Raw genomic sequence first — 139,856 nt, forward strand, 5'->3', positions numbered from 1 at the left:
GAGCAGTGCTTTCAGCTACCAGGACTGCAGAAGTAATTTGCTTAGAGACAGACACAAACATTTTAATTGGTCATCATAAATGATAATGAGGAGAAAACAGTGAAATTAAGTGCATCCTAATAAAGTAAGGTATGTTAAATTGCACTGAAGGAAAGTTCAGCAGTGCTTCTTGACATGATTAATATACTCATGACAATGTGTCTAATGAAGGCTGTTTGCATTTATGTGCTGCCTGTTGCTTCCCTCAGCAGAGAAATTTTTTGAATGTGCTCATTTGCATTGCAGAACAGCAAGTGTAAGATAGGCTTACAGTAGTCTTTACATTTATTTTTCACCATTTTATCAGCAGTAATACAGCTATGGTGTATTTAACCTGTGTCTTGTATAACACTGAGTAGGGTAGAGCCAGATAACACTATCATGAAATTGTTTGGATTTACTGAGGTTTATATTCTTTTAAGTCCCTTGTAATTTTAACTTTCCATTTTAATACAACTTTATAATTCTTTTTTTCTTCAGAGAAATTAAGATCATGACCTTTCTCTTTCTTCACTTTCTTCCTCTTCATAAAATATTTTTGTGTGAAGAGCCCCTCAAAGTGCTTATATATTTAGAATGGAATTTCTTCTTTCTGCATATTATGTTCTCCTTGGTCTTGTTAAGTCACTATAGCAAGCTTTCAAGAAGTTATTCAAGAAAGGAATTTCTATATGCTGTGTATCTTCAGATAAAATAAATGAGAGAAGCTTATGAAATCCTAACATTTACATCTTCCTAGAACAAGATCTATTACTACATAGGTCTGAAAGGGCATCCTGAATTCCCAGGATGGAAGTTCTAGTGTTACAGCAATTTCATGAGTGCAGGCTGCATGATGATGGTTTCATTATTCTGCAAAGTGCAACTACCCTCAAAAAGAGTTTGTAACTTCCTAGGTGTGGGGTTAGTTATCTAATGGCATGGCTGTCAACAGAATAACAGCACATGTAAACTTGATCTAATTTGTTTCATTATTTTAAACCTTGCTCAAAGTCTCCACCTGTCTTTATTACTGTTTTTAGAGTGATGTTTGCTGTTCTGAGCACTTCTTTTCCTGTTTAGTTTTGGGGAACAGGAGGGAGGTGACCAGAAGGTTCTCAGATTTTTTTATTTTTTTTTTTTTAATAATAATAAACTACTTATAATTTCATCTGGAAATAAACACTTAAGTCTGAAAAGTGTTTTGCAATTATTATGCAAATACCTTTATTACTGTAAATCCCTAGTTAAAGAAAGTAGCTTGAGCTTCATAGGTTGATTGAAAGGGTAACAAGCATAAAAGCTTGAAGCAGAGAAGGATTCATGCTTCTAGGAAATTTGTTTTTAATACCAGACACAGAGTAGAGAGTGGGTATTTGTAACCACTTTGGACAGCAAGTGATAGCAGTGATAGTCCATCTTACAATTAATGAGCTTAAAGGACAGTACTCTGTAGCTTAAGGAGATCTGTCAGTGCTAGACTGGGAAGATGAGCTTCAGGAATGAGTGTGCTGTCACATAGATGCCTTCAGAGGAACAGAATTACAGGTAACCAGGTTTCTCTCACCTAACTTGCCTAGGGCTAGCTTAATACATCAATGTACAAACATGAGTTATTACAATTCCATTTAATATCATCTATCCCCAGGTGAACTGAATGCAATGAATGCAAGTCTGGTGGGTGTATTAAGTTACCCCTAAAACAAAAGTTAACATATTTTTTTTCTACTGCCTAAAAAGTCCCTGTCCTTATGTTGCTGCAAGCTAGTATTGGCATGATACATAAATAGTATTCTCCTCCCTCTAGCTGAATCACTTATTCTAGACCATTACAAAAGGCAAAAATACTGTCTTTGATGAATTGCTGGACTGATCCATTTTAAGAAACTGAATTATTCAAAAAGCCTACTAATCTGTTTATGTTTAAAAATAAAATAGGAAATTACATCCATGTCCTACATCTAGGGTCCTAATCAAGGGAAAAGGGAGATAAGTAAAAAAGAGAATGAGCCCTCTGCTTCAGCAGCAAAGAAAATAAATTGCCTTTCTGAATAAATTGAGGAAATGAAATGGAGAGGGGAAAAAACAAGTCCACACCATTTGCCCACTATTCCCTCTGAACCAGAAGGTGCTGTATTTCACAACTCAATTACACCAGCCCTTTGCTTTGACACTCTCTGACACAGAGATGCATTCTGTGATGATCTATTTCTTCAAACTGTTTACAGTGATGTTAGAAATGTTTTGATCTCACTTGAGGTAAGTAGTATAAACATCTTGTTATTCATGACCGTGTGTTGAGCAAGATACTCTTAAAGGTGATATAACGCATAGTACAGTCATTCCAGTCGTCTATAAAATGCCAGCAAGCTTTATAGTCAGCATGGCTATGATTTCAAAAGAAGTAAAAGGCTAATATTTCAGCTTTTCTTGTTTTCAGTCCTCTCTTTTAGCAGAATTGCTTTAAAGGGATAATGATTTTTGCTGAAGAAATAGATAATCCTTGTAAATGCCACACAGATGCTGTATATTTCACTGAATGATAGGAACATTTTGAACACTTGATCACTTTTGTTGAATATTTAATGAATCTCAAGCTATTAAGTTTACAATTTATCACTTTCACATATATGTGAATGTATAAAAGATTTCTTTATGATGCTTCTGTTTACCCAAACTTTCTAGAGCTCTGATTCTAATAGGACTTAACTCTTACTTTTTTTCTACTACAAATTATGCAGCGCTGTCATGACTGCTATGTAAGATGGCTGCTGGCCATAAATCTTTGAGATGTTTTTCCAGTCACCACATAACCAGAATGCTATTTCTGAGTTGTCAGCATAGTTGTCTCTGTCACTTCTGCCTATTATATGGCACAGCGTTGGATTCCTTGGAATGTAAACATCTTACACTGGCATGGTGGCTTCTCTTCTGTGGTCTCTTTAGATGCTGAATACCAGTTTGTTATATAAACTCTGGACTTTCTTTGTTCCAAAGGTCTGGCAAACTCACTTTGTTTCAGGAAAGGAATACATGATCTTTACTTGTTCTTGTAATTCTGTGTCTAGTTTATATTTCATTCGACAAGAGCCCACCCCCACTGAACCCAACTGCCCTTTGTAATATGCCAGGTGCCCAGACACTTTTGTTAGGGTGCATAAAATCCTGTGGGTCTTGTCAACCTAAGAAAACCACTACTTTGGCAGAATTACATTGTTGTAAATGCAAACTTACAGAGATGATAAAGTTTTGGGTTGACGTGTCTGTTAATTTATTGCAGTCCAGCTCACATTGCTGGAGAATGCTATTAAGCAAAGCTAAATTGTTTTAAATGCATGTGTATAGTTACAAAATCAATGCAAGAACACCTAAAGTTTTGCACTATTCCATTTCTTCAAATATTTTGCTTAAACAAAAGCAGCTTTCCTTCAATGACAATTTCAAAGAAAATTGTGCCTGTTTTATGAAGGGGTGAAGATTAATTTTACCTTAGTGAAGTTAGATTCCTTCTATAATGAGGCTTTCCCAAGCAACTTACAAGAGTAGAATCCAATTTAGCCTGCTGTTAATCACTGTAAATGGTTCTGTCGGTAAACATAATTTAGTCAAAGAAAATCTGAGTGATTTGTAGACTTTCTATGCATTGTGAGCCAGCAATTATCTGCCATTTTTCCGTATAACTCAATATTGCATTTCTTCCAACAGCCTGAAGTTACTCCTCAGAAGTCACTGTCAACCTAGAGCCATACCATAGTATAGCCTAAGCAGGGAAGCTTTTTTTCTTTAATATTTTCTCAGTATTGTTCTTCAAGTGCTCAGAAATTAATGATGCTTGTGTTCATGGCTTATTCGAATACTGCTGTAAGCCTCCACCCTCAAAGATTTTGATAATTGATCTGCCAATAGCTGTTCAGCCCATCTGCAGCTAGCAGCAATTACCTCTGCTGTTGCCAGTCAAGTTTAAGATCTGTGAAGAGCAACAGACTTTGGTGTGAAAGCTATACTTCAGATACATTCACTATATACTAAAAAAAAGAAAACCAGTTGAAAGTGAAGTGTTTCTGAAACACAATGGTATGCAGTTTTGTATTACACAAAAAAAAACCCCTTAGTTGCTGTTCAGAGAACATACTTGAAATACATTTTGGCTTCTGACTGCTGAATTTTGCTGTGATGAACTGCTAATCAGACTGATATATCCTCAGCACAGCAGTATTTATGGTGATCTGATGGCAAAAACATCCTCATAACGATGTGTATATTTGCATACATGCAAAACTAAGTACATTTATTGAAGGTGTTTTGACTTTCTGTAATTAAGAGTTAACAGTGCTCTAGTCTCTTTTAAGGAACAGATTAATAGTTCACTTCTCAGTCTCCCATTTTACTGCAGAGTAAGGGACACCCTCTTGCACAGCTTGAGTCCAACACTGAGAGGCTTATGAACATTAAAGAAGCTGCCTCTGTGTCATCCTGGGATGTGCCCAGTATAACTTCACTGGGTACAGCATCTAGGTATGATACATTGTATTCTGCAAAGATTAGCAATGGAAATGTCATCTCATAAACCAATGCAAAGTATAATATTAATAAGGGAATATTATGAAATTAGTATTTAATAACAATCTATTTGTAACAGCTCTGTTTCTGAACAGGATTTTTTTGTGTTGCAATGTGAATTAATAACACAAGAAACACTGTGTACAGTTGCTGGAATAAGGCATTTCTGGCAGATTTCCATGGCATGCGTGAAGTCTGTGAACAGGGCTATGTTTGTCTTCCATTTAAAAATGGGGAAAAGACACTTGGTAAGTGCTGACTCCAGCTCAAACCCCAACCTTATGGAGAAGAGGATTGCAAAGACACAAGCTATAGCTAAATAAAGGGGATTTATAAATTTGGAAGTGCAAGTGTCTCGGTTTAGTGATGTCTTGCTTATACAAGACAATGGACAATCAATTATTCATTGAATGAGTTAAGCAATTCCGTTTCCTACTGTTTCCTAAGGCCTGTAAGGAGTAATTGGAAACCTGGGAGTTTCTAATTTCCCAGGAACAAAATGCCATCTAGTGGCAACTGCTGCTTATTTTGAGCAAATATGGGGGGTTTTATATTGACAAAGATTTCATAACTGTTTTTCCTGATAACACTGCATTTTATAGCACATTAAGCTCTTGAGAGAAGACAAAAGATTGGGCGAAAGTCCAGCTTTCCCAAGCCTGTGCCCACAGAGGCTGAGATGCCACAGAGCTGCTGCCTGGTGGCTTGGGAACAACCTCTCCTCTTCAGCTGCCAGCCTTGATAGTGAAGCTTTTCCAGCTCTACTACCTGGCTGAGATTACTGACCTACTCACACCACACACAGGAATCTTCTCTGCTGTCCTCCAGCAATAATGCCAGGCTCAGACGCTCCCTCCAACCAGATGCTTGAACAGCTACATCTTTGTGGGTGAACTCCGTTTGGGTCCCTACATTCTCCCTGGCAGCATCTTTTACCCATGTGGTCACCATGCTGGGTCTTCTGTGAAGGAACCTGTTACAATTAACTGAGCTCATGAAGTCAATGAAGATGGCATGACGCCAGTTTGCTGGCCTGTGAAGGAGTTTGTGGATAGATAAAGAAATCCTGCATTATGCTTGTTGATTGTATGATATTTGAAGTAAACTGCAGCAGATTAGAGAGTCTGGTAAACAAAGGCACTCACAGCAGAGCTCACCAACAGGGTCATTTTGAGAGTTCACAGTGCTGTGGGCTCACCACCTTTTCTGGCACCTGTCACACCCATCTGGTCCTCTAGGATGCTGCTGGTTTTCTCCCTAGGGCATGGCACTGGAAATTGGGCAACAGTCAGTGCAGCTGCAAAGAAAGAGAACAAAAATGGAACTAGAGTAACACTGGTTTAGGTTGGAGTAAATTGTCATGAAAGCTCATTTTGGCAGGTAGAACAGGAAGAGTTTGGGGAATGTTGGCAAATGCAGTCTGAAAAGCATCAAGAAATGTCATCTTTGTCACAGCTGAAAATACATGAGGAAATCCCTAGACCTGGGACAGCTTCTTAAAGCTAAACCAGCGGCTTTCTCTGAGCAACAACTGTGGTCCTGCATTGTGGCTATATCTGATCTCACTGACAAGTTTTCAGAGCAGCAGGATGCTCCGAAGAGGATATGATTCTTCACAGGTAGAACGAAGGTGTTCTGTTGTGCACACAGGAAAGAAATCTTAAGAACTAATCGTCACACACTCAAACCTTGAACTAAAGGTGAAAAAATAGCGAAGACAATCTGTTTAATAATGATCCATCTGAACTTTGCATCTGTTTGCTGAAGCTATCAAGCTAAATACAAATGTAGGTGAATCAGTATATGGTGCCTACACAATGTTTTTCATTCCTTCCATTTCAAAGAACTGGACAAAGTACAGGCAATATTACTTTTAATGTTTGTGTGTTTCTCATATATGGGTAATGATTAAACTCTATAAAGAGAAGATCAATTTTAATGCATTAATGCTGTTGATTTTGTCACTCCTGGAGAATAAACATTGCATTTTTCTTGTCCAGTGTTAAAACACTTTGGGACACATTCTTCTTAAACATACATCCATCTGGGAGCAGAATGAAGTTTTCCTTCAGTGGACTGAAGAACCTGTTTTGTAACAATATGCGGCCAACTGGTAGTTGAAACTTCGCAGCAACCCACAGTAAACTGGTGAGGGCCTGGGTCCCCCTCCTCATGCAACACTGCACAGTGTTACCCCAAGAGCTTTGCTTGGTGGTATCTTTTCAATACCTATTTCCTTGACTTACTGGGGTTTAATAAATAATGTGTTACCGAAAAAAAACAAAACAGCTTTTTGGAAATGCCCCCCCTTGACAGTGACTTGTTGCTGTAGATGAACACTGAGTTCTGAAGTCATTGTATTTGCACAGGCTGACAGCATTAGTATGACATCTCTACTGTGGGCAGAAACCGACTAGATACTGAGTTTTAGAATGACTAAACTAGGAATTAGTTTTCTGTGTATCTGTGTATTAGGGAATTATGGGAATTTACACCTGAAAACATGAGGTTGTCCAGGTCTGAGGTTGTGCTGTGATGTGCAAGTCAGATTTGCAGGCTAGGTGTTGTGATCTCTGATTTTGTTTAAAACAAAACTACTGCATGCACAGATGAAAAGTCACCAAGTCTTAGTAATTGTCTCTGGCATTGCCAATTTAGGACCTGGAGATCTGCTACTTTAGTATAGCTTTGTGGAAAGGCTCTCCACGTGTCTTGGTTAACAATAAGCAAAATGGGCACAACCAAGGGATGCAACTATTTTGTTATTGAAGAAAGGGAAAATAACTTTTTTTTGCCTTTTTTTTTTTTTCCCCTCTTTTGTCCCCCCTTCTCCTCTTCCAGAAAACAAACAAACAAAAGCCAGTAACATCAGCTAAGGAAAAAAGGAAAAGCCTCACCTCTCTGTGTGGCCCACATAATTTATTATGGGTGGGTTTTTTTTTTTTGGCACAGATATAAGGGTTTAGAAGGAATAGGGTAGTTTTGTCCTTTCATAAAGAATCTTATTGTTGGAAGACTCACTAAACTATTGTGAGACTGGCAGATCAACTAATAAATAGTGAAAATCTCACTCTTAATTAAATCTATTACTTGCAGGATTGGTTTACCTCATCTCCAGGAGCTCTTGATTTGAACAGCTTGTTTAACAGCAAAAGCTACTGATCTTTTCAATAACACTTTAGAATCATTAAAAGAAAAAGCTTTAATCTCCTTCAGTCCTTTGAAGTTGCTTTGGTTAATGTCATCTCAACTGTGATCCTGAAGAGGTAATGCTGGTCTTGAAGTATACTTCCAAAGTTACACTGTGCTGCTTTTTGCACTCTGCTGCTGTTACCTGCCCGTTTGCAGAGTTAGCTTTGGAAAGTGCAGTAAAGCAGAAAGTTACTGCTAGTGCATCTGTCTGCTTGCTTGTTTTGGATGATTCTATATTCTCCTTCAAAAGTCTCCTAGACACTTGCTGAACTGCAAATCATTCATCTAGTGCTATCTCAACATTTTGAGATGTGGACTTGGATGCATCTTCAGGTCATTAAAGTTTATTCTACAAAGGCACTTGATAGCTAGACTGTGTATTTCTGTACAGCAAGAAATTCTCAGGGCATTTCCAAAGTTCATTTCCTATTCATATAGTCCATTTTGTAAACTATCACATAAAATTCAATTTAAAATTTAATGTTGGTTCCCTTCCCAGGGCCATACACACTTGAGCTTTAAAATACTCTCCAATATTTCCTGTGGTAAGAAACTTTGATTCTTTTCAGAAGAACGCTAAGCATGCTAGAAGATGCAACTCTGAGAAGTAAGTTACATGGGAGAACGAATATTCTCATTAAAAAAACATTATGTTTGACTTGCTTCAGTAACACGTGCATTGGCTTCTCTAAGAATGCAAATCACTTTGGAGGTTATGCTATTAGAAAATCAAATAACTGCACTAAGAGCAGGTAGGTTCTATATAGCATTTCAGAACTGCAGGTTTCAGATGCATATGAGAAGGTTTAGTTCCTTTAGCAATTCTTCACAGTCACCCAGAGGATCTAGAAGTCTCAGTGAAGTGCATGAAGAGCTACCACCAATTCTGTGGCAAAGTTTATAGATTCAAGTAGAAGATCATCTGCTCAGAGTTAAAGACATTTTGAATAGAAGTATCTTGTAGATTATTTTGGAGTTGATGTCTAGCTTGTTCTTAATTTTCAGTGCTTATATATGAAATTATACTCGTAACAGTTTATTCCTAGGACTATTTTGCCAATGGGTTGCCTTCTGTTTTTAAACTTGCAATTACCTTTTTTTTTTCCCCCCAAATACATAGAAGCACTACTTCAACTAATGCCTTGATATGTATTTCTAAGCATGGCATAAAAAGGAAATATTATCAAAGTTAAAAAGAAGCTATAAGCTGCCTTTTTACAGCCAGTATAAACACACTTGGGTGTTTTATAGCCATCAGTATTATCTCCTTTGACACTTGAGGCTTGTCCCTAGGAGACAGAAAGCAGAAACTTCCTGGAATTTCTTTAATTAGCCTGTTCGTTTCACTTAATAAAACAAGCAATCAGAAACATATTGTGTTTCATACACAGGACTCCTAAAAATGTAACTTAGAGCATGTAGCACTCACATCTGAGCAAAATGCAAGCAATATTGACATCTCCTAGTATTTTAATAACTGATACTGCATTAGAAGTCTGTGCTGATGTGATATGCTACTAAATGTGCACATGAGTAATAAGAAAACTCATAAAGAGTCTGGTGGTAAAGTATATTTAGACCAGCTGCAAATAAAACCAACCTTTTGCAGTTATAAATACTTTAATCACTCACCTGTTTTGATCTTGCTCACTCTAAACATCACCTGGAACCTGTTCCAAGAGCAAAACCCTGAGTGTCAGTAAAAACCCTCACATGCTGAGCAATCACAATCCACAGTGAGAATGATGGGGTGACCAGCACCATGTTTGTGTGCTTGCACCCTCAGGAAGCTCACACCCTAAAGGAATGCAAGTGTCTGTTTTGGTCAAATCTAGCACTTGATGTGACAATGATTACAAAAGAAATGTGGATAGCTCTGGATTTCCCCCTTCCATACAGCACACTTAATTTTCTAATCCTTTTCCAGCTCTTGTTCTTAGGAAGACCAGTCTTTCTTCAGCACAGCTGCAGTGCTGGAAGTACCTGTAAATTTGTGCTTGAAAGTGTCTAGAGGACTCCACCAACGTTTATTAAGTAATAAGGTAAAGGTGAAAGCCTGGAATAAGGTAGTTCTTGACTACCTCAAGATGGGGCAAGTTACCTGTCAGAGAACCTGAAAGTAGCCACCTAATTCAGAGGAAAAGAAGGTGTATTTCAGATGTACCTAGTCCAGGATGTAGTGTTCTCCAGCCTACTTATGTCAGCAGTGTTAGCGCAGTGATGTTACTGAGGGGGAAAAGGTGTATGATGTTGTTGGAAAGTGCTGCTGGTTTTACCTGTTGCATGAGAAAATATGGCTATAAAGAGTAATTCTGGTGCAATCTTTCTTTTTAATGGAAATTACATCAAAGATTAAGATTGTATGATTTTGCCCAGATACATATATAGCATCTACTATGTCTTATTTATAGTACCTGTTCATGATGTAAGTATCATATTTACACACATCATGGAAATACATTAACTGGGAGTCATAAGTTAAAAGTCTTTAAGAATTATTTTAGAAAGGACTCAGGAAACATAGGCAAAAGGGAGCCTTTTCTTTGATGCAGTTTCATTCAAAATTGGCATAATACCTCACAACATCAATCTAAACACAGCAAAATTTTTAGATGCTAAGCAAACAGCTTTAGTTTTGTTTTAAAATTAAGATTGTGCTCCTGTGCTGCTTTGATTAACTTCTAATGTAACCAGAAAAAAAAAAAATCTCTCTCTAAAGGTTTTCATTGTCACTCATGTCTGTCAAACGTTTTCATGACCCAGACAGTCAAAAGCAGACATGTTAAGCCCATTTTTCATTTCAGTGATGTATATTACCTCCTGAGTACTAAACTTCTCTAAGTTGCTATGGGATATAGTGTGGCTTTTGTTGATCTGGGTAGGATGCCAAATATGAGCTTCTAATGTGGCAGTTGTGATTTAAAACAGAAGTTATGGTGGATATGTTACACATATCTCACTTTTTTGGACAATGATCATCAAATTTGACATGCAGCTTCCTCCCAGTAACTGTTACTGAGCTAGTTTGTAGTTTGTACCTTATAGAGAAAAGAAAAAAACAAACAAAACCAAACAAAAAACTCAACAAACACCTCAAAATCTACAGACTAGCACAGATCCCAGTAAAACACTGTTTATGTCTGGTTTGTAAAGGTTGCTCATAGCTGCTGCACTTGAGGTACAGATTCTTTCTCCCTCCATGCCTATACAGTGTTGGGTAATAATGTATTTAAGTAACTTATTGTGGCATTAATAATGAGCTAGAACAGTGCCCAAATGGTAAGCTCAAATGCCAGTTCTCTCATTTAAGGGAGAAAGATTATCCAAAATGCTTATAATGTGCTATGACAATTCTGGGTTTGGTGACAGGCTTGATGCTATGTTCAAAAAGCTGTGATCTATACAAGTATTAATTTTAACTAGAAAGTTTGGTAATCAGCCCTCAAACTTTTTATTGATGACTTCTAGATTGGATAGAAAAATTGAATTTATCTTACTGAACAAGTGGTAGAAATTTGCCTTGCTCTTTCAAGGAGTAAATGTTCCACTGAAAATAGCATGAGCTCTGAGTCTCCTCAGTAAGGCAGCCCTTGATCACCTCTCTGACTGCCCTACAACATCCCAGCGATTACACATTAGAAGCTAAATTACACTCTGCAAGCAATGAGGTTCTATGGTGCTGGTTTTGGTGCTGGGTTTTTTATGCTGTCAAAGGGATCTGTTGCAGGAAGACACTAACTATGATAAGATGCTACTTCTATTCATCAGGTAACATCTCACTGTACCTTCACATTTACCGCTTTCCATTAATACAGGACAGATTAAATTTACGTGGGTTTTGTTTTTTCCCCTCACACAACATAATATTTACCAGTTGAGAGCCTTCCTTTACAGTTGTGTATAAATCTTTAATTATGCCAGTGTTTACTTTTAAAATCTCATTTATCACTATATGATTAGTGAATTAGTTAAGGTTTGAAGAATAACTATCTGGTAATTAGAAGCAATTTTGTACCAAACCCTCAGACTAGGTGATGGATCAAAGAAAGGCCACTGGGGAAAACTGCTTAACATCAAGAAGGAGGGGCAAAAGAAAGGATGACAAAATGAAAAATATTTAAGCACTGGAAACCAACTCCAAATCTCAGTAATGAAATTTTATGTGAAGAATGAAGCCATAGAAACTGACTGGGGTATTTAAAGAGCCTTGAGGCTTGGGAGACGGGGGTGGGGGGGGTTTGGGAAGAAAACAATAACCAGGCCAGAAAACAGCAGGTTATGTATATATTTTTCTTCCAGAGACTTTGTTCTTGAGGCACACTTTGTAAAAATACCCCCCCAAATATTCCTACCAAGTGACAAGAATGTTATGCTAACAAACCCATTTTGAAAACGAGGGCTTTTCAACAGCTGGAGATCCAGGGGAATAAGAAACCAAGCTCATCCTTGCTGCCATTTCAATCAAGGTCATACAAAATTGGCTTCTCTTTTTCTTCTCTCCCCTGCAAAAGATCAAATGTGTGAGCTGGGCGTCTCCCCGAAGGAACAGCCTCTCTGGACAAGCAGGGTCAGGCCTGGGCTTTGTGCTAGCTGCTCCAGAGCATCCAGGTTTCCTCCCCTCAACCCAGTGCAAGGTAACACTTAGTGCTGAATAAGCTCCAGCTCTCTTCTAACGAAATTCCCAGAGTTGTAGTTAAATAATTGTTATTGTTGGTATACTAAGATCTGCTGCCTTGATAAGTCATTATATAATTTTAAGATAATGTTGTTGTTAAACAGAAATTTCCAGGAGGATTTCAGGTCCATTCAAAAATCAGGGTGTGGAGGAAGGGACTTTCACCTACTGAACTTCAGGCTGATTTTATCTGATTTGTATCTTTGGTTTCTTCCTGCTGTGTCAAGGCTATCAGCCTTTCTAAAAGCCAGAGCTGCCAATGGGTGAGATGGCACAACCACCCTCCTTGTTATCTTCAGCACCTTTCTTATGTTAACATCTGCAAAGGTCAATTGAGAGTTCCAAGTACGAGCCTGCCCATGAAGTCTTTCCTGAAACTGCTGCTGTTTGCTGCAGACTGCTGGAGCCTGCACCAAAACATCCTCCCAAATGAAGCAAATAATCTAATCAGAAATGATTGACCTCAGTTTGTTTTGAAAACTCAGATCAGCTGCAGAACTCTTCGTGGCACTGTAAAATATGACTTTAGTATCTAACTGGCATTAATAGTGAAGGTATTATTAGACAACTGAAATGGCTAATCAAATTACTCAGACTGATCTTAACAACCCTAGTAGTGATAATGATTCTTATGAAAAATAGTGTTAGTCTCTCTGGCAAGGAAAGCATTTCTAATGTAAACATGCAGTTCAGTAAATAGCAATAAAGATTTTGGAGTAGTGGAAGAGTAAAAGCTGGCTCTTTCCAAACCATTTTTCATCTATTTTTTACCTTCTTTTAGCCCTGCAACTAAAAATATTAATTCTCAGTACTCCAGCTACTTGATAAACTTTTGCACTTTATTCATGCAAAATGAAAATGTTTTATGAAATCAGGTACATTGTGATAGAATTCACTTGGGAAGGAAAAAAGTAAGAGGAAATGATCACTCTGGGATAAGATTATTTTTATTAACTTTACACAATAAGCAAAATATATCAGCATGGAACCCTATGTTTTGATGTATTTGACAGGCATAACAAAACCTTGTGTTTTTCTTGTTGCATAAGACAAGATTTAAAGATACTGATGACTTCCCCACACAAACTTTCTTGTTCTCTACAGGAAGACTCAGTAGAATTCAGCGTGAATGTCCAGACTTCATAGAGCACCCCCTTTTCAGACAGACCTTTATGTTCTTAGCTGCTTTGTTGAAAGAAATTATATTTTATGTACTTCACCCTGAGCTGCTCACATGCCTGGCACCATTAATTGCAGCAGCTGTAGATGCAGCCTATGCACTTGCCTTTCTTCCTTCAGCCTGTTCCATGGCAAGACCCTTGTATTGAACACACGCTTCCCACTGCACATCGTTGTGGTAGCCACAACAGTGACCCCAGGGAAGGTGGGACAGGCTGCAAAAAACTGCTTGACTTGGCTGATGTCTCCAAAGCCACTGTTGAATGCTGAAGATTAGTACATCTGTAAAGGATTACATTTGAGTAAACGATTTGCATCTCCGTGCTCGGTCTGGATTTGAATGCTCGGCACACACAGCTCGTATCTGAGAGGCACAGTAGTACCTGAAACTGAGAAACTACTGTATCATTGAACAAGGCAGGTCTGATTATGCTGCATATACTGGGCAAGATCTGCAGAGTACTAACTAACCTCAGCTTTAAACAAATGTTTTCACATTCAAAATGCAAACTGTATAACCGAGTTATGCCGTCTTTGATTAAGCACTTTCAGTGCTGAAATGTAGAGTCCTGGACAGCGAAAAATGACAGCGGCCGGCGTGACTGAAATTTCTTGCACCAAAACACTTTGAGGTAAATTCCAGAGTTTTGCTCTTTTTCATGCTTGCTGTCACTTGAGTGCAAATTTTCACCTCTCTTAAAAAAAAAAAAAACAAAAAACCAAAAAACACAAAAAAAAAGAGCCATGTTTCTCACAAGGCCGTTAGCCCTTCTCCTGCGGGAAGTATGCGCAGCGCTACCGAGGCTGAAGAATTGCAGGGCGACGCTCGCTGAACGCAGCCCGGTGCCCCGAGACTGATTTCCACAGAGAAATCTTCTCAGCGGAAAGCAGTCGTTCGAGACGGCTCCAGAGAGTACCCGAGGGACAAGCCGCGCACTGCCGGTGCGACGTACATGTGAGGAGATGGGACCAAACCCTCCACCCTCTTCGCGGCCAGGATACGCCACCCGACCACCCCATACGAGGGGACGGCTCTTTCCTTTGTGCCCCGGCGGGCGGCGGGCCGGCCGTGTTGCCATGGGAACCGTCCCGCCGGCTGCGGCGGGAGGAAGGCGGGTCGTGTGGCGGCGCAAGATGGCTCCCCGAGGCGGCGGGCCGCAGCGTGAGCGCGGGAGGGGGTGGGGGGCGGGAGCGGGGAGTTCCCCGCCGCTGCCGCGCATCTCCGACGGTCGTGACCCCTCCCTAACTCCCTAGGGCCCTGCTCTTCCCTGCGCCGCGGGCTGTGGCTGCTCCGCTCCGCCCCGCGGCAGCAAGTAGCAGCGGGCGCTGGTGCCGCGGGGCGCCCTGACAGCCCCGCGTCCAACTTGTGTTGCAGGCGCGCCCCGCCGCTGATGCGAGAGCTGCCGCGCCAATGCCAGCCCCGCGCAGCCCAGCCAGACCCCGCCGCCAAGCCAGCCCCCGCCGCCCTCCGGGCCCGCCCCGCCGCGATGGCTCTGACCTTGTTCGGTGAGTACCCGCCGGCGCGGAGTTGCCGTCCCTCATTGTCTGCCGCACGGCAGCGGCTGGGCGTGGGCGCGGGCGCCGGCTCGAAGGGCTGCCGCAGGCCGAGGCCCGCCGCACCGCCCCGCGCCTGGGGGTGGCTGTGAAGAATAGTGTGCCCTGGAGGCAGCCTCTGGTGCCGGCCGCTGCGTGGGCTCGGGCTGCGAGGCGTGATAGACAAATAAAAGTTACGGTGCCTCAGCAAGCCCGACGGTCGCTGAGGAGGTGCGTGGCGAAGCCTCAGGCTGACTACCGTGGGACCCCGCTCTCCTAGGAGGGTCGCGGTACGGGGCTTAGTTGCCTATAATGATCAGATGCATTTCGGTTATTGTGTTTAAGAGCTCTGCTTCAAGAAAGGACGCTTTGAGGAGGTTGTGAGTGTCGCTGTGGTTGGTTTCACAACCTAAGACAGTGTAGTGGGAACCTGCCTGTGAAAACTGTGCTTCTAACTGTTGAACGTGTGGGCTCTCATGAGTGAGGTTATTAAGCGTAGTAACGCTTAATATATTTAGTTTTACAGTGGAGAAAAAAAAGAGCCACAAACAGCTTCTAGAAACACTGGGTAAATGCAACAATGCAAAGGGAAGCAGAAATTAGTATAACGAGCATCTCTACGAGAATTGGCGATAGTCGGGGCACTCTTTCTTGTGAGGAGCTCATGCACCAGGAGCGATTTCTAGTGAATAGTTTAAGTGATGATCTGAAGTCTGAAGTGTTTAGACTGTGGATTTTACTTCCTGTGTAAACAAACGTTCTGATTCTTGGGCTGGTGCAATTTCTTAACCCATTAAAACAATTTTGATGTTTTTTTCTTAAAATTTGACACCTGCTATGTTATTGTGGCACATTAAGCCCTGCCTAAAAATAAGTTTAGCATGTGTTGCAAGATAGCTCTTCATAGATAAAAATCTATGCACTGCTTGGTTTAGTTACAGAGCTGTTATTTCTATTTCCTGCCTGAGTTTTTCAGGATATGAAAGGTGGTAAATCATAGTTTGCAGTGGAGTAAACTGTCATTATAGGCCTGGTCTCATTACTGAGTTCACATGAGCCACCAGTCTTCTGGAGGAGTTGGTGCAGGTATGGGGGAGCCCTGCACATTCTCAGTTGCATCAAGCTCCTTAACTGATAAGCATAAGTAAACATAGACTGCCCTCAAATGACAGATAGCTTACTGTGGGTGTTACATTGTGTCATGGTAACTTCCGATGGTTGAGAAAAGGTCCAGGCTGTTATCTACAGGCACTCCAGGTAAATATTATAGTTATTCTTAACCAAAAAAAAAAAAAAAAAGTGAAAAAGTGGGCTTTTGAAAATTAGCACTTTTTCCCATGGTGAGCAGCTAATGTGGTGTTGCAATCTTTGGCTCAAAAATTTAAGAATAAATTTTATTTTTAAACAAAGTGGCATTCCCAAGTCAAGTAGCTGGTGTATTAAGGTTACATGATTCTTTTCCAATTCATGTGTATTTTATCTACTTAATGACATGTTCCCGTGAATGTACATTTACATTACTAAGTAAATTAGTAAGTAAATAAACAAGTAAGTAAATAGACGATTTTTGTGTGCTATTTCCTCTGTTGTTAAACTACATCAATATCTGTAAAAGGGAATGAGCAAGGAAAAGATAGAGTGGAGTACTCTGCTATGTATAAGTGTTAAACCATATCTTGTCATGGGTAAAACCTCAAGATTTTGCCCTTTAAGAAAACACAAAATGACAATAAAACAATGCAACAAATAATTTGTTGATGCACATTAGACTTAATGTGGTGCCTTTCGTAAATGTAAAAGCTTTAGAGTAAATCTTGAACTATGGATGTAAGAGCAGGAGTGGGAGCTGTATAAATGCAAAAAATGCACATTATGTTTGCAGATGAGGGGTGATTAACTTGTGGTTGAGGTGGCATAGCTTAGTGTGTCACTGTGTGTCCTCCTGTCTGTAACAAAGATGGACCACAATGTATTTGCTTTGAACCTCAAGAGCAGAATTCAGTCTTTATCTTGAATTTTGGCTGCCTGCGAGTAGTTGCATTTTCAGTTACTGCACCAGAGCTGACCCATACTAACTCATTGAAAAGATAACTCAGAAAAGGGTGTCTTTTGACTTGTTTCAGTGCACCCCTCTACCAAAAAAACATCAGCAAGTCTGGGGAAAGGCAGAATAACTGTGCCTAAATGAATGTATCTGTTTTGATGTATTAAGCAGCTATAATTGTACTATTCTTAATTCACACCTATCCTTTACCTGTAAAATTGTCCTGAGAAAATAGGTCCTGAGGGATTTGTTTGCTTTGATTCTGCTCCTTCACATAAATTCTAGGCTAAACATAGTGTGTTTCTTTTTTTCTAACCCGTAATGGTATATCACAATGAACAGAATTTAATGTATTCTGGGGCTGCTTCTAATAGGATATGCTATAAAGCATGTAAAACTTGAGATAAATTGCTGTGTCAGATCGGGGGAGAAAAGTCTGAAGCAATCTGAGATGGAAGATCTTGGAAGCGGTTGGCTAAGAAAGTACCTCTGTTACCTCTCAACCATGTTGGCTGCTTCAGGCAAGAATATCATCTCAACAGGTTTATGGCTGCATAAAGTTGCAATGGCAGAGATGGCTATTATCACCATAGGTGATCACCCATATGCAAAGTAGCTTTTCGTGGTAGCAGTAGAAGTAGGGTTTCACCATTCCCTTGAGTTTGTGTTCTAATGGAGATTTGATCTAACAGAGGAAAGCAGATTCTGTTCTAGGACTGTATCAGTGGAAGACTGGAAGACAGTCAAGATACCTGGAAGAGTGGAAACAACCTGATCCTGTTGTTTGTTGCAAATAATAGATGCAGTGAGTTTGATATCTATATTTGTGAATTGCCTGCCAAGAGTTGGCAGGGGTTTTTAAACTGTCTTTTCCCACAAAACAGTGCAGACGTTCACACCCCATGTCTGTAAATGTCTGGAACTTGAGCAGATGTCTAATTCTAGTGTTGTTTTTCATCCTACAGCAGATTCATATTCCCTTACAAATGACTGTGGTGATTACAGGTGTGGCCTTCTTTTTCTCTCTAGCCATTTCTTCCTGCCTTCTGAGAAGTGGCATGTAAGCTGGTGTTCTTCTCTGCTATTTTGACACAAAGTTCAGTGGCTTTGTGCCCTGCCTTTGTGAAGCTGGGCTGAAACCACTTGCCTAGTTTAGTGAGGAAGCAGATAAAGGATACCCACCAGTTCTGCTCTGCTGAATCCCAGTGAGGGGTAGGAGCTTCATGGAGACAGGAAGCACAGTAAGCGATGTTTCTATGGCTAGACTTCCTAGAGCTCATCTGTTAATATCTTGAGCTGTGAGATCTCACAGTAACACGGCTGAGGTGTGTGCTGTCATTCCACTTGAATGACTCAAGTATGGGAAAGATAACAAAACAGTGTAGAAGAAAAAGGAGGGGAAGTGTTAAGCTATCCCATTGCTACTGTTGTTTGCTTCTCTGAATGTCCTGAGAAGTATTTTAAGAAAGTTAGCATTGTCCTTTGAAAGAGTTTTTTGTTTAATTTTAGTGCTTAGGAGCTGTCCTTATGTTTTATGAATTCCCTTTCTGTTCATTTGTTTGCTCATCAACCTCTTTGTGTGAACAAAGGAAGACGTTTCAAAACAGCCAGGAGAAATCTTCATGGACATATTTGTCATTAGTTATTCATGCCTTCTTGCTCAGAGCCTGCCAGTGGATGAAAACTCACTCTCCTGAATATTGGTGGTTAAGAAATGAGAAGGGAAGCAATTCTCTTTTAATCTTTGAAGTGCTTGTACCCTGAGTGGCTGCAGATGAATGGGATTTGAGACAGAGCTGTAGCCAGCATGACAGATACGGCTATTTAAGGAGATGATGAACAAGGGCAGTTTTTAGAGAAATTTATAGGGAATATATCAGATGAAACGAAACAAGCAATATATTGTGACAGTCAGGAAGGGTAGGGACAAAGAAACCAATTATCCCTCCATTTCAGGTGTCCATGCATTGCTGAAGGAGCATGCAAATATTAATTTGCCAACTTAACAGAATCCCTTTCCACAGCTGTGAGCTCTGGTGTTATAATGCACAGAAGTAATTTTCTATTAATCTGTCTACCACTGTGGGGATGAGGCAAACTTTATGAAATTAGTTCTTCCGTACTTGAAATGCTAATTAACAGATTACTATTTTAAGTCCTATGCATCTGTGATTACTGTTCTCTGTGCAAGCCATACTTACTGTCTTGCAGCTGCTTCAAAAAGTAGGGTGTGCTTATGGCAGTACAAGCACATATTTTCTACTGAGACAGTCCTAAAGATATTGTAGAGAAATTAAATCAATTGATCCCTAAATGTTTTGCTTGCTTAGGGAAGGCTTTTAAATTTTATAGTGCTTGATTAGCTTAGTCACAGGAACATAGGAAATAAATGTTATTCTAAAACAATGCTCACAACAGATCATGCCTGCAGTCTCCCTGCAAGACAGGAAATACCACAAAAATTGACCTGCTTATTTCTTGTCTTATGTGCAGAGCCTTCTGACACCAGAAGGTACACAGATCACCTACAATTCAAGTTGTTCTCTGTATTTTTATGCATAGCCCTGAACTACACTTAAAACTTGTGGCCAGTTGAGATGGTAAAAGTTTACTGGCAGAGCCCCTTAGCTAAAGGGCCAGTCTGTGCCAGAAAAGCATTCTTTGAAACTGTTCCTTAATTGAAGTAGGTAATAGAATTTGGTCATGGAATTGGAACATTTACAGTGGGGTTTATGTCACTAGAGGAAACAGAAATGTAGAGTGCTATAGGCATTGTACCCATCACTCATGATTTGAGGCAAAAAACCAAAGCAAACCAACCAAAACAAAACTCACACCCACCCACACAAAACCAAAACTCAAACAAAAACTCACCCCACCAAAACACCAACAAAGCCCCCACAAACAAACAAAATCCCCCCCAAAACATTAAAAGATCCTCGCTACTTGTCTTATGTCTTGGAGAGGTTTGTAAAGTGAATACATACTCCACATTGCACTTCATAGACCAGATAATTTTTACTAGTAAAGCACTGGATTCAAAGGGGTCTTTTAAAGTCAGTTACCATAGGTGCTCTTGCAGCATTTATCCTTTGCTTAAAATGCTGGGGCTTCATTCAGTGCCAACTGACTCAGGCTAATGTTAACGGAGATTTAAGCAATTCAGCATCTAGTCACAACAGAGACTTCAGATAGTTTAATTAGAAAAAGAAAATTTGGCATATTGGTACAATGTTTGAAAGTCTTGGTTTTGAAGGAGATTTTAAAATGAAGATGTTTTTTAAAAAAATAAACAGAAACCATGTTAGAGATAAATTCAGTCTTTCTCTCCCAGATATGTGAAAAGGAGTTGGAAGTGCCCAAGTGCTGAGAATCATGATTATTTTCTCCTATGTGCTTACTAACCTTACCTAATTTATAGAACCTAATGAATCAAATAAGGAGAGCAACTTTGAATTGGTTTTGCTGGCAATGTAATCTCAAGGAAAAAAAAAAATCAAAAAGGAAACCTGCTTAGGAACTGGGAAAAGAAGATGGATCTATTAACTAGCAAATTGGAATCAAATATCACAGAAGTGACACTAACACTTATAAAAGGATGAAGAATTTTCATTTATGGCTTCTCAGCTTAGCACTTTGAAGTATGTCTCAGGCAGAGGCTGGTAAAAATTGAGTTTTCTGTTAATTGTGAATATTGTATAAGAATCTTGAAAAATCAGGTTTGAGGATTGTTGCTGAAGCTGGAAAGGGCAGACCCAATTGTGTGCACAAGTAATGAATTAATGAAGCTTTTGAATTTTCCCCAAAGAGATTCTTGTGATATCAGCTGAGGTAGACCATTGAACAAACATATCCCTTTCCTTCTTGGCATCAAGTCACCCACTAGGAAGTGGAGACAGTCTGCATAGCGCAGAATCTCATCTGATGATGTTGAAGGGAAATGCTTTCTGGATCTGAGGATCCAGGAGAAGTTACCAAGCTTTGTTGATATACGCAGCACAGCAGCCAAGGACTCAGGTTTCAGGTGTAAGTCGGTGTTTACATCTATTTGATTTGGACTCAGCTGCCTTATTGGGTTTGGGGACTTTATACTCATACTATCTCTCTCAAAGAGCTCTTAGCTGTTTTTTAAGATGTAGTAAAAGATTTCCACGTGACAGAAAGCATATCTCAGTGGCAAGAAAAGACTGTTTACATGTAATTGCAGTGCCATAGTTACAACAAATACTACTGTGCTTGGCAAACTGAATACTAGCTTTCTGGAAGACTGTGTGATTTGTGCCAAATAAAAGCACGTTAATCAGGATCCTCTTGCTGTGCAGGCATGGGTGACCGCTGTAGAAGTGCGTTGTTAGATGATTCTTTCTCCTTATTCTGAATTTGAGGATTTGCTTCTGCATCTCAGGCTATTTAGCTGCTCCATCTTGTGGACAGAGATCGTACAGTTCTGCAGGAACGTGCCTTCAGATGAAACAACAGAACCAAAACCTTGCCCAAGGGCAGTTTTGTAGTTATCAAAAGAATATTAGATGCTTCCTCCTCCCTTGTAAAATTATAAACTAGCTTGGTTGTCATTTCAGAGGGGTGGATTGTACCTGCCTTGTACATCTTCATAAATGACGGCAGAAGATCAATAACCTTTCAAATTTTGCCATTTTGAGTCTACCTTGAAAAAAGGAAACGTGTAATTGAAAGCCAGTGAAGTATTTAATATTCTAAAATATTTAACAGTGCTACTAGAACTTTGTAATTGAGTGGCATTCAGGCCCTGAGCACCCTCACTGGGGAGACCCAAGAAGATGCTGGGAAGCGTTCCTGCCATTTTTCATGCTGTTTCTTGAGGATTAATGTTAGAGTAGTGGATCAATGTCCTGATGACAGTCAGGGGGAGGAGGGAATCTTGGAGTATTCTCTATGTGTGCAAACCAGTTCACTTCTGACATTTCCTGCACTAAAATATTTGTTCTTCCTGTTTGAATGAAAGAGGTGACATTTCTGAGGTGATTTCATAGTTTTTTGAAAACTTGCCCATAAAATCTTATTTATTCTTGTGGAGGCCTGATTTCCATTATACCCTGGTCCCCAGGTGTAGTTTTGTCTTTTTCTAGCAGTTCTGTGGTAACTATTGTGTAGAAACTTGAAGCTGCTGTGGCAGTCAGGGCTGGTTAGAGCTTCTGGTTAAATTATGTTTAATGCTGATAGGATGTCATAATGTGGTCTGACTTTTCACATGACCAAATCTTAGTCCCTGGGAGAATGTGTTAGGAAAACTGCATTCTCTGGTTGTGGACCACTGTCAAAGTTGGAAGATAAATCTTGCTGCTGAGAGTGATTGGGTAACTGTGTTTTGGTTTCAGTCATCTCTGTGAGGAAGCCCACAATCACATTCGTCTATGCTGCAGGTGGTAGAATCTAGTTCTGCTTAATACATCACATGGTTGTAGATGCAAGTTCATGGTGCTGATGGAAGGTGGTCGTTCTGCGCTCCTGCTCCCCACCTCTGTCTCCTTCCTGCCTGTAGGTAACTTTGCCATTTAGGAAGCTCAAATAAAACCATCGTTTCTTACATTGACTAGGAGCTGAATGTCCTGAAGCAGCGTGCTTGTGGGAAATTCCCACTCTAAAACTAAAGGTAAAACACCATTTCCTAAACACTGGAATTGTTTTGTTGTCCACTGCACAGTGGTGTGCTATCATAGCTAGCAGCACAACAACTGCAACCCTTTATACTGTGTAAAAAATACGGTACCTCATGTAGCAGTCTTTTACAGCGATAGAAAAGCAGGTATGGAATTACTTTTTATGCGTAGTAAGTGGGGGACTGCGAAAAATGGAGTAATAGTATAGTTCTGACAAAAAACCCCTGTGTTTTGGTGCACCTAACCATTCCTTTCTCTCATATTGGCAGGGTACAAGGCAGCCCATGCTGAATTAGTACCTGATAAGTATACATTTCAGAGCAGACTATGAAAGTTGCTGGTAATTATTTGGCAGGGTCAGTCTTGCATACTTTTTCATCTGTACCTTATGGTTTCCTTAGGACTCTGAACACAATGTGTCAGTGCAATACTGGGTCATTTTTCATTTAAAAACAAAAAACCCAACCAACCTAAAAAATAAACAAGCAAGCCAACCAACAAACAAAAAACCCAACAGAAGTTACAAACAGGATATATATAGCTCTTCCTCATCTTTGCCTTAGTGGCTGGACATGCACACATGAATATATCCTTCCAACAAAGGAAATGTCATTTTTTGACACAGCACTTTTACTGATTTCCTTTTCAGGCTTTTTGAAGAGTATATGTATAAATAGGACTTGAAAGTGTTGAAAAAAAATCTTTGCTGGTTTCACACAAGAGAAGCATTTCAAAATAAAATAGTGATTCTTCTTCTAGGTGAGAAAATATTCAGAAACTTTCTGTTGCATATTACTTCAATGCCAAAAATTACCGGTAAGGAAATTATGGCAAGTCCTTTTTTATTGAGAAATAACATTTGTAGTATAACAGGCTAAATATTTGCAAGTATGTTAACCAAAAAAAAACCCCAACCAACCAACAAAACCCAAACACCAAACCACCAAAAGAAAAAGGAAAAAAAAAAACACAAAACCCACACAACACCAAGAGGAGAGGAAACTTACCATGACATTTCCAGTGTGAACTCACGTGCCTATAGCTGTGCTGTTGTTCTATTGTGTTCTGTTGTTCTATTGCAGCTCTTGGGGAGCTGCCCTGCTGTCTGCCCACTTCCATGCTGTATCAAAGCGTGGTAACTGCCCCCTCCCAACACCCTGACTGCCCCTTTTCTGTAACTTGGTGGAGCACCTCTTACTCCTTGGCTTTGATTGAGACTGTGCTGTATAAGAAGATAACCCTCACCTTGATCCACCTCCAGATGCATCAGATCAAAGCAAGATAATCAGTTCAGCCTGACTTTCCCTTCTGCAGGCTCAGAATTTGCAGGAGGTGAAACAGTGTTGCTGCTGCCTCAAATCATGGTGACCCCCAGGGCTAGGCAGAGTATGCTACACTCTTGGGATGGTAACTCAGAGTGCTGCCTCCAAGCAGCCTCTGAAATGAGTAATCTGTTTTGAGAGAGAGCTCGCACTGGCTAATTCAGCTGCTAGGTTTGTTGACATTTTACTCACACTCTGTAGAAAGGTGTGTGAGAAGCAGGAAGATTTTTTTGGTTTGTTTGTTTTTCTTTTAAAATGCTTTGTTGATGGGGTACCTCTGCTCTTAGTCACAACTCTTAAATGTAAAGACTGTCTTATTTGGAAGGCATCTTCCTTCTCTCATTGGTGTGGAAGACACAAGCAGGGCTTGCCATGTGTCAGAGTCGTGGTAGCATTTGCCCTTATTTCTGTAAGGAGATCCTGCATATCCTGATCTCTGACAATTGCTTGCAGCATTCTGCCTCCTGGCAGTTCCCATCTAGCTACATAAATAGACCAAGACCATTTTTAAAGTACAAACTGGATTTTTGATATGTCACATCCTATAGCTCTCCATGTATCTGAATGTGTTTTCCTGCTAGTTGCCCATGATAGGATTCTTTTTATAAAGCCAAAGTGGAGATAAAGATGCAAAAGAGCTGTCACCCAAAGGGGTAACACTGGCTGGGGAATTACTGCATTAGTAAGACTTGAGAATGGAGATAGTGCTCTTTGATTTCTAGGATGATCTCATCTGCATGAGTCTCTTCTCTTGCCAGCAACTGTTCCTATATCCAGTTTAGACATCTAATTCTGTAGGACAAAGTCTTATTTTTCACTTGTGGACATTCCCATGGGATCTCAGTTCCCAAAATGATGCATCAATACTCCAGAAATAGAGCCAGTAGTTGTTGAAAGCCTCTGGATTAACATGATGCCATGATAAAGTGAAATGTAATAGACCAAAGTTTCCATTATTTACAGACCACATTGCACAGCTGCTCCACAGACTGGACCTCACACCTGCTCTCTCTGCCTTTCTCTGGTTCCTGCCTAGTGCAGCAGATGAACCTGCCAAGGAGAGAAAGAGTTACAAAAATGATGGATTTAATGCTATAAGCAGGGAGACACTGGTGGGTAAATGTATTTTGCCATAGTTCTTTCACTACATGGAACTGCCTGAAAGGAATGTGAAGTTTTCAACTTATCTACCAGGAGCAACCTGCTCTGTGCAACTGGAGGCCTCTTGAGTATTTTATATGAGACTGGGAGAGGTGAGAAATAACACTTGCAGCTTTTAGATTGGGAAAAGCTCACAGCCAAAGAAAAATGACTTTTAGAGTAGAATCTCAATTCCAGGTCAAGAAAAAGCAGTCCACCACGTTGTGTCTGTTTCCCTTTCTCTTGTCTCTGCCAGTAGTGTTTTGTAGGTATTTTATTCATGACAATATGAAACCCAGTCATGGTTCCAGGCAAGAGTACTTTACTTGGTAGTCTGTCCTCCTCCTTCCAGCCATGCGTGTTGATGTACTGCATCTGTTCTGGAAATGAGGACATAAATACAAGCTGTAGTTTTGCGTGAGCAATGGTGTGTGTTAATGCCAGTCTTTTAGAAAATGAAAAATCTGTTTGCAATAAGAATTGTTATAGGTTTGTTATAACTGGTGGCCTAAGAATTTAAATGGGTCAAGTTTGGGAAAGGAGAGGCAACACCATCTATTAGACCATCTGACAGAGAGAGATGCGCTTTGGAATATGTGAGTCTGTCTTGAGGCCAGAAATCAAATCTGCTCTTGATTTTTCCCATGTGACTCAGATTTTTGCCTGTCCTGCTAATGGGTGTTTTTGTTCTGTTTTATTTTTCCTGTAGAAGGCTAGTGAATGCACAGCAGCTATCTTGGTCTAAAATGCAAGGAAAGAGGAGTTCTCAGCAGATTTTTAACAAGGGATAGGGTGTCAGGGTCAATGTTGTGCTCTTTTGTTGGGGCTCAACTTTTGGCAAAGCCACAATACACTATTTAAAAGTGGATTTTAGAGCAGGAAAGTGAATGTAAGTTCATTGTCTCAGTGCTGTGTTAAAAAAATTCAAAGCAACCAAGCAAATGGTGATAAAACATGCCTCCCCATTCAGCAAATTAGGGCATTATGCAGTAGATGGAAGGCTTGTATTTCAAAGGTGCCTGAAAGCTTGTCCTTTATTTAGGGACATTTCTGCTCAACCTTGACTGGACAGGCTTCTATTCATGGGAGGGGATTAATTTACAGCTAGAAGACAATTTTATACCATATAACATCTTTCTTTTTTATTATCAGGGTGACGGCTCAGAATATTTGTGTCATCAAGCTCCAGTCAATATTCCCTGTTGCATACGTTAGAGAAATCAAGACAAAAACGTACTGTTGTGAATGCCTTGAGGCTGTAGCTATATAACAGTTGGCACTGGGTTAAAGTTACGGTAAAACTGATGTGCCCTTGGTGGTGGTATTAATGTTTGGAAGAAGTAAAACAAGTGCTGGGAAATGAGCTTGGTCTCTGTGCAGGCTTTTTGAAAATGGGAGACAAAGAAGGATTTGTGAAACAAAAAAATAGGAAAGGAAATGTCAAGGGGTAAATGTTTTCTCCTATATTATTCCTTGCCATGGTTGTAATAAGAGCAGTGTAAGAGCAATAACCTTGACAGGTATTTTTCCTGGCTTTCAAGCAAGCTTCACTGACCATGATCAAAACAGTGTCTCCAATGAAAAGCAGTCTGGATTTAAACCAGGAGAGTTTGACTTTAGTGTTCAAGCTTGTGTTGCCTGATGTTACTCTGGATTGCTCCAAGACTTTCTTCTACTGATACAGAAGATATTTGGACAAATTTTCTGTCAAATCTAAAAGATGCTTGTCTTCCAATAAAGGCATGTCTCTGTCAGTTTTGAAATTGCAAAATTAGTTTGCAAATGACTTTTCATATAACCCTTAGGGGAGGATGGGAAACTGCCTAACTCATTGATCCATCACTTTGAGGCTGCAGCCACCCACAGTCAGTTTTGCCACAATGAGATTAAACACAAACAAAAAAACCCAACAGACTGTTTTACTTTGAAACAGATACATTCAAGAGACATGCTTGATTTTCACCAACATTATCCAGTTGGAAATTGTTTACTGGGTAAACCAGACATTTCAGGATACCCATGAACCTGTAGAGCTATTACAGAGCTAGTGATGGAAATCAGACGGTTATAGACAGCTGATAGCCTCACTGCTGTACCTAGAGCTAACCCCCAGAGTCATGTCAGGTAGAAATTTCCATCATATCTGTCTTTTCTCGGGGAGCAAAGATGATGTTCCCAGAAATGCTGAAAATTGTCTGCAGCTTGTTGTCTGGAGGCTGAGATACAATGCTGGAAATGGTAAGCAATGTTGAAGTCTGTCTTTGAAAATGCCCACAAGGTGGCACTTGTCATCTTTTTACCTCTCAGGTCTAAATTTTTATGCTTACAGCAAACGTAGGAAACAATTTTTGAGGTTTTAAAACTTTTCATAAACTGTGCTTTCATGGGAGGGATATTTTCCGTCCCTCCATTAAGGGGGTAGAATCAAGAGAGCAAGAACAGCTGTGTTTTTCTTGTTATCATTGTACATGTGAAAGTTCTAACTTAAACCATCTTTTCTGTTGTTGTTGTAATATAGGATTTTTCAAATGTTTGTCATCACTCCTGTATCAGATGTTGCTATTTATCTGGTGAAGAGGAAGAAAAATGAGTACTGGCATCCCTGACTTTGGTTAAATAAAAATAATTATTCATTAAACTCTTCCTACCATTCATAAAGAAGCAGTAATTTGCTAATAAAAGGCATTGAATTCTATGGTTTTGGTGGGTCTCTCATTCAACCCCGATTACAAGTTTTCCCACAAAACTTGTTGCCAGATCAGATATTCGTAGAAATCAGGATGGCAGTGTGGTCTCCCTCAAGACTGATTATTCAGAGCACGTCCTTCTTTAAGTCCACTTTTACTGAGTGTACTTTCTTGTCTTCTGCTTGATCACATCAGAGAAATGGCAGTGGCCATTGTAGCTTTCTGGGACATTGTTCACACTAACTTCTTTACTCGTTTTTACTCCAGTAATATTTAGAAGCCTAATTGTGCTTGTTGAGAGTGGTATAAGCAAAACATGTCAGAAGGGCAGAGAAAATTAAGTTTTGTCCCATTAAAGTATTCCTAGGGCATGGAGTGTGTGATGATGTGCCACTCTGCAGTGTAAGGGTTGGTTTTGTTATCAGCACCTGTATTCACATTGTATCTTTCCCTTAGACTGTATTCTTGTTCTCCTCCCAGGTGGGAATACCTTGTGAAAAAGTGAGGAAAACACACTCAGCTGTTTTCTTGCTTAAATAACTCAAACGCAGTTTAACTTTAAAAGTCCAAAGCTGACCATGTACATGGGATTTTGTAGGTGTTAAGGAATATAGCCATCTGTGCCAAAGGTTAAAGTGAAGGAGTAAAACTTTGCCTGAGGACAGTAATCACTGGTCACTGTCCCCTCTGCTGACAGGCTTGGGCACATCCCTGTAGATGGATGACTTTACTGGCAGAGTGACTTTCTTATGTCTGGGAAAACAGATGGGGGCAGTTGAGCAGGCTGCCTGTAACCTTTGTCTGCTAGTGCTGTCCCCTGGCAGGAGGTGAACCATGTAAGATGGCTATCGCTCCTTTTTGGGCCTAGAGGCCACACGTCTGATCAGATTAGGCTTTAGTTTAACACTTAACAGCTACCCTGCTCCAGGTCCCCACTAGAGTGGGTTCTGTCAGCGACACAGAGAGCTTGGAGCAAGGGGTCTATTGCCAGGAGGGCTAGCTGTCGGCTCACAGCTGGGATGCGTGCTGAGCTCTTGCATCTGCCTGCACGTTAAAATGCATGCCTATCTGGTGTCTTTTCTCTACCTGGAGAAGGAGGAGAAAACAAATTTTGGGTTATTTGGAAGTTTTTTGCACTGAAACTCCTTAGAGTAATGGTGTCTGCCTACCTGAGGAAGAGCCTTGACATGCCTAAAAGTTTTCAAAGCTTTTTACTTAATTCAGAGGAAACTGTGTGCCAAGGATAACATTAAAGGAGCATCAGACTCGGTAGCAGTTGAGAAGTATCAGTCATCATTGCTGAGCGTTATATAGTATATTCTATATTTGGGAATTGGGAGAAAACATGGTGCTCGCTGCCTGGGGTGTTTTCAGCCCTGTGGGGATATTCCAATAAACAAAGGAAATGCTGTTATGCCGCAGTTGTGAAACCCTGCATGTTTTCCACATGGGCCCAGGCCGTGTGTGCCATCAGATTCTCGTCATTAATGTCTTTGTTTTTAGGGACTAACAGAGCAACATTTATTTTGGATTAACATAATTTTTTCAGTCACTTTTGAGTCCCAACATTTTTCTTTGTATTTTTGTAAAATAACAGTGCAATAGCTTTTATTTAAGAAAAAGGGAATATACCAAAAAGTATCCTGAAAGCTCTTAAAAAGCATGGTGCAAACCCATGCAAGATGTTTTTATCAGAAATACTTTGTTACCCATGTACTACAGAAAGGCAAAACCAGAACAAAAGTGAGGCCAAGACTCCTTTTTCTTTTTCCTATTCATGTGGAGGACCTGAATGCTGAAGAAGTTTGTTCTTACAAAAACATTTCATGAAAGGCAAAAAAGGTTGACCACAGCTTTCTCCTTTTTTCACTGGGCACCAGTTGAAATGAGCCTCTGCCGCTGCTGGCAGTGGTGTTCATGGTACTCTGCTTGCTGAGGTGGATGGGTTGGTTTCTGTGGGTGTGAGAGGCAGGTACCCGTGCATGGTGCTTGCTCCTTTCATCAAGACTTTGCCTTCCACCCCATTACAGACCATCACTTAGCTTAGTGGCTGCTGGTAGCAGAGGTGGAAAGAAGTTTTGTGGAAAAAAACATGTATCACAAGGATCCACACCTTTTTCATTCAGGATTTTCAAAGGCCCTTTCATGTATGCCCTTCCTTCTTCATGATACACACAACAGACAGGGATATTTTGGCTGTTCTCTGCACCCTCCCCCTCTGCCCTCTTTCCAGGAGCTGCCTGCTATTGCCTTCATGTGCAGGGACTCCTGCAAAATGCTTCCAGTGCTGCTGGGTGCTGCCACAGCCAGCACTCAGCTTCTATTTACCCTGAAACTTGTTGTGGTAGCCCATCTGTTTTGCTCACGCTGCCTAGGGCTGTGGCTGTATTCATCCTTTAATTACCTTAATGCTGTTGGAGTTCTGTTTTGGTTGGAGTGCATAAAATCCCTAAACGCTAGAGCCTGCTTGGCTGCTGTTTAAAACGTTTTGTGATGGCTCGAGCTTAGTTTCTGAAATGCTGTTGGCGCCTGTACTCTGAAAAAGAGTTGAAATTGCGTTTTCTGTTCAACTGTGTGGTTTTTGTGGTTTGAGAATCTCACCAGCAAGGGAATAATGGCTTTAATTCTGTAAGTCAAGTGATTTTTATGTGCATATGGATTTTGGACATAGCAAAGGTGCTAATAAGGAAGGTTTTGAAGCTGAGGAGGAATTTTCTAGAAGTTGTTTTGCAGTCTGTTGTGTGGGTCAGCAAAAGGCCACAAATGTTTGCCATGAATCTCTCCAGGAGTTAAATTTTAATGCATGCTGCTGCCAAACAAAGCAAAATTAATGTCTTAAAACGCATGGTAATGCTTAATGGTTAGTTCCTAGTCTGTAGCTTACAGAAGAACATTTCATATTTCCTTACTTCTCTTTATATTTATGACTTGCACTACTCTTTCATCCTACATCAGTTCAGAAAATGTGAAATTATATTTTCTTCTGATCACGTTGGTCCACGTGGCTAAGAAGTGGTCTCTTCAACAGGATTCACTACCTGAGGCATCACCTGTGTTCAGTAGAGATATTGCCAAATAAAAGTAAAGTTTAGGGCAAAAGCTGCTGTGTCAGGCCATAGCTGATTATTGCCTCCTAGACAACATTAAACTAATCTCCAGCATGATGTTACAGATCACTGTGCTGCAGGGAGTGACGTACAGTGGAAGACAAAATAAAACTGAATTCTCTGTGGGAAACCTCGCAGTAAGCCTTAAACTGCTTTATGGGGTTACCATATGTACTTAAAGTACTGCTGTTCTACCCTAGAGCTGGCTGATCTTCAGTGGGGAGAGAGAGCCATTTCAAACAGAGGTAAACATTTTTATTCTTCCTATAAAAGGAATACACAGGGACAAGCAGTCTAAACAGTTTGAGGCAATAGTAACAAGGTTTTTTATCTGCAGTTAAAATATACAGTCTGAAAGTACTACAGTTCTCCAGATTTATATACGAGATAAAATGGAAGTGGGTAAGAAAGAAGGAAAATCATGAAGGAAAAGGCTACATTGAAATGTAACAATGTAGCCATATTTGTGTTTATGGAAAAAAATCTGAGATGCTGTCCTAGCACTCGTGACTGTATATGAATGTCTCCTAAATGGCTGTATGACTGTCTCTTGGCAGAAGCCCTCTTCTATGCAAGTGTGCATTTCTGATGATCACTGTGCTTTTTACTTCTTAGTTGCACATGGTTTATGACCAAGATGTGTAGTTTCCTCTCTCTTTCATTAACTGATCTGCTTAAAGGAGGTCATGCTGGGCCTGGAAAGCAGCACTCCTGTCCGTCTGTGACATTTCTGCCTGTAAAAGGGCTGTTGCTAGAAGCTGTCTGTTGTGTTGTTCTGGGATTTTCTGCCTCTCTTTTCTCTGTGCTTAAGCAAATTTCAAGGAAGCCTGAAATAGACATGAGATGGCTTGAGAATAACATGCTGAGGAGATGGATTGGGCTGGGTAAGTGAGTCCTAGCAGGACAGCATTGAGGTGCAAACCAAAGCATTTCTTAGGAATGAGGGGAGAGGTCTTATGTGCAGATGAAGATTGCTAAGTCTGAGGGGGGAAGGCAAAGTCCTGGAATGGATGAGAGTATACTTGGGAAGAAAGATGACTACAACAAAGTGCTGAGAATTGTTTAAGAGGTTAGGATGACTTCTGTTCTTGTCCATCAGAAAGAGCCAGAGATGGACTGGTAAACCCATCCAGAAGTTGAGACAGGTAGCCTGTCACATGAGGTATTCATGAAATGCAGGTCCATGTCTGAACTGAAAACAGCAGGTATAGCTGGTCTGGGATAAGATGCTTACTTTGAAGATTAGTTTTGATTTTGCTATTGGTTCAAGAGTAAAACCAGATTCTACAAGGTAGAGAACTGAAAATGTATTTTCGCATGTCCTGCAACATTATTTCTGTCATTCCCTTTACCTGGCTTTGGGCTCTCAGAGGGCATTCAAGTGATGTGTCAGTTTAAGATATCCTTACTCTTTTCTTTACATATACATACATACATATTTACACTGTGACACGTCTGTTTCAGTCCTTAAAAGTACAGGTTTGGGGGTGCAGCTGTTTATTCCTAATCTCTTCCAGCCTGGAAAGCTATTAGGTATCAATATGGATTCAGGGTAAAGAATTTGAAGAGGCCTCATTATGTTGTGTAAAAGCAAAATCTTGCACTCTTCTAACCAGAGCAAAGTTCTGAAGAATCAAGAATCTGTCATTGCTTGGGGATAGTGGGATATTATCAAACATTTTCATTTTTAAAGGTTAGGAAGACTGTTCAGCAGCAGCATCTGTCAGGTTGAAACTGGGCCGAGTTTGAATTTGCAATTTATGTACATGGACAGTGTGCCTGATCTAAAATGTACTTGCTGACAAGAGTGCCCTCGTGCTGGCAAAAGCCTTACCAGTGCTAGTAGGGTCAGTTGGTGCATTTATACTTCCTGTAGTGCTCCAGACCTTAGGAGAAGAGCAGCTTTAAGCTGAATTGCTTCTCACTTAAGGCAGAAAATACAGTTAAGATAGAACATAATGCACAGCTTGTAGAAACTGATTTTATTTTATCGTAGAAGCATTTAGCGGAGCTGAGATACTGTGCTGATGGGAGCTGTAGAAAATCTGAGAACTGACAGTGTAGTGTTTATTGCATTAATTAGGAAGTGGTGCAGTGTTAGTGAGAAAATGTATTTTGGGTTCTGTGTTTTCTGTGGTTGTTTTTTTTTATCATGCCTTAAAGTGCTTTTTGGGTACTTTGAGTGCCTAATTGGAAACGCTGTATATGGAAAGCTGTGCTGTCTGAAAACCGAGCCCTTTTCCTAATAATCCATTTTAAAATACTGATGATGTGTTAAACAGGACCACATCGATTAATCTTTAAAACCTTACAGCTAGCAGGCTGCTCTGATGTTTATGCACTTCCTATTTTATCGTTGTGTAGTGGAATGGTTTTAGCAGTAGACTCATTCTTGCGCAGAAGCAAACACTACAGATGCTTTCCTTCACCGTTGTTACTGTGCTGGACTTGCTGCTACAGTATTTCATAGAAGATAATACCTTCTGGTTTTTTCTTTCTTTCTTTCTTTCTTTCTTTCTTCTTCTTTTTTTTTTTTTTTTTTTTTTTTTTTCCCCTTTTCTTTCTATTTTAATCACAGTTGAAATGACCTTTAGTTTTTTACATTACCTCTTGTGGGAAGGCCAGAGGGTGTTCTCTCACTGTAAAGGCAGTAAAGCTCGCTGGCGGATTTTCCAACGAAATCTTTGTGCACAGCTGCATAACATGAATCATTCCTTCCAATTTCCGAATGTTAAATGTTTGTTGTATGAAACTTACTGCTGTTCTTGCCTGACTTTAACAAGGCTTGAGGGTGGTTTTATTTGGCACAAATATTGTTGTTTTTCAGTTTTATAATCATGCTGCCCTCCGTTGTAACAACTATATGGCTTGAGTGTGATCAAGTATAGGTTGGGCTGCCAGGATATTTGTATTTTCATAACAGTCGGCTCATATTTTACAAACACAGTGTGTGTGTTGTCCTTTACTTAAATCATTTATTTGTAAATTCAACTCAAGCATATATTGCCCAAAGCCAGACTGTAGGGAAAGAAAATCCAGCTAGTGAGGTAAGAGTTGTCTTCTGGGACTAAACCCATTATTTTTACTTAGAAGTATTGCCCTTTTTCCATGTGACATTGCAGTGCTAAGGGATCGTGTTACAATGTTTCTGGAATGAATCGACTTGCGCTCCCTTAATTAAAGGTTTCAAAGTAGGAATGAATAACCATGACTACATCTGTTGCTGCTGATTTTTCTTTCACTGCTGTAGTATAGTGTGGGCCACCGAAGGTGTCTCTGCAGATATAAAGTGTTCTGACTGATCCCCAGGACATAGTAGCACATCTGCAAGACCTTCCAAAGATCAAGCTTTGAGAAGGATGGCAGTTTGACCAAGTGCTGCCTTAATAATTGAGTCATCATGAATAGTATTTATGAAATCCACTGACACCATGGTAGTCCAGAAGGACTGCCCCCTCTTCATGTGTAGCAATAAAATACAGGATAGAAAATTGAGCAAAATGGTAGCACAGGCAGGGTAGAGAGCATGCTGGGTGAGTCTAGAACAGGTCTGGAGAAGTCTGTGCCACTGAATCAGGAAAATACCTCATTCCACTAAGCTCGGATTCAGAGATATTTTGACATGGTCGATGTCATCATGGACTAAAGCATGTATCTGAAGATGACAGGCAGCTTATCCTAAGAGGAAGCAAAATAATACCTTTTCCCAGCTTCAGGCTGTTTCGGAGGCCTTAAGGACTCCAACCAAAATTCAAACAACAGGTTCCCAGATTGGTTGATCTTTTCACAGAACCTCATAATAAACACTAGAAATTGGAGGTTTGATGGATGCAGCAGATAGTTGCAGTGAGTTGCAAACATCCCAGAAGTGAATGCTGCAGTGAGAAGAGGCTTCAGACAGCAAGGCTAGCTTCATGGTTGTCTCAGCTTGTGACCCTGTAGTGTAATCAGGTCTGAGTAATTCCCACCAGCCCAGAAGATCATCTTTCAGAAGGCCTTATTACCTTGTAGCATCAGAGCTGAAGCTGGTCAGAGTGGTAGAACTGGATCAGAGAGAGTTTGCAACAGAGCCTGATCTAAAAATGTCAGGTCAGTTGTCAGCAAATAATGCAGGAGACAGAACTTACAACACACTCAGATTTTAGGTTTGGTGGGGTTTTTTTACTTGTTAATTTTTTATTTGAGAATTTGAGTTGGGCCTTTAATTCATACTGACTGCTTCCAAGTAGAGCTTGTACTTGGTTTTATTTCAGGAGTTGTTAATCGCAATACAGAAGAGAAAAAAGCCAAATGCATAAATAAATTGGATGAAAACATGATTTGTTGGAGTATAAATTAAGATTAAAAAGTCTTTCTGGTTTAATTTAAAAGGAAATTTACAGATACGTAGTAAAATAATTGTGTTTCCCTTCTCCTACCCCAGATTTTTGACTTGTGATCTGTGTATTTGCCACTTTGCAAATATGTGTGTGTCTTTTATCTCTCTGTCTAAAAAACTACTTCTTCCATGTTTTCAGTTTACATGAAGAGAGGGAATTTCTAACAGGTTGTTCTATCCTATGGTAGTAAAAAATAATTTTAGAATTTAAGTGCAATGTTTATCTTAAATCTGCAAGTGCTTCTGCAGAGTTATTTCTGTGTTAAAGTATTTCCAATGCAGCATTAAGATTTGTCATTTTTCTTTCAGATACTGATGAATATAGACCACCTGTTTGGAAATCTTACTGTAAGTATCTCAACAGTCTGGGGCAGTGGGGTGTGTGTTTTATTGATTGAGGTTTTTTGCTTTGTTTCTTGGTGTTTTGGCTGTGTGGATTTTTTTTTTCCCCTAAGTCAAACCTGAGAAAACTTTACTTCCTTTAGATGGATGACTCTGAATTTTTGTATTTTTTTTTTTTATAATTGCCAACATGCACAATCATTGCCATGTAATTAAGACAGCTGGGACCTCGGTCTGTTTGTGAATCTGGTGGCAAAATCTGTCTTTTGAATCATCATTTATTACACCAGTAGCTTGTCATATGCCAGGTCAACCCCGTAACATTAAAGAATTTGCATGCAAACTTTTTTCTCGCATCAGAGAGCTAAAAGATAAAACTGAGACTCTTTGCTATTAATTATGATTAGTCACCATTACAATACATATTTTGTACTTCTTGCTGTGATATGTGTTCTTTGCTCCCAGCATTAACAGTGTATCACAGCTCTGTACCTACTGCGAGTTTGGGAAACACTGCCTCTTTGTTCATTTCATTCCATGCCATAATCTATAGCAGGAGGGTCCAACCTGTCTAATACCAAATCTTAACTGGCTTCTTGCCAGGAGCTGAAGTCTTGGGTACATGCAAATAAATATCCATTCAGAATCCTATACTGTCATGGTTCAGAACTAAATGCAGAGTTATGGGATTTGATTATATTTCTGTCTCATAATGGGTCAAGAGGAATATCTTGTTCCCTGGCAATAATTACAGCAGGGAAACTGCTGTTGGAACTGTTGCATTACATACCTCCATTAGAGGAGGAGGTGGCATCTTGGCTTGTAACTCATCTACCTGCTGTGCTTTTAACTGAAAGCAGAGAAAGATCTGCCATTAGAGAAGAATTGCCTTCTAGGAAATCTTTTCAGCCTGGCTGGAAGTAAGATGGGAAGCAGTTCTCTGTTCTTAGCCAGTTTCTGTGGAGCATACTGATCATGAGTCTCCACTGCTCTTCTGTGAATCTCAGAGAAATCCGTGATTTTTTTTTCTCTTTTCTTTTGAACTTGCCTATATAGTTCTCAGAATTAGGTATGGACAAGGCCCAGTGACATCAAGTATTGCTTTAACAATAGAAACTAGGGAACCTGTGTGCTGGCAAAATAAGTGGTCCCACTGTGCTTGAAATGAAAATTACTAGTGTATATATGAGTGCTCTGATCTTCACCTGTTGCAAAAATCATTTTTGTAATAGCAGTACATAATAGTAAAGATTTATATATATAGTAACATCAGGGGAAAAAACATAAGTTTTTTTTTTGTTTGGAACAAAGGGAGTGAACTTTTCCAGTTCATCTTACGTTTGCTGTATCATCAAGCATCTTGCCAGTGTCTCTGTTCCCATGTAACTCAGTACATAAATACATGTATCAGTGGAAAAGAGTCATGATCAGATGAAAAGTGTAATGAGGTCAAATCTTATTGATTAAATAAATACATGAAGAAGATGGCAGCATGTGTTACTAGACCTTGGTGTTAGTATTTACAATTGAAACATAATTTAAAGGATTACAATTAAAAATACATATTTTATCAGTTCTAGAATACTGTTAAAATACTAACATGGGGCTGACAGACTCATTTTGAAGGTGTCTTCTCAAACCAAGTTTCTTTGAGGGGACAGAAGTTGAAAGTCACTCCTTTGGCATTATATTAGGAAGTCTGCACATCAATACCATTAGATTTACAAATAGGTCCTAAAATTTATTCTGGTTTGATGAGGCTTATTTAAAAAAAAAAAAAAAAAAAAAAAAGGAGGAGAGGGAAGATACTAGTAAGTGTATTTCATCATTTGGGCCTTAACTGCTTTACTCTGCTACTCAATTCCTGACATCTTTAGATCTGCAAGTGCAAAGGCCATTTTTGTTTTTCCCAGGAAGATCATTAATAAACAATGGCAAAAGCAGAAGGTTTCATTCTGCAAAGCTCTGAATGATTCTTGTAAAGTCTCATCGTATTTCAGGTGGCTGAGTGTGTGCCAAGTGTAATAGGGCTTACTGAAAAAAGTCTGAGAACAGCCTGATTGGACATATTAATGAAATTCAACTTGTGCTTATCATGATTCCTTTTCTGATCTGATCAGTGGAAACTTGCTAAGTTTTACCTAGTTACTCTGTAGTGCTTTGGGTAATTGATTATGCAGATAATCACTAATCCTGTTTTGTCTAGCAACATTCTCTTTTTTTTGTGAGCACTTGTAAGTAATTTTTGAGACCTGGATACATGTATCCTTGAATTGAATCTTGCCTGTTTAGACAGCCATATTTAATGTTAAAATGCCTAACTTACACAATGATCCTTTATTAATCAGAATTTAACTTCTGCCTTCTCCCAGTGTATCAGTTACAACAGGAAGCTCCCCATCCTAGGAGGATAACCTGCACACGAGAGGTGGGTATTACAAAGGTTCAGTTTTACAGAGTCTGGTAATTCCAAGTCTATACTAAATGGTGTCCAACTCAAACAGCAGTTGCTTGGGACACTTGGTGCTGTGATTTCAGTAAGTACCTTTGGGGCACTAGTACCTGGAAATCCATTTCATCTGAAATTGATTTAAAAAGCATTTTGAGCATGATGTGTATACCTGAGACTTGTTTACTGATTCTTAGTTCTCAGATACATGGAAACATGCCTTTTCTTCTGCTTTTTGAGTCAGAAATTCACAGAAGTAAAACTACAACTGTACAGGGGAACTATGCACACACTGCTGCTAGGTGTGTGCAATAAATCAATACAGGGAACACTGAAACCTCCCCTGCTGCTATTTGAGTTGTTCTTAAAACTGATTAACACTAGTAGCTAAGCTACTGAAGCCACAGATTTTAAGGATCCAAACAGTAACGACAGGATCCTGTTGATATACAATGACGCAGAAGCACCTGCTCATAGGGCAGGCAGACCTCAAATTGCTAGCATGCCCTGAGCTGCTGTCCTGCAGAGCAGCACCCTCCAGAGCTCCAGGAGGATTTGATACCAAACATCCGTACCAGCAAGATTTTACTCATAACTACATCTCTCTTGCAGCTTCAGTTAGGAACCTGGGAAATATTAATTTCAATTTCAAAAATGCCAAAATGTTAGGCTTGACTTGTTAGGCAGTGTTACAAAACACACCTCTTGCTGAATAACCAGTGCAAGTTATTACATTGCTGCAATAAAACTTAAGCATTTTTATCATGTGCCAAGAGAAAGGAAATTAATCTTTGAAATCTGTTAGTCACTTTGACATAGCCTTAAGTACAAAGGGACACAAAACTATTAGGAATGTTAACAGCTTCCAGTCTGATCACAAGGAGGATTCCTTTACAGAATTAAATTTCTTTTGTTGTCTTTTTAAATGCCCATTTGTGATTCCATGAAGTAGTCTGCCTTTTTTTTAAGATAAAAAGCAGAGATTTAACAGAAGTGGAATGCTGCATTTAGTGGAAGCACTCTTGTTTTCCTTTCTAATTTGATAATTGGTATTTTTATAAATGGTATCGGTATAGAGCTGACTGTGCTTAAGCAAGAGGTAGCTATGGAAAAGGACAATACATGAATTTTACAAGAAGCATTGTAGCAAAAAGCTTTGTTTTAACCAGTTTTTCTGCTGTTACTGAAGGTTCAAGTGGGGGCATTCTTGGTAAAAGTTATTGTGCAGATACCTAGCTTACATTAAATAAGGTGGGGTGGAGATTTGAAGGATAAGATCTGAGCTGTGAAAAATGGGGGGGTTTGCCAAATTTTTTATTCCCATTGCAACATTATTAGGAAGGTTATCTTCTATTTTGTGTGTTCTCTATGATAGTTTTTTGTTATGTTAATATACAAAATATCTTAAGTCTTGTAGGAGCTTCATCTTGTAATGCAAATTGTGATTGTACAGAGTGCTCTCTTGGATAGGATGAAGTATTTTATTGCTTGCCTCCAATGGATTGTGTTTATGAAGTGCTGTGGAACAGTTGCTTTTTCCTTCCTTCTTTCACTGCTGGAAGAAGTGCTAGTATGTGTGTAGGTATACCTACACACAAGCTGTGCCAGGGGAGGTTTAGGCTGGATGTTAGCATGAAGTTCTTCACAGAAAGAGTGATTGGCCATTGGAATGGGCTGCCCAGGGAGGTGATAGAGTCACCATCACTGGAGGTGTTTAAGAGGAGACTGGATGGGGTGCTTGGTGCCATGGTTTAGTTGGTTGGATAGTGTTAGGTGATAGGTTGGACTCTGTGATCTCGGAGGTCTTTTGCAACCTGGTTAATTCTGTTCTATATTGTAAAACATAGGAGGGTTTTTTTGTAGTCTTCTGACACTGTTCATTAAAGTGCTGACATGCCTATACAGTTATTTTAGTCTGTTATTTGCAGAGTCTTCTCTCAGAGCCCTCCTATTGTTTATTCATGTAGTGACAGACTTACAGTGTATACTTACAAAGTTACCTTGCTCTTGTGGTGATGAGTGACAGTTCTTCAGTTTCTTCAATTAGATGCTTGTTGTGCAGTTGTGCAGATATAGAACCTTAATTTTTCTATATATGCTTTGGTTTCTTAAAAAAACCCCAATGTAATAACATAATAGAAACAAATCCAAAATACATAATATAAATGTAAGGAGTGAGCAAGTATTAGCACAGTTAAGAAAATGTTACAGCAAATAATGTAACAGTGATAATTGTTTGGCATGTTGCCTGCACATTGCATGTGTACCCTGCAGTTAGGGAGAAGCTGTAAACTGATAAACTGGGTCCATCTTATTCAATAAGATCTGTTGCTATTACATCCCATCTGCTGCGACTGCAGAGAAGAGTTTTGGGGTCTCTTTCCCTGGGTGATAAGAAGTCACAAGCATATTTGATGCTAAGTTCTCCTTCATAGTATTTCTTAGAACCCTGTTAGCTTGTCCAGCGAAATAGGCAGAGATATAAATATCTCTATGGCATCTGAAACTCAAAGATGTCTTCTGCCTCTGGAATGCTGGAAATCCTTCAGCTACTGGTCAGATCTGCATTGCCTTTTTTTTTTTTAAGTCAAGCATCTGCTCTTGCCAGTTAAGTATAAAAGTGTCTGTGTAAAGATTCTTCAAATACAAATCACACTGACCACTAAAATTTTCTCATCCTCATCATCACTGGATTTTAATACTGTTAATTATAAAATTGTACTAGCTATTATCCAGGTGGCAAATTGAGAAAGTGGACTGTTTTAGGGAGGAAATTTTGCTGTGGGGAAGCGGTCCTGCAGGAACTGATAATCCAAACACTTTGAAGGGTATCTGAGCGTACTGCATCGCTACGTGGAGAGGTCATCCTAGTCTGATTCTATAAATAGGTAGTCTGTCAGAGTCAAGGGGGAATTGGTGAAAGTACAAATCAATTAAAATGCTCTGCTAAGTCTTGTCATCACTGAAGAAAGAAATGCCACACATTAGTGTCTATAATGTCATCTTTCTATAAATTTATTCCAAAACAAGATGATAACATCTGACAGACTTTAAGTATGTGTAAAACTTCGCCTGTGCCAGAGCAAACAAAAAAGAGGAGACATTCTGCATTTTAAAGTAGTTTCTTGAGCTCTGCAGAGTAAACCTGTATCTGCACTATGAACGTTGTTGTAGAAACCGAGAAATAAAACCTGAAGTTGTTAGGAACTGACACAAAAATAGAACTATGACACAACAAAATAGAACTATGAAAGAATAAGTCAGTTGCAGGTATTTAGCTGCAGAACAGAGTATATTAAATACAGATTTTTCTCATTAGAGAATCCATTTACAAAAAAAAAAAAAAAGGTTTTTGGAGCTTATTTTTACCTAATAAAGTTAAAATTGAAATAATACATCATCAGTGCATTTTCCTACTTCTGCATTCACTTGTTAGAATGCAGATAACTGGTTTTCATTGTAAGTATTGAACAATTTATGCAGCTGAGCCAGATTTGATGTGGAAATATATTCAGCGAGAAATAAAGTGTTTAACCTTTTTCTCTGGTCTCAGCCTTTCCTGCTAGTGTTGAGCTTTGTGATCTGTTCTTTCTCAGCTGGGTTTTTATTAGCAGCCATGCGTGAGTCGGTGGGGAGCAGAATCTTCTCTAAAGTGGTTGAATTATTCAGCTGTGTAAACAAATTCATAAACTTTAGGAAGAGAGTTTTGGTCCAAAGAACATCAAAGAGGTCAGTGGGAGGGAACAACATGTAATTTGCTAAGGTATTAGCATGTAAATAGTTTCTCTTACCTTACCTTATCTTATTCCACCTGTTGACATAAGCAAGAGTGATGATAAGGAGAAAAAGTACTTGTTAAAGAATAATTGTTGTATGAATGCTGGTACTGAGGGGTGTGTTCAACAAAGTGACCTACTAACATGAAATTCTGGAGTTTGTGCTGTATCACACCAGTTTTATATCACAGCAACACACAGATCAGTGGAGTTACACTGAGGTAAAAAGAGCATTGCATTAATTTGCAATTTTTTTCATTGTGAAGGTGCAGCAGGAACAAGGTTTTTAATGTTGTCTGATGTTCACTTGTAGATTTGATGATTTTGTAACATTCTAAATATGTTTGCCTTCTGCATGGGGCTTATGTCCAAATTATAATGTTATTTGCTGATTAATATTTTATAGCCTCTCTGGAATTTGTACTTGTTGTGCATGTAATCTTTTATATACACCTGTGTGCATGTGGACACGAAGGCCTATTTAGGGCATCCTTGACTGCTGTATGAAGGCACTGCATGATAAATTTTAAATAATTGTATATGGGAAAAGTAATTCTCTTCATCATTTGTCTTATTTGTTAAAATCACTCACCTTGTCCATCCTATTATGAGGCTTCATCCTAATTCAGTGCTAGCCTGTTAAACAGCGTCTCTCTGCCATCTTGTGAAAATGGCTTCTGTGAGTAGTCAAGAAGCGTAACATAGACCAGGCACATAAAATACACTCCCTTGCTGGAGCTGTTCTCAAAGATGGCTTTATTCTTATGATACTCACCCAGAATAACTTCACAATTTTCATGGTAACTAAGCTCTTTTCAAAGGAATTGCTTCTGTAAGGCACTTGCCAAATTTGCTGCATTTATCTGTTCATAAACTTGATTTCATTTGCTTCACACCTCAGTTTGAAAAACATCAGAAATAAAGCAATGGTGGAGATCTCATTGACCTTTGTCTGTCTTCTGGGTATTGTAGTGAGGCTTGAATCTTTACTGTGGCCTCTGCATCAGTGCTATACAAATAAGTACATATCTCATCAATCTCTTTTTCCCAAGTTAGAAGCAAATTTTTTAAACTGTGCCAAGGCCAGGCTAAACAAACAGCAACAGGAATTTTTCCCCATAAATAAAAAGTCTCAAGAAGTCAAAAATGTGTATGTAAGCCCAGCTACTTCTGAGTGGACTATAAGGCTCCTGCTGAGTTCTAATGGAGTTGCCTTGGAGTCTAAATGTATGCATTTAATCGAAATGTCAAACACCCACAACCTCTCCCCCCCATTTTATCATAAATATAAAAGTTGTGGAAAAAAAACAAAATACCCCAAACCAGGCAATAAAACTCCGTGAATTTGGGTTCCAGTTGCACTGAGTCTTATACAAGCAAACAGTGTCACACATCAACATTTATACTGAAGTTTTTGCGAGCTGGTAGAAACTGATCGGTAGAGATTCAAGTTAAGAAGTTATTTTCTTCTTTAACTCATCATTCACCAAGATGAACTGCAAACCTACCTACAATTGCCTGGAGGTCCCGTGGAGCTTTTCCTCTGATGCTTTGCTCCAGACAGCTGCCAGTTCACATTTTCAACTGCTTGCACGTGAAGTATGATATTATAATTTGTCTTAGGACTTGCAAATACTCTGAAGATGCCCTGTCACATTACTAATCCATTTTTTTTTTAAATACAAAACTATTGTCTATACAGATTTCCCAGTTCTGTCATATAATTCATCCATGTAATTCATTCACTGAGAAAAACATAACATCTGAATAGACAACAAAAACTTATTCAGGACAGGATAATTTTTAGTTTTTTTTTCTTTATACAGCTACCTGAGACTAGTGCCTTGTTTTGAGGGTTTTATTTAGGAATTGTTGCAAGTGTCTATAATAGCCATAACATGTTTTCACTTTTTCTCCATTCATGTCACTGTTTACCTATTGAAGAAATAGCTTACATTTAGGAAAAATATGTGAGGCTTTTTCTCTTCTGAAAAGATCCAGTCTCTTCAAACCCTCTGAAAACAGTTATCACACAAAGCAGCTCTTGTTTGCTGGTATGTAAGAAATGAAATCTTTTGGAACATAATAAATCTTTCTACTGATGGAATGAGTTTTCCAAAAGTGATGAACCATCACAATAGCTTTTTATTTGCCGAGAATGTGGAAGAGCTGATATTAGACTGTTCACTAGGATGTATTTTCTGTTGGTTTGGGCATCTGAAATCTTTATACTCTGCTGAGATAACTGGAGAGAAGTGCTGATTTTATTTTACTTTTTTATTGTTTTCCCTGGGAAAAAAAGAAGTTACTTTTGGAAAAAAGTAACTGAAGTGGCAGTTTACTGTGAATATTTTGTGATTTATTATAGCAGGCTTGTTTCATACTCTTAGAGTTCAGGTTGTATCATTGTTGAATTTTCCTCCCCAAAGAGTTTCCTCCTTTAAATTTAGTAAGGAGGAATAATCCAGTGGTTTAGATTATTTAGCTGATTTCTGGGAGGTCTGCAGTTCCTCACCTGTTTTTAAGCTTCCTGGACAATTGCAGATGAGTTACTTCATTTGAAATGCTTAAACAGCTAATTGTGTTCTGACACCTTTGCATGTTGTCTGCATTTATTCCATGTGGTCTCAAGGGAGTGTAAGGGCTGGTGCTACACAATGTAATACGTGTGTAGTTGTTGAGGTTTTTAGGTGATACAACAGATCACAGTTTAGTGAAGTCAAGAAGTGCAAGACTTTGGCACTTCATTGTTTCATTTACTACTTGCCCCTCGTTCTGAGGGGATAAGGTAGTGACTTAATTTCTTGCAGCAGTAGCACCAACAGCTCTATGATGGAAGATAACTTGTAAATTGAAGAGTTTTAAAGATGTTTGACTATAGTAGTGCAGTTAAGAATACTGTACACTTACACTCGTGAAACCAATCTTTTGTTTCCCCTTTCTGGCAGTTTGTACAATACTTAATGCCATTATCAGAGCTCTGAGGATCACATAGTCTAAGCAGATAATTTTTCCTCACTCTGTTTTAAGTCATTCAAGTACAACATTTCCCAAAGGTGTATGTTTGCTTTTGATATATTCCATCCACAGGGAAAATCCTGGGACAGGAGATGATTTTTGTCTGTACTTTCACATTATATCCTTTTCTATTTTCAATACTATGTTATGGACAGTATGCTTACTGTATGGGTTCACATGTTACTAAACCTTACCATTTCTGTTGTTTCTTCTAGGTAGAGAACAGACCCAAATATTATGGAAGAGAGTAAGTAACATCTACAAAAGTGGTTTATGCATACATCTTGATTGATAATAGCTGCTGAAAAGGTTGCTAGGGTTTGCTCTGGGTGTTTTATTTCTTCTGTGTGTTTTACATCAGTGTGTCTTGCACAACCTCAGGCAGTATTATCGCTTTTGTCTGCCTAAAATTACAGCTGCGTTTTCTGATGAATATGGATGTCATTGAGTGCTACCTTAAGTGAGAAAAACATATGTTTGTATACTTTCAAAAGGTTGTCTTTGTCTGCCTCCCCCTCCAGCTGGCTTTTGCAAAAGATCTTAGTGTGCAGGAGAAAACATATTTGTATCACAAATGCAATGTAAATGCACAGTTTGTATCTATATGTGTGTGTCTGTCTTCTATTTCAGTTTGCTAAGACAAAGATGGTTAGATTTAGTGTGAGGAAACAAAGCAGAGCTTACTTATGTTTATTTTGGTAAAAGATGTGTGGTGTTACTGGGTTATTACACCAATAATTACTGAGATTACATGCAATTCCCAAGATTTTAACAAGTTGCCACAAGTAAAGCCAGCAGGAGAAAATGGATTTATTTCTATGTATTAAATTGGCAGATTTAAAAAGCAATGTATGTGTTTCATGGTTACTGTTTCACAGAAGCCTTTCTAAAACCATTTCAAGTGACTTGAAATGCAGGCAGAGGTAGATTAATTTAAGCTGCATATTCCTGCAAATCAATCATTTTTATGTTTGTTTCTTTTGGAATTACTGTGGCTGGTGGTTTTTAAAATAAGAGGAAAAGTCAATTTAAAAATGAAAAGGCATGTGTTTCAAAAAGTCTTTGTTCCTTAGATTCCATGGGATGATCTCAAGGGAGGAAGCTGACCAATTACTAAGTGTTGCAGAGGGAAGCTATCTCATTCGTGAAAGCCAACGGCAACCTGGAACCTACACTTTGGCATTAAGGTGGGTAATTAATATTTCATTTTAAAATTTATAAAATATTCAAGAGTTTGCACTGTGTTGTTGACCTTCATGCTTAAACTTCCTTGTGATTGTTTTAATTTTTTTTTTTTCCAATCATGGTACTTTTTTATCCCAGTTACAGATCCGGTATCTTTAACCTTCCCTAACCCTGCCTGAAGTGCTAGCATTCTGTACTGTTTGCACCATCAAGATAACAGCAATTATGGTTTGCTGGTGGTGCTTCCTTTTGCCCTTCTCCCACTATGGTACAGATGTGACCCAATCTAGTCATTGGGAGAGCAGATAGTCAAGAAATAAAAGGCATCTTAAGAGTTCCCTTGTCTAGTCTGCTATGTGAGTGAGTTACTAGTTAGCTAGTTGTTGCTAAAGAGCAATTAGTTCTTTCCAGTCCCTCTGTGGTATGACCAATACCTCTGAAGGGTTTTTGTCTGAGCACCCGTTAGCTGACAATATTTGTAGATCTATTTCCTGTCTGCAAAATTCTGTCAGGTGGGTCAGATATAAAGAAAAAAATTACATAAAACCCAAAGTTAAAAATTACTTGAGTAATTTTAGATGGTCTAATTACTTTTGAGGTAGTGGAGGTTCTTTTGGCCTAGGTGGTACTCCTAAGTACTCGGACGTGAGATGGTGAAGTAGGACAGAAAAACATTGAAGGAGAAGATGCAGTAACTGTAACTTCTATATGATTAACATGTAGAACTTGATTACAATTAAAATAAAAATGTTGGGAAATAGTGTAAATTAGTGGCCATGTTTTGAGGATGATAAAGAAGGTGTATTTTACTGAGATAGTTGTTTCTGTCCTAGTAATGAGATTCCAAATAAAAGTATTACATTTACACTGGTTTGTATTAACAGTGTAAATAAATTGGTGGACCTTATTAGGGTCTCATAGTCCATTTCTTCTACTTCTGCTTTTGCAATATTTATTAAAAACAAAAGCACCAGTTGTCATAACACCTGCCTTAGAGCTCTTGTATGGTGCAGAGGGCACAGGGTCCATAGACTGTGAAAGATAAAGCTGCTGAACATCTTGCTGGGTGTACTGATATAACTTGTTTACAAATGCTCCTCCAGTCCAGCAAGTCAAAAGGTGGGTCTTTTCTAGGTTTGATGGTATCTCTTTCAAATTTACTAGATACCAGTAAAATCTATTTGGCATACCCAATAGAAATGAGAAAGGACAGCTATTGCTGATGAGTTTGGGAAATAGTTTCAAATTATAGCAAAACTATTACCGATTTCTTTTGAGGAAGTCAAACATTTGGCAAAACAACTCATAATCTGAAATTACAGCATGTAGCAGCCATTTCATCATGTGTAAGTGCTAGCTGAATGACTTGTATATTAAGGGCAGTGGTCCAGGTGGCTGCTTTCCATCCCACAGCAAGTAATGCTCTGTTGTCTTGCTGTTGGCCTTTACAGTGTTCCAGTGAAGATCATCGCTCTTATACTTTAGGTGAAAGTGTGAACTGTAGTGCTGCATCTTCCACATGTGGGAATTTTACCACTAGGACTTCTTTTTCTCTCCATTAGTAAGTGTAACAGAGGTCTGTGTTTACATTGGGTGGAGGCAGAGTTGTATTCAGGTTCCACTTTCCCTCTTTCTGGAATTATGTATGCTGAATATACCTATTAGCTGATATTCTGACTGTTGCAGACATTGTAGTGGTACTTAAAGACTGGGTGATCTTTGTGGTCTGACTGTTGATCCTGACTCTCAGAAGTTTGCTGTGGTTGGTGTGAAGAGTTTACATAATTTCACCTGTAATTTACAGCATTTTTGAGAGCATCATTTGTGTTTGTGTTACTGCACTGCCAGGTGGCAAAGGTAGCTCTATTTGCACGTCAGATAATCACCCTAGGAGTGTCAGAATGTCATCTCCATGTCCAGAAATGGAGCTTCTCGGTAGAGTGGTATGTTTGGGTAAAACCTTTCCAAATTCAATGGAAGGCTTTTACTGACTTCAGGGTCTCTGATTTCACCCTTTCTTTTCTAGCTGTGTGAATCAGTTTGATCTTTTCATATTAGGCTTAAATGCCGCTGTTATGCAAGCAATCTTGTTAATTTTAAGATCACTTCTGTATGATTTTTGCTTTTCCTTCTTTACTTTGTTTTGCCCTTTAGAAGATGTGAGAGGGAAAAAAACTTGGTTAGCTGTTTTATATAAAGAAATAGACCCAGAACAAGTTTTACAGCACTTTACAAAGTTAGTCCACAAAATGTGGAAGAGGTGCTCCAGTAAATAAATGACAAAACATTATAACATGGAATATCTATGTTTTCTGATCTCTTGTTTTTCAGGCACACTGTGGAAAATTAATGGAAAATGTTGAGTGAAATTTAGATGCTTGAGGATACCCATTGACTCTTTACATAAATGCTTGGTTCCCTCATTATTTCTGTGTCTACTCAATCTGTCTTTCACTGTCTGTTTGTTGCCTGACTTGTCTGTCTTTGGCAGTCTGTCAGTTGTGATTAGGACAAATTGGTAACTAGCTATGAAATGTGATTGTATCATAAACCTGCAGTTCTTAGAGACCTAAAAGTCTTAGGGAAACATTGTTTGGATCAGCTGCTGTTGAGACTGAGGCAGGGTTGTTTCCTGGCCTGTAGTTACCAGTTCTGCTGGGGGGGGTTGGGGTGGGGCAGACAACTCAGTAATTTCAGTAATGACTTGGCATGCCCAGCTCTGGTAGACGTCTTCTTACATTTGTGTTAGTGTACCTGGGAATCCTGAAAAACCCATCCAGTCCTGAAGAGAAGTTTAGTGAGACAGAATCATAACCCTTTCTGTGGCAAGGTATGTCATCTCTGTAATGAAATATTTCCTGTCTGTCTTTCTGGAAACACCAAGCTTTTCATGTTTTTGTCCTGAGAAACCAAACTGCCCAACTCTTTAAATCACCTTGGAACAGTCTGAATTCTACATTTGATTCCACTAGCTATTGTAGCTGATGTTCATACCAGCCACTGCTGAAGTTGTTTTGAATTTAGTTACAATAATAGTTCTGGTTTGTCTGACATTTTTTGTTTGATGTTATGAAATTAAGTAAAGGCTTTGCACACTCTGTCATCTTGGAATTCAAAAAGAAATATACTCTAGTGGTTGTTACTGATGTGGTTTATATTACAGTTTATTTAATCAACTTCAGTGTCACGTATCTGCTGTGTTGGTAAATGTTCTGACATGTAAGTTGATAAAAACAGTAAAAAAAATAATCTTTTGGCTGCAAATCAAGCTAGTTGAGACATAAAGGTAGAACTTAGAATCCTTATTATAATAGCCCAAACACCGTGTTATTGAATACATCATCCATTGTTCCACAAACCTGATAGAGAGAGTGATTGCCCATTGGAATGGGCTGCCCGAGGAGGTGGTGGAGTCACCGTCACTGGAGGTGTTCAGGAGGAGACTTGATAGGGTGCTTGGTTGCATGGTTTAGTTGGTTGGGTGGTGTTGGATGATAGGTTGGACACAATGATCTTGAAAGTCTCTTCCAACCTGGTCTATTCTGTTCTAATTAACTTTGTAAAGTGAGTGTGTATCTTCTCCTGCAATTATAAAAGAACACCACCTCAGAGGACTATATTGTAGCTGTTTTCCCCCTATATTCTCTCTTGTTCTATCTCTATCCTTATTGTTCCTTCCTTCATAGACTGTTCTTAAAGTGGGCATCTTCCAGAGATGCTCAGATTCTTTGCTGTGTGCTGAAGATTTCCCCTTGTAAAACATCTTTCTAGAAGTTAAATTGTTGACACCACAAGTGCCTTAAGTTACTGAATTAGCAATTCTTTGACTATGAGCACACTGCATCAGATTAGAGAACCAGTTCATAATCCAGTCCAGTATCCACGCTTTGGTAGCTATTAATAGCAGACATTGAAATAAAAGTGTAAGAACAAGAATATATAGTGATAGTTCCCTGATGTGCTAGCTCAGCCTCTGAAACTTTGCTGTTCAGGGAATTCTGAGCAGAATTGTTATATTTGCTATTTTTTCAGGCTTTTGATGGAGTTTTTGGGTTTTGTCTAGTGGCTTTCTGAGCTCTCATAGATTTTGCTGTCTGCAGCTGTAGTGTAAGTCCCGTGCCTTAACTAGATTTTATAGGAAGCAGCATCCCTTTTTTGAAGATTACATCTCACAGTTTCATTATATGCTCCCTAGTATTTGTATTATGAGAAACAGTGAATAATTGATCTCAATTTACCCATGCCCCCTTTACTGTCCTCCTTTACAGGTCTGTGAGACCTGGGCTATAGATTCAGGTTTTGTAGTGAAGCTGGCAATACCTCTGTCATCTCTCTCATCTTTCTGTTGCTCTGTGATGGTCTTTTAGAGTTGAGGGGACCAGGACCGCACATCCTGTTTAAGAGGGCCATGGAGTTTTCTTTCTTTATTCTCCAAACCTTTCTAAATGAGTTTTTGACCACTGTGGAGCACTTAACTCTAACGCTTTTATAGAACTAGCTTTAGTAGCTCTACAGATCTTCTTTCTGAGCTGCAATAGCTACAGACATAGCCTGGCACTGATTGAATGGCCAAATTTAGGACAGGACAAATAATAGGTTTTGCAGGTTTAACTGAGGTAGTCAAATATTCTTAGTGCAGTTCTGTGAAGAGTTAACTGAGTTCAAAATGAAGATTTTGAATATTACTCCTTTAATAAGGTATAAAAAGTTACTCTTACCCAAAAAACTTTCCAGTTATTAAGGTTGCTGGTGAGTTACTGCAAAATCTGCTTTCTGCTTATATAAGAAGCTGCATTTTGATCATCTTGTGATGAGCTATTTTTGTCTAGTTCTGTCCGTTATTGCGCAACTAATTTGCAGTGTGACTTGTTGTTTTTAACAGACTCCCCTTTATATCTAAGTTTGAACCAAAAGAGGTTTTGTTTTCAGAAAACAAATTTTTTGGAATAGGGAAAAAGAAGATTGTAATTTAAGTGTTGTTTTAAGTATATGAGCAAGGTTAAATATGCAGAGCTGTCCCTCAAATGAAACTGATCTTCAGAGCTTAAGAGAAAGCCTATGACATTGTATCAGTTCAGACATCCGATAAAAGAGAAGGAAGCATAAACGGGAAAGCAACATACCAGCACCCTAGTATACCTAATGCCTGTATTTAATCATTAATGTAGTTTCTCATATCTTTAAAAAAAAAGGAAAAAAAAAAAAAGCACAGCAGAATTCAGCAATGTTTACTAATTAGTTACTCAAAGAAGGCCACTGAAAATTTGTTTGCAACCCTGATGGTTAACAAATTGCTAATGAGAAAATTATTGTAGGTATCTATGTGTGTCCATATGGAAATACAGAAATGCATTATAATGTTAACGACATGTTCCAAACTGATGAAAAGAAATGGGAATTTATAATACTTCCAGGAATAGAGTAGATCTGCTTCTAAATTTGGTGGAAGAGTAGTACAGTGCTTCATGCTAGGACCTATAGTAAATGACAGTGACAATAAGACATGGTTTGCAATGTAGCCTTTTGTGATGGAGAGCTTGTTTAATAATTAGGATGAGGATAAAGAGGACATGGGCAGAGATTGTACAAGTGGTAGGTGTTGAAGTGTGGTGGTACTGCATGTTCTTTTGAGCAGATATTTGCTGTAGCACGTTTAGTTGGTTACCATGGTTTCCCTTCCTGCAAATTCTATTGTGATACTGAGAATGAATCGAAATAAGGTTCTGCAGCATGATTAAAAAAAAAAAGAGGTAATGTTAGCTGTGATTGAGTCATGTTTTATGTTTATATTCAAGATTATGTGGCATCAGGAGAGAATTTGTGAGGCCAAATAAATGTCAAATTAGTTTAGCTGACCAGCTGTGTGTATTGTGCAAGAAATGGATATACATCTTCTCTCTCCCTAAATTACAAAATTTGATTAAGAAGCTATCCACTGATATTTTAAATGGAAACATAATTGGTAGGCTGTTAGAGCATAACACTGCAGATGAAGCTTTTTTTATTTTAGAGGACAATTGTTTTGTAGCCAAATGGCTGTTTTTTGAGTGGACTCTTTTGGGGCACACACATAGCTGTATTGATTGTCTTGGGATTACTTATTGCATGTGAAATTCAACATCTGCAAAAGGCTTCTTGAATTCAGAGGTGAAAACTGGCTATCTGCAGTCTGCCGGAAAGCCTCGTTACACAGGCTGGGGCACGTATTATCACATGTGTGATAATAGCTGAATTAGGGGGTTGGTTTTTTAATTACAAATACATCAAAATACGGTCACAGTTTATCTTGAATTCACAGATGATCTATAAGTAGTCTGAAGGAGCCCAGTAAAACAGTAGCTAAGTGCATCCCTTCACTTTACCATGGTAACACTATTCTGACGTCATGCTAGTTGGTAGGAAAAAATTATAGAGACCATTTTAAAGACTAAGCTTTGCATATCTTTCTGTCTGTGTATTTTTTTTTCACCTGATTTGTAAATGCAGTGATTGGTAGTAGCAAGGGCTGAATTCAGTTTTGAGAAACATTTCTAAAATATTCACACAATACTCCCTGGTCACCAGCTGAAAATCCTGGGAAACTGCATATACATAACTATATACAGACACACACCCCAGCTTTAAAGCATAGCTGGGTTAAATAAAATTGCTCTAAAATGTGATCAAACCTGTCTGTGGGATAAATGTGTTTCAGCGTGACCCACTTCATCTGTTTCCTTTATTTTGCATGAAATGCAAAAAGGTGCTCCTTCCTCTGTGGTCAGCTGGAGCTCTCAAGAAGGGCCTTTTCCTTCTATCCCAGGCTTAGCCTGTCATGCTTCCATACGCACAGAATTCAGGTGAGCTTCAAAAATTGGCCACTTAGGTATCTGTGGCTTCTTTTAGATGAAAGAAACAGTTCATGCTTAAAGGTATTTTAATAGGCTAACACAACAGGTATGCCAGCTAATATTCTGGGCTTTTTTTTTTTCAGTTCTTGCAAAGAGCAAATGTTTCTGTTATGAAGGTTTAAATTCTGCTGAAACTAAAGCTGTCATCCTGATGGCTGGCTACTTCACACAAACTACTGCTAGCTCCAGAGGAAGGTGTGCTTGATGCATTTTGGAGCTTGCTTTTCTGCTCCAAGGTAAAACAGTGTGGCCTCTATTTAAATTGTCTTCCATGTAAAAAATTTCTTTCCTAAATAAAATTTCATACTAAATAATATACTCTGTTACTTTGTCAATAATGTGGAAGGTTCAGCTGTCAGCAAACAGCGTAGGTGTCCTGCATGTCATCTGCCTTATGTAAGTGCACCTGGGCACTACTGAGGTGGCTTTGCTTAAGTATTTAGAATAATAATAAATAGCTACTAACCTTAATGAGTGATTAACTGGCTACCTAGGCACTCCCACACACTAAAATCCTTTTTTCCTTATGGTTCATGTCTTCTTGCTGCGTTCCTGTTCTTCTTCCCTCCTCTTCCCATCTGTTGTTGTTGTCAGCTCTATTTTCTTTTGGCTGGAATGTCTAATCTATCTTTGGCAGTTTAGTTTGCTGTGGTCTTACTCCTGCTCATGTAAGTTCAGCTCTTCTCAGAGGAATATTCTCTGCTCTGGTGATATTGTGAACTTTTTGGTAACTTATCCAAGAGCTGTCTGTGCTCAGTGCATATAGCATATGTTCATTTTATGCCATGCCTTTCACCTCTGACTGTAGCTCCTGCTGTACCACAAAGACCTACTGTAATAGGATGCACAGCAGAGGCATTGGACTTGTGGTGAGGCACTGGAGTGCATCTCCGAAGATCTGGACTCACTTTTTGCTTTCAAATATGACTTGGGTTGAGGCTTTTAAGTTTTCCTTGCCTTGTTTATCCAGAGGAAAGAATATTTTTTGTTCCCACATTCTCTCATATACTTGTTCAGTACAAAAGTTTAGGACCTCTTAAAAATGGCCCAGACAAACTGAAAGTTATATGCTATCTCTAACTACCACCAGCCACAGCTCCTGCTCAGGAATCTGTGTTATACTGTCAGTTGATAATTCAATTGTGTGGTGTACGTTGTGTTCTTCCCTCTTACTTCCCCTATCCAAAGGATACAGATCTCATCTGTCTTCTGCAGGTTCTACTGGAATGCCTTTTTGCCCTATTGCTGTTAGAAAAATTTTGCAACTTAGTCCTTTTGGTTGATCTCTTCCTTTGTATGTATTGAAAATATGTGTATAAATTTTTGTATTTGGAGGAATATCTTTTCTCCTGTGCTTCATCAATAAGCAAAAAATGTGCTTCAGCTATAGATACTATAGGTACTTTATAAATATGTTTTCAAAATAGCACAATAGCCTCATGTTGTTTTTTACTATCATAATTGTTTTCATCAAAACGTTTATGAATTATTCAGACATCTGACAGCAATAAATGTTATGTGGCCCAGTTTTCCCCTTCCTTCTCCCTCTTCTATATTTGATGTAGCTTAGCTGAGTCAGGTACAGTTCCTCCTGATTTGATAGATGTTAGAATCGAGGGTTTGTTTTTTTCCTTCTGCTTGCTTTCTTATCTTTAATTGAGTAAATGATCTCTAACAGTTTCAGTAACTGACATCTACCCCACCTACTGCTGGACGTGCATGAAGGAAGAAATGGTATTCCTGAAAAACAGGGTATAAAAATAGAAAAGCTATCAGTCTTTATTGATGAACTGTTAGTAGCCCAAATAATTCTAACAGTGCATGTCATGTATGCAGAAATCATTTTATTTTGCATTACTTTGATAGTTTGTTGTTAAGGAATGCAGGTTTAAGCCATAACTATTACAGAGAGCAGGATGAGTAGATTGGTGAATCTCACTGTTAGCAAAAAAGTATTAAGTGATTACTAGAAGATCAGAGGTAGAATACACTGAGAAAAGAACTTAAGTAGCAAGTTGTGTAATAGCTTTAAGAGAGGGAAACCGTCATTGTAAGGTTGGGATTAACAGTGGCTGAAGGCAAATGAGATTTGACAAAACCTCTGCTACAGAAATCTTACTATAGTTATTTTTAATCTGAGGGAAATTCTAAAAATACAAATTTGAGGCCTTGAACAGCAATCTCTAGAGTGGACATTATAAAAACAACAAAAAAACCCAAACAAAACAGGAACAATGACAGAACCACTCTGCTCACCAAAAACTCCTTTTGGACTTCCAATGCTATTTTGTGATAAGGACACTTTGAGTTTTCACTGAGTCTTCCACTCCGGTTTCCTTGATAAACTGAATAGAATATTAAAGAAAGGTATTAGTAAGATTAAGGGCAAGTTGCTTTTGGTGTGAGAAATCCTGTAGAAGTAAAAAGGTAATGTGATACTCATGAGTAACTTAAAAGAGGGTAGATTTAGACTACATGTAAGGAAGAATTGTTTTACAGTGAGGGTGGTGAAACACTGGAACTGGTTACCCACTGAGTTAGTAGATGCTCCATCCATAGAAACCTTCCAGGTCAGGTTGAACAGGGCACTGAGCAACCTGATTCACTTAAAGATGTCCCTGCTCATGGCAAGGGGTTGTACTAGATGACCTTTAAAGGTTCCTTCCAACCTAAACTATTGTATGAACTTAAACCCTTGTAGGAAAAGCTGCTCTAAGTGAAATAAAAATGAATGTGTTTGAGAATTATGCTATGTCAGTTCTTTCTCCATAGTACACTTGATTGCAGTGAAATTTCCATTGCAGATCTGATGTTCTACCTCTAAATTTACCGGAAAAACAGTGTCATATATGCCCTAAAATGAAAATGTTATGTATAGGCAGAGTCAAATTTGCAGAAAGTGTTCATCCAGACATACTGGCATAGGTTTCCAAATATTACTTTCATTTTAAGAGACGATATTGAGCTGTTACTACTTTCTTATGTTTCTGTAAACTTCAAATGTGTCTTAATCACTAACCGCAGTGAGTTTTTTTTTTTCCTAGGAAGGAGGGAGGTTTAATCAGGTAGAGAAAGTAGTAAAACATGGCTCAAAACATTGGTATTTATTCTGTTTCAATCATCAAATTAATTACAGGGATTTACATCAATTCTAAATAGAATGGGGCATGCAAGCACAGCACTCAGAAAAGGTAATACATCTGTGCAAGAACTTCATTGCAGATTATTTTCAAATCATCTATCACTGATAACATTGAGAGTCATCGTAAGAGCTGAGTGATCTTACTGCAAATTAATAGCATACATGGTCCTTGATCAGCTGGTATTTGTTCAGCAGAGTTTGAGATGGTAGAAATCAGTCCCAGTTTGAGGCCAGGCAGATCCTCTTTTGCCTCCCGTCGGGGCAGAAAAATGAGACTCACACAAATGGATTGCGGAAGTGATGGAAAGTTTAAATGGAAAAGCAGTGAGAATTTACAAAAGCTACAAGCATAGTGACAAAGATGCCCCACAGCATAGAGTCCCTTTACAGCCTACCCAAAAGCCTCCCAAAACATTTCCCTTCTCCCTAACTGAGGGTACACCCAAAACCCTCAGGGCTCTTTCTTCCCTCTTCACTGCTAGGCTGGTCTCAAGACTGGCCAGGTCTGAGACTGCCCTCCCCCTTTCTCCTCTTGGCATTAGGCCTAGTGATACTCCTCCACCATTACCAGATAGGAAAGCATCTCTCATGGGAGTAGGGAGAGAAGAAAGAGGAAGTGTGAGACTTTGCCGATAGATTTATAGGGAGCAGACATTATGGGTATGAAATATGCTCTTTCCTGTGTCCACCCACTGGGCTGGACACTCCGGGCACCGGAGATGTATCTTGTGTGGCAGCAGCAGGAGGCACCCAGCCTAAGCTGCCACATCATAAAAGCTGTTAAAAGTAAAATAAGACATTGACACAGAACAAGAATTTCATTAGATTTGTGAAATGCACCATTTCAGGTACCAAGGGCTGATAACACTTTTGGTCTTGATTTCCCCACTCCTCCCCTCCCCCCCCCACCCCCCAGCAGCTGTAACCTACTGCCAGTGCCCTAAGGCATTTCACTTGTGCAGTCCTCGACAGTGCTCGTGATCCACAGAAAAGTTGTTATTGCTCTGATCCTCACTGCTTGCTCTTCACAGCATGCTATTTGCACCATATTGTTTCTCTTTTGGACACTGAAGTCTGGGCAGTGATGCAGCTAAATGGTCTTCAATCTCAGTTGAGAGAGAGTGGTGGGAAGCTGTTGCCAATGATACAGCACCAGCTCTGAACTTTTGACTTGATCCCAATTAGGCAGAGTAAATTGAAAGTCATATCTGAGTTGGCACTGGCTTTGCAGTTCCAGCTCTGGGATTTGTTTTCTGTTCTGAAGGATGCCACATTTTTTCCATGTAGAACTAAGCTATCATGCATTCAGCCAACCAGCAAGCCAATGCTGCCCTTCCAAATGGCATAGGACTGTATTTTGTCACCTTTCCTCGTCATATCAGGCAATGATTTTTCTTTGTCTACACTTATCTAAAATGCACCCTTATTTTCAATTTCTAATGAATTTGATTTCATTTATGCATACCATGTACCTGTACACTACTGCTAAGGTTTTGGAGATGATGATATTTGTCAGGCAGGTACTCTAGGAAGAATAGTTTCACAGTTTCTTGACCATCCTCAGGAATGTTATTGCCAATAAATAATAATTTAAACAAACAAATAAATAGCTACTCTCAGGAATTGGAGACCTTCAAGAGTAACTGTGCAGAAGAGGTTTTGGCTGTATGCAAGACTTATGTTTCTTTTGACAAGGAAATGGGCCAAAAGAGGATCTGTGGAATAATTTGTTTTCTTTCACATGAACACAGCTTGATTAGGAGATGTTCCTGATTGCAAGATTGCTTACATTTCTATAGCTTTTTTATGGAATATCAAGTCTTAAGTATTGGGGGAGAGTTTTCAGAAGTTACAGCTGAAATTGACATATAATTTTAAGTAAGAATTCTACATTCTGGCTGCAAAGGGCATTAAAACACTTTTTCTCCAAGGGAAGATTAAGTCCAGGTCATCTGCAGGCACATGTAGTGAACTCAGTGTTTTGCAGCTCAGTGCATGAAGTTGCTTGAATCTAATGAGGACATGAGTGCCCCTAAGGGCTGTTAACTTTGTGGTTTAGTTGCAGCTACACATTTTAAATAATGCCTTTGTCTAGATACTATTCTCATCATAAAACAGCTTGTCAAAGAGGTGAATAGCTACTGTACAATTCTTTATGCGAATGCTAAAATCCATCTTCTAGATGGTAAGAAAGTGTGAATGGGGTTTCGGTCCTTCTTCCTTTTGTTTTATCAGTGAATGCTGCATATAGAGTAGGTGGCTGAGTCTAAAGCCTGTCTCTCTCATGCTATGATACCTAATTCAACTCCTCAGTCCTTTATTACTAAGCCACATTTGCTCTAGCATTTCATACATTTTCCCACGTTGTTACCCACTCAGCCTCACTGGCAACCAAAGGGACTAGACAGTGATTTCTTTTCAGACAAGTTGGAATATAAAAAGTCTTTTATCTGTAGTCCTGCTGCTTGCAAACAAATGCACAGTAGACACAATGAGACTGTTTGACATGTTGGAGGTCTATTTCTTTTTCTTGGAAAAACATCTAATGTTCCTCTGTTTAAACCAAAAGAAAAACATACATTATCTGTGTCCTGCTTTCTATTTCTTAAACAAAAAACAGCTGGTACTAGTGCTTGCCTTTAGGAAGAGACCGTCAGGAAGCTGGCGTATCAAATCTTGGCTCAACTCAGTTGCTACGGTGGTGTATAATTAACCAGGCTGCAGTAATGATATAGATAAGTAAATATTCTTGCTAATGGAGAAATGTAAACCATAGTTTTAAGTAAGATTGAGGATTCATCTTTAATTGAGCATTTGCTGTTGGACATGTATGTTTGCATTTATATTGGAATTAGATCAAAATAGTATCATTGTATGGTCAGAAAGAAATTTTAATGGGTTTGAAAGAAACAAAACAGGATTCTGAGATGTTATTGATGGTAAAAGGTCGGTGTTTCATTGATTTGTGGAGGTTTGGTTGTTTGGGGGTTTTTCTTCCTTTTTTCTGATAAGATTCTATTTGAAAAATAATTTATTTCCACACAATGTATCCAATAAGAAATTAATATAGAGGGGGGAAAAATTTGGAAGAAATGGGAAATCAGATAAAGGCAAACCACTTAATGTTCAACTCTCACAGCTGATAGGCAAGCATCCTTAGCAGGTGGTGATGATGCTGATACAGAGTAATTTGCTTATCTAAACACCTTTAAGGGGTTACAGTTGAATTACTCTAGTGCACCTTTGGAAGGCCACACATGCCAAAAGAAATTGATGTGCAGCTCCCCAGATGCATGCAGGAGGAAGTTTCAGTCTGCAAGAGGAAAGTTTAGGTGTAAAGGTACTGTTAAAGAATTAAAATTGCAAAATCTTTTCTATGAGATGCTCATGTGCTGAAATGTGGATCAGGAGCAGCAGGATAAAGATTATGTACTTTTTTAAATCCTTGTGGGATCTTTCACATTTTATGTGCAGCAGTCTGAACGTACAGGATAGGGGGGCCATGCAGTAAAACATAGATGGAGTAGAACCATGCACCTGTATATGACAAGGATTAATCTTCTAAAAACTTTTGTTCAGTTCCTACATTTGGCCATCTTGTTCTTCAGAACTCTGTTCTAGACTCTGAAGGCATTTACTTAAATCAAGACAGCATGTATATTTAGTAAAAAGTCTGAAAAGCTTTTCTGTGCTATGCATTCTCTTGATTTGTGTAATACTTTCTCTTCTAGAAAGATAAAAGCAATGAGTGACCTTCAGCTTGTTTAAAACTCTGCTATGAGTACTGTCAGAGCATATGTTACTGCCTGGAGCAGCAGTTCACCTGCTCCATCTCTCAATAACAACAGCTCTATTGCATGTTGTCATTTAAGGCCCCTTACTCTTCACTTTCAAACTTACTTGGTTTTCCTGTCAAATTTTAACATCACAGTGCTTGTACATGCTCTATATATGTTATTCCCATTGACTCAAACAGAAGACAGTGAAGGTTTCTCACTTTGACACTGCAAGGTGATGAACACTGTTGGCTCATGTTGATTTCTCTGACAGTGGAGGGTATGCAAGGAGTATATCTTATGGCTGAAGCTTGTTTTCAATACACTGTGTTAAGCAGAAAGATGCTCCAAAGAATGTATCAGAACATGTTCCTACACCCTCTGCAGGGACTTAGGGTGTTACCTTTCTAGGTTCTGAATGACTTGTATTTACTCAGTTGCATCTTGTGATGAAATTGGTATTGGGTAAATATAATTTTCTTTCTGTCATTTTGTAATTTCATGCTTTTCAGTTTGATTCAGTGAACTTCTAGGTTGTGTGACATAAAAGTATGTATAGAAGTATCAGCTCATTACCAGTGAAATGCCTAGGTAGTTCCTACACACCATATCCTCTTTTCTTACTGAGCAGAACATGAATTCTTGAGGACTCCCACACACACCTCTTTGAGCGTTATGTAAAAATAGCAGCTCCTGAAGTTACAGCCACTTTCAGATTATTGATGGGGGATGGGAAGGCTTGGCATTTTGATTGAGAATACAAGAAAAAAATAATAATACATCACAGAACAAGTGGAGATTTTTTCTCGTATTTACAAGAAGAATGCAATATTTCATCTGGGGAAAGCTATAAAATTATGCTTTCCTCTGTTTGCCAAGGCCCTGTTGAAACGGAGCCACTTCTTCAAAGCACCAGTGTTTACTTTGTTCCTTAACAACTCCTATGAAGCATTTGATTGTAAGAAGAAAGTAATCCATCCTTTCAGATTTAGTTTTTAATATTTATTTGGCAGGTCTGACTTCACAAGGGGGCCCAATGCCCTGAGCAGCCACCTTTGCTGCTGACCAAGGAATAACACTGGAGTGAGCTGTGAAAGCAGCTTCTTGCCTTCATCTTCTCCGCAGGAAATGTGTTGGTTGTTGCCAAGTGCAAACACTGGTGTGTTTTCACACATTTAGATTACTTTTAGGCAGAAAATTGTTGCAGATTCTAAGAGCAGGTTATGAAAATATGCTCATATTCAGGTAAATTTGCATTCTTATGGTTGCTGTAAGAGCCTATATTGAAATCCTATTCCACCCTGACCTCAGCGTGTCTCTCATCAGATAGCTTTTGTGTTATATATCCTGTATATTACACAGCTTTGCTTGCAGATCAGGTCTTAGCAAGCACAACACAGAAGGACTTCGGTACAAAGCTTGAAGAGTTAGTCCTTGGCCTTTGGCCAGGAATAAAAAATGCTTGCCCTTGTGCCATTTTGTCCTGTGCTTCTCAGTTTTGGCAGAGATTGTGCTTCAGTGTAATTGTTGGCACTGAAACTCAACTGGACCCTGAATGGCCTCTTCCTGCAAGCAAGCAGGGGCGCAGAGGTCTGAGACAACACCAGAACTCCGTATTGATCAGCTGTAATAGAGGACTCTATTATAAAAACTCTTCATATCAGAGCCAAGGAAATTGAGTATGGCAATGTAGTAGTAACATTCTAAAAAAAAAGCCACAAAGAGTATGAAGTAATATTCTTTTTTTTTCATGGGATAATGGAGGGGCTAAAAGAATAAGGAAACAAACAGCTCCTTCTGGGGCAGTTGCTGTTTTGGCTGTCTATCTGCATTTGCTGTTGATCTCTCCTTCCTATCTGTGCTAAGCAGTAGTTGAGTTTTTCAGTCTCATCTGGATGAGACACAGAACATAGTTACAGCTTGAAGTGATAAAAGTGTTTTTTATTGTTTGCAAAGGCTTGCTTACTGTTCTTTAAAAAATACTTTCCCATTTCATTGAGGCAGATTTGGAAGTCAAACCAGAAACTTCAGACTCTACTACGATGGAAAGCACTTTGTTGGGGAGAAACGTTTTGAGTCCATCCATGACCTGGTGACAGATGGATTGATTACTCTTTATATTGAAACGAAGGCAGCTGAATACATTGCCAAGATGACAATAAATCCAATTTATGAACACATAGGATATACAACTTTAAACAGAGAGCCAGCACACAAAAAAAATATGCCAACCCTGAGAGATGAACATGATGGCAAAGATTCTACAGGAGAGGATGAGGTAGCAGAAAAGAGGGTAAGCAATTGTTAACCCACACTCTTTTCTCTGTTAGACTTTTTATTTTGTACTTCTAACTCTCACCCTCTACTATGAAGTGCTAAAGGTATCTGTAGTTATGTAGTCTACATATTTATTTTAAGTATTGCATTTATAGTACAATTTAAGCTAATTATAGGATGTTTTAATGGTAATTTTTGCTCATTGTACATGTCTCTGATTGGGAGCTCAATTATTTATCATTGTGAGGTGCTTTTCTTCAGGTGTTATCACAGTTATAGATGTTTCCATAAGCCACTAGCTTATTTCAAAATGGCTAAGAGTATTTAATCATAAATTTTTTTACAGTGCATAAAAAACTGCCCTTTGGTCAAAATTTATATTTCTTAATATTTTCAACATTCTCCAAACAAACTAATTCCATAATCTGTTCAGCAGTCTGCATACAATGACACTAAAGTTCTCCACATTCTAAATAAGCTTGTTCATTAAGTTGATAAAATGTTGAAACATTTCACTTGGCGAAGCTCAGCCTGTCAGAAGCTGACAGAGCTATTTTTGGCCTCAGCTAGGCTTATGAAGAAGGATTGCTCTCTTCAGAGAGTTGCAGTATCAGCTGAGGACTAACTGTGTCTTGGATTATAAAAGAAAAACAAACAACAAAGAAATCTTAGAACCAGTGAAAACAGACATATTAAAAGAGGTTGTTGGTAATGTATGAGAGAGACAAAGCAGCTGCCTGGAACTTCATTTATGTGACAGAGTCTACACTTAAGGGAATTTACATTGTTTTCTTTTTATGTTAAACTAAAAGCTGACAAAGTAATTTTTACATATGTGTAGGTATTCATGCATGTATAATAGTCTCATCTGTTCCCCTATTTTACACACTTTAGAATTATGTTAGGAGTATCTAATATGCTTATAGTTCTTAGAAGAAATTCTAAGAAGAATTTCTTAGAAGAAATTCTAATTGGAGACTTGATGAGGTGCTTGGTGCCACGGTTTAGTTGATTAGGTGGGTTGGATTGGTTGATAGGTTGGACACGATAATCTTGAAGGTCTCTTCCAACCTGGTCTGGTCTGGTCTGGTCTATTCTATTCTATTCTATTCTATTCTATTCTATTCTATTCTATTCTATTCTATTCTATTCTATCCTTAGTTGGGATCATCTCTTGTCTTTCCAGAAATATGTCTGCAATTTCAAGTTTTTCATGAGGTGAAGGAAAGGCCTTACCAGCAATTCCCGACATACACAACTGTTATAGTGAAACTAACCTCCATGCAGAGCCCACAGAGAGAGGAGGCCCATAGCTTTGATCCTTCAAATCCTTCTTTAGCAGAGTCTGACATCCTGCACTGAATTTGCTTAGAAGCACCCAACTTAGCTTAACCTCCTTCTTATCAGAAGATTTTGACAAAAGAAATATTGGAGAGGCTATTGAAGCTACCTAACCACATTAAATATCTAATTTGCTGCCTGTTAGCTACCAGTGGCTCCTGACTAGCAGTGTGCTGTTTCAAAGATTAATTTTTTTAATTTTTTTTTAATGTTATCATAGAGAGTTTGCTATAATGAACAGCCTGGGTGAAATGAAATTCTTCTGGAACTCGCCACTTTGGGTTTCTTGGTAAAAGTAATGATTCCTGCATTTAGCAGCTTTCAAGTGACAACAGAATGCTGTTACATCACAACATTTTTAGACTCATGAAAAAAAATTCATAGTAAAGGCATTTCAGTTATTATTACTGAATAGTGTTAGTTTTGTCTGTGGCATTATGTCAGACTCATCAATAAGGCATATATATTGTTTTGAAACATCTTTTCATTAAATAGCTCAATTACTATTAAATATTTATCACAGATAGAAATTTTAGGTGAAAAACCTTTAGAGAAGTTAATCATGTAATTACAACATCTCACCCCATTTGTCTGGAAGTTACAAACAGCTAAAGTGGGTTCATCTGTAGTATGGTTCAACAGCAGGCTTTTGAGCCTTTTCCCTATTTGTCTTGGAACCATGTTGATGTGAACACAATGAGGCATGCAGGCATCACGGTATCCTTAAATGTGGAGATTTCAGTTTAATTTTCAAGTCATTATCCAGTTGGGATTACTACCAGTGGCTGCACAGAGAAGGTGGAGCATAATTCTTTTTACTGTGCAGTGAAGCAGAGGCTATCTTTATCTTTGCTACCTTTACATCTGTCAGAGATTTTGCTGGACTCAGTGTCATTTCACCCAGCAAATCTCCAGGGGGAGTAAGGCATTCAATCCCATGAATAACACCCCATCCCAGTAGCAACTTTAGCATTTGGAACAAGCCCCAGCATCTAGCTAAGGCTTGCCAAATCCTTTCTCCCTCTTCTCTGAGTCACAGGATATGGGAAGTATGGGATGGGGAAGAGAGATGGTGGTGGCCTGAATGAGTGTCTTATGATAAGTGGTGGCTTTGTGTGACGTAGTAGTGGTGGCAAGAGGAGACTTTTGTGGGCTTTAAGTGTCTCTCACCACTGTCTGGGAGACTCAACTACTTGCACACCAACTAAAGCTGTCACCTTGGCAACCTCTTAGAACTGTTTCAAGTTCAGTATGATGAATATAACTGACTGGCTGGTACAGGCAGGTAACTGAATCACATATGGTGGTTAATTTTGTTTTTTAAAAATGGAAATAACAAGATATATATACTTGTTTGGTAAATAATTTGCAGGAAATATTTCTCTGGCTTCTTTAAAAGCCTATCTACTATAAAAGGTTAACATGCTAGCAGCAAGGAACACAGGAGAGATTACATCTCCATTTAAACAGAAGACTCAGTCTCTCTGTTGGTTTATAAGCTTTCTTTGATAAAATAATAATAAAATGTACATATCCTCTACTAAATTGCTCAGAAGTAATTTTACCTTTACTGTGCAGGCTTCTGCTGCTTATTGATGTTTACTTGGAAACATAGTATTTGTCTTATTGTGAATCATGTAACCATGATGTAAGGAAGTTTTCTTATAGAACATTTATAAACAGGTCAAGTACTTTTTTGCTTCTTTTTGGTGGGAGGGATGGCAGAATAATTCCTGTCGTCCAATACAAAGATATTAGCACTGAATATGACAATTCTAACAATGCAAAGAAAAATCTGGGTCCTACAACAGTAGCCCATTAGCACCATGGTGAGGAGAAAAAATATCTGCAGGGTACAGTCGTTGGCAATTAACCAGTTTTACGAATTTTATACTGATACTTCTGCAAGGCCTTTGACACAGCCCCCCACAACGGCCTACTCACCAAATTGGAGACATAGGGACTTGATGAGTGTACTGTTCAGTGGATAAGGAATTGGCTGGATGGTCACATCCAGAGGGTAGTGCTCAATGACTTGAAGTCCACATGGGAGCAGTTGACAAGTGGTGTCCCTCAGGGGTACATACTGGGACATGTGCTGGTTAATATTTTTAGAGTGAGGTGATTCTGTCAATTTACTCTGCCCTGTTGAGACCTCACATGGAGTACTGCATCCACATCTGGAGCCCTCAATACAGGAAGGACATGGACCTGATGGAGAGGATCCAGAGGAGGGCCACAAAAATGGTCAGGGGCTTGCAACACCTCTGCTGTGAAGACAGGCTGAGGGAGCTGGGGTTGTTTGGTCTGGAGAAGAGAAGGTTTTGGGGAGACCTGATAATAGCCTTCCAGTACCTGAAGGGAGCCTACCAGAGAGATGGAGAGAGACTGTTTAAAAAGGCCTGTAGTGATAGGACAAGGGGCAGTGGCTTCAAGCTAGAGAAGAGGAGATTTAGATTGAATGTTAGGAACAAGTTCTTTACCATGAGGGTAGTGTAACACTGGAACAGGTTGCCCAGGGAGGTGGTTGGGGCCCCATCCCTGGAGATATTCAGAGTGAGGCTCGACAGGGCTCTGGACAACCCGACCTAGTTGAGGATGCCCCTGCTTACTCCAGAGGGGGTTGGACTGGATGACCTTTGGAGGTCCCCTCCAACCCAGACCATTCTATGATGCAGATTGTAGTGTCACAGCTTTTCCCTACAGTGTATATGCTTGCTCCTCCTTAAAAAAAAACCGAAGAAATCTGTGTCTTGAACGCTGATCATCCTGAGCAAAAATACATTCCCAGATTTGCAGACTCTTCAGATCCAGATCTAAACTTTGTGCCTGTGACTGTTCCTAATCATGTGTGGGTGATGTGGGAAAGATAAACCCTTCAGAAGAAGAAAAGGAGAGGCACATGCTCTGACTGGGGAACAGCTGGTGGGAAAGTAATTACTTCTCCACTTGATTTTATGGCAGAAAAAATTGGTCAGCCAGAGAACATACCCCAGACTTGAGAATGAAATTATAGAGATGACTTCACATAGTCTTCAATTTGGTGTGGGACAGTAGTAGGGAGTGGCACAGATTTGTGTTAGATGCCTCCCAGCATGCACTAGTCACACTTGTTCCCCACTCTTTTATCAATTAGTTTATAGTAGAGGAGTTCAGCATGTGTTGGGTGACTTGTCATATGCAGTTCATTAAAAAGGAGTCTTAGTATAGGGAAAAGATTTAAAAACCATAAAAGATGGAAGGACAAAATTATGCAATCGTCAGATGAGGATTGTAGGACAGAAATCTCACTGCTCCTAAGTACTGAGCCCTGCAAGAGTCCATATTGTGTGCTCTGACTTAAGATACAGTTTTTAATAGGAAAAGTATGAGAATATAATTCACTGCACAGCATGTGCATCACTGTTTATGAGAAGGAATTTGATTGCTTACCATATACAAGTACATATTAAAAATTAAAATTCCTGGTTAATGATTTATTATTTTCATAACCTATGAAGGAATTAATAAGTAGTCAGAGAAAACTGGAGGAATGGAAACTGAAAACGGGAGAGTGTTTGTTATGCTCGAGTGCCCTAAACAGATATTTTAGCTGCCATGCTAAAAAGGTAATATTGTGGTAGGTATGTTAAGAGAAGGCTAAGATGCATTTGAAAGAAGGCTTCCCCTGTGGATCTAGTCTGTATGGCCTAGTGTGGAAGAGGAAATAATGGCCAGTATCACAAGATTTGCTGTTTCTTTAGTGCTTTGAATACTGTCAGATCACTGAACATTCTCCAAGGTAATTGTGGCCTTGGAGCAGATGACTTGTTTCAGTTAAATACCTCATAAAAATGGTAGCTCTCAGAAATTAGTAGATACCTAGGTGTATATATATCAATGTTCTTCTCAAAAACCTTTCAAAACATGATTCAATTTTTTCCCACTTTGACACTCTTCTGAGGCATTAATGTAAGAGGTTGTATGAGTGCTTTATGCAAGATGCAGTATTTGTTATGAGAAAATTAAATAATTACTTGTAAGTTATTCCATCTTTTGGAATGAAATGCTGAAGTTAATGTTAGGATGGTGCCTGAATCACATTTATTCATGTTTACTTTGGTGTTTCTTGAAGAAACTTCAGTGATTACAAATCAATTAAAGAGCCCTTGTAGACTGTACTACATTCAGTTAAATTCCTACAGTTTCTAAGAATTGAGAAGTTTGTGGCAGCAGTCCCCCAACAAAAGCACTCTTTTGTTCTGTTTTAATGACATTAGTTGTGATGCCATTTTTTCCCCTATGGCATAGGCTGGTTGTCTGCAGCCCTGTGCCAAGGAGATCTGGAAACGTAAATTTGTGTCATTTCAGTAGGAAATGTGTTTTTAAGTCTGCCTCTGAAGGTAATCCAGATCATAAAGTTATTTGCAATCCTTGGATGTATTTCTAGTGGATTCCTAACAGCCTCAACATACAAAATCAAGGGTCATACTTGAAGAGGGACCAGTCTCACTTTCCAGCCTTGAACTGACACTGATATAAATGTCACTGCTGCTTTTCTACTTTTGTTCTCAGTCAAATCTGTTAAGTCAGATCTGCTATAAACCTTTCTTCACCAAGACTTATTTAGCTTTCAGCGAAACAACACCAGAAAAATGTAGCTGAGGAAGTTACCAATAGGCTGTTGTAGAAGCATAAGCCCCCTTAGCATGGTCTGTGATGGAGAAAGACAGTTTTGAACACTGATACCCAATAATGCCAATGCTGGGACCAATAGGAAATGAAAAGAAGATGTGGCCTGAATAATCAGGAAAGAGTGTATTTTGAGGAGTGAAGAACTCTTGATGATGGAAGTTATCTATTTCCATTTACTTGAATCAGCTTAATTTTATTAGAAGAGATGAGTGTATAATGTATAAAACTCTAGACAAGCTGCAGCTATAACAAAGAGAGCAATAATGTATTTAAAAGTGCAACTAATAAATGTTTACCTTAAAGTGCATTTAAAGACACAGGAGACTGAGCACTGAAGAATCCCAGGGGTTAACTTGAGGAAATTGTCAACTCTTTTCTCACAAATGTTCCTTTGCAGTCCCTGCGCGGGTGTCCATGACAATCACTCTGTAAGTTTAATGTAATCTATAAATAAAACATAGCTCTGTGGAAGGCAAAAAATTATATTTATTGCTTCTGAGTTTAGCCCATCTTTCAACAGAGACTTCAAAGCACAACTTTGTCAATACCAAGAAAGTTCCTAGCAGGATGAAAGACAAACCTGTATTTTAGGTAACTGCTCCAGCATCAAACTCTGGAGAGATTGCCCCATTTCTCTTCTGCATCTTCCCTTTCTATGCATTAACATTTATGTCAGTAGGAATTTAGTGTCATTATGTATTGCAGTTGCAGTTCAAACTAAGACTGCAAACGGTTGTGATAACTGCTTGTAAGCATATATGTTTTAAACTTAACTATGGGTTTATTAAGACCTGAGAAAAGAAATCTAATCACATGTGCTGTCCAGTGTGCATACATCAGCACAAAGGAAAGTCTTTTCTCCAAACTGCAAGATGCTTTTTCTACTCAATTATGGAGAGTAACCTAAGCCCTTATTTGTGTTCAGTAGAGTTATAAAAGTGATATACTAAAAAGATTATATAAACTGATCTTGATTAAGAGTCAGAGCTTCCAAATGAAGCATAAGCTTTGTTCTTGATATCCTCAGGTCTCAGAAATCTAGGTTTTCTCTTTTCAGTATCTCTTGATTATAAAGGTTAAGTTAGCAAGCCAGACTTGTTTTTTAAGAATTTCTCACTGGACCTGTACCTCAGCTCCAGTACCAAACATGGTCTCATAACTTGCCTGTTTTTTTCAGGCCAAATTGTTTTATTTTTCTCACCCTTTGTCAGCTTGGGTCAGTGCTCAGTTGTGCCCTATTAGTTCCTGCAGGTTACAAATGACATTCTAGCTGATTCCAGTTAACCATGCAGGACCTTACCTGCCAGCCTCCAAAGTACATTAATCTGTGCTCACACATAAATGTATGAGATTAATGTGAAAGTCACCTGCTTATGTTGATAGCCTGACTGTGTGTTGCTGGTCTAGTATTACAAGGTTCAAACCAAAGGCTTCACAGAAATCAGACAGTGAGGCTTAGGTCAGGTTGCATTACAAACGCATAGTATGCCCCCCCATCATGATGCTACTGTTGTAGAGAGGTTTCCTTCATTTTGTAGGTAAGCACAGCTGAGGATCAGCATCCTGCTTCAGCCTTTTGTCACAGGTACAAGTCATTGACTGCTTGCAAGACAACTTTTCATGTTACTTTCTGCTTTTTCATCCGAGTACGTTTATGATCTGGCATGTGATATGTGTACACAGTTATAGTCTTCAGAAAGTCCAGTGTCTAATTATACTGGGACAGGCAGCTGCCATGGGAAATCAGGGGGTATGGTGCCCCAGACTTACAGGCCAGACCCTCAGCAGAAGTGTGGGACTAATTACCCTCCATGTATGCCCTGTGTCTGAGCCTTTGGAAAATGAGTAGTATACCTAACTGTTAAAAAGCCTGTAAAGCAGTGGTGTTGCTGTGCAATTAAATCTGAAGAATACTGGTTATGTTGTTACTGATAAATGGAACCACTAGCAATGAATAAGCTATTATTCTTTCTTGTGTTTCTCAGTGTTGTGAGCTAAGTCAGCGTGAACCCTTCCCCAGCAGTTCTTTCCAGGGTTTCTAATGCTTGGTGGTTTGGATCTGGTTACATTTTAATGCTCTTCAAAAAGTAACATATAGCCTTAGCTTCTTTCATGTGTACTGACAGAAGTTTCCTCTCTTTTTAACTGGGATAGGCTAGTGCAAGAAGGACATGGGGAAGATGGAAGCAATTGCCCTTAGCCTTTGAAGAGCCAAAGAGGATAGCTTTCTTGGGGCACTCTTCAGAGGGGGAGAGGTATTTTTTTCCATTCTCATGGATCTTTGTAGATGAGACTCAGAAATACAGAGGTTCAGCTAAGCTCCTGATGATCACTGGAAAGCTATCATGGCTTCAGTCCTAGCATGTTGTAAGAATTTGCTGCTCACCCTCCCTATGGGCTTTATACTTGAGGTTTCCAAAAAGATGTATGGTGGAGAGGTCTCATGGCCATACATAAGGAACTTTTTTTTTTTTTTTTTTTTTTTTTTTTTTTTTTTTTTTTTTAAATAAAAAACAAACCCCAACAAGCACCCTGTAGTTTCCCTTGACTTTATGCCTTTTGCCAACTGAATAATCCATGCAGTGGCCACAGAAGGAGGTGAGTCTCTTTCGGAGCAGTGTGTAAAGCAGGTGTGTGTTTGTCATTTATTTGCTTATGCAAAGAGCTTCCTGGATGGTAAGGGACTGTGGTGGGTTGCTTGCTGGCAGCTCCCTCATTTGTTGTTCTCTTTCCTTTGCTGTGTGAGTTTTGAGTCTTTTTTTCTTTTTTTTTTTTAAACTCCTTCTCCCATCTGGCATCTCTTAATTATTTTCTATTACTAATCACTTATACAGGAAACAGACTGGACTGTTGAATTAAAAGCCAAATAAAAGGATAATTTTGTTATTTACAAGTTTCTTACCTTGCTTAGACTTTATAATGTGACACTGTATAGCTGGTGATAATCACCTTGGGCCACAATTGTGTCTAATCTCATAAACTGGGCAAGATCAGGTCTGGTCGCTAGTTGAATATGAGAGGCCCAAGAAAAAGCCAGGGCTGTGGGAAGTGAGATTGGTAGCACCCTTGGCTATGAACTAATACCCAACATGTCTTGTGTTTCATAGCTTCTGCAGCTTGGTACAGCCTGTGTAAATCTATGCTGAGCCTGACTAGCAGGGATTTTCTCTTCATACTTCTATCGTTATTAAGATCAGCCCTTTTTTTCCTTAATGTTTGCAATGAGGGGTTGGGGGGTGGGTTTTTTAAGCAAATGGGAGAGGGGGAAGCATTTTATGTTGTTCACTTTTTGCATATTCACAAGTACAAATGCATGTCATCTGGCTTCTCTACAAAGATGGAAAGGGTGTGAAGCCACACCTGTTTGGTTAGAGAATCCCCTGACAGGCAGGAACATCTGCTCCACTAATAATTGCCCATTCATAAGTGGTTACCAAACCCTTAAGACCCATGAAGAGCAAAATGCTTGTTTTAGAAGTGGTAGCAGAAAGAGAAGTAGTGGGAGGTGCCTAAATGAAGCAGACTGTGAAAGAAAAATAAAACAACCACCAACCATTTATCATGTATGTAGTTAATTCCACAGAAGCCAATCTGTTCTAGCTTTTTTTTTCCTAGTCTTATACAAGAAAAAAGGTGTTTTCAGATAAAACTTCTCATGCAAAGTTTTAGTCTCTAGCTCTTAGTTTTAGTCTCTGAGTGTTTTTCTTTTCTAAATTTGAACAAAGCAAGGAGAATAGTTTTGTTAATAAGCTCAATAAACTGCTTGCTTATATTGCTTCAAGCCTGTCACCCTCATCATTAGTGAAGACAGCAACTCTTGACAGTCTTGCAAAGTCTTCCTTTGATCACTAACTTTTAGAACATTAAATTTTCTATATTTAACCTTTTTTCTGCATGGCATCAGCAGTTAGAGATAGCACTGCTTCTGGCATTCACAGTGCCTCCAGTCCTAATGTTTAAGCAAGGTAAGAATCATCACCCTGAAAAATCTGCTTCTTGATTGATGAACAGTTATTGCTCTAATCATCATAATCTCAGCACTGATATTCCGTGCATCCATACAACTTCCAAGATAACTACTGGATGATGTGTTTCTAATAGTGAAGTTCATACTATAATGCACTTAGATTATATTGCTTTTTACTAGGGATTATTAATTGCATTTGTATAGAGTTAAAGGAGTTTGAAATAGTTTGCCTATTTGAGTTCATATCACAAAGTATAATGCAATTTAAGTCTTTTTATGATTTCCAATTTGTGAATTAGATTAGTAGCACTTAGAGCAAGTAGCTTTTCCCCTTCCTGAGAAAAGAGTGGAGGAACTGTGAGAATATGAGAGACTGTATTACTAATTGCATTTTATATATATGATGAAATATTTTAAAAGCTCTACACTTTATACCATATATCAAATAGTTTATTGGTTGAAGATTTCTGATGATTCCACATGGCTGAAAAAGTCTTGAAGCACTTCCCAAAGTTAATACAATAGTGAATTACATTTGCACTCAGGAATTTCTGAGAACTGGGTGATGATTAGAGTTAACTATGTGCTTAACACAAATGCAAAAAAATTGCAAAAACTATCCTGTACTGTTATCTTTCACAGAGTTTGAAGTGCTCAGTCTCTTCAGTGACAGCTTCTTAGTCACTCCAGCCTCCAAAACTTTGCTAGCGTTTGTTGCAGGCCTGCAGCCTGGTGCCTGGAAGCTGCCAGTCACCTTTGTCACACACTGGAGCTGGGAAAGCAGAGCTCTGCAAGTTAATGCTGAGAGCTTACTGGGTACTTTTTTTAATGGGGCTTGTGCGTTAATTCTCTTGGGCTATTTTTATTGTTGAAAATTCAAACTACCTCAGTGTTAGAAATCTTATGAGCAGTGTCACTCAAATTGCTAGTTGATGGTGGCAGTACAGATGAAAAATTGCCCTGTAACAAGAGATGAAAAATGTGGCTGAGGAAGAAGAAAGCAGTTGTGTTGGATAAACATTTTGTTCATTGCCAGTGAATTTAAGAAATAGAACTATACTCCAAACGTAGTCCTTTTGCTTTGATTTGCCCTATACTCAAAGACCTTCTGTCCAAAGATTGTACGCCTCTGAAATTCCAAATGTCAGGAATTTTGAGTTACTAGGAGCAGTGTATTCCAACTGAAAACTGGCATAAACTAAATATTGTGTTTCAAGAAACCAAAGACTTGGTGGGAGAAAAAACCAAAACAAAACAACACAAAACTAGAACAAACCCACCACCAACCAACCAACCAAAACCAAGCAAACCAAACACCCCAAACCTAAAAAACCCCAACCAAAATAGAATCCCTAGAGTCCTGTGTAATAGGTTATACAGAACTATGTTGTCTGTGTGGCAATGACTGCTTCTCTCCAAACAGGTAAATAACTGGCATAGCCCTAATTTATGAAATTGTGTTGCATTGCCAGCCCCACTTTGAATCATTCAAAATGATTCCATTTTCAAATCAAGACCTTATTTAAATTTGTTTTGAAAATGCTTAGTTTGACCATTTGGGGTGATGGTTTCTTGAGTGCCTGTTTCAAGTAAGGTTTTTCAACAATTACAGCTTCCTCTAGAGAAATGGCATGGTTCCTGCCCTTATATGAAAATTTTCATGACAGAGGCAGTTTAAAATGTTAATTAGGAAACTAAGAGCAAATAAATAGGAAAAATGAATCACACATAGAAAAGGAGGAATGAGAAAACAGGAACGCTGGTCAGCAGAACGTAAAACAAGCCTTTTCTGAGAATGTGATCAGGGATTGGAAGATTTTGAGTGTCAATAACCTGATAATTTGACCTTAGGATGATCATATAATTTCATTGCGAATTCCACTCTGATTTCATTCATTGCAAGTTTCAAATAGTCCTGATTTAAATAGAGATTTATGCAAGGTTTGTGGGAGCCTACATGAGAAACTCAACAAGTCTGCCTAATTGTATTGTAAAATTAGTGTGGAGCTTGCTCTGAAGCACTGGTACACATCCATCCATGGACACATATGCACCTAGAACACCAGTAATCAGAGTCTTCAGGGAGTGCTGAAGGACACTAAGGGCTAGCCAATTGTGTAATTCTTCTGCAGTGAGGTGGTCTGTAAGCAGATTTTCTCCATCATCGATTTTGTAGGAATGTTGTGTGTGTGTCATAACTCTACTATTCTTTCTGGTTTAAAATTGTTTTCACCTTGATTCATGGGTTGAATCAGTAATTAAGGCAGTATTGGGAAACTTTGCACTCTTAGTCTATTTATGCTAAGTAAGTATGATTATGGACTGAAAGTATGTTGGAGAAAGAAGCTGTGAGGGCATGCGTATCATAGCAACATAGCTTATTCAGGAAGAAGTGGATGGATTCAAAATAGAGAATGTGCCACAGAGCAGGTGCAGTCTGAAATACAAAGAGTGTTTAGAAATTAATGAGCTGCAGTTTTCAATTATAGCATACATTGAATCATTCTAAATTGAATTACTGTGTACAACAGAAAAGGCTAATATTAGATGCATTAGGCTGCCAGACTGGACTAATGTGAACTAAGTATTATACATCAGGTAGGAAAATATTAATGAGACATAAAAAGAAATTTCCATACCACGTGCCCATGTTGTGCCAAACGTGGTAGCCAAAGTTTCCTGTTCCATGAGGAATAAATTAAAATTACCTAATAAATACAATAATAGAAAGCATTTTTGAATTACAGGATTGCTGTTATCCCTAAGTGTACACATTTTCAGTTACAAAAAATATAGAGAGGTTTATTGTAAAAGCTGCTTTATCGATACAATTCTTAATATCATACGGGAAGTGTTGCAAATAATTTTATACATCTTGGCTACCATCAATACATTTTTACTAGGAGACAGGTAAGGTCCCTCCTCAAGGAGTAAGCTTAAGGTTTCTGATGTGCCTTCTTGCTTCATTTCCCCCCCCCCCCCTTTTTTTTTTTAACCTTTTAGCTGAAGAAATCCGTATAAAATTGTGGGTCAGATGAGAAAACTATCACCAGTACCTTGTGGTTTCAGAAGCTTAGCCTAAACAGCCTGTTTTCTCTTATGATGTTAAGGTATTAACAACAGAGTATTTGCCAGAAGAGTAACATTCGTGCAGCTGCCCATTTGAATTGCATTTTGACTGTTACCATTCCTATGGGGCACGTTGTCTTGTGGCATGTATAAATGACTTTTAAGGACTTTTTGGAGTACAGTCTCCCTTGACGTGTCACAAGTCAAGAGGATTTTGCTGGAGTGACCCCTTGCTGCACTGAATGTCAGTCATACCACAGTCACAACAGCAGAACTGAAATAGAAAATGCTGACTGAATTGGCGTGAAATGGAACAGCCTCTGTGTGCTGCTTGCCAGTGTGAAGGTCTCTCCTTGCTCCATCAGCTCCTTGTCCTGTCGGTCTCACAGCTGCAAGACAGACCTCTCTAGCCCTAATTTAGCAATGTGTAATGGTGTAATAGTTAAACTATGTGAACAGTTTCCCAGTCTCTCTACCTCTGCATTTTCTGGAGAGAGGAGTACCTATCACAGTCAGTGTTTCAGTGTTTTAATTCACTGTTCAGCTTTCCATGTCCATCACCCTCCTCCTGGCAGGAGGAGAGAAAGATAGGATGGATCTAAACCAAAGTTGTGAAGAATGGAAGCATGGAAGGGTGGATGGAAAAGACTAAAGGAAAGCTGTAAAGGACAGACTGTTTGAAGGATTTACTGAAGGCAAATTTTGATGCTTTTGTGATGCTTCTTTGGTTGCTCATGAACTGTTTTGTACACTTTGCCTGGGGAACATTTGTGCTGCCAGCCCCCTGAGGAAGGGAGGTGGAATCTTCTGTGCTCTGCCAGCTCCTACTCCCATTCTGTGTGTAAAATTTCTGGCTGTGGTTGGTCCCCCTGTAATGCAGGTGGTTTTCCTGAGGAAAGAGCAGAGTTGTGGTAACAAGCTGCTGCAAAGCAAGGAGAGTCCCTGCCTGTGTGCATCCTCACATGTCCACACACACCTCTGTAGTGGTATTTGTACCTATGAAGTGTGAAGGAAATTCCCAGTGTTACCTGCCCTCCTTCAGTGGACACAGTGGGCCAGTTGCTGAGCTCATTAAAATCTAAGTCACTTGATGTTAGCAAGTTCTGCAGAACCAGAGCAAGAACAGAGCTTGTTACTGCAGGTACTGTGAGATTTTTATTTTTGCCATAGCTAGCTCCATGGTTATATACAAAAATAGCCTCCTCCCGAAGGAAAGAAATGTGTTGTTTGCCACTGAAAAGTGCTTTGCTTTTGTGCCACTATCCAGAACAGTAAATGTTAATTGATTTTGTCTTGTCAGTTATTGAAAGAGGGATAGTCACAGTGGATGCTTTTTGCCAGTGGCCAGATTCGACTTGTCATTTCCAATGGCCCATGCTGGTAACTGCCGGGAGCAAACTTACAACCCGTCATGCCACTAGGAACAAAGTAATCCGGGTGACCTAGATCTGAGTCAGCTGCAGTGACCAGTAGATTATGAGACTGAAGCTACTGAAAAACAACTTTTCTGTTGGCTTCCCCTAAGATCACTCCAGGTTGGTTTTTCTTGTTTCCTTGTTATGAGAACAAAGGCACTTCAGGGTGTTTTTGGTAAGCACATCAGTGCAAACATAAAATATTCCCAAATAATGCTAGCACACTCTAATTATATTGCACAATACACTACCAAATGAACTCACTTTTTATGCAGTAATTTCTAGCAGCAATATTGGGCAACATTTTTTCCATCATTTAAACTCTTATTTATTTATTTTTAATTTAACAACCATCCTTTAAACCAAGCCAACACTTTGGCTGAATTTGTTCAGTTAAGATTTTAATTAAAACACTTTCTAATAAATTATTTTGAAATTCTAGATATAAAGATGCTTTTACTTGTGTAGTTTATTTGCTGTGGAAATCACATAAGCTTTTATAAGAAATAAAAATGCAAATATATAAATAGTCATTTCTTTGTATTTTGTGATAAGTATCCCACTGGGGGCTTGGGAGTGGGAAGGTCTGAGTTAACAGGAAGCCAGTCCAGTTGGAAAATTTTGTTATAAACCCCAGTACTTTTCTCAGCAGTAAGTTTCCATCGTTCAACCATATCTTAAACCCCAATTCCCATGTGGGTAACTGTGGACTCAAAGCAGAGCTGTGTGAGGATCTCAGTATAGTTTGAGTATTGTGGGAGCCTGATGCTGTCTGTGTGCCAAGTAAATGTGGCTGTGTTGGAATGGCAGCAAGAGAAGTCTTGTCCTGGTGGCTGGGGCTACGCTATGGTCCTTCCCATTCAGCTTCTGAGATGTCAGGATTCAGGTTGAACTTGTCTTTTAATAGCATTCCTACCTTCTGTTCACACCATGTATCTGTGGGCAGAGGCTATGCCTGGCATTAGCCTGTCTAAAAGTGAAGAATACAAAATGAAAACAGCTTATCATCGCTTTTCAATATGAAGTAAAATTTTGGGCTCCCCATCCCCCCCTTGGAACAATTCTGTGAGAGATACGACTGGGAAAATTATATTTAGCATGAAATAAGCCTCTGACAAGAACAGCGTTGAGGAAACTGGGCCCAGTTTCACAATCTGACTGATTAGCTTTTGAAAACCATGTACTGAGCCCATAAAATATGCTCATAAAGTGTTCAGGCATGGAAGGATTTTCTGAACATATACATTTCACTAAGTTAGTGTTATAGTGAAACAAAATATGACAAAAATACCTAGTGGCTAACTGCACAGCAAACCAAATATTTTGTTTCTTGAGATATATACAATAGGACATCATCTCTGATTTTTGTGGGTTTTTTAAGGCATGCAATATACCTGCTGGTTAATATTATTAAAATACATTCCTTAGAGGAAAAGAATCATGTTACGTATAAAGTCTGAAACAATAAAGGTATATTTAGTCATAACAACATGAAAACACCATATGAGAATAAAAAAACTGCAGTATACTGCACATGCATTTCTCAGACTGAAGAAAATACGATACTGTGTTTGAGAGAGGAGCCAGGTGGTCATGAAACTAAACCCTGCATTATATTGGAAATGCATGTGGGCTTCAGGAGGTCTGATCTGGGCATTTTAGGACTTGTGAGCTTAACCTGACTTGATTTTTTGTTTGTTTGTTTTCTGGACTAATTTTCATTTATTACTTATCAAATGGGAATGCATTGATTTGTCTTTTTAGAAAGACAATTTGTACAATGTTGACTGAATTATGTGACTGGGTTAAACTTAGTGGTTTTTCAGAGAGTAATTAATTGGAATTTACTGTATGCTGTGGATGGCTTTGAAATCAGTTCATATTATGGAGTCCTCATGTAAGGCCTACTGATTGTGAGATTAGTATCAGAAAAGATGCATACATTATCTAGCTAGCACTGTGTGCTCAAGAAAACAGGACTGAGAGGCTGTTACTGGTTGCATGCTCTGCTGAGAGGTTGCTTGGCTATTGCTTCCAGTTGTTCCATTTTCAGTTCACCTTAGCTCTGTGAAATCATGCCCTCAGATTAAATTTTTTAAACACAGCTCTATAGCTTCCCTCCTCCTCAAGTCAGCGCAACACATCGCTCCCCACACGTGCAATGATTGCAAATGTGTGTAACGAAAAAAATGAATTAAAATATACAATCAAGACTTTGCTTTGAAAAGTGGAAGGGACAAGACTCCCTCCCCAGATACCTACTGGATGAAAAAGAGGGAGAAAATAGACAGTGCCTAATAATTGTCCCATAGATGTCAGATAAGTCTAAACAGAACAAATTATAAAGATAACTGTTGGAAAATGAAAGGGCTACAATGAGGAGACTTTGCTGGCAGGTGGGAGTGCAGGAGCCACTGGTGGAGAGCAAGCATTGAAATGAAATAGCCAAGGGTATAAGAAGAGCAGGACCTGCAGGCTTGCAGGCTGAGAATAGAGACAGCATATAGCACCTGAAGCAGGAAAGCCTGTCAGAAGAGCACAGCTTTGTGAAGATAGGAGCTGAACCCTCAGGTCTATGACTTCATTTGTTTGCTCTCAGGGATGGTGACTCATCTCTGCAATGATTAGGGCTACCTGTGGACAGTGGCTTTCTCTCTTTTATTTTCTCAGTTCCTGGTATATTAAAGATCTGGGCCTGCCCAATGACCCAAACTGTGGTTAGGAAGGTGTGCACTGCAGGAATTTCATTCTTTGCTTTGGAAGTGAGCTGTGTTAAGAGCACTACCTCACAATGTCAAACTCTCAGGCAATGGCAGAGAAATGAGCATATGCCTTAAAGAATTATCATCTCAAAGGAGTTGTATGAATTTTAATTACAATACTACTTGTTGGGGAAATAGATAGCAAATATATGTTTTTCATAATTGTTTAGTTTCTACCTTTATGGTTTTAAGTTTCTTTCAATCCAGGTTTATGATGTGCACAACTGTATTGCATATAATATGTAAGAAGGGCTGTAAATGTAGGTGAGTCCAGTGTTCTCATTTTTCGACAACGCAAAATGCTGTGCACTGAACAATGGGAAGCTGATTTATGTAAAACCAATAAGTAGTCTGAGCTAGATTATTGTAACACAAAGTAATGTTAGAATTAAAATTAATAATCTTATAACTGCTTTCCAGATTACAGCACATTTTTGTAATGACAGCCAGGAGAGGGGACCTTTCCCTGTTGGGTAGTTTTGTTTACCTTTTTATTGGCATTTTTAAGAGTTAATTTTCTAGGATCCAGAAATCTGTTTCTACTAACGTGACTCTAAAGTGCCATTGAAAATAAATCAGTTCTTCACAATTAACAAAAAGGAAGCTGACGAATAACAAATAAGTATGTCAAGAAACAGAAATGTGCACTACCAACAATTAAAAGGGAAACTTACAATGCTTTTTCTTGCTTCCAGAGTGGATATATATGCAAAAATAAGAGCTGATTCTAATGGGAAAGGTGCTCTTCAAAATTGCTGAATTACTTATTTCCAGCAAATTCAATTTTCAGAGGTTATTTTGTAATACAAAGTTTTGGTGATTTTTTTTTTTCCCTTTAAAAAATAAGATAAATTTTCACATCCAAAGAAACATCTAACAAAGCTACATTTCCAGAACTTCACTATTTGCTTCCTAAGCCTGTTGTTACTCAAAAGTTGTTTGGAGAGGATGACTCCTCTGGAGCAGGCTTAGGTCCACCTTGTTCCAAGAGGATTTTTACTTGAAATAGCTCTTAGGAGTGAAACTGTGAAGAAAGCTAGAAAGAAAAGAGAGAATGAGGTCAAAAGCCTGTTTGCTTCCTCCTCCCTGACTGCCTAATATTCTCACACTTGACATAGGTGGTCAGTTTTTGCCATCTCCTACTCCTCACTTCGTATTTCTTAATCTCCTATTGCCATAGAGTGTTATACATGTGCAGAAAAATGTGAGAGGGGCATTTGCTCACCAGCAGAAGTGAGCAGTTAAAAGCAAGAAAGGCAGATTGATGTAGCCGTTGGAAAAGTATTTGTCAGTAGGATGAATCCACCAGTCTATTGTTTGTATTGAAATTGGGAATTGAGCCAGATACTCCTAAGGCTCCTGTATGAGCTGCTTCTACTCAACAGCTTCATCCTGTATCATCTAGAGCCTGTGTTTTGATTATTAGCAATTAGCTTGCATTGTTGGTGAGGCACATGCATTGATGCTTAATCTCTGCAATATGACCCTGCACTGAAACCCGGAAGACTTTTAAAACCTGTAGACAAGGTACTGGCAATGAGGGAATAAAGGGATGCACGGTGAGCATTACTCTCAGATGCACAGGCAGGATTGAGCTAAATGGTAACAGTGTGATCCAGCTGCAAAACACGCAGCAAATCCACCCAGAAGCCTGCGACAAACTCTGCTTGTCTTTGGTTGTTACTGAGTCATGAGAGATAAAAATACCTTTGCTGCAGAAAGGAGTGTGACTGTGGTGCCGCAGCCTGTGAGAAAGGGAAGGGAGGGCTGCACTCTGGCTAGCAGCACAGGCAGGCTCTGCAGGTGGAGAGGTCCTCTTGTGCTCTAAGTGTCAGGATGGTGGTCAGCCCTACAGTGTAAATCACTGGCACAGGAAGTCGGACCAAAGGTCCATTTTTACAGTCTCTGACAAAGTCACTTCACAAATGCTTGGAGCATACCAGAAGGGCAGGAGCTGAGTGACTGTCACGGTGTCCCCTTCCAGCTGTCAGCATGCAGTTGAAGAACCTCCCTGAGCTCGGCTGCCCTGATGAGCAGCTCCAAGTGGATATGGAGTGGTCTGCCTGGTCTGTGTGAGCCCGTTGTACTTCAGCTCCTGTGGCAACAAGTTCAAGGCTTTACCGAGTGGGTGAAATCTGTTTCCTTTGGCTTGTTCGAGGGCTAGTGAAGACCAGATTGTCTTGTGTACGTTTGATTATCTGCTGCATCTGTCCAAACTTAGGTTTCAGTGCATTTTGAGACTATGTGTCAGCTACCTTATTGTTTGTATATCGCTGAAGAGAGGTACCACAGCTCTTCGAGATTTAGGTCTTTGGTAGAAAAGGTGTTGCAGTGAACTTTTGGTGGCCTTTGTGTTCACATCCCTACTAGAAGAGGCTGTTGCATGATGCGAGTTTGATGAGCCTCTTTTTATATGAAAAGCACTGAAAATGTTAAGGAAAGAGGGATGCTCCTCTCATCCTGTCAGGCGAGATGACCGGGAGAGAGCCGGTGCGTGTCACGTGCGCCGGGGCTGCCCCTGCTCACTGCGTGCACCCGAGGATGCCCGGGACCGCCCCCACGCTCTGCACCCCAGAAAAATCTCGCTTTGTAGTGGTGCATGACTCCTCCCTCGCTGACAGTGCTCCCGCAGGGACTTTTCCCGGAGCCAGCCGTGGACGGGAAGCCGCGGTGTCGCAGCACCGGGCCCCGGAGGGCCCTCACCCCGGGGGCGGTGCCTCTCCGCTGAGCCCCGCCCCGAATCGAGCCCCGCCCCCCCCGGTGCGGGCGGCGGGCGGGAGGAGGGGTCCGAGGCGCGCGTCCTTGCAGCCCCGCCGCCGGCCGCTGATGGAGGGAGCGGCTGTGGGCTGCGCCCCCCTGCCGCTGGCTGCCGCTGCCGCACATGCCCGGCCCGCCGGCCGCCCACCGGCAGGCCTGAACCCCCGAGCCCAGAGCGGCGCGGAATCAGCCTCGCTGAGTTAGCCGCGCGGCGACAAGTGCCCTGCCATGGCCCTGCCGCCCTGCCGAGCAGCCTAGGCTCCCGAAATGGTCCTCTCTCGGTGTTTAGTTCGAGTCTGATACACGCAGGGCGCAGGTCGCTCCGGGCGCTGCTCCTCGTCTCCGTCAGCTCCAGCATGCCATCAAAAGAGTGCTGGCTGGGGCAGAAAGCGCATCGGTTTGGGGTGCACAACTCGAAGCAGGAGAGCCGTCAGCAAGACTTACTGATAGCGGCCTTGGGGATGAAGCTGGGCACTAGGAAGTCATCTATGACAATCTGGCAACCTCTTAAACTCTTTGCTTATTCACAGCTGACATCACTTGTCAGAAGAGCAACTCTGAAAGAAAATGAACATATTCCAAAATACGAGAAGATTCATAACTTCAAGGTAAGACATTCTACTGCTTCTTTCTTTTTTTAAGGCACAGGGTCTGTATATTAAAACGGGTCCAGTGTGGCAAGGAATTGCATATATGCAGACTGTGGCTTTCCTAGAACTTAAATGTTTCAATTAAATCTCCCTGTTGGTTAAATCGGACATCTTTGGAACATATCACCACAGGAACGAGGATTTTGTTACTGACTGCTTGTTCAATAACATTTGCCATATCTGGGTTGTTTCTTCTAGATTATTTTTTTTTATTTAGAGACGTCTTATGCCAAGAGAGATGCTAAAGGTGAGAAAAACTGGCAAAGTTTTCTTTTGATTCAAATGAATGTAGCTCAGTTTTACTTATGATAATATGATGCCAAAAAATCTTTTCTGTGGTTAGAGGATTAAACTGATTTTATCTCAATTTGTTGCTGGGAAATAGCTTTGGAGGTAAGAAGCATGTTCTACTGCATCTGGATTGAGCAGATGGTCTGCATTTCCCTCAGTTTTCTGTCTTTTCTCCTATATTAATGGATTGAATGTGTTGAAAGCAGTGTGTCTTAAAACTGGAGATATTAGCTCCAGTGTTCTAATCACATTTACTCAAGTCTTCTGTTAGCTTCTAATTATTGTTTTAACTCTTTTAAACAGTGATGCTCTTTGGTAAGAAACCCATGGCCATATGACATATGCATGTTTTCTGTCTGTATCTAAGTGTCCAGTAAGGATTTTTTTGGAAGTAGTCAAATGCTCTGCATAATAGGTGGTCTTTATTTGTAAGACTTCAGTGAATTGATGTTATACTGAATTCCTGTAGATGATGGTGCAGACTTCATTTATACTACCTGAAGGCCAGATTTTCTCTTGAATGTGGCTTGTTTTTTTCCCTCTGTGTACCTTTTGTGTTTATTTCTTTTAGGAGCAGGGGAAATTGTTCATATAACACAGGCATTTGGCAGTATAAGCATCTGTTAATTTGTCCTATTTTCAGTTTGGATTTCCATCACACACGTGTGCATGTGCACATGAACGCACACATGTGTACACATACATATATTATCTGTCATCCATTGGGGTTTATTTAAACCACCTTGAGTTCCAATAATCACTGGAATTATAAACTGTGTATAGAAAAGCATGAGAAAACCAATCCTGCTGGCTGTCAGTTAAATGCAGAGCATTTTTTCACAGGCTCCTAAGGTGTCCTAGGGAACTGGAATGTCATGCAATTTTCGTATCTGTCTTAGACTTTGAAGATAATTCTTTCTAATGCTAGCAGACAGTGGTTTTCTGTGTACTAGAGTGTGTGTAGGATAACACATACTTAATTTCGTGCACATCCTTATTTCTTTGTTACTTTTCTTTAACAGATGTAAACACGCTTGTTGAAAAACAAACAAACCCAACCAAACAGCAACCCACAAACCACCTGATACCCTGATTTTAATTTGTTTGAGTGAGTTTGTTTTCCTTCCAGAAACTCTTTCTGGAAAGTTTGAAATCTATGGGTTTTCCAGTCTTTCCCACCCCCAAAGCCAAACTGATCCAAGGTCAAAGCTACCCCTAGATTTTCTACACATATTGTATTCTTTATAATAGTTGTAGTGTGGCTCTTTTATACGTATACCTTGAACAAACCCTTTAGCCCCTGAAGGGTGTGCAGCGACCAACCTACCTGGTGAAGGAAATGCTGCTGGTGTTCATGAGCTCTAAATATGGCCACTGTCCCATTTTCAGAGAAATAACCCTAATGCCTTCATAGTTACTGTTATGGATCTGAAATGATCATTAGCTTGTGTGCTTCTCTCCTTTATCCTACCTTGCATCTGTCATTTTCTTTTTTTGTCACGTGTATGGAAGGTATCGTTTAAAATGAATGGGGAAGTCTCCCAGGTTGCCTGCCAAGCAGCAAGTGTGCCACCCATGTGGGGAGGAAAGAATGTCATGCTCAGAGTCTTGAACCTAGACTTTTGAAACAAAACAAGAAGAAACAACCCAGAAATGAAATAAATTTCTATAGTTCAGCTAACCAAAAGTAACTGCTGTTCTCAAAAGCTCCACCAGCCAAAAGAAGGTTGCACACTGCTTTGTACCTCTGCAGCTAATCATCTCTTCATTATATAGATGCAAGGCAACAGACAGGGACCTCTAACTGTTCCTGACTGCTTCTTCAGTCAGTCACATTGCAAGTCACAGAAATGAAGAGGTCTCAGAAATCCTTTTATACTGGAAATGCTGTAACATCCCAGCAGAAGGAGGAGCAGTGGAGAATTGTTAATGCATGATGACTTAGTGCTTTTTCTTGGAGAAGGGAAGACAGCAGCAGCCACTCCAGAGGTGGCTAGGGTTAGCAAATGCCCAAGAGTCTTTGATGCAGGTTAGGAGAGCTCAATTCTCCCTCCAGCCCTGCACCTCCTGTCCCTGTGGAGTGAGTTTGAGGGGATGCAAGTGGGGTTTGGACTCTGACTGTTGCCTTCAGCAAAGCTCAAGTAGAGGAACATGGTGGCACAGAAGCAGTGTAGCAGTGATCCTCACAGGAATGCAGATGACTAGGGGAGGGATGAACACAGAAGAATGCTTTTGACTCTTAAATTGTGAAGAGGTCTCTTGAATAAATCCATTAATCTCTTTTGCTCCAAGGGTTGTTTGAAAGAGGAATGTAAAGGCACTTCTGCTACGAATGCTGACACAGCTGTATTTTTGAATGGGTTTAATCTTATTTAAATCTACTGGGCTGTGAGTTGTCTCCTGCCTGAAGTGAGCAGGTTGGCTAGCTGTGGTGACTGGGAGCTCTGTGAGCAGAGATGGCAGTAATGATCTCCTGCACCTCTGTAATATTCTCGTGACTGGGGAGATATGGTCTGTCATGAGCACTTCTCAAATGCAAATACAGAATGGCTGAATTCTCTTCAATTAATCTCCCTAAGTAAGGAAAAGTATAATTATTTATAAATGTCAGGTCTGGGTTTTTAATGTCTATTCCTCAGGATGAGAGCTAGGTGTTAAAGCATTTCCTAGGTGAGCTAGGACTGTGAGTGTGACTCAACTGAGTTTGTCTATTTGCATATTTGATTTCTGTTGTTTTCCCTCTGTATGCTCAACTTTTCTGAAATTCAGCACATCAAATGAGATGTCTTGTGAAATGGATCATCAGACCAAATCAGGACAGCCACTTCATCACTGGACGTGGCGCTTGGTGCCATGGTCTAGTCATGAGGTCTGTGGTGACAGGTTGGACTTGAGAATCTTTGAGGTCTCTTCCAACCTTGGTGATTCTGTGATCATCCTCAAAGTTTCAGTCCAACCTTCTACCAGAGAAAGGTTTTACCTCTCTTCAGTGTCTTACCTTTATGGGAGGAAACTGCCCTCACACTCTCTGGTACATAGTTATCCATATGGACACGTGTGTGTGAAGGATATGAAGTTTGTCCTTCCACTCAGTGTAGATGAACAACAGCGTCTTCTGTTTGGAAGGACTGAGAGATCTGTGGGGTGGTCCTTGAAATGCTGACAAGGAGCATAGCTGACTGGTGCCAGTGGTGTTATTTTCTTGCAAAAAGAAGCATTTTCATGGAGGAAAGATTTGTAACATACCATAGAAGGAGACAGAGTAGATTTATACCTAATCATTCCCAGAAATGTATTGTACAGAAAAAAGAGTGCTTTTTTCTGTCTCTTATAAATATTTTTTTCCTTATCTTGTCCCCAAAGTGCAACAACAGTCCTAGCTTGTAAATTAAAATACAATTTGTTACCTAGTTGGTAACTGATCCATTCAGTAGTTTTAAGGGGAAGAAGCAGCTGGGCATCTCCTGGTGCAGCATGTGAAAGAGGAGCTTCAGACAGCAGCAGGAACCTCAGATTTGAGGGGAAAAAGGGGCCTGTGGCAAGATGCCAAGTCAGTTGAAATATTAAAGGCTGGTTATTCAGAGGAGAACTGGGAGGAAGCTCTGTGTGAGGTGGGCTTTTGGCCAAAGGACTAGCAGAAGAGTCTGAGTTGGGTTTATAGTTGCTCCCTCTCTTTTTGCTCTAGTGAGGCAGTATTTCTTAGGGTACTAAACACACAGGATGGCTCTTGCTCAGTCCTTTGGACTTTCCCTCTTTGATGCTACTCATCTTTCCATCTCCCTTCTACATCCCCTTTTTCTTTCTTTTTAACAGAAAAAGAAAAAAAAAGCGAGAGAGAAAAAATAAAAAGATAGGCCTAACCAAGCACCTCTGTCCTGAGTCTATCCCTACCTGACATGGAACATCCTCTGCACCATCTCCTCATCTGGTGCCATGCTTTCAACTTGGGCACTGACTATTCTTCTTTGCCTTCTCTTTGTGTGGGGTTGGAGAAAACAGTAAAACTATGCTTGAGAAATGTTAATGGCGTGGAAGAGGAACATTAGGGAGTTATGGGCCAATAGCTTAAGAAGAAGACAAAAGGGAAAAACTGAGATAAACAGCAAGAAATCTGGGTACTGAAGCTTGTTAGTCAGTGCAATAACCTCCCCTTCAGTTGGCAAATTTAAACTAAGCCTGGACAAAACACCTTAAAGGTCTTTACTGCCCTCCAGCCAGTGTGACTCATGAATCCTGACAAATTTTTAGCTCCCTTGACTGATTATAGGTATTTCTTCAGCACCTCTGGCTCCTGATGACCTGAGCTGGCTGAGCATTCTGCAGGTGCTTTGTAACTGCCCTTAGTCCAAGGCATAAAACCACTCTTCTGCCTAGATTAGTGCTGTGGTGCTTCACTGAAGCAGGAAGGTGTCTGTGCCTGGCAGAGCTGGACTAAAATCTGTTTCCATGCATCAGTTTCCCTCGGATATTGCCTCATTTCTGCATTGTTTTTCACGAAATAGATTTGTCTCCAGAAGATTATTTTTTGCTGTCTTTCTGTGCAGCATTTGGTACTGTCATGCTGTTTCTTAGTCACTATCTTACTAATGCCTGAGACAGCAGTCAATTAATTGTAATAACTAATGATTGCAAGGCTGCTTGGTGAATCACTGACCATTCAGAACATACTTCTCTTTCAAGCCAACATGTCATACAGAGAGGAGAAATAGTTTTCTGTGGTTACTTAAACCAAGTCAGCAGAGATGCTGAACTCTGGTTTGTTGAAATTCCTCATCTTCCTCCTTGACTGAAGCAACATCCTGGGTTTCTCTTTGAGGGTGACTCTTTTGGAAGGCCAAATGCAGAGGTCCAGAGCAGAGACAACATGCTTTTCCAGAAGCATCTGGGGGTAGAATATAGCTTTAACTTTGAACAAAAAAATGAAGGCTCAGGTGAAGACCAGTCTCTACTGGAAAGGCTTTGTGAGTGTAGGCTCAAGCGTTGCTTTAATGGAGAGACTTAATTTTAACACGAGCTACTCTGCCGATGAAATTTGTTCTGCTTCTTCAAAACAAGTAAGTTAACCTGGCCCTGGCCCAAATTTTAGTGGTGTAATTGCATCTGTACTAGGTGCTTTGCTAGTGTAAAAAGTCATAGCAACATGTTTCCATGCCAAATCTTATTATTCTACAAGAGCTGCTCAGCAAAGCCTGCCTAAACACTAGGAAACAGGGAGATGGAAAGTGCAGAAGAAATGCTGTGAAAAGGCCAGAAACCACAACAAACTTCTGCTATATTAAGAGCCAAGTAATTTTTCCATGACATCCAACATGAACTCCTTTCTATTTCTGATCCTCTGAAAACTGGGGCAGATGCCAATTTGGGGCAAGTTGGTCTAACTCCACTGAAAAGAGGATACTGATTTTTTTCATTAGGTACAGGCCTGGCACTGAGTATATTTTCAAAACATTTTTGAGTCACTGCACTCAAATGAATATTCAGAGTAAAGGATGCCTCCAGCACAGTCCCCAGGGAGAGTCTCTACACATTCTCACAGATAAGAAAAGCTCAGGAAATTTGATACTGCTTTTAGACTCCTAGTACTTGAGGGGAAAAAATATTCAAAGGCTGGGAAGGTATCTGTGAAGAAAAACTTCCACAGAACTTCAGAGAAGATCTCATCAGCTCTGTGTTGTGGCTTCTGAAGCTCATGGTGGATCATAAAACAGTTCAAGCCAGAAAACCTTTTTAGGCATTGATGGATTTTAGTGTCCTAAGGTATTTAATGTCATTTTAACTTTTTTTACTTCTTTCGGAAAAGCCAGGGCTTTTCCAAAGCAGATTCCAAACAGTACACTATTATATAACCCTTTCTGGGTTTTTAGTGCTAATCTCTGAATTCAAGCTTTGCTTCTGTTAAAAAGAAATTAAAAATAAATAACCCTTCCCCCCCCCCCCCCCCCAAATCCTTAATTTACTGAAGCTGTAACTCATTCCCATCACACCAACAGTTTTATTAGTGCCCACTTGCGGATCCTGTTAAGTTTTCCATGTGATCTGCTCCAGCAACAGACCAGCCCATGTCTGTAGTGAAGCTTAGAAAAGCTCTGCTGAGGAGGACTCAGGGGACATGTAGCACATGTTGTGCTCTCTCAGCAGCAGCTTTTCCACCAAATTAGCATCGGCATTGCTGCAAAAGTATTTCTTCAGAAATCTCTTAGGGTTTTATAGTCCATTTATCACAGTATCACTAAGGTTGGAAGAGACCTCAAAGATCATCAAATCCAACCTGTCACCACAGACCTCATGACTAGACCATGGCACCAAGTGCCACGTCCAATCCCCTCTTGAACACCTTCAGGGATGGTGACTCCACCACCTCCCTGGGCAGCCCATTCCAATGACGAATGACTCTCTCGGTGAAGAACTTTCTCCTCACCTCGAGCCTAAACTTCCCCTGGCACAGCTTGAGACTGTGTCCCCTTGTTCTGGTGCTGGTTGCTAGAGAGAAGAGACCAACCCCTTCCTGGCTATAACCACCTTTCAGGTAGTTGTAGAAAGCAATGAGGTCACCCCTGAGCCTCCTCTTCTCCAGGCTAAACAATCCCAGCTCCCTCAGCCTCTCCTCATAGGGCTTGTGTTCAAGGCCTCTCACCAGCCTTGTTGCCCTTCTCTGGACATGTTCAAGTGTCTCGATGTCCTTCCTAAACTGAGGGGCCCAGAACTGGACACAGTACTCAAGGTGTGGCCTAACCAATGCAGACATGTGTTATATATGCATTATTACCTATAGCATATATATATACGTGGTCTGTATATATGTGTGTGTGTGTATATATATACAACCAATTTTAATTCTAAGGATTTTATTCAATTTTCATTTCTAGTTTCAGAATTTTTTTTATGTGGACACAGGTTTCACATAACTCGAGCCTAGAATAAAATGTTTCTAGATAGCCCTTTAAAGAAATTCTGCTATTCCATCCTGAAAGAAATGTGGCCATTTTCATTGAATTTAGAAGCAAAAGTAGCCAACAACCTACTGCTCTCCAGTTTTTCACTTTGGCTTATGTAGAGCACCACCTAAGCGCAATTTCCAGTTGTTCCCAGCTCTGCTGACATGATCAGCACAAACTAGAAAGTAAACAAGACATGACAGTGCTTCTGGCTCTAAGTGGGTGAGGACCTAGAGGAAGGTTTGCTCGCTCGAAATTCGTGCCAGTGTACCCACTGGCAATAATTATGCTATTTATACTCCACGCTCTGGACTGGCATTCAGCTGGCATCTCTTCTCTCAGAAACTGAAGGACAGGGTCACTGGGGCAGTCTCAGGCAGGTTCTCCACATTCAACACCCCAACTGGTATAGGCAGAGTCAGCTCTTGTTTTGGAGAAGGCATGTTCTAATGGTTTCAGTTACTGTCATTTCTATTACACCTTTGCAAGAAAACAATTATCTTGCTGTTACAGCTCTGTTGTGTGGGTTGTCGTGGCAGAATTTTCCCTTCTCAGATTACTCAGTAGCAGCAGTATTTTTCCTCACAGGAGGAATATCATGTGCTGAAATATTGGGAATGCTCAAGACCCCTGTTTAAGAGGCACTACCTTATCATTATGATACAAACAGTGATTAAATTGAAGCACTGCCCAAACTGATAAGTCGATTGACTTCCTCGCTGATAGCTCTTCTGTACCCTTTCACATTCAGGCTATCTCTGCCCGGACCTGGGTTAGGTGAAAAGGGCATGCCTGTCGAGTGCCAACATGGATATGCTCAGTGCCTGATAAAATCAACTATGACAGAGAAGATTGATATTAACAATACAGACTGAGTTAATAATTTTAATTGAGGCTTACAGTGTCTCCCATATCCAATTAAAAGCTTGGTAGAGTCTCAGGAGGGAGAATTCAGTTGGTGGAACTGCAAATCAGAGAGGATCACTGAGCTGACCACTTCCATCAGCAGTGTCCTGTCATCCTTGGTAATTTGTTTGAAAGGCAGTGTAGCCAGCAGAAACATGTCTCTGCAGCAGTACAAATGCTGCATGTGTGCCCTTTATTCAGTCCTTTGTTGTCTTGGTCTGCTAGAACCCCAAGAACCAACAAGACTCCTACCAAAAGTATAATACTCTGGTAACCTGAGAAGGTAGATCAGCAATGTTTTTCTACATTGTTTTCCAAGTTGATATGTTTTGTCCCAACACACATGGTAGTGCCTGCATTTTCCAAACCCCATGATTCTCACCAGAGGAAAATGGAAGGAGCTATGCTGCTCTGTGTGGAGCAGGGCTCTTGATGGAATGGTTTAGGGAAGGCTTTTTTTTTTGTACAGTGTCACAAAGGCTTTTGTGTTCTGTGTTTGGTGTTCATTGTGCATATCCGCAGTTTGTCAGATCCAGCCTTGCTTTCTTCCCAGGAGTAGTTTTGTTAAAGTTCTGCCGATCTGTTGTGGTCTTTCACATGACGTTTGTAGAGCATTTTGCTGACATTCTTCATTGTCTTCCTCTCTGCCTTGACAGGTGATATAATGTAAGTCTTCAAGTTATGAATACTAATTATCTTCTGGTCCATTCTTGGTTTTCACATAGCAATCAAAGCTAGCTGAACAACTGCCTAGTAAAAACCAAAAGCGTAAAAAATAAGTGGAGTTACGAGCTACATGGGTAACTAACTTCAACAGTGACCTTTACAGAGCCTGAGAAATAATGGTGAGAGGTCTGCTTGAGGAGTTCACAGCTTGTGGTATGATCTGTTGTCATGTCCACTGGATATTTTTTATCTCTTTTTGGGTTTTGTTGGTTTTTTTTAAATTATTATTATTATTATCCTAAACCTCTTTTTTTCTAGGTAACGTTTTAATTAAATGTAAAACCAAAATAAATGATATTCTGTAATACTTATTATTTGCAGGAATTAAGCTATTTTTCCCTTTCAGGTAGGAAAGTGCCTTTCAAACCTAAAAAAAAACCCCTATCCTCCTACATAACATCATGGAAGTTAAATGTTTATTATACCTTGCTGATGTTGCAGGAGACTTCAAAATAGAAATGCCTAGGTATAAGCCCAGTGTGAGACTCTCCTCTTACTTCAGGCTTGAAGGATAGGTTAGTAATAGGATTTTATCTATTTTTTTAAGATGGTATTTTGCTTTAAATTACCTAGATTTTTCTTTTAAATTGAGTATTTCCCCTGGAATATTACTAATTAAGAGTAAAATAATCTTATCTTATTCCCCCCACTCACTCATTTTCCACATTCTTAAAAAAATTGTTCTCAGTTGAATCCTTATGGAGAGAGACAAAAAGATTTTGGAGGTGGGAGTAAGAATGGAAGAGTTGGGAGATATAAAGGCACAGTTGGCAGTCCTGCTCTCTCACATTTTATAAGACTGTAAAATCTGCATATGGCAGATGCTCTTTTTATAAAGGCAAAGAAACCCCTTGTAACTTAAGTCAGGATCTCTGGGATGCTGATGGGTGTGTTTTCAGAAATGTTCCTGGAATGTATGTTTTAGTTTTGAAAACAAGGAAGTTCCTTGGCAGATCTTTAAAATGAGGAATTAAATATAAAAATCAGAATGCTACATTAAACAGTGTCATGTAATAAATACAGTATTGTTTGCAGGTGGTGGCTCATGAACTAGCAAAGGGATGCAAATGTGTTTCTTTTTTAGTGTGCTGCCAGGCCCCACTCTGGAGGATGAAACAGGATTAGAGGCTGTTCTGACCTCAGAAGACCAATTTTTTGGCTATTTTCTGACACCTCTTACTGTGTTTGATTTGATTTCCAGAGGTGGTGTGTATTCAGACCAGCACAAAGTTAGGCATCCAGTTTTGCTCTGTGGTAGTAGGAAGATTAATGCTCAGGCACCTCTGAGCTCTGGGAAAAGACAGTGCCAATTACAGGGCCCAAAAGAGGCTTCAGCTGTAAAGCTGGGTACACTGAGGATGGTAGGACATTATGGCCTTTGGGTGTCCTAATTATTATTACCAGAGACCCTCCCTACTGCATGTCAGTAAAGGACAAAGCTAGGTAAAACATGATGGGACACAGAAAAATCTGCTCTCAACTTCTACTTTGTTTTTGAGTTTGCAATCAGAATAGTGGATAAGAAAGAGTAAATTGGATGGTGCGGTGTAAAGCTGAGCAGGCTCCAGGTAAACCTTCTGACGGAGAAATTAATTTCTTAACTGGTGAAATGGAAAGGTATTTAAGTATTTGCATCAAGTCTGGATGCATGGGATGAGAGAACAGTGCTAATGATGCTGAGACAATGATCCTGAAGGACAGTCACTCTTGGTCTCATGAAGGGTGCCCAATACATGCAGGTGGTAAGGAAAAGAAGAGTCTGCCATTTTTAAGTTGATGATGAATCATGTGAAGTTCACTCAGGGGCAAGCTGAGAGCCAGGATGATGTCAGGGGAACTGGCTGTAGTAGAAAAGGAATAATTATTTGGTTTTTATCTAGATGAATAGTAGTTATTAGAAACATGAGAAAACACTCATTAAAAAAAATCATAGTAATAATGACATTAACAAAAATTAAGGGAGGCAAAAGGTTGACGTGGTTGGTGGGAGATGTAATCGATTCTGAAGAAGAGTTCCTAGAGAGTCAGGAAGACCATATTGCTGAGGAGGAGGGTTGTGCATGGCTAAAACCATAGCCAGTTAGAGATTGGTCACCTGAGGTTTAGTGAATATCAATCAGTGCTGGAGACAGCCCTGGAGAGGCTGGGTTAGTATTTCAGCGCCCAGTGAAAGCATTGGAAGTGCTTCAGTCAGTGGCACATTCAGTGAATCTGATTAGTTGAAATCAGCAAGCAGAGGGCACAGGATAGTATCATTCTTTTTATTTAGCAAGAAATACTAGTGTGTCACAATTTGCTCTTGACCTGCCTAAAGAAAGAAGTTAAAATTTCAGTATTTCAAGTAACAAGACAAAATTCCTCCTCCTTTACAATCAGAAATATAAAAAACCCCATGAAAAATACTACCTTATAAAACTGTATTCTGCAATAAAAGCATTTCTTCAGCTCAAACTTTCAAGTTCTCATTTTTGTTTCAATTTTCCTTGACAGGAATTTTGAGAAATATTTTAAATAAGTGGTTTTTTTGAGGGGAATGTCCTTTGACAAAAAAACCCACAACAATATGGTGACTGAAAGGAAGTGTCTTTTTTTCTCTGAAGATGTTGTTAGTCCTACATGCATTAAAACAGTGTTTTGCTTGAGGATATTAGAATGTGCTTATTTTGGGAAGGGAAGACTGCCAAAGATCTGGGGAAAAAACCACAAGACCAGGGAAGAAAGCCAAGAGGATGTGGGTAGTGCAGGTAGGTAATGGAGAAGAAAGTGTGAAAAATCTGTTTGTGGTGAGAGGAAAAGAGAAAGTGGAGATTACAGCTATTGACAGTCTTGCCATTGTTTGCCTTGTGGAAGTCAGCTGGAGCTGTAGGAAGAAGGGGACTGGTGGAGCACATCACACCTTTGACAGCGGGTGGAAGTGAGCACGGACAGCAGCTAGCATGGCTTGAGGGAGGCAGCCTGTGCCAGCCCTGGGAGAACGTGATGCTTCACACCGTTACACTTCCTCCAGAGATGCTCAGCAGTGTAGGGCTCGAGGCAATTGTAAGCCTAGCTTAGCACAGAAACACATGTGAATTACTTAGTGAGTTCAAGAGTAACTTTCCAGACTAACACAGCCATCTACTTTACTGCTGCTTTGTGGGTAGCAAATGCCTGAGAGGCTGCAGACCTTCCCATGGCTAAAACTGAAATGTGATCTGAATTGCTGTTTGCTGCTCTGCATTGTCCCTTGTTCAAGGTGTCACTTGGAATCGGCTGCTAGTTAAATCAGCCATACAGGGGATGCTCAGCACCTTGGTCAAACTGCTTCATGTTTTGCTATTTATAAGCAGAGCTCTGGGTGGATATCAGGCAAGCACATTTCCACCAGCTGCTTCTCTCTTCTGTTCCACAGTGATAAGACTGGGCAGTGCACGTGTGACATTACTGCCTGCTCCCATACCCACTCAGTAATTCTGGAGAACCAAGTGACTTGAAGCTAGAGCATTTTTACTGCATTTCATTGCAAATTTTATTTCCTTATGATCCTCAGTTAGTGGTTTGGATTTTTGTCAGCCTGTCTATTCTAAATGGAGGCTTGAAACCTTTTACGCTGGCTAAAGAGGTAATGATTTTCTTTGTAAAGAATCTTGTGGTTTCCTACAGCAAAAAGTAGCATCAGGTTTTTTTCTACTTTTGCTTTGATTTTTTCCTGGTTCAGGGGATTCTTTTTTTTTTTTCTCCATTTACTAGATTCATTTGGATTTTCAATATGTAGCATTAGTCTGAAGAGAATTAATTTCCTTTTAGAATTACTCTAAACTGGAAGGTACCTAAGTGCCTTGCAGCATTTCTGTGTAGCACTGGTATTTTGCCTGACAGGACTCCCTCTGCCTGAGGCAAAAGCTTGCAGCCCACTACACATTTCACCCAGTACTTTATGGAGGGAAGGGCAAGGCAGACAACATCTGAAACAAATTGTGAGGTGCAGCTCAGTTGCTGTGAAAGCCTCACATGGTGTCTAAAATCCTGCCCAGATAGAGGGATGCTGAGAGGCTGGAGCAGGGCTGTGCCATTCTCCTCTGCCCCACATTGTTAAGTTGCTCTAGACAGCTCGAGTTGGACAACTTCCATTTCCCACAGATCTGCAAGAGTCTCAGCAGTTAAATGTGTCTTACATTTCCTTTTTCCTTTCCTGCAGTGATAAAGAGGAGCTTCCAACAACTGCATGTGGTGCCTTCAAAGAAGATGAGTTCAGATATTGATGTCATGTTCTGTAATGTTCCTTTCTGCTACTGTCTTCCAGGTGCACACGTTCAGGGGCCCGCACTGGTGTGAATACTGTGCCAACTTTATGTGGGGCCTCATTGCTCAGGGAGTAAAATGTGCAGGTAACAGTCATTCAGTCTTCTTTTCCTAAGACTGTCCTAAGATGATGTAACTATTTAATGTGCTGCCTACTCCACCGTGCCACACTGTGTGGCAAGGATCCAATCTAGTCCCTGTTAAAATCAAGGAAGGAAATGTCCACTCAGATAGTTTCAGGTTTCAGTAATGTCACTGCAGTGATACAGGGCACCTCTTGTATGCTTAAGGAGGGGAAATGATAATTGTCATAAGGGGATTTCCTCACCCCTTTAAAATGGAGGAGAAAATTGGCAGATGTGTTACTAGCTCTATTTATTTTCTTCTGTGTACCGGTAGGTGTAAGGTGCAAGGCGGGCATCAGCACCAGCACATTTCAGGTTGCTGCCATGAAGCAGGTTAATTTTATCTATAAGCCAATAGACTCCTAGTGTGCCGCAGACACTAAGTCATGTCTCCTACTTGCAAACTGAAAAGAAAGTAAGAAAAAGGATAATAAATAAGGGATGCATACTGAAATGTTACAGAAACATTCAGATGCTGGTAGAAATGTTATTACATGCATGGGTGTCACTGCAGGCATTTCTGGGAAAAAGCCTCTCTGAAGTAAAACAATTTGACAGTTTTATTGATATGATTCTTCTAAAAAGAAAGGACAGTCAGCTTTTTTTTTTTTTTCCAAGGGGGAAAAAAAAAGGATCAAAGTGATCAAAATAGTTTCCTGTATGACGTTCTAGCAAGAGACCACATTTATAAAACTGGTGCAAAGAAATGTTGATGTATGAAGACCTGCGTATGTTGCCCTGGAAACTGAATTTTCAAGCTAATTTAAGAAAATCTGCTCTGTCTAAAGCTTTCTGAAGTCTTGTCTCCAGTAAATAAGAGGGCTTTTTATCACTGAACTGCAAAATAATGTAAAACTTGAAATACTATGTAGCCAGATAGGATTGAAAGACTTTTAAATCCTTCCTCATAATTATTCCAATACAGTGTTCTGTTACCAGCTCTGCACTGATCAGGATGTATTAGAGACTGCAGCTCTCTTTTAAGAAATTATTTTGTAAAAATGGCATTTTTCCTTTCTCAGTATTTTCTCCCCTGCTAAGTATTCAGGGTTGCAGCCACATCCTTCCCTTATGAATGAAGATTATTAGTGCTTCTTACTGCTGTGGATTTTGCACAGGGTGTACTGTGCTAGAAGAGAAAGAGGAAGCCTATTTTTATTCTTGAGTTGTTTTCTGATTAAAGTAGTCATTTTTTGATGACACATGAGCCAGTAAGTTTGCCATATTCCTGTCTCAGCTGAAGTACATTCCTTGGGTTTTGCATTTAGGAGAATATCAAGTCTTTTTCAGAATTATGTTAAATAACTTTTGATTCAGAAAATGAATAAAAATGAACAGTACGAAGGCTTGCAGGGCTGCATGGCACTGTGAAATGAACAAGTGATAACTGCTTTTATAATTAAAACCAAAGTGCTTATGATTCTGAACTGCCTTTAAAAAAAACACCAACAAAAACACACACACAAAATAACTCCATTTGAGCTGATTTTCTGGTTTCATGCAGATTTTTCTAAATTATGAATTTGCAAAAGCTTCCAAATGCTGTTTTTCTTTCCTCCTTATGAGGATGGGAATAAGTACTGTGTGTCTCCTTTTTCCTTGCAGTAGAGGAACATATGTGTATAAGATGACTTCATAGTTTCAGAAGGTATAATTAGGGCTTTCTCTCTTGTGTAATGTTTCATATCACTGTTGGTAGCTTCCAGTAGTTTCTATGATCTTACTTATATTTTAAAATCTCACATTGTTATGACTGCTCTTGCTTGCTGAAGTATCTCCAAGGTGTTGGGGCAGGGAGAGGTTAAAGCTTGTCAGGCTTCAGGTCATTGGCCGCCAGGCCAGCTGCTGATGTGCAGTATCAGCAGCAACAGGTTGCAAGGAGGCAAATAGCTCTGCAGTGGTGGGGGTGTTGCCAAGCAGCCCTTCCCCAGTCTGTCAGATCTGATTGCTGCAGTGCATCCTGTCTGGAGTTGAGGAGCAGGAGAGCTGAGCTTTCCCAAGGGCATGGATTGCAGCCAACCTACCTTGCTTGTCCTTCTCTCACTGCAAAGCAGGCTGTCAGCCACTGGTCAGCAGCTGGCAGAGGACTAGAAGCTTCTCAGATGTTTTTATTCTCATACATTTTGTAGAAACCAGCAGCTGGGTAGAGCAGGGGGACTCTAAGCAGGCATTACAGAGGTGGAGATGGTAGGACAGGCTCAGCAGTCTCTAGTCTGCCTTGTGTGTGCCTCACTTTCAACAGTGTCTACCTGCTCCCATCAGTGGAGGCTGTACAAGCCATCAGAGACAGAAGCTATACAGATCTGGGCATTTCAGAGGGAAGTCAGAGGTGCAGTGGGAGGACCTTTGTAACCAGTGTTAACACACTAATTTGGAAGGGCTCAGGCTTGAGTGCCATGAGCTTGCCTGAGTTTACATATGTCTTAGGGTGTTGGGTTTGTTTTTTTGTAAAAGGTAATAATTTTGCTTCTGAACTAAACCATTTTAATATAGAAACAATGAGGCACAGTAACCAAGGAGCCGCATGGGGCCATCGCTTTTCAGAGTGGGTTTGCACTTCAAAAAAATTACAGTGTTTAGCAGGAGGCAGCCCACTTGCATTCCAGGGGGCTTCAATGCTGCTCCAGGGAGATCCACAGAGTCCTTCAGTGGTCTGTATAATAATGTTATTGAAAATACCTATGAGCCAAACTGCACTGATCCTATATAATTTTATTCTTTTTAAAGCATTTGCTTTTTATAGCAAACAATTGCACATTTCAAGAGGACTCTATTTCCTGTACAGAAGTGATAAGTTTAACAAATACAAATGGATTACTGCATGGGCTGCTCTCAACCATTTAAAATCCTCTTCTCTGCAGATGCACAAAAACAAGCAAGAAGATAAGTGTGGGACAGTCCAAGACTGGACAGCAAAGATAAATGTCACCCATTTCAGAAAAGAAAAGGAGCCAGAGGAATAAGTGGAGCTTATTTGTAATGGCTCATAGGTTAGTTTATGTTACACAAACTAAGCCAATCTTTTGAAAAATAATAAACCAGAACTAAACATCCTTAACAGTACACATGCCATAGCAACCAGCAAAGATGCCTTAGCAACTTGAACTGCCGTGGCTCGTGCCTTGTTGCAGTATGACTGAATGTGTTCCTGTCTGCCAGATTCAGCCTTGAGTGTGTTCGGTGTTGTGGCAGGTACAGTCCTGTGTGATTAATCCCTGGAAGATAGATTCTCCCTAGCTTATCCTTGTTCGAGTTCTGTGGCAGACAAAGAAGGAGGAGTATGTCATTTCCTTCCATGAGGATGAGAGGTAAATGGGGGCACAGTGTTTGCCACCTGAAGGGTGATTATTGATTGAAGTAAGATGTTAGCTGTTGTCCTTGACTACAAATATTTTGGGATTCATTCAAGCCACCAAACGTGGGAAGACTGTATTGTCTTCCAAAATTAAGATCTACAGTGATATGCAAGATTTAGATCCTGTAAAAAACAAATTGGTGGACTTAGTCTGACTTCTGCTGGAGGTGTTACCAGCAGAACAGGACTCATTTTATTTCTCTGAAATTTTATCTTTACTTCATCAACTTCATTAAAGATAGATTTGCTTCCTTAGAGTGAAGCCTTATAATAGGCATCTGCCCTGCTGCCTCGAGGGGTTGTACTTTCAATTCTTGCACCCTAGCCACAAGCCCTTACATTTTTTTGTGAGATTAAAACTCATCTATATGCAAAGAATCTGTCTTTTCTGATGACGTGCTCTGTCTCCAGAGTGCTTCTGTGCAGGCTTTTGCCATAAGTAGAAGCTACTAAAGAAATGTTTGAAATTATAATGCCACCAGCTCATGTAAATATTGAAGCTCAGCAGAAGCTAATGAAGGCATAAGAGCTTACCCCAGCTCAAAATCCACTTCATGAACTTAAAAAAGGTTACATTTGTTTCATTTCTCCTATGTAAGGCACCCCTGTGCTCACAGGGTGCATCCTAACACCCAGAATGTGTCCAGGAGAGAAACTACGACAATGCCCAGAGAAAGTTTGCAGATGTACACCATTCATTTGAAAGATACAAACAGATACCACCCAGTAGCATTGATGGGGAATAGTGTGCGTTCTCAGGCACTAGGGCATTGCACTAATGATGCTGTTAGTGTACTACCCGAGCAGATCTGTGGATAGTCAGACTAGCAGACTTACCAAGCTGCTGTCTGGTTCCTGTTCCCTTCCCCAGCCCATCAGAACTGCTACTGTATAATATTCTCCTGCCTCTGTACCCTTTTGGTTGTGGTTTGTTTGGTTGGGTGTTTTTTAATGAGTAAGTAATGAGAAGATTTTTTGGAACAGGCTGGTGTAAGAGCATTAATTAGCTCATCTTAAAGGAAAGATAATTCTTTTTTTTTTACTGTATTTCACTGGGTGCTTTTGAGCTGGGCCTTTTAAGACCAGACAGCACCACCCCCTGAGGCTGTACATGAAGCACTATTTCTGCTGCCTTGATAGATCTGCTGTGAAGTATCTTGGCCTGCCACTCAGGTAGCAGGCCTTTTGCATGTCTTTTGCTTTCCTTGGAGTAGGTAACTTCTCTCTGAAGAACTGACAGAAATTAATCTATGGCTGAACTATCAGTGTGGGGGCAACTGGCTGCCACTGGCTGAGCCCAAGCAAAATTACTGCCAGCCCTGACCACACTAAACCTCAGGAGTTAATTTTCAGAAAAGTTAAGCACAGTCTCAAAGCAGGATTGTTTTGTGAATTACTGCTTGCGTGTTTAATTTCCCCATTTCATTCATTTCCTTCTCCAGCAACTGAAAAACATCCAACTGCCCTATTTCCTTGGCTGCTTTGTTTTGCCTTGCTATTAAATCCCTTGTGTTGGACAACCCTATGTTGCTCCACTGGTGTGTAAGGAATAAAGGAGACCATAAAGGAGCGTGCCCATCCTCAGGGATTAGTTGCACAGGCACAACACTCACATTTTTTCCTGAAGAATGGCTGATGGTCTTGTGACAGTAACACACAAAAAGAGGAAAACAAAATGTGGTTGTATTGCCTCCTCTCAAGGTATTCTGCATCCCTTGGTCATGGTGAGTTCCACTCTGCCCGCATTTGTACCTTACAAATGTATCCACACTTATTCTGAGCTGTGCACCTAGATGTTGCTGGTTTCTCTGACCATGTCAGGCTCAGTCAGCCCCAAAAGAGAACAAGAGCAAAGCAGAGCCACAGAAGTCAGGGTTGTGGGAAAAGAACCTGCCTATCTCAGGCAAGTGGTGATGGAGTTGGAGGAGATGCACACTGCCTGGCAGGGTGTTCTACCAGCTCAGGATCTGGTGGTGTTCCTGCAAGAAATGAGCTCCAGAATTTTGAAATGCTAATCAGGAAGCAGAGCCTTGCTTCAGAGCCGTTCCCATGGGGAAGCTATTCTGGAGCTATATATTCTTCAAACTGTGAGTCCTAAAAGTGGCTTTATCTCCAAGCCCACACAGACCTGGAAGCCTCTAGCAAGCCAGCGGCCCATCAGGGGAGCTGTCAAGGAGGTAGGCAGGTGTCATGGCAGGAAGCCAAGGAAGTTCTTGAGCAAACTGACTAATTTTTAAGACTTTCATAAAAGCAAGCCATCACCACCAAACACGTCCAGCTTTTTGAGGCACAGGCACGTGTATTCTTCTGGTTATGGATAAGGAGGATTGGCTTGCTTGATGGGCTGTCTCTTTTCTTTTTTCCTTTTTTTTCCATAAACCCTGATTTTCCCGTTTTTCTATAGTATTAAATAATTTTGTTAGCTAGTAACTAGCTGCCCTTTAGAAATTAAGAATAATGTACCTGATAGTGCATGATGCAGTACTGTGAATAATAACAGGTTTGGGGGAGCATACACATGCTCAGAAGCAATTTTTGCCATGGTACTGCTTAATACAGTGGCTTAAGACTAGTAGGACAAAGGTTGCTTCCAGATGTGAATTGCATATTAGGAAGTGGCACATATGTAAGGCAGTGTAGCAGCTCTAGTCTTGCCACCTGGGCTGGAACAGCTCCGTGGAGGAGGAGGAAGAGAGCAGACCTGTGCTATCCTGGGTATCCAGACCTGCATCCCCCCACCTTGTGCTTGGCAGCATAAAGTGCAGCACATGGGGGCAGTGGGATAGCTCCATTCATGTACTTGCTTGCACATACTGCATCCAAGGAAACAGAAAGCATTGCTTCCTCTGCTACAGAAAAGAGCATTAAATTATTAAAAGAAAGCTACTAGCTCATAACTGATTTATGAGAGCAAATTCCTTCCTAACCTTTTCACCCTTGCAAAAGTAACAGTGCCAATAGTTTGTGCTTGTGTAGAGCCCACCATTGTGACGTGCTGGTTTACCAAAGGTGAGGGTGTCGTCCTGTCTGGCAGCTACCACACTGGGCCTGCCCAAGGCAACACACAGTGCCAGCACCCCAGCTTCCTACTTCCCACCCTGCCACACTTGCCATAAACCTCTGAAGGGTCTTCCAGAATAGTTTGCTGGTAATGCAAATCTACTTTTTAGCTCTAAAAGCTTCTCCTCAGTGTGACAAAATGCCTCAATTTTCTTGGGGTTAAGTCAGAAAGAGAGCAATGGATGTAGCAGACGGTATCATTCCAATGGAGCGTGATCAGCAGCTATGCTAGCCAGTAAATCATAAACCAAAGGAAATCTCAACCTGCCTAAAGTCAGATCAGCAGTATAACAAAAAGTGACAGCTAGGTGTATTTTAGTCTCTGCAAATATTTGTAATGTGTGCTTATGGGGCAGTGTGAACGTACACAGAGCTTTTTGGCTCTGCTCATGCATTAATATGAACACATTATTTGTTCTTTCAACCCAGTGGACTAACATCAGTATTAGCTCTTTCTAAAACATTACCAAACCTTTTTCTAGGCATCATAGGAAAGTATTGTCAGGCTGGTTTTAAATTTAATACCTCTCATAGAAGAAATGTCACAGCCCACCTGAACTCCTAGATCAATATGCTGTTAGGGCAGCTTATCACAGGATTCTAAACCTGCCATCTAAAATTACTCTTTTTTTCTTTTTGTCGTAAATTTCTAAACTTCCCATAAAGTCTTGAATTTATGACTGCATTTTTTTGGGTCACATTTGGTATGTTTGAAAGATGGCCCCTGTGTGATAGTATTATAAAAAAGAATAGTAAGAGCAACTTATGATTCTAGTCCTGAGAAATCATCTCAGTATAAGGTGAAATCCTGATTAACTGAAGTCAGCAGTTTTCCTATTGGTCTGAAAAGGCTCATGACTGCATCTTCTAAATCTGTCCTGTATTATTATAGGATTTATCAGCAGATAAAATGCTTTAGGGGGATTTTTCATTAGCTCCTCAGCAACTGGTGTAGCCAGCAAGCAGGTAAACTCTGATGAACTTCTGTAAGAAATGGTTAAGGCTCCTGGTTACTTCAGATCCTGAGTAAAGCTGCTGATGCCAACTTAGCTATTCTGGATTTATTTTGATATAATCAAAAGTAAACAGGCCTTAAATCTGAAATCAAATGAATCCTCATAGTCTTAACAAACCCTTGTGTGTACAAGGCAAAAGTCCTGAGACCTGCCCATACAGCAGCATGCAGAATGATTCAGGAATCAGCTTTCTTATTCCTTCCCAGGTGATTATAAAATACCAGATTTTGAAGCTTTCATGAGGCATCTACAATATGAATAGAGGACATTTTTATATAATATACAATTTGCAACATAATTCCTGTCTCTTAGTATGAACAAGTAAGCTGAGTGTAGGTAAGAGTATAAGGCTGGCATGTTCCCGGTGCTTTCTGGAATGGAGGACTGACCTCCAGCCATTGTGCTTTTTACCTCTTTTGAAGTGAGCGAGACATCTTCCTTTCTCCAAAGTGATCAGCTGAACCAGAGACAGGGAGTGAGACATGGCTGTTCAGCCATTCATGAAGTTAGCTGAGGAGGAGGAGTCACCTGGTAGGAAGCACGGTGTTGATGAGTTTCAGCTTCTTTATGGGGAAAACCAGAATTTTTCCATTGTAATTTTGCTGAAATTTCTTAAAAGTATTTATTGATGCAGAACTGCTAAAGTAAGGTGGTCTCCTATGCCTACATAGCATGCAGAGAGCCTTGATTATTAGAAGGATACCACACAGCCTGAGAATATTGACTGTAGTGCTCATGCATTTTCTAACCATTAAGTATCTGAAATATTTCTAGGTTTTAAATGTTCCTCAGGAGAGTCTGTAAGCCCTTAAGCTGTGGGCTGGTACGTAAAATCTAATCAAATGCAAAGGAGGAACAAACGAGAAAGCAGAAAGTTGACTTTTGCATTTGTAATTATTACTCTGATATTAATGAGGTCAGATCCAAAGCCCACTTGGATTTATGGGATTAACAGTAACACAATTATTTTCAGAAGCAAGGTTTTCACATTGAAAACATCCCTGTAAGTTAGATATTTTAATGAAATGAGACTTTCTTGTATATAAGTATAATTAGGATGATCTCAGTGAATGTGATCATTGTTTTAAGTATAAGATACTTGAAAGCATGTTTTTATTTTTTTGTTTTTAGTCTTAATTATCCTTGGATTTCCAGGCACCTAGCTCTGAGCTACATTGCTTTCTGTGTGAAGCAGCTAATTTGCACTTACAAAATCACTCATGAGTCCTCATGGGTGAGACAGTCCCATTCTACTCTTGTAGGCATCATTTTTGACAGACTTACTAGACCATTTCACACATATTGGAATATGTGCTTCTTGCAGTAATTTTAGGAGTTCTATGTGTAATAATTATATCTGCATTTGTAAATACTGTTACTTCATAGTAAAGGAAGTCAAGAATTAGGATTTCCTGTCTGGTCTTAACTGTCTTCCCTTATCTGTGTGTGCTGAGACATCACCTCTAATTAATTGATTACTTATTATTTTTACTTAACTTCATCGTTATTCTGAAAGCAGAATGGATGATACTTGCTTAGTAACACCTAGTCAGTATTTCAGGAACAGTGTGGCCAGCAGGAGCAGGGAGGTCATTCTGCCCCTGTACTCAGCACTGGTTACTTGAGTACTGTGTCCAATTCTGGGTCCCTCAGTTTAGGAAAGATGTTGACTTGTTGGAACATGTCCAGAGAAGGGCAACAGAGTTGGTGAGGGGTTCGGAACACAAGCCCTATGAGGAGAGGCTGAGGGAGCTGGGGTTGCTTAGCCTGGGGAAGAGGTGGCTCAGGGGAGGCCTTATTGCTCTCTACAACTACCTGAAGGGAGGTTGTGGACAGGCGAACGTTGGTCTCTTCTCTCAGGCAACCAGCACCAGAACAAGAGGACACAGTCTCAAGCTGTACCAGGGGAAGTTTAGGCTGGAGGTTAGGAAGAAATTCTACATAGAGAGAGTGATTGTCCATTGGAACGGGTTGCCTGGGGAGGTGGTGGAGTCACCATTATTGGAGGTGTTTAGGAGGAGACTTGATAGGGTGCTTGGTTGCATGGTTTAGTTGATTAGGTGGGTTGGATAATAGGTTGGACGCAATGATCTTGAAGGTCTCTTCCAACCTGGTCTGGTCTATCCTATCCTATCCTATCCTATCCTATCCTATCCTATCCTATCCTATCCTATCCTATCCTATCCTATCCTATCCTATCCTATCCTTACACCACAGACAAGTAATTTTTCCTCTGCATTTCCACAAATATTTCAAGAATTTGATTCTACAAGACCTAGAGGAGGCAAGAACAGCTTCTCCTCATGTTACAGCTGAAGCACTGAGACACTAAGGGGTTCAGGTGGCACATTTCAAATGAATTGGGGTTGCCTAATTAAAGCACAGAGGGACCTCGTTTTTCACAGTTCAGACAAAACCTACTACTGGGGATAGATATTTAAAGCATAGAGGAAGCTCTAGGACAGCCACCTGTGACATGCAGCTTCTGGGGTGAGCCCAGGACAGGGCTGTGGGTCAAAGCCAGACACCAAGGCTGAGCAAGGTGAGTCCCCGTGGTACCCCTAGTGGCACTGCTTGTTTGCAGGGAGCTGGATATTGCGTTGCTTGGCTTTGTCAAAGATGGGATTCGCAACACAAAATCACAAACGTGTGGGAAATTCAGCATTCACAGCTCCCTGTCTTGTGGCTTAACTACTCCTTTCAGGGAAGGGAGTTGCTCCCACACAGAAATAGCTAAAGAGAACCTTAATCAGCCATTTCATCTGGACTGAGATCTTTGTGAGTTTTGACTGATTGAAGGTGACATGCTGAACCTTAAATGCAACCAGAGACTGGATGTTTTACAGACAAAGTGACAAAGCTGCTTGCTTTACAGGCCTGCTAAGTAAACAAAGTGCTTTTAGCAGCAATCTGCAGCTGACTTAGTGGAAATTAAACTTGGGGATGCATTCTGGGGTCTACTGTTTGGGAAAGAACAAAGTCACGTAATCTGTGGAGTGTTCATGAAAATACAAGTATTGGCAAAATCAGCAGGAATGAATTATGAAAGGGAGGCAAATGTTTAGTACCTCAGTGGAAAAGTACAGATCTTTGTCTAGGCATTGATCCTTGAAGCTTCTACATCCCTTAATTCTGCAGAAATACAGGGGACTCCAAATGGCAATGCAGTGAGGTACAGAACTGCTTTCAGACCTGGGCTCTCAGTGTATACTGAGTGCACATCAGAGCATGGCACATGCCCTGCCTGGGAAGTGCCACCTTTCTTGCTGGTTGCTATTTCCATGCAAGCACCCAAGAATCTGCATTGCAAACCAGGGGAAATGACAGTGAAAAGGGAGTGACCAGGGGCAGTGTGGGAGGCTGCTCCCTACAAAGGCCTGCTGCCTGATAATGGTGATTGCAGTGTGTCCTTAGGACTGTGTTGCTTTTCTCATCCTCACTGTGTAATTGGTGGTGTTTTCCAAGATCTTTTTCCTTCCCAAACCCTGAGCATTATGTTTTGAGTGGGTTTTAAGCAGAAAACAAATTTTCTATAACCTCATTTCAGTTAAGTTTCAAATAAACTAAACCTTATTCTCAGTACATTTACAGTAATGCTGTGGAGTTGTTTGTTTAACACAATATTTTTCCTCATTAATATTTAAAGTAAATAGAATTGTTTTAGTGTCTGCCCACACTTTGTTTCAGAAACACCCAGTGAAATGGCACCAGAACTGCAGGCACTGTGACTTCACAAAGTCCTTTGCACACTGCTGGGTAGGAAGAAACCACCAAATAATTTGGTGACCCCTCTGTCTGTTTTTCATCTACCCTGCAGGCTGGGGAATGGATCCCATCACTAGCAACACTAAGCATGGGCTGCCGCACCTAGCAAGACTGTAGGGGTTCCTTAAGTGGTTCAGATTTTGGACCTGCCTTGCTGGCATGCCCTACAGAGGGGTTGCATCCTTCTGAGGCTTCATCTCCCCCAAAAGGTGTCTTTTAAGTGCCATAGTTGAGGACTGTATTAAAGCTGTAAGGAAACCTGCAGCAACTTGGGAAGAAAATTTACGTATGATAGTACCATATGTAATAGTAGTGGAGAACATAATTGACCCTTAGATCCCCAGTGGAAAAAACAGTGGAAAATTTGTCACTTTGTGTTAGATCTTCGAGAGAGAGAGAAGAAACATCTTGGGGAGAAAAATCTTCCTTACTTCAGGTCTGTCCCTGCCTCATGAATCTGATGGTTAAGGGGTCTCAGCAGAAGCAGCAGTTGTGAGATCAGGTCAGGTTCAGCATGAGCTGTACACTGCAGCACTGACCCTGGGATGCATTTTCACCAACCACCAGTCTAATGAACTTTTCATTTTTCTCTCAGATTGTGGTTTAAATGTGCACAAGCAATGTTCCAAGATGGTCCCAAATGACTGCAAGCCAGACCTGAAGCATGTCAAAAAAGTGTACAGCTGTGACCTTACAACACTAGTAAAAGCGCATTTCACTAAGAGACCAATGGTAGTAGATATGTGCATTAGAGAAATTGAATCTAGAGGTAAGGCATAGTTAATGGGCTTGGGTTGCTTTACTGATAATCCGTTTAGATTGATCTGGGTCATCTGGGTTTCTGCTGAATGTGTGCTTGCTCAAAACAGATCTGCACAAGACATTTTACGACTGCCAATTACTCTGCGCAGCTAATATCATACTTTGCATTATTTCATGGTTCATACCCATTTATAATTTTTATAGATTCTGCAAGAAACTGCTTAATGGACAATTACTGCTTTATAGTTATATATTGGCACCTATCTTTCCAGTAATATTTTTTATTTTAAAAACTAAGGTTATCTGCTAAAACAAAGGCAGTTAGGATTGTGTTCTCTCTTGCTAGTTCCACTAGCCTTTTCTAGAATTAGAGTATTTGTTTTCATTCTGCAATGATGACTGAACAGCAAGTATGCTAATCTCAGTTATTTTAAAATTGTTTGTAATTAGTTTAATATTCAGCTATATATTCAGCTTAATACTAGTTTAATATTCAGTTATATATTCAGCTCTGAAACTATTTGTGTAAACATAATGAAGTGCTCATATAACAAGGCAGTTACCGCAAGGGCGAGGGTTAAAAGGCCAGGATAAGATTTCATTCTGAAAGAAAAGCCTGATAAGGCTTTTAAAACGTGTCTGCTTTTTCTGTCTTACATGAACAACCTGCAAAGGAAGAAGTAGGTGGAGAAGAAAACTGTAAAATTAAGACTTAATTTTAATCTTGTTCAAATGTTCATTGCAGGTCTTAATTCCGAAGGACTATACAGAGTCTCAGGATTCAGTGATCTTATTGAAGATGTCAAAATGGCGTTTGACAGAGGTACAGTCTTCACTGCCTGCTGGAACTTTGTGCTGATGTATTAAATAGACACAGTTTTCCTGCACAGCCTGAGTCTGTCTCATGCTCCACTGCACATGTGGTCTGAAGGAGTCCAACGGCTGTGCTGGTAGAAGGGGAGGCTCCTCATCAGAAAAGCCCATCAGCTTTGCTTTGGCTTTTATTGCCAAAATTCTGCTTTTCTCCTTCCATCAGTATCTGTGCTTCAGTAATGATGTGCATAGGCACAGACTATGCTTTCTGAACTACTGCCCTAGTTTGCAAGTAGAGCTGTGCTCAGGGGGATGGGGGAGGGATAGAGGGCAAGTGGTAAAGTGCCTTAAGAGGGCTGTGCAACTTAAATCCATCTTTCTGGATGAAAGCTCCAAAATAATAAGGTGAATACAATAGTGCAAACAAAGTTTGAATTATTACAGTCTAAAAGAAGGTCAGTGAGAAAAAGTTCTTCTCTCTGAGAAAAGGCAGTAGGAAAATTAAAGGCTTTCCAGCTGCAGTCCCCCTATCCCAGTAGATACCATGGCCAAAATCCATGCTGGAACCTCTCCTCTTTGTCTGGAGGGCTGGACCTATTCAGACAGCTGCCTCCTCTGCAGCATTAGCAGGGTGGAGATGCACTGCAGAAGCCAAGCTCTGGATCTGTGTCTGCTGCGGTCAGGAGTAGGTACTGTGCTGTAGCTAAATTGTGAACACATGTTTTTCCTGTAGAATGAGGAAGCTGTGGACTAAGTTGATTTTCTTTCTTTTACCTTTTTTTCCCCAGTCTTGCCTGATCTCTCATTCAGTGCTGACAAGCACGTTTGGCAACGCAGTGTGTTCGGAAATAGCTAAACTTCCACACATTAATACAACATAGATACTGCTAGATAAGGCTGGCAGGTTTTTTCCAGGGAAAACAACAAAACAAACTAACTAACTAACTAAAAAAAAGGCCTACATTTTTTGTAATAATTTGAAATTAAGAAAGGATAGTTTCTTTATAAAATGCTCAAGGTTTTCACCCTGAGACAATGAACTTCACAGCCCAGTAACTGTTTTGCTTATTAAAGCCAAAATCTGTAGTTGAATCCTTTTTTAATAATGTTAGTGTAAGCACATTACTCTTTTTCTTGTGAATTCTGTTTTGCATCTGTTTACATTGCCAAGGCTTTAATGTCAGTGTCTTCTCCACACAGATGGGGAAAAAGCTGATATTTCTGTGAATATGTATGAAGATATCAATATTATCACTGGTGCACTTAAACTGTACTTCAGGGATTTGCCAATTCCACTCATTACATATGATGCCTACCCAAAGTTTATCGAGTCTGCAAGTAAGTACAATGCATTTTCCTCAACCTTTACTCCTCCTTTTTATGCAGAACTTGCCTACTCATCGAACAGCTCTCTCATCACCTCTTATCCTGCATGCCCTACTTAGTAAGGATTGCAGGAGTAAATATACACTGAACATTACAACATGGCTGCGTGGTGCTGTGTGATCATGATTACATTTTTCTTTGCCTTTGCCACCAGGAATGCTTCCTTTTATGGATTCCATCCATCATCATCCATGAATTCCTGGCATTTAACAGTGACATTTCAAGTCTATTTGGTTTCAGTTGCCAGAAAGAAGGTGATTTTTGAAAATACTTAGCAATAAGATGTCATTTGTTTCTAGAGGTGTCCATTTTGAGTGTTTTCATAAGCTGATAAACACTCACACTAAGGTCAGCTTAGGCTGACCTTGCAGACAGAGAGTCTGCAAGCATGGAGGAAGTCCAGCTGGAACATCTCTCCTAAGCATCCTGGCTGCCTGAAGTGTCTCTGCAATATGGCAGTCACACCAGCCACACATGGAAAGGTGTGAGGGTAGAAAACAAGGGCCAGATGCTGGCCTCACTACTCCTCTGGAGAAGCCTCCTTCCAAATAGTATGGACACAGCCAAAGACAATGATGGCCAGGTTCCCAGTACCTTCTGCTGTCCCAGGGTTGCACTTCTAGATGATTTGTGCAAAACTACTCCAGTGAGCAAAGACTGACAGGGAAATTTTATTTTGTTTTCGGTAGGCTACAGGGAATCTTTCAGTGGAGTGCAGTTTGCTTTGAGGAGTTTTCTTTGTCCAAAACCAGTGACATCCTGATGGTGTTCCGAGCAGCTATTTGGACAGGCAATTATGAGCTTTGGATTGGTTCTGAAAATCAGTAATCCATCATGGCTGGGAGACCCTATCTTCTCTGCAGGCCACCACTGTTGTGTTTCTTCGTGTGTATTCTGGCTGTAGGTGTGGTGACAGCTGAACATCTGTGTTTCAGAAACTGCTGACCCGGATGAGCAGCTGGAAATTCTCCACGAGGCGCTGAAACTGCTGCCGCCTGCACACTGTGAAACACTACGGTATCTCATGGCACATCTGAAGAGGTAGGTGGTCTGGCTGGAAAGAACTCTAAGCCAAGCTCATTTTTAACAAAACCCATGTTAGAATCTGCAGAAAAGCCTGGGTGAAGCCAAACAAATCCTGGAGATGGACTGTGGTGGGCAATAATAGTCTGCACAACAGCAAGTGCCCAGACACTGCTACTTAAATCCCCTGCAAAGTCCTTCAAAGAAATCAGTAAAAAACCGCACAGTTCTGAAGCAGAAAAGTCATCTGCCCAACAAATTTGCTGAGTGAATATTTATGGTAAAAAAAGCTGTTAATACCTCTGGGAGTAGTAAGTCACTCCCTGGGCAAGGAACCAATACAGCTTAATGGCTATAGACTGATGTTTTGCTGCTAAGTCTTGTATACCCTGGTCATCCCTGACACCTAAAAGAGATGGCACATACTAGGCTTGAGCTGATACTGATTAGGCCCAGTGTTAATTGGCCCTCCAGCCACATGTCTGGTGAGGTCTATAAGCCATTCCTCACCAGTGTGGAGCCCCTTGTTCCACCTGCTGCCTTCTCAAAACTGTAGGAGGATAAATTCTGTCTGAGGTTTCTCCTGCTTCCCAAGACATGATTGAAGTTGGTCAGTGGGCTGAAAAATTGTTAGAGAGAGTGTGACAGATGGATATCCAGTACAACAGCACAGGTTCCATTTCTTTCAGGAAAGCAGGGAGAAAAATCAATGTGGCATGTTAGGGCACCCATTTTAGTTTCTTGAGTAACAGGAACTTATTGTCAATATATAACAATTATGTCCTTTCCTTACAAAAAACGCTTTAAGCACTCCTCTGCTTTTTTCCTTTTATAGTTCTTCTACTAGTAAGAATGTGTTGACTCTGAGTGCCTGAGGCAAAATTAAGCTATGGGGTTTCTGCCTGATTTGTCCATTTATTTCAATGACATTTCTAATGGATGTTTTAGAACAGACACAGGGATGAGAGAGGCAGGAATGAAAAAAAACAACCCACACCTTATCGCTTGTGAAGTGTGAAGTTAATTTTTCCTTATCCTGTTCAAGAGTAGCTGTTGCTGTTTTAGTTAGCAGGTTGTCTGTCTGGTGTAAGTAAATTATAGGATGGTGACAAAATTCACTCATTTTTCAACTTTCTTTTAATGCATTTACTCAAAAGAACTGTGGTGCTCAACAGGATGTTTTCTTGAATTCAGCTGCTGAATTCAGGTAATCAGACAGCTGCTGTATTTGGAATAATTACAGACTGAAGGCACAGCAGCTTGGAAACATCAGTCTGCCGCCTTTAAAATAAAAATTAAGGCAGAACAAAAAGAAAAGGGGGGTGGGGGTGGGTTTGGGGTTTTGTATACTAAAGGATTTGTTCATGCAATGCAAGATGCCACAGTAGTGGAAAGATAAACAATTTAGCCAGACTTTCAGTTGCTACCCCTGGATGCTTAGTTGTTTCTGAGACTCTTTATGAATTCTTCAAACCATAGTGTGCATTAAAAAATTTTTGCATAATCTAAATTTGTTTCCCTGGGCTAGGCAATTCTCTGTGATAAGCTGAGGCCAAGGCTGAGGCTTAAGCTTCAAGGCATGTTTGCATCTACTGTGTCTGTTGCAGCGGGCAGCAGCAATGGGCACACTCCATGTCCAGATAGCCTAGGCAGGCTGTCAGCCTCCTGCCTCCTCCCACTGTAGGACCCTACCTTCTCCATGCTGAGGCAGAGCACAAGCTGCCTCTGACGTCAGACTGAGAAATACCATCCCATGACCCCAGAGGCCGTCGTGGTTGGGCAGTGCTGAGCCTTCTGTCATTTGCTGAGCAGATGTGTTTCTTTAGTAGCCTCAGCAGAGGATGCCTCCCCTGTAGGTATAATTCTTGAGCAAATTACATTTCTGGAGGTGGCCTGCAAACCTGCCCCACAGCAGGGCCTCAGCCCACAGCTTTGAACAGGTCATATTCCTGTGGAGCAGCAGAATATGGCCTCCCCGCCTCCTCCTCTGCAGATGGAAACCAGGCAGTGGGAGGTTTCCCTGAGTGCGGAGCTTGGCTGTTCGGCAGCTGTAAAGGACTCCAGAGGAGGGAAGGGTGGAAGTGGGCCTGTCAGAGCATAGGTTTAATGACTTGTTCAGACTGCTGTGCAAAATGAGGTTACAGGGAGACCCTGGTGGTTTCAAAGCCACCCCAGCATGATGATTCACTCTTTTTTTAGTACATACCACAGCACATAATTTGTCTTGAAGAGGAACCAGGTGTCCAGCTTAGCACAATTCACCTGTAGTGACTAAAGGCAGGGAATGTGATGTGCTTCACCCTGTTGCCATTGTATCCACAAGAAAAGGAGCAATGTGGCCACAAGAAGCCATTCCACCAGGGAAACCTGGGCAGATTCCCACCCAGATGGGCACAATAGCACATATCTAATGACCACAAAATTGCTAGTAATGAACACAGTCTGCTTCCTGTTGGAACAGCCTCTGCATGGTGCTGTTGTAAGGAGCAAAAGCAAAATTGTTCCAATTTGTCTGAATTCACACTCAGCTCCATCCCTCACCACAGAGTACTGATCCCTCCTGCAAGTAAACGTGGTCTGTGTGCATAGTAGGAGGAGAGGGACATCTGACTCATGTAAACTCACGTGGCTTTTGCACTTCCTAACTTTCAAGCGTTTCACCTACTGCCTCCATATGTATCCTACTAGAGGCAGCAGCCTCTGCTAGGCTTTTGAAAAGGCATACATTTCTGTTCAGATTCCCTGGTTTTCAAGAAAATGCAGGCATTTTTGGCATGGAAGGAATGTGAAAAACACTGTTCTTTTTTTTTCACAGAGTAACACTCTATGAAAAGGAAAATCTGATGAGTGCAGAGAATCTGGGCATAGTTTTTGGACCAACTCTAATGAGAGCGCCAGAACTGGATGCAATGGCTGCATTGAATGACATCCGTTATCAGAGACTTGTGGTGGAGATGCTTATAAAAAATGAAGACATTTTATTTTGAATATTTTGGGGGTTTTGTAATAAAAAAGGAAGCAACAATGTTCTATGGATGAAGGAATATTTTAAAAGTAATTTAATGGCTCTTGTCGATGAATTCCGTATTTGCTAGAGCTTTCGATGTATTCAGGATAAAAATGAAGGAACTCTTTGTCATTTCTGTAGTGCCATTCAGCTGATGTTGGAAAAGGTTAACACATACTTGCCAGTACTAGTAATCCTGGGTGTTTATCATGTTCAAAAAAAAAAAAAAAGGAAAAAAAAAAAGAAAGCAAGCAAAAAGCCTAAAGCTATTGCATGATTTGCTCCCTGTTCTCCCTGTTCTGGTGAGACTCATTCTATGAAGAAAACAACTGAACTGGTGCAGCATCTTTGTTCTGGATAGTTTGTGATTGTAATTCAGCATGTTTCTCCGTGTAAACCTGTTGTGAATTTGCTTTTATGTTCTATGTAATTGGTTTCTGATACTAAAAAGAAGGCCAACTTGTGTGAAATGGAGCCTCTGGCAGTTTATTGACATTTCATATCATTCCACGCCACTTTTGGGGCTGATTTCTTCCTGGGTTCCTTTCTGGTTTTTCATCATATAGTAGTTTGGTTTTAACAGAAACAAAAATGTGTACTTTAAATGTTACTTTAAGTAATTCTTCACGATGTTTATGGTGGTTGCAGTGAAATCTGCAATGCTGAACAGTGTTCCTTTATTATTATTGCTATTTCAATTGTAATTTTGTATTTTTATCTGGCATGCATATATTAATTTATTAAATTTTGCTTTTAGAACTCTAACATTAATCTGTTTGTTTACACCTAACAAATATGTTTCAAAAATGCTGTCTGTTTCAGTTTTCACATTGGACTTTGACCCTGAAGAAACTCTGAAGTGAGTTGGAGTTTTTGCAAGTTTTGCTTTTGACAAGACCATTCTGATTTAAATACTTGGGAGCCTGACACTTTGCTAAGTGTCCCGCGTCTGCCTCTTTTGTTTCAAAATGTCCTTCGTTGTCCAAGATGCCTCTTAACAGTGCTTCAGAACTCTTAAACAAACAAAAAAAAAAGGATTGTCAAGCCATCTACTACTTGATGGTTTTTATATATATATATATAGCTATAATTGCCTGTGTACAAGCTGGAATTGCATTTTACCATTACACAGTTGCAGCTGCCAAGAGCAGATCAATACACCGAGTTTCAAACATAAATAACATCACAGAACACTTGCTTTGCACTTAGTGTTCAGCACTGGTGAACAGTGCTATTCAAGCCCTTTGGCCTGCGCTACTAACATGTCTTAGTGGTCTGCTGGGGTTCAACCATGACACCATGTGAAAGGAGAATGACTAAAGCTTATAAACGGTTTTCTTTCTTTGCAATGCATAAGAGGTTGCTTTTCATCAGCCTTGTTGATGCCCCTCTGATGGAGATGTGCCACCAATGGGTCAGTCTGTCCCCAGAAGCACTTCCTAGCATGGCAGAAACAACCACCCTAGTGAAGTACCTATCCCTGGGTGGAGCTTCACACTGGGATGCTTTGCAGTCCTTACAGCAGCACTGCTTGTGACTGAACAGCGTCTCCATGTCACCGCCTGGCTCTTTTTCTTCATTGCCTTGTGCAAGGGAAAATACATCGGAGAAGATCAGTGACAAATAACATATTGATCCAATTCAAAACTGGAGGAATGTTTTGGACCCTAATTATTTTGACAAACAGTGGAAATGTCTAATTATTAAGGAAAGGAGACCCCCAAGGCACAAGGCAGTATTGAGGAACCAGGATAAACAGGAATAGAAGAGTGAGAATAAGGGGGCAGGTCCCAGAAAAGTGGCATAGCTGCCCTTGGGGAGGCAAGGACTGGCAGTAAAAGAAGGGGAAATGGATAAAGAAAGGAGAGATGGAGAGAGGGAGGGATCTACAGGGAAGAAAGACGTAATGAGATGCTAAAAGTAGGAAGATGCTTTGTTTGGCTTCCCTAATGCCCACCCCACAAGAACAGCTAGGTAAGGCTGTTTGGGTAATTTAGAGGTTTTGCCTAATGCCTCCTCTCATGCAGCCAGATGTGCTCCCTTTCTGTCATCTATAAGGTGCCTCCCTATATGCTGCCTCCTTCCTTACGTGCCCAGTCAGGAAAAAAGAGGGCAGAAGATAGCACTCTACTGATAACATATTTTTTTTTGGTTATTATTGTTTACTGTTTTGTATCACTAAAAGTGACTTGCTGCTATAATTCATGTATTAATTAGTACACATTATCACTTTATTTATCCCAGTGAACTGACCTAGCTGGAGTACTGCATGTCTTTGACCATAGCCTTGCCCCCCCAGCCCAAGAGCAATGGCCCATATGCTCCCTAGTCGCATCTGCCTTGCACACTCCAGCAGCCACATATGTTCACTGCTACCTTGTTCCAAGCCAACTCCTAAACATACTGCATTTCCCCCTGCTGCCTCAACAGCGTGCAATGCATTTCCTCACTCCTGTGTTGCCTAATGGCCCTGTGTATCCCAGTCCCCAGACCATCCATCACTCCTGCCTTTCCTTCCAGGGTACTTCACAGTGGTTCTAGCCAATCCTTTGCAATGCCCTATAGCTGCAGTCAGCTCTCAGCTCCTTGGCATGGCAACACTCCTGTGTCACTGGGTCTGTGATCAGGAGGTAAGATTTTTTCCGAAATAATGCTGGCAAGATTCTGTACACGTGTTTGACCCACTGGCTGCACTGCAGTGTTTGCATTACTTGTGTGCTTGTTCTTGATGCCTGATGCCATCATAGCCAAATGTGGCAAAAACATCCTTTTCTCCAGTAGCTGACACAGGGTGTGGCCAGAGAAGGGCATGGCACTGCTTCAGCAGCTCTGGCTGTGGTAGTGCCACCCTGTGTCCTTTGGCAGCCCTGGTGAGCCAGAGCTCTAGGCTTACCTGAGCAAAAGACATCTGCTGTTCCTCATTGCTGTGCAAGGAAGCCTGAAATGAGGACTCAAAGCTCCACTTCTAAATAGAAGTAATTAGAATAATTGCAGTTTCTTCTTGTGTGGAATATCCAGCATGCCTGTGTCAGTGCAGCAGCAGGTGAGTTCTGCTGACACTTACGTCTGTTCCCTTTGCTTTGCAGATGTTTCACCTGCATCTAAAAGTAACAGTGGCCACTGAGAGGTGTGAAGCTGGATCAGAGTCGGGGAAAAAAACACACAAACTAGCAATCCTAGATTCACTCGGGATAGTCAACCTCTCCTATGCATGCAGGGCAAACATGGCACATCAGCTACGACCAAGCCCCAGCCTCCTGCTGAAGATGCCTTTTTTCTAGCAGATCAAGGAGTGATTATAATCATGGAAGTTCCAGCAGGAAAAGAAAAATCTGAATGGGGACCCACTGCTGAATGAAGTTAGCTTGCTGTCAAACAAAACAAAGCAACCACACCATACCACAAAAACAAAACACACAAAAGAAAACCCAAGTCCCAGAACAACCCCTCAAAAAAACCCAGCTCAAGAAACATAGCTTTTCCTTAATGCCTCTACACCTGCTCCCCTGAGAGCTCCCTAACGAGCAGCTGCAATAGTTTACAGGCACAGAAGCCTAGAGGTCAGGCAGTCAAGTCCCTGCCATTTCCCCATGTCTCACATTCTGATGAGATTTGAAGGAAACCACATGCCAAGTGATGATGATAACTTAGAATGTGTTTAACACCAAATAATCTCAATATTCAAATAATTAAGTCTGACAGTGTCTGCTAACCAAGCTGCTCACCAGACGTGGGACAAAATTGCTCCTTGTAGAGCATGTGTCCAGGGTTCAAATACACAGGTCGTGTGCTGCATTAAGGACAGGAAGGTGAGATAGAGAACTCCCAACAGTTAGTGAAGTACTTGCTTGACATTGAATCCCTGGAATCTGTGACTGGATTTCAGTGACTGGGTTTTGTTTTAATCTCCTTAATTTAATGGTGATTAATATTTTTTTCCATTATGTAGGCAAAGCCTCCCTTTTAATCTTGCTTTTATTACTATCCTAATGAAACTCTGCTCTGCCCTAAGTGGTAAGCATTTGAGCAGGTAACACAGAAATAGATGTTGTCTTTGCAAGGAATTTGATACTTCTTTTTGCTTAACCAGGAAGATACTTTGCATAGTTATATAAGCAATTACTTGATTTAAGTTTCATTCATTCATTTAAAAAAAATTAACTAAACAGAGAAAAGTAGAAGGGTTTAGTATTTGTATTTGTTAAATGACCATACAATTCATGACCTAGGTCTGTGAGTAAAGGTTATCACTAATTTGATTTGCTCCCTGAAGGAATTGATTTCCATGACAAATATATGTTACCTCTAGTTCAGGAGTTGACCTTACTATGTCCAGTGTCACAGGCTACATGTCTACAGCACAATGTGGGGCTCAGCAGAGATGCTGGAGCCACCTCACTTGGCAGCATTGTATCAAAAGGCAATTGGTCACAGTCAAAAAGTACAGAAAGGAAGGGATTAAACTGGGAAAAATTTCCTTCCTTGGACTTCTGAGGAAAAAATGGGGCACACTGGCAAGAACTATGAGTTGGTAGTAGTTGAGGAAGTTGCAGAAATCATGAAGCAAGTCTTCAACAAAGACAAAGGCAAAATTATTCAAAATTATGGAGGCAGTAACTAAAAATGTATGTCTAGCAAAACTTAAATATCAGAACTTCGGGGGGGGGGGGGGTGGGGGGAGGAGCTATTTAGAACAGTGCTTGGGGGCATAATTAGGAGCTTTAGGATGAAAAGTGGAAAAAGCAACAAAAAATCTTGATGAAATTCCAGGAAGACATTCCAGCAATGAATTAGCCCAGCAGTTCAGCACAGGGTTATTTGACCTCTTATCAGCCAGGCCAAGCCTCTAGCCTGGTGCAAAAGATGTCCCAGCTGCAGGCAGTCTGGCACAGAGCCCCTTGGTCCAAGCCTCTCTCCCAGCAGACCCACAGCAAGGCATAGCATCTTGATAGATGCAGAGCATGTGGGATAACCCTCAAGAGAACAGCACGTGTCCCTAGCCTCAGTGCAGGGATCTCTTCCTGGATGGGGGACTGCATCTTCCTCCAGTTCCCTATTTGTGGGGTGTCCTGAAGGGTCAAACCCCAAAATATGCCCTAACTCAGACAATGGGCTGAACACCTGTGAGTGTGCTAACCTGGACACTTCCTGGGGTCCAGATGGTCCAGATAAATGTGTAGCATGTGTAATTAACCTTGTAACATACCTCTGAACTGTGTGTGCACCTGGCCATGTTTGGACATGCCTCATCCCATAGGTTCAGCTATCAGGTTTCTCTGTTATTGAAGAGTATTAATTGTTTTGGGACAGTATTTAAGCCAGCTGAGAAGGTTGGCAGTTTGCCTTGTTCTTACCCAGACAACAACAAGCTCCAAATGCTGCCCAAGCTGCATCTGAAGAGCTTGTCCTAACAGGCAACAAGCTACACCTGGGCCTTGCACCTGGACCAAGGCAGAAAGGGGAAAAGCTCCAAGAAAACTGGCTCTTAGAAGAGCCACAGAAAGCCTACAGCCTGGCAATGGAGCACACAAGAGAGATAGGCCCCCTAGCCCTCTCTGAGCCAAGAGCCACTTGAATTATAGTCACAGCATCTGGGAAGGTACTGGACAAAGGAGCAAGCTGTGAGTATCTGACTAATTTGCTACAGAATCCTCCTTGTGGGAAACTGGAGATCATGGCACCTTTACTTTTAATTTTAATCGCTGTGCTGGAAATTCTTAGATCTGTGCTTACATCGTTTAACTGTCTTCATATGTGGTAACTCACAACCGAGTAACGGAATCTGAAAGTACACTTTGTACATAGGTTATGGCAGTGTTTGGAAATACCACCTCCTAAAATATTAAACAGTAACATATATAGAAATATACAGTTTATTACATGGGGCCTGTCAACATTGCCATTTCAGAGGGCAAGGCAGAAGGAAAACATGATAGGCTGCATGCAGGGAGCCTGTGAAGAGGTTTTAGAAGAACTCTGTGATAAGGGTAGCGAGCCGCCTTCTGAAACAAGAATGCAAGTTTCTGTTGATGCCATATCAGCTGACAGTATGGCAAAACCTGTTAGCTATGATTTTATGCAGTGCCAAGCTTTGCCTGCCCTTCCCCATCTGATGGCAAAGGAAGAATTAATGGCTTCTAAAAGGCATATATAATATACTTGCTCTGTTCCTGACCTAATTTTTGCATGCCAGTGAATGTTCTGCAATGTTTTTATTATAGCTATAATTATATTGCAGTAAGAGGGGGGAAAAAAAAAGAAAGAAAAAAACATTTAGTGAACCCAGCAATCATGAATTTCTTTTTCAGTCATGCAAAATTACTGCTTAGCAACTGAACATCAGCCCTAGAGAGTTTATGCAATGCAAGAGAAGGATGGTTAGGAGATGTGTTGTGGATTAAAGCAATTGCTGAGCAAACCATGTAAGTCAAGAGTGTTTTCTGCTTCACTCGCACGCTACCAGGAGTGTAAGTAATTGGCAGGGGCCGTGTGCCTGAAAGCAGGCCATGGGAAGCTGGGTGCAAGGCTTGTTACTGCATCTCCAACAAAACTCCTCAGGGTCCCCTGTCTTTTGCACTGGGCTGGCTAGCACTTCGAGCTCTGCCTCCAACAGGATCCGAGGACTTCAGCCTGATGTGCTAAGGGAAGGAAGCCTAACATGTACATCAAATAATCCAACTCTTCTTACATTGCTCAGCATGCTCTGCATCTGGTCATGGGCTTTTCAGGTTATACTGTTCTCCAGAGCCCTTCTGGAGACCAACCCTTTCTTCCTGCTGACTTGATCTGCTCTCTACATGGTCTGGGCCACACCACAGAGATATTCTTGGTGCCCTCTCCACTTGGACAACACAATTCATGTTGCTGGTTTCATGGCCAGAGTAGCAGTTTTTCTGATTTGATCTCTCATGAGAGTGAAGTGAATAAACTGCTTAAAGAATTTAAGAGTTTTTTCTTAAGTATCCTTTCCTATTTCTCATGCAAGTGTTTTGTCTCAATTACATATACAGCGACATGTACTACTCAGATCTTTATTGCTACTCTGCCTTGGTGCGTTGGAACAAATGGTTCCTAAGCCTCTGGGATCCTTTGATTAATGTATTTCCTGAGGCAATTAGGCATTGTTTTGAAAAATATATTTGGCAGCCAACTAGGATTCATTTTCAAGCACTATATTGCCTGTAATTTTTTGGGTTTTGCTATCAAGCCTAGAGTTTGAATGCTAAGCTTTAGCTCTTTGCCTCTTTTTTATCATGCCTTACTGTTAACCATGTCAGTAATGCAAACAGGATTGCACAAACTCATTTTGTAGATTACTATTAATAAGGTGGTGTATGCTAAAGATTACTTGGAGAATCACTCACTAAACTCAGAATAATTTGCTACAGCATGATGCTGTTTTTCATTTCCAGCACTTACTCAATTCCTTAAAATGGGAAAAGGAGACATTTTTTTTTTTTTCTTAATTGCTTTTTGTTCTTTTATCCTTTTGCATGTTCTCCAGCATCATGAGGCTGGACATATGTCATTTGTACCATGCAATAACTCTCACGTAATATCTTCCAGTAAACTACTGGAATACAGGTACACTGAGATTGCTGCAAGGTGGGTTAGACACCACAAACATGGTACAGTACAGATCTGAAGCCTTGCTGAGCACCCTGATTAAAAGTAGACAGAGGCCAATAATCAAATAGGAGTTGTAGCGTCTGTTGCAAGCTGTTCCCTAGGTGAATTGCAATGACACTTGCACACAACTTCCCCACAGAAAATTCTGAACTTCTCCTGGAAGTAGTTCCCCAACCCACACACGATCTGGGCTTTCGGAGAAAAGCCTTTGTTTCCAGTTGTGTTACAATGCAGTGGATACTCTGTTTTTTCAAATTTGTGTCACACACAAAACAAAGCCAACCAAAAAACCCACAACAGCCTGTAGTCCATGTACAGCAATCCTTTCTGTCTGGCTCACCATTCTGAATCATTTCAGATATGGTTTAATGCTGAGTCTCTACAGCTCCGCATTGGAGGAAGAGTTGTGGTCTGCCCACAGCTTACTTTGAAGTCCTCTCTCTGTGAAGTAAATCCAGAAAGGTTAGTCTGAAGTTACAGCAAAGCAGTGACTTGGCATTACCTGATAAGGCAGTGGAGGAGGCTATAGAAAAAGTAGGAGGCACTCCATAGAAATTGTGAGCTGGCTGTGGTCAGTGAATGTCCTTGGTTTGAAAATCTCTCCCAGCATTAGGAGGGATCTGACACTCTGCTTCTCTTGTGCTGGTGGGAGGAAACGCCCCCTTTTCCATCTGCAGCTCTGATATTGGGTTTAGCTTCGCTCTTAAGCCATGGTGTCATTTTGCTGACAGTGTTAATTAAAACCAGAAAATTAATCTGCTAGTGTGCCTACACTCAAGTCTCCTTCTGTTACTAGTAATTTCAACAGTGAGCTCTGACCTGACTAACTCCCCACCCCACTAAAGCTTCCCAGAGCCCCAGTCAAAGATTTGCTCCAGTATCAGAAATGAAGAGGCAAATGCACTTTGGAAAGTGACCATAACATACCAAATGCTTCACTTCACCTAATGGTGCCAGCTCAGAGCTTCCCAAGTGACTACCACTGCTGGCAGGCAGGGATCAGAAGCAGTGTAGGCATACTGGCACCATTCATTGCTGTCACCTTTCGCAGAGGCCAGCATGGTGCCAGTGGGGCACCCTGCACTTCCCTGCTTCTTGAAGGTGTGTTCATTTTGTAACAGGATGGAAGGCAGCTGATCTATATACTAGTGAATATTTGCCACATCTATGGAAATTTTTGTTCTCTGTGTCATAAAAAGATTTAAATGGCTCAAACATTCTTTGTCATTTCTTTGGTTCTTATTAATCTGCTTGTATTTACTTAGAGATACTAAGAAGAACCTGGGAGTGCAAATGTTACCTACTCTCAGTTGCTGGATGGCACCAATGGTCTGTGTACCAAAAAGTGACATGTTGATTCCCTTCCCCCTTCCCCCCCCACCACCTTTTTCTTTTCCCCCCATTACACTGGCATGTGAACACACCAGAAGCAGACAGATAAATGAGGCTCTTGCTGCTGTCTAAAGCTTCCAGGACAGGTAGCAGTCAGTCCCAATACTCACTCCAGTGCATCACCAGTGACCTGCAAATGCAGGGGATGCAGAAAGAGAAGAGAGTAAAGGCGTCATGAAGTTTTCAGAACTATCTAAAGTAGCCAGGAAAACTGGCCAAGGAACGTGTTCATGTGGAGTATTCTCTTAGTGAAGGCAGTATGGATTGGATGGACACCATACAGAACAATAGGTGTCACCTGGGCACAAATGGCTCTAAGCCACTTTGCCGCACCACACTTCACTGTGCTGTAAGCTTTTCCTGTTTGTGAATGCGGACTGTTTGCTTGAAAACAGAATGCAGACTCAAGGGCTGTGTGACAATTCAAGTGTAGATGTGGCCTTTGTCTGCTAGGAGGGTGACTTCCACAATTAAGCTAATCTGAAAACCAGACTTTGTTAAGAATTGTTAATCTAGAACTCCGCTCTTGGTTTCTTTCACATAGCTGTTACCCTGCCATTGCTCATGCCCTGCTTGTGTTACATGGCTCTCCTTGCTGTTGTCTGCATTTACCAAGATATTCCCCCAATTATTTTGAAGGTAATGTTTTGAACTCCTGTTAAATCCCAAATATTGGTGTGCAGGGAAATCTGGAATTTGACTTCATGTGCAATTATGAGCACAAAGTTAGTGTTGGCTGTCAGCAGAGTGAGAAACTCCTTTTGACTTCTGCAAAGCATTCAGCCCTACCCAAATGTGCCTTGTTGCTGCAAGCCTCCACCCCTTCTGCAGGAACCCAGAGCCACCATGCACTGCAAAACATTCTCCAAAAGTGAGGCCTTTTAATACTTTGGTTATCACTTTAAATGTGTTCCTTGAGTTGCATGTATGTTTTTGGTTTTCTGCTTTATACAAATACGAGCTTGTAAGTTCCCTGTTGTCCAACACAAGAGGAACCTAGCAAATTTCTTGCAGCCTGGCAAGGAGGTGAGATAAACTTTGTGTGACAGGTGAGAGCTACACCCCAGGCACCACAGAAGTCAGTATTTTCCACTAATTATCAACAAAATGCTCTGTGTGTGCTGGCAAAAATCCCAGCTGAAGTAATAAAAGTGCATGTGGCACAAGGTCAGTCCTAGGTAAAGCACACATCAACAAATCCAGGTGTGTCATGTGCAGGAGCTAATGGACAGCATGGGTAGAGGATGGTGTTTTCTGTTTTAAAATGCTGTGACAGCTCATCACAGTGGGGCAACCACTGCAGCTCTGGGTGAGAGGCATGCTTTGTAGAGACCTCAGTTCAGTTTTTTCTGGGATCAGTGAGGCCTTTGGGAGGTGACACACAGTGTGTGCAGGGAGAGAGTACTCTGCCACTCAGCCTGCTTGCAGAATTAAAATAAACTTGTTTCTATGTGCTTGTGCAGCCAGTACTAGCAATGAGAGAATTTGCTCCTTGAAGCTAGATATGCCAGGGCTCTCACAGGCTTATGGAGGTGTTCTCAGGGTCATGAAAGTTTATCCTAATTGCACTTAGCACAGGTGTGATGTGGCATAGTTTAGTGTGCCTGCCTCCCATGGTGACACAGGCACTCCACTAGAAGCTGATGATCTCCATGTGGACATTCGTGCTCTCATCGTGTAGCTGGGGCCAAAGTGGGGATTGTGCTGTGGGATGCTGCATGTTCCAGGAGTTAATTGCTTTTGTATTTGGGAGTGATGACATTGCAAAAGGTTTATAGTTAACTATGTCCTTATGGGCCAGCAATCAGAGCAGAGCCTGTTTCAGCTGAGCTGAAATGTGATTATTTATTTTTAATTTATTTATTTACCTGTGAACTGGAAAAGAGAAGCATCTAACCAGTGCATCAGCCTTTAAGCATTATAATATACTTCCCACATTGACATTTCTTCTTTCCTCTGGCTGTATAGTGGAGCTCCTATCAAAATGTCTTCAAGAAAACTCTGAACTTCAGACCACTGGCCAAAATGTGTTAGATCTGGATCCCAGCTTTGACACCTGGGGCCACTCTCTCTGCCCAGTTTTACTATCAGCTGCCAGACTCCTGTGCTTTGTGGAGATTTTGTGTATCTGCAGAGAGAAAACTCATGTCTGTTGGTTGCAGACACAGTTCAGAACAGGTCAGCAGTGGCATCTTCTACCAGGCCAAGAGCATGTTCCAGACTTGTGCTGCTGGGAAAAGGCAGAGTTTTAAATAGATACAGGTTACCTGGCAGCAACCATGTGTGAATGAGACTTTTCCTGATCACAGAAGCAGAGCATCTGAGGAGTTCTGCTGTGCAGGAAAGTCTTAAGGAAGGGATGAATCAGCAAACCAGTTTCTTTGCTGTCCTTACCGCTCTAGCATGGTTCACACAAGCTGCTGGTCTGATAGAGTGGCCTACAGGAGCGGGCAGAGCAAATCTTACATCTAACAGACATGCCTTATGTTGTTTTGCTCTTCATCATGATTAACCTAGGTCGCAGGGATAAACACTAGTACTCAGGAGCCCTAGGAGCAACCTGGTCAGTGATGATAGCTGGAGCTGCTTTATTCAGTAACTTTATTCATCTCCAGGACCAGTTTCCTGGAGTTTCCATAATGGAACAAGACCGTGAAGTTGCAAACTACTTATCAATTCCTCTGACACCTTGTGGCTGATTAGCTTTTGTCTCTCACCAGACTGTCTTTTCAGTTGCTGCTGATCTCCTTTCTCAGTGCTGTACTTGCCTTGCTTAGGTTGGGCAAATGAGTCTCCATTGCCAGTGTCATTTTCATTTGAGCAGCATGACCATGAGGGTTGATGCCAGTTTAAAAAGGTGCAGTATTTCTCCTCACCTGCAATAGCTTAACACTTGTGCTCTGTGTATTTTGTCACTGTGGATTCTGTTTGACTGTAAACTTTTTTCTTGTTCTTCTCCTTCTTTCCAGGCTCAAGTCCTTTTTTCAGAAAGCCTATTTCTGATTACATAAATGTCCACCACATCTTTGCTATAAACTGTAAGCTCTGTAACTGCAGAGATTGATATCACCACTTTTGAGTGAGCTTTCGGTATTTTTAATTTCTTTGGCCTGTGTAATAAAAACCAAATAAAAGATATGCTGAAAACAAAATGCTACGAATACCCACGGGGATAAAATATATTTGCAAGAGGGCTGAGGTGTGTCACGGTATGCGAAACTGCAGCTTTGGATGTCTTGATTTGTGGAATTCTATCTTAGCTGTCAGTACATACTGATGTGTGTATTAAAGCTTAGCGTGTCCTTACGGGCTCTGGAATCAACAGAGGGCGTACAGTCCATTTCAAGGCCGTCGTTAATTCCTTGAACGCGTTTTTTCTTTGAAAATATTTTCTGCCTCTGTTTTGGTCTTGCTAAGCAGATCATTATGCGACCATGCCCTCCTGTACACCCGCCGCCTGCCCGCTGCATCTTTTGTAGCCATCTGTTGCCATCTGGTGGCAATAGTTGAGAGCTGCCAGGCTCCTGTGAGGGCTTCCAGCGGGAAACGTGTACCATGCGGTCTATAACTAGTGGCAATCTGGTAACAAACACATGGCAAACTCACAAACTACTTGTCTAACCATCTGTCTTCCTGTATCCAGTGCTGCCATAATCTACTGTCACTGACAATGCCATTTTTCTGATACCAAAATGCATTTTTAAATGCTTCTATGGTGTTTGTAAGCTAAAAGCCCCCAAATGATCACTCCTATTATTTTTTCAGCTTTTGTGCCCTCCATTTCCCTGATGACACATCTCCCTTTTCTCTGTTTTTTGTTTTGTTTTGCTTTTTTCTTCCCTTAATTTCACTTCTGCTTCCTTCATGCAGGCTGTTCTCAGGTCAGCTCAGCTGCAAGCAAAATAAATATGCTAAGGCTGCAGACTTTCTGGGGCTCCTATAGATTCTGCATCCTGCCGCTTCCATGAAATTAGATCCTTTTATGTTGCTCAAGAGCTATAATTTGCCAAAGAGCATGAGAACCCTCTCCTCCATCTGTTTTGGAGTGAACCTGCCAGCCCTGCCATGGGTGGACAGGAATGCTTTGAGAGACCCTGAAAGGATCCAGAGGGACAGCATCAACATTCCTGCAATGCCCTCATGCAATTGTATCTATGATGAACACAGCAGCTGCCTGCCCCAGGATTAAGATTGGAAACAGCCAGCCACTTGTTTGAAACAAGATAGCTGAAACAATGGGAGCTGCTGGCCAAGGCACAGGGCAGGAACAAGGACAGATCGAGAGCTGAATGCTGAGTTAGGGAGGAAGGGATGGTAAGGCAGTGTGGTGGTGATGATGATGATTATTATTACCAATAAAAAGTATCCAGCATAAAGCACCAAACCAGCTGTCACAATAAAAAGAGTATATATAAAAATTAGAAGGCATATCTGATGTTATTCAGAGTTTGCCTCTAAGAAAGGTTTGCTAAGAAAGGGTTTTGTGGGGAATGTCTTCTGGAAAAGGAAATTTTGGAGGAGTGTTTAAGAGTGGCTGTGGCAATGCACTTGTGGCAATGTCTCCAAACAGCAGGTGCCTCCAGAAAAGTGCGAGAACAGGGCGAGTGTTTAGCAGTATTTCCCCAGGATGCTGCCTCAGACTCTGGGAATTGGGTGTATTTTCTGAATACACACAAACTTCTGGCTGCCAGGAATTCCTGTGGTCCTGAGTTCCACAATGGCCATGCTGTGTGAAGAAGTGTCTCATTTAAGCCTATCAACTCAGGTTTCCTTCAATATCCTCTTTTTCTTTCAGTGAGTGAATAAAAATTGCCTTCTCCAGGCCATTTGTAACTTTAAAGACCCTACCAAAGCCCTTTCTTTTACTGGCTTCTCTCTCTTTCATACTGAAGGTTCATACTACCTATCCTTTCCAGGTATGGAAACACATTTGTCTGGATGTTGCTGTCACTTTCTTCACAGCTTTTTGAAAGCCTGCTTTTGAAACCAGAGGGCCAGAACTGCAAAGAACACTCAGAACACTGAACTTAAAGTAGTATGTTTCCTGTTAGCTTCATCTCTTTTTCTAGGAACACATGGACTTGGATTTCTCATGCTACTGAGCATTTCATGGAACTATCTGTCTCAAGATTTTGTTCCTGAATTATATCAGTGTGCTCAGAGGAGCTCATCATGTAGACATTTTATTTTTACGTGTGTATGTATATATATATAAATGCATATATATATATATATAAAAATTAAAATTCTTCACAGTTGGTCATCTTCTTTGCTACCCGGCATAATTATTACTACAAAATACCTCACTTTTTGCCCCTTTTCCAGGTGATTTATGATAACACTGAGCAAGCACTAGCATACCCTCCAGGATACACTGGACCTGCCGTGTTATAGAAACCACACATACTCCTATCGTCTGCCTTTCACACTTCAGTAAGCCTATAGGTATCTATGGGGGGGGTTTCCTTCTTAACTTCAGGTTACTTAGGTTTTGTTAATAGCTTTCAAAGGGGGAACCTACTGAGTACCTCTGAAAATCCCAGTAGGTTCAAGAAGACAGATCTCTCCTGAACATATCTGTTCACTTCTTCAAAGACTTCTCATCCATTTGTGAAGCAAAAGAAGCAGCCTCATCTGAGCGCACAGTCTGTATGCTGCTGAGGGTGTTTCAGAAATAAATGACTGTGATCTGCTTTCCCTCAGAGAAACAAAATCCTAGTTTTGGCAAGTTGCTCTCATCAAAAATGATGGTGCACAGCTTTGGTCTCTAGCTCAGGAAATGTCTGAGATGTCCCACTACTCTGCAGATAATATTTTCTTATCTTTGTTTATATTTATTTGTTTATTAAGTAAGAGATCACATTGCCACTTAGAAAAAAATTATTGTCTGTAAACTGCAGAAGATATTTGACTGGTGAAACACATTGTGTTCCCACTTCCAACCCCATGGCCCAGCAACCCTCAGCTGTCATTCCCTAAAACAGCTGCTGTAAATCAATACCTGGTGGTTATATTTCACCAGCACTCTGGCAGGAGGCAATACAGCTCTATTCTGAAGAGAACTTAAAGGTACTTTTGTGCCTCTGTCTGTATGACTGCAGCAAGAAGGAGCCAGGACGATGAAGGTCCCTCACATACTCCTCCTCATCTATACAGGTAAACGTGTTTCAGTCGTTGCCTTGAATGGGGGTCAGCTCCTTCCTGAGTATGTGTGAATGTGTGTCCTATGAGCAGTCTGTCCTACTGATAAGGTTTTATGAACACACCAAATAATTTAAAAGAGAGCTTTGGAGTGCACTGGTAACAACCTGTGTATTTGTAATTTTAGATGCTAGCTACTTTGAAGTGAGAAGTTTTTGTGTTAAATTGTTTTTCTGTCTGTCATCTTCTTGACATGCTTCCATTTCCATTTACTCTGGTGTTATGTGTATTTCAAACTGTGTGAAAGGATCATGGCTTGAAATTCATTACAAGAAATTTCCTCAAGTTGTGGGACTACTAACAGGGAAGCAAGAATTAGTTGCAGCTGTGCGTATTTTTAAGCTCTCTTATAAAAAAAGAGTATTTTTTTAATCCTAAAAAACTTTTCACCAAGTTCAAGCAGTATACTAAATTCCTACCAAGTCACACCAGAAGGTACCAATATGAAGAATTTTAATTGGATTAATAAAGCACAGCAAAGAACTTGACTTAGATACGATGCTGTGATTGTACCTTAAAAATTGAAGGATGACTCCTGCCCACCCCAGCCCAGTCTCCTGGCAGGGGCAGCAGGCAGTGCTTGCTTGTGTCAGACAGCTTTTCACAGTGTCATCCAAGTATTTTAATGCTGTCTCATGGCAGGACAGGACTGAGACAGAATCCTTGGCATCTCAGCTCAACCATATAAAAGGAGCTGATGAGAAGTCATTTAGGAAATGAGGAAATCCTGGCTTAGTTTGGTGTCAGCAGCAAAATTCTTTTTGACTCCAATGGCCCACAATTAAAACTGAGATGGGAATGTAAGGATAGGATCTGACAAAAACTCTTGCAGCAATGCTCTGCTGTCCCAGTCCCTCCAGCTACCTTTAAAAAGGGGTACATACAGAAAAAATCCCTAAGCCACTCTTTCATTTGCTTTACTCTCCTGCCACAGTGAAGCAGCTACAGTCCAGGTACATGATGCAGCTGCTCTTTGAGCCACAGGCAATCTGGAAATGGAGTCCTCTCATTTTTCTGTGAGGTGGGAATCTGAGCCTTCCCCTCTTTGGAGTACAATGCCATGCACATGCACTGCTGAAGGTGCACCGAAACAAAGCTGCTACCAGCCATTTTCACTCATGATGCTCTTCTTACACAGGCTCTTTACAGGTAGCACTGCCAAAACAAGCTGAGCAGTATGTGGGCAGAGCTGGTCAAGGGCAGCTTGAGAGTGTCCCTGGGAATTGTAAATGGTTTCCTTCTCTCTCACCACAAATACAACCTGAGCAACTTCCATCGTGAAGAAGAGCTCTGTCTCTACTTAAACTTCAGATGCAGGGAGTCTGGATGATACTTTCACATCAATGACTGTAGTGCTTGGTCCTATCTTTTAATGTTACTGTTACGGGCAAGCCTGTGGAATTAATTGTGAAGTCATTGGAAATCCCCGATTAAGGGTGTTCTCTATGCCTAACTGTCCACAAGCACTGCATGTAAACACATATGGCAGTTGGGAGAGCCTGGAGGAGATTCCTAATTCTCAATCTGATGTTCAAAATCACAGCTGTTTGGTTTTGCCCATTTCCTGGTTGAAGGCTGTTGTTACTGCTACAATGACCTGCAGATCAGATAGGTAGCTACCCCTGCTGATAGTGTTTGCAATGCACATAATGCCCACCTGAGATGAGAAGCCATGCCACAGACTCTGCATTAACCCATTGCCAGCAGCTCACTGTTGACAGCATTTCCTTCATCAGCCTGTGGGGAGCATGGTGCTCCAGCCTATCCTCTCTGCCATCTCACTGAAGCCAACACTACTGTTCCACAGCTGGACTGTGTGCCCTCTGCTATGAGCATGAGACTCGCCTCGTTGAGGACTTGTTTAAGGACTACAACAAGGTGGTGCGCCCGGTGGAGGACCATCGGGATGCTGTGGTTGTCACCGTTGGGCTGCAGCTCATTCAGCTGATCAGTGTGGTACAGTATCAACACCTGGCACATGTTGAATGCCTAGCTCATGTGACAGTGCCAAATGCTGTCATTTATTTAAGGAAACAGTTTTTCTCTGATGTTTTCCTGATGTTTGCTGCTACAGCCTTCTTTTTTTCCTGTTTTGTTTTGTTTTTAAGGATGAGGTAAACCAGATTGTGACCACCAATGTACGCTTGAAACAGGTAACTCTAAATATTGCTAAGCATTTCATCCAGTACAAATAAACACACTGGGCACAGTCAGGAATTAACTACTCTGTTATACTCTCAGGGGCAGCTTGGACAGGTGGGTCAGATGGCAGAACATTTCTTCTTTTGGGGGCCTCAAGAGCAAAATGTGGTAGATACCAAGAGCCTTAAGAAAAGCATTTTGCATTGTATTTCTTACACTAAAACTTAAGTTACTGTAAAAAATTAGCTATAGGTCCCACTAGCATATGTTTATGTTTACCTGTATGTGCCAAAGCAAGGGAAGTACGTATCTCTGTGAAGTAACAAAACTACCACTTGAAATACTGGAAGAGGCTCTCAGTGGCTGAAATCCTCCCTCTTTAGCAATGGACAGATGTCAACCTCAAGTGGAATCCAGATGACTATGGCGGCGTGAAAAAAATCCGCATCCCCTCTGATGATATCTGGAGGCCAGACCTTGTTCTTTACAACAAGTAAGGGGCACCACCTGCCTGGGAAGGGAGGGGTAGCTCTGCCCTGTTTCACTGCTGTGGTGGGGCTGCTTTCCCACAACATCTGGGCCAGTGTGTAGTGCCTCGGAGCAAGCTTCTTGAAGAGCAGGCACAATGGTCTCAGGAGGACCAGCCCATCCACAGACAGAGAAATCCTTTTGTCACTGTTAATTACACTGACATATTGCTGTTAATATCCTTGTTCCTTTTGCAGTGCAGATGGTGATTTTGCCATTGTTAAATACACCAAAGTCCTTCTGGAGCACACAGGCCAGATCACCTGGACACCACCGGCTATTTTTAAAAGTTACTGTGAAATTATAGTCACATACTTCCCATTTGACCAGCAGAACTGCAGTATGAAGCTGGGAACTTGGACATATGATGGTACAATGGTTGTTATTAACCCGGTAAGCAAAGAGTTTGTAATCGGGAAAAGCAGTAAAGACCTAGACATGTTTCTAGGGACATTTCAGATTTTAGAACAGAGTATAACCTCATTTTGATTGAAAGCCAAGCAGGCACAACCTGTAAAATATAAGACCTCTATATGTAGGTGTAGCACAAAATTTCTTGGTTTGGCTTCCAAAATTCTCTTTCTGTAAAAATATTTACTTGAATGGTGTGTGGAGAATGCTATTCTGAGGTAAAACAACACAGACAAGAATGGTTTTCTCCCAAAAAATGCATGAAGTGCCTGAGTTATTTGGAATCTTGCTCCGAAGTGACTGCCAAGTTTTGATTTTGTGCAGAACATCTAATATTGAGAAATTCTTTTTTTATGATATTTTTTTTCCCTGTCAGGAGAGTGACCGTCCAGACCTGAGTAACTTCATGGAGAGTGGGGAGTGGGTGATGAAAGACTACCGTGGCTGGAAGCACTGGGTTTACTATGCTTGCTGCCCTGACACCCCTTACTTGGATATCACCTACCACTTCCTCATGCAGCGCCTGCCCCTCTACTTCATCGTGAATGTCATCATTCCCTGCCTGCTCTTCTCCTTTTTAACTGGCTTTGTGTTTTACCTACCCACAGATTCAGGTACCTAATTTTGTTCATTTAACTGCCATAGGAATCACTCTTCTAACAAGTTTCTGAGAAATTCTGTGTATTTCAAATCACCAATATTTGTAAGGCAGCACACACTTACAACAGGACATTTCCTCTCAAAATAATAGCTCTAAAGATTCTGCAAATAAAGGGCAAAAGCTGTAAGATGAAACTATTGATATAAATAACTTGGACTGATTTCCCAGAGGACAGTGCTTAACTACCTGGTTAACTTCTACAAAGCAAAGATTTGGCTAGTTGGTTTACATGTTTTTGCTGTGGGTTGGTAGGAAGTGTATTAGCACATCTCACAATAAGTGAGCACAGAAGGGGAAACTGAGGCCCTTTGCCATGGTGTTAGAGCAGGGAGCTTGTTATCTGTTAAAATTACCTTGTGTGAAACAGAGTCATCCTGGTCTGTTCTGGCCTCCTTTGTCCCTGCTGAGTAGCTCTTGCTCCCTGCAATCAGTTCCTCAGCTTCATTCATTTTACCTGGTGCCAGCTTTTCATGCAGTTTCATTTTGTTAAGCTCCTTCTATGAAATACTTGATGTTTGGTTTTTATCCAGTTGAAAAATTTATAGAAAGTTGAACTGGATAGTAAAAAGATCCGTGATTCATGTTTTGTAGTTCAGTTTTGATATCCTACATACTAGAAGTTAGGCTTTTGTTTGCCCACTCAGCCCAGCATGAGCTTACCAGAGAGTACAGCAAGCAAATGCCCAGGAGGGTGTGGAGCAAGTGTTAATTTGGTGCATATATTTTATCATTCAAAATACCCAGCCCACCAAGCACTCCTGGTAAGTAAGCTTTCCACATCCACCACCCATACTTCAGCCCAGTCACACTTGGTGATTTGCACCTTAATGCTGGAGCTGATTCTGTGTTAGGCTCTCAGGTTTGGACAACCAAGTTTCTGCTCTGAATGCTGGGAGAAATTATAGCACTCCAGATGCACACATGTACTGTGTGAATAGCCATCACCCACATTCTTTCTCAAATAAATACTCTCTGTACTGAATGATGAGTGCAACAATGGAGTTTGGGGTTTGGGTTTGGTTTTTTCTGTTTTGTTTTTTTGCATGGCAGGTGAAAAAATGACTCTCAGCATCTCTGTCCTGCTGTCTTTGACTGTGTTCCTTCTGGTCATCGTGGAGCTGATCCCCTCCACCTCCAGTGCAGTGCCTTTAATAGGAAAATACATGTTGTTTACTATGGTGTTTGTCATCGCTTCAATCATCATCACGGTCGTCGTCATCAACACCCACCACCGCTCCCCGAGCACCCACACCATGCCACACTGGGTCAGGAAGGTGAGCTCTATGGATTTGTGTGCTTCCTGCTTTCCACTGAGCACTCCATATTTTATTGGCAGGTTTTCTAATAAAAGTCAGCATGAATTGGGGAAGAAACTGAATCATGTTAAATCTCTCTAGGCACAAGAGCCAGTGTTTAGTACTTTAGATGTGCAAGTCAGCAAGACTGCTAAAGTGCTCCTTTAAGTAACAGAATTGCCTACTGGGGTAGAGTCTTGCAGGGAACAGATAGGGCAAAGCATGGGTGGCTGAAGGTACAGGGCAAATAAAATGTCCAGCTGGACTCAAATCACATTTTCCTGGTCTAATTCTCCATCTGACTGCAAAGCACTGCTGTCTGCCAGTGGTCAAGTTCACTGGCCCTCGTGAGTACAGGGCACAAAAACCCTTGGGAGTACCTTCACTCAGCATCCCATTTTGCAAAAGGCAATTTATCAAAAGCTATGGTCTTCTCTGTACGTTTCCAGTAAATACAGTTTATGATAAATACAGTCCTTGGGAAGCAAGGAGATCCTTGCCTAGTAGTCTAAATGGTAGACATAAGGTGTAGAAAAAAATTGAATATTTGTCATTACAGGCTCTTTGCCAGTGAGACAGTACCAAAGAGGATCCATTTAGCTTATTTTTGCCTTTTTTCACCCTGCCTGGGTTAATATTAAACCCTGACATGAATAGGAGGTTGCTCTGTGTATTTCTAATTATACTTTTATGGCTACAGCTCATATCAGATTTACTCTGCAGCATGAACAATCCCTGCGTAAGAGAGATTTTTAATAGGCAAACACTGCACATGCTTAAAATTGCTCTGGCAGTAAGCCTCTGTGACACCAAAGGAAATTATTGTAAACTCTATATGCATGTGTTGTGGGCATTTGCAATAGCAACCTCAAACCTAAGTAGCCAAAAGAGATCCTTTGTAGTCCATGCTTCCAGACAGATTTGCAAGCAGTGTTCTAAATTACATGGAATTGACAGAGCTCTGTCACACTAGCTGAGGGTCTGCCCTGGGGCATCACACTCCCCTTCATGTATAGATGGCACACACTATACGGAAGGGGGAAACGGCATCCAGAAAATGTATGACAGGCCTGCGGGTGACCCTATCTGCCCCAGGACATAAGGGTGACAAAAGCCCCAGTGTGACCAAAGCATGGGCTGTGACATACTCTAAGAGGGAATCTGTATCTGATCCAGGATGGGAAGCAATCTGAGACTGCAGAGTCTTGCCTTTGTTCAGCACACAGCTACATCTGTAACACAGCCCCACCAACAAGCAGTTGCTATCGTCTCTCTCTTTGTTTTCAGATCTTCATTGACACAATCCCAAACATCATGTTTTTCTCTACAATGAAACGACCATCCAGGGATAAACAAGACAAGAATATTTTCGCAGAAGATATTGATATTTCTGAAATTTCTGGGAAGCCGGGTTCTGTGCCGGTCAACTTCTATTCCCCACTCACTAGAAATCCAGATGTGAAAAATGCTATAGAGGGAATCAAATACATTGCGGAAACTATGAAATCAGACCAAGCCGCCAGCAATGTAAGGCATTTTTTGTGCATGATTCATTTCTTGTTTTTTAAATTGCTGCCTTTTGCTGCCTTTTTTTTTTCCTCCCTCCTCCCCCCCCCCCCAATAACCCCACCTCACAAAAACACTCCAAAGGCTGGTTTGTCTTTAGCAGGGTCTCCCCTTGCAGCAGTCAAAAAAGAGCAACAGATAATTGTTGCAGATGGCAATTAAATCTTTGCTCCGCCCCCCCCCCCCAAAAAAAAAAGAAAAGAAAAAAAAACCAGTGTCAGTACTAAGATTATTTTCTAAACATGGCATGTGAAGCTGTAGAGATGGAGTGCCTGTGAGTAACAAAGCAGTTTCAAGAACTGTAAGCAAGTTCCAAAACACATTCCTCCTGTCTCCCACTCAGATGTCTTCCCCCTGTGGTAAACAAGCTCCTGTTACTTTCGAGAAGCCAGGAAACAAGCTGAGCTCCAAAGGCTAGTAGTTTTATCTGAGAAGTGTTACATTTAACTTACAAATGATAATTCAGATTTTAAAAAATTAAAAAAAAAGTTTTGGTTTACTCCTGAATAGTCACTTTAAGTGAATCATGTCATGAGCTACTCTGATTACTGATTTTTTCCACATTGCAAGCCAAAGGAAGGATAAATGCATGTAGAGTCACATCTGGCACCATTCCCCAGGAAAAACTAGCTCTGCCTCCTCCTAGCGCATTCAATGCAATTAAGCCCCCTTTTAGTTTCAGTTAGTACAGCTCACACAGCTTCTGCACAGGTAGTTCGGTCCTGCTTCTTCACTTTTCTAAATGATCCTAGATGTTTCCTGTTGAGTTGCAAGCTAGCCTGAAAATGTGGAGAGTGATTACCAGGACCATCATTTGGTCACACTCTTGTAAAGGAGGCACCTCCTTCCCAGGGGCAGGATTTACACCACACTATTTGTTCCTGTGACGAAATTCCTGGAGCATGTGGAATGGCTCTGGCTGTAGTCTCATATTTCCCTTGACTCTCTGCAGATAAAGTGTTACCTTCAGTAGGGCTGGCGCGGCTTCAGCACCCCTGGGCTTCACTTCCTCCTAGGCTTACCAGGAGGGTCTTCAGGTTACTGGTAGGTGCTCCTTTCGGAAGTGAAGCCCAGCTGCTTGTGTAATCTGGACACCACTGATACCACTTCCAGGGGGTTTCAAAAGTCAAGTTCCCCAAATAAACTGAAGGTTGTGGTTTCTGAAGGCTGCCATTTCACTGTGTGCACTTCTGCACTTACAAATGGTGTTGTTTATCAGTGTTCTGTAGATAATTTACAACCTCTCTCACTTCTTGATGCAACCAGGGCAAAATCAGAGGGTGCCTTAGGCCAGTACATGTCACTCCATAAAGCAGAGTTAGAGTGGAAATCATGAGCCCTGCTGCACTTACCACCTTGCGCTCTGCTCGCCCTTAAGGTGCTGGGTTCACACAAAAGCATCCAGTGGAAACACAATCACACAAGGAGTGGTTCACAGTGTCCCACAACTGAAAAGAGCACTAAGGGAGCTATGGAAAAGGTTTTCTCAGACCTTAAAGTGTATACTAGGCATGAAAAGCAGGGACTAGAGCTAAGTTAATGACAATTGCTTAGGTATCCCAAGAGAACGAAAAAGTAGTAGAAACCAAAAGCTAGTTGGGTGAAACTAAGTGTTTTGCTTTCAGTGTTTTCAACTCTCTTTCAAAACCAATCATTTGACTAAAAAAAATAAGATTTTCAACATTTCTTTTTAATGAAATTGAACCAGCCCACCAGGATTTCTAAACAACTTAGTCTTGAAATTTGCATTTATAGATATCTTAGGCTTTCTCAGCAATTGACCTGTTTGAGAAGAAAATGAGTAAATTTTTTTTTAGTTAATAGTAGTGGCACTTAGGAGTAACTTTTCCCTTGTTCAAGACAGTGAATCACAAGAATTCCAATTACAAATATGGCTTTGTAGAACTTTCATCATCTCCTTTGTTTCTTTCCCAGGCTGCAGAAGAATGGAAGTTTGTTGCAATGGTGCTTGATCATCTTCTCCTTGGCATATTTATGCTAGTTTGTTTTATAGGAACATTAGCTGTATTTGCTGGCCGCCTTATTGAATTAAATCAGCAAGGATGAATAGCAACTGGAAATTATTTGCAGTCCTGGTCAGCATCTGAAAACAAATTAACCATCAAAACCTGTGCCAGCCTCTGAAAGTTTCACAGACAAGAATTGGTCCTGACTGGGAAAGAAGATGGCTGATGAATTGTGAGGCTCCATACTTGTCACTTCTGAGCTGCTGCTCGGTGGCATTTCACTGCCAAAAAGAAACACTTGCGTTACTGATGGACTGAATAGCTGTCAGACAGGTTTTGATTCATTTTGCTATTTATTAAAAATGCTAATGCATTAATAAGACTGTTTGACTTTGTAACCCACAGATACAATTCCAGTGAAAGCAACAGCAATGTAACAAGCTTTAGCCAAGCTCTAAATCTGCATCCAGCTTTAGCATTCAAGCTGCTTTCAATATCTGCTCTGTGGTTTATGCTATTGGCAGAGTCACAAATGACTCCTCATGCAACACTAGATGGAATCAGCAGAAGCATCTCAGACTCTGTGCTTAAGCACTTCTCATGCACAAATCTGGAATAAATTGACTGTCATATGTGACTACCTGTAGACATTCTTGATGCAGCAAAGACAAGGGGCTGTTCCTTTTTATGGGAAGGGTGGAAAGAATCCAGCCTCAGGTCATTGGGTCCCACAGGTGTTTTTTTGCTATCAAGTCCCATGTTAAAGGATTTGTAGAGGATTTTTCTGCCCTGTTTTATCACGTTGCTTTGTGATCATCAGGCATTACAGGGACTATGCTGTAGTCACTGCCCACTCTATTTTTACCTTCATTTGCTCATGATTAGAAGCCCCGCGTTCATTATTTATTAATGCCCAGGATTTTCAGTTGTCAATAGAGCTGTTCTGCAGCTGCATCTTAAGGGAAAAGTTTAGGTCCGAGGTGAAAGGATGGTATCCATGGGATAGTCTCTGTATTCAAGCTGTTTCCACTCTCTGAGTTATGACTAATGTGGGGGCAGCTCTACATTGTGGGACATCTTAAACACAATTCTTGTTCCCTGAAAAATTGCCTTCTGCAGTGCTGAAATCATGAGCATTAAAGTCAGACGCAGCATCATAAAGACCATTCTTCGGGAAACTGTGGATCTGTTTTACGTGTGTGATGAAATGACAGGGCACCGCCCCTGAGCCACACAGCAATTACCCACACCGTACTCAAATGTTGAGCAGCAGTACCCTCTAGTGGCTGAAACGAGGTAGTGCTGCTGCTGGCCAAAGACCGTTGGCTTTTAGTAAGTAACGTGAGCAACGAGCCGACGTGTGTTTCAACAGTACAGCACGGAAATACTAGCAGCAATGCCTGTTTTTATCAAAAATAAACAGGGAGGGGTGGGGCAACTGGTACAAGTTAGACATCTTTCCCAGATAGTTGTCCAAACCAATAGGCCTACATGGCTAACAGCTGTAAATAATTTACTGAGTTTAATAAATTAATTTGTATTATGTTGAAGTTCTACAGGAATGTGTTATGTCTGTGGAGGATGGACACTTGAAATTCTCTACATGGAAAAATAGGTAGTTGTGCAATACTTCATTACAAAGTGTTTTC

The 139,856-nt window shown here is 40.5% G+C and overlaps 2 protein-coding genes across 4 annotated transcripts in view; both read left to right on the forward strand.

Moving 5' to 3' along the window:
- Positions 1-14,732: 14,732 nt before the first annotated feature.
- On the forward strand, positions 14,733-115,180 carry CHN1 (chimerin 1). 3 transcript variants are annotated; one of them, XM_068138542.1, is made up of 14 exons: positions 14,733-14,786; positions 15,000-15,130; positions 35,784-35,822; positions 38,189-38,244; positions 45,275-45,306; positions 46,133-46,246; positions 62,057-62,345; positions 82,845-82,922; positions 96,105-96,189; positions 108,020-108,193; positions 108,932-109,009; positions 110,200-110,337; positions 111,321-111,426; positions 114,224-115,180. In XM_068138542.1, exons 2-14 carry the CDS (start codon positions 15,016-15,018, stop codon positions 114,393-114,395), a joined length of 1,476 nt encoding a protein of 491 aa, XP_067994643.1. In that variant the 5' UTR covers positions 14,733-14,786; positions 15,000-15,015; the 3' UTR covers positions 114,396-115,180. The 3 variants fall into 3 exon arrangements, with proteins under 3 accessions (XP_067994643.1, XP_067994644.1, XP_067994645.1); XM_068138543.1 differs by lacking the exons at positions 14,733-14,786; positions 108,020-108,193 and having other exon boundaries at positions 15,001-15,130; XM_068138544.1 differs by lacking the exons at positions 14,733-14,786; positions 15,000-15,130; positions 35,784-35,822; ... (3 more) ...; positions 62,057-62,345; positions 108,020-108,193 and having other exon boundaries at positions 82,348-82,922.
- A 14,324-nt stretch (positions 115,181-129,504) lies between these two features.
- The window catches only part of CHRNA1 (cholinergic receptor nicotinic alpha 1 subunit), an 11,545-nt gene continuing 1,193 nt past the window's right edge, over positions 129,505-139,856 (forward strand). Inside the window, exons 1-9 of the mRNA XM_068138545.1 lie at positions 129,505-129,592; positions 131,445-131,593; positions 131,746-131,790; positions 132,163-132,272; positions 132,505-132,700; positions 133,095-133,332; positions 134,430-134,653; positions 135,962-136,201; positions 138,176-139,856. The exon at positions 138,176-139,856 is cut by the window's right edge and continues 1,193 nt beyond it. Coding sequence (XP_067994646.1) covers positions 129,556-129,592; positions 131,445-131,593; positions 131,746-131,790; positions 132,163-132,272; positions 132,505-132,700; positions 133,095-133,332; positions 134,430-134,653; positions 135,962-136,201; positions 138,176-138,307 — 1,371 coding nt within the window. The 5' untranslated portion in view covers positions 129,505-129,555 and the 3' untranslated portion in view covers positions 138,308-139,856. The remainder of the gene's footprint in view (positions 129,593-131,444; positions 131,594-131,745; positions 131,791-132,162; positions 132,273-132,504; positions 132,701-133,094; positions 133,333-134,429; positions 134,654-135,961; positions 136,202-138,175) is intronic.

Source organism: Melanerpes formicivorus, unplaced genomic scaffold (genome assembly GCF_026170545.1).
Source record: "Melanerpes formicivorus ecotype bairdi unplaced genomic scaffold, bMelFor1.0.p_v2 SCAF_5, whole genome shotgun sequence".
Classification (NCBI taxonomy): Eukaryota; Metazoa; Chordata; class Aves; order Piciformes; family Picidae; genus Melanerpes; species Melanerpes formicivorus.

Bases quoted from the DNA above. Each gene is read 5' to 3' on its own strand.
- CHN1 (XM_068138542.1), top strand. From the start codon at position 15,016: ATGCGAGAGCTGCCGCGCCAATGCCAGCCCCGCGCAGCCCAGCCAGAC. The intron at 96,190-108,019 runs GTAACAGTCATT...TTTTTCTCTCAG, and splicing joins TCAGGGAGTAAAATGTGCAG to ATTGTGGTTTAAATGTGCAC. The intron at 111,427-114,223 runs GTAGGTGGTCTG...TTTTTTTCACAG, and splicing joins CTCATGGCACATCTGAAGAG to AGTAACACTCTATGAAAAGG.